Source organism: Ambystoma mexicanum, chromosome 2p, assembly GCF_040938575.1.
Source record: "Ambystoma mexicanum isolate Mex_15411 chromosome 2p, UKY_AmexF1_1, whole genome shotgun sequence".
NCBI classification, from domain to species: Eukaryota; Metazoa; Chordata; class Amphibia; order Caudata; family Ambystomatidae; genus Ambystoma; species Ambystoma mexicanum.
This window is the reverse complement of record NC_090923.1, coordinates 1,011,946,925-1,012,091,103: the sequence shown is the minus strand read 5'-3', so window position 1 is coordinate 1,012,091,103 and position 144,179 is coordinate 1,011,946,925. Positions and strand designations below refer to the sequence as shown.

The following is a 144,179-nucleotide window of genomic DNA, read 5'->3' as shown; positions in this document are numbered from 1 at the left end:
CATTGCAAGGGAGAGCAGCCTCATATCAATGCAGATTCTGACAAATCCGGGTTGCTTTGTTTTGACGGCAATGACAATGGCGGGACCCCCAACGGGTGGGGCTTTCCACTCGTTCTATGATGTCAATCTCTACTATGTTTTGCAGCTCCTTTTCTACCTGGTGAAACAGTATTCGCCGATGCTTCAGTGCTGTCTGGCGCACAGTCTCATCAATGTGCACTTTAATGTGTTTGTTCTAGAGTTTCCCGACACCTTGGAATACTGTGGCAAACCTCTCCAGAGTCTCATTGATGTTTCGGCGTACACTGTGAGGGCAAAGTGAACAATACACAGAGCCTCCGCTGCTGCATAGCTTAGCAGGGAGTACATGCTAATGTCAGTGACAATGAATTTCGCTCTGGTTTCTTTACCCTCGTGAGCAGCTTTGGTCACAAATACACCTCGGAAGGGTAGTGGTTGATTCCCCCCAAATGAGAATATTTTGGCACATGGCTTTGCTAGTGTTGGGGGCCCTGGTAGTGCCTCATAGTGGCGGGCTGCCAGCATGCACACCGATGCGCCGGTGTCCACAAGCACAGGTGTCATTGTTCCACTTACGGCCACTGTGCACATAGGTTGTCTCCTCCTCTTTTTGAGAGAGTCAATAATTGAGATAAAGAAAATCTCTTCCTCCTCTTCCTCTTCTTCTGCCAGATCCAGACTTGCCATCTCTTGTTCCACAACTACCACCTGTCTTTGTCGCTGCGGCAGGTTACTGGGCGTTCTACTGAGCCCTCTAGGAATGGTGACTGGAGTGGGTGCTCTGCACATCCTAGCGAAAATGTCCAGCTGCTTCACAGCGTCCACACACTATCCCCTTTGCCAGGCACTCCCTAGCGTGTGGGAGGTCATAGCCACACTTGGGGCATGGCTGCAGAGCCTCGAACTTCTTTGGGGGCCATCTAGGCCTCGGCGGGCCAGCATTTGGCGGTCGCCCTATCGCACGTGTCTGCCACTTTAAGTGATCTGATTGCGGCGTCCATTTTGGTGGCACGGCTATCTGCCAACTCATATGACGTCCCCATCTGAATGCGATCCAGCTTTAGTCCATGCTCACGGAGGCGCAGTTTCCCTAAGCTGCACCCCTGTATCAGCTGGTTACGTACCATACCGTTCTCATTCTCCCAGCTACATGTGCTTGTCAGGTGACGAAGCCTGCCGTAGAACTGGTCGAGAGATTCCTCTCTCTCTGTTTCTCACTACACACGACAAACCTCTCAAAGTCCTGGTGCCAGTGGCATGAAGTGTTCCTTAAGGCAGTCCTTAGCAGTCTGATATGAGCCATTGGTGGGGGCGAGGAATTTGACTATCCTATGTACCTCGGATCCCGCTGCGTAAATGAGGGTTGCCACTCTGGCTTTGTCATCTGTCTCACTGGTTGCTTTGAAGTACATGTCAAGCTTCTCGACCCAGAGCAGCCACTTTGGCCCCAACTTCGAAGGATTACCTGAGGTGTCGAATTCAGGCATCAGGGTCAGTAAGCCTTGTTGGTGGGGTACTTTCCTAGCTTGCTGGGCACCTGTGGGTCTTGGTCGGCATCCCCTGTTTCACTCATGGTGGCAGCCCACACAGGCACCTTCTACGTGGGTGAAGGCCGCAATCTACTTCCTCAGGCGCACTTTCATGGTGGCAACAACGCACAGGCACCCTCTTGTTCTCGAAGGCCGCGGTTTGCACTTGTGGACTACCTCAGGATGTTGTATGATGTTTTCGGGTCTGCACAGTCTTCTGTGCGACGGAGAAAGAGGAGAAAAATTGTCCCAGAGAGTAATGAAAAGAGAGGAAAAAAATGTTTTGAAAGAAAAAGAAATTCTTTTTTTTTTTAATAAAGGGCCCTTCTGGCCCAGTTCTGGCACCTGTGGCCTCCTTTCAAATGTCTAGCCCTTGTGAGCTCCAGCAATTGCCCTCACAGCGCACGAACATTCCACACGTGGAACCGCTACCGGAGGCGGCGGTTGTCTTCCCTGCGAGGGTTACTGCCTCTGACAGGTGTCGGAAAGCGTTACCGAAGCAAAATAATGCATCAGACATTATCCCTCTGCCCAGCTGCATCCTCGTCACCAATGTGATACAATAATTAGCACCCGGGATCCCCGTGGTCAGGCCTTGCCCCCAGTACCTTCAATAAGACACACGGACACAGGACTGCTCTCATCGGGATCCCGGCGGGCACTGGCGTGTGGCGGGAACGCCCCTTTTATTTATATACCCACGCGACGGCCGAACGTTGCCTTCGTGCCACCGTCACACACTCAATGAGCGCTCATTCAGATGCACTTTGAGAATGGACCTGCTCCTTTTTTTGATCGTGCTCTTATGGGTTTTATTCATATTCTGAGGCTTTTTAAAAGTACTAAGTGGACCATTTTAGCAACAAGGGTATGGTCTTATGTTGAGGTTGTAACGTATACGTGTCGCTGACGTGCAATTCAGGGCATAGTGGCTAATGAGAATTAAGGCACTGGATTAAGTCATTGCACACTGTTGAATTCTTTTGTCCATGTATTTTTTACTAATGGATTTGAAGCTTCAACGCAATAAATAAGTGCCAAATATGTGTTTAATGAAAAATGCACATTAAAACACTTGTAAAACCAAATGTTTCCTTGCTGGGTCTTTTGACAACTGTTGACAATAATCAAACTCTCGAGACTATTAACTTGATATAGACCTTTCCTCATCTAACTCTAGACTATTAACTTGATATAGACCTTTTATCATCTTAAACATATTTTGACCTTGCATAATGTCATATGTTTAATAAACACAAACAGCTTGGTAAAAGATATGCTTACCCAAATCAATTTTGCTTGTTGGCCTTTGTTTTTTGTGCAACCCGCCAGTTCTGACTCTGCCCCCTGGCAGGCCCTCCTAACATTGCTTTCTAGAGATGCCACTGTTGTCAGACCATTTATTCTCAGGGGAAATGTTATTTTAGTTGAGGCCCTGGTTCCTATGCAAGAGCTTCTCTGCGCTTCTTTAAAAATGATGTTCAGGTATCGTTAGTGCTCATATACACACACGGTGGGGCAGTCATTTGGAGTGCTTCCGTACACATACATGTGGTCGCCCGAGGCTCTCAAGCATATACAATTTACTGTTTGAGACATGCATAGCATTTCACCGACCTGCATAGATGAATACGTGCCTTCGGATAACATGCATAAATATGAATTGGGCGGATTGTGTTTGACATAAGCATACCTAAGCGTACTTGAACACGGCACTAGATATTCGCTACGAAGAGGTTTCCTGCCGTTTCGGTGGACATGCCCCTCCCCATACTATGCGCGATCCTGCAATGAATCTAACCGACTCGAAGTAACTCCTGTTCCCTAAGAGCAACCACAGGTGCGGGCCAAATACAGAAACCGCTTTCATGCGGATAGGCGTTGCTGCCAGACAGCTGCTCTAATGACTCAGCGCCCTCCTGTCCACCCTCTCTATTTTGAGAGTGTTTTTGTATGAAGGTCAGTCAGGGAATTTCCTAAAGTCGGACCACTGGTGGGGAAGGATGGGAACGCAACTGGTCCTTGATTACATAGACAAATACGCGCTTATAATTCTCGTGTTTTTTTCTTCATATGCGACAGTCTACTAACATTATAAAGTCAAAAAGGCGAATTTATTTGTTCAATAAAGCGACAGACTCAAACTCCCCCAATTAAATGCACTATAGTGGGCAGAAGGTTTCTCAAGTGAGGATGTGCATTGAGGCATGTTTAAAAGGGGCCACGAGCAGCCCATTTTGGGAAGCGATAAATGCAGTATTCACACACTGGTGTCACCCCTGGGATTTGTTGACATCCCCTTGGGTGCTCAAGTGTGTGGGGTGGTGGTGAGGGGGTTTGCACTATACGCTGTAGGGACAAAGATTGAAAAAAACAGATTTGGCATGTAAATGGGAAGATATTGAGTAGGGTGAGCTTTGCGCCTTGCACTGCTGCTGTGACTGGCCTGGCCCTATACTTATGGACGTAAGTTACGCCACGTTATAAAATTAAAAGTATGTTCTCATACTAGAAGTATGCTGTGTCATATGTGCAGCTACATACTCTGGTGTAATATAATGACAGGATCACCAGCCCCACAAATTGTAGATGTAGATTGTGAAACGGGTACAGGATGAAATATCACTATGCAAGGTGCTGCCTCATTTACTCAGATTCTGGCCAGTCCTAGGAAGATCCCAATTCCTTAGAATCAATGTTTGTCGTTATTTCTAGCGTGCATAGAGGCTTTGTGGAGGTACCGATTATGCCCCAAGCACGATGAAAGCCATGTTATTAAATGCTTTTGTGGTGGACCATTAAAGGAAACGTCTCCAACAAATGAGTGCGACGGAGATAGTGTTTTTAATGAGGTTAAAAGGAAAGCGACAAACACCACACAAAATTATCTTTTACACCAGAATACATGAGCTAGCTGGCGCGCGCTCCGAGGAAGTGGTCCGGAAGTGGCTGTCTGCTGTATCTGCTGGAAACGCCATGCACGGAGTTCCAACTTCAATCTTATATGGACTTGTTGCAGGAATCATAAGCCACGCCCCTTTTTTTTGGTAAATTCTTAAAACCACCAGAGCGCGCGCTCCTGCGCGCACGCTCCAAGGAAGTGGCCCGGAAGTGGATGTCTGCTGTATCTGCTGGAAACGCTGTGCGTGGAGTTCCAACTTCAATCTTCAATGTTATATGGACTTGTTGCAGGCATCATAAGTACGACGGTAAATCATCTCTAGTATACTTTATTAGCCTTTATATCAATTATAGGCTTTAAATATAATGTTATATTTACTTTCTTTATAGGCCACGCCCCTTTTTTGGGTAAATTCTTAAAACCACCAGAGCGCGCGCTCCTGCGCGTGCGCTCCGAGGAAGTGGTCCGGAAGTGGCTGTCTGCTGTATCTGCTGGAAACGCCGTGCACGGAGTTCCAACTTCAATCTTCAATCTTATATGGACTTGTTGCAGGCATCATAAGCCACGCCCCTTTTTTGGGTAAATTCTTAAAACCACCAGAGCGCGCGCTCCTGCGCGCACGCTCCAAGGAAGTGGCCCGGAAGGGGATGTCTGCTGTATCTGCTGGAAACGCTGTGCGTGGAGTTCCAACTTCAATCTTCAATCTTATATGGACTTCTTGCAGGCATCATAAGCCATGCCCCTTTTTTTGGGTAAATTCTTAAAACCGCCAGAGCACGCGCTCCTGCGCGCACGCTCCAAGGAAGTGGCCCGGAAGGGGATGTCTGCTGTATCTGCTGGAAACGCTGTGCATGGAGTTCCAACTTCAATCTTCAATCTTATATGGACTTGTTGCAGGCATCATAAGTACGACGGTAAATCATCTCTAGTATACTTTATTAGCCTTTATATCAATTATAGGCTTTAAATATAATGTTATATTTACTTTTTTTATAGGCCACGCCCCTTTTTTGGGTAAATTCTTAAAACCACCAGAGCGCGCGCTCCTGCGCGTGCGCTCCGAGGAAGTGGCCCAGACGTGGCTGTCTGCTGCTCGCAGCACAGCAGATCAGCGAACCGGGTTTCGCACTTACATATATACGAAGAGCGTGTGAACTGATTCCAAACACCTGAATCTACAATTGTGAGAAACAGAGAGACGACGTGGCTAGTGCACAGTGAGTTCAAAGGCGCTCTCCCTAATAATCATACGCGTGACACTCTCTGCATATCAGTGGTGCTTTTGCACGGGTGACTAATTCACTGTGTGCTATTAGACTATTTTGTGCGTTGCTGTATCTGATGAGGAGAGCGTTTCAGAGACGCAACGCAAAACGTAAACAGGCACATTAAAACTGTGTACCTCCTGTAGACTAACATATTATATGTTTATACTTTCTAAGGTGATAGGAAGTTAACTCCAACTCTCATTGTACCGAGTTTATTTTAGCCGGAAGTAAAGACATTATGGTGAGCAATACCCGTAGTGGAAAACAAAATAAATATACATCTACTTTAATTAAAGAGGGAGCATTTAAATTTGCAGAGAAACCAACGCTCCTTCCTATAAAAGTTGATGAGTCTGCAATGGTGCACGTAGATGATGCAATAGTAGAGATTAATACATTATCTACCTCACCACAAACAAGTAGAAACAACCTGACTGCTGATAGACTAGCTGAAGATAATGGTGCAAACAATAAAAAAGAAGACAGTACTTGTAAAAAAAGAAATGCTTTCTAATTAAGGAAATGTATGATGGAGAGTTATCTATACAACACATCTTTTTAAGCATAAGAGATGTTGACAAACCAGTAGAGCAAGATAGCACATATGTTCCTAACAGTAATCCCACAAGCAATCACATCTCGGATATTTCCATGATGAGTGCTACTGTTTTAACTGAGCTATCCAAATGTGCGCGACTCTCTTTAGGTCCTTCTACCCCTGTCTCAATTCCAAATGGTGCTATGGAACATGTACATCTTCATATTCCTAGTGAGAAAGATGTGTCTATTGCTAACCTATCTGATGACCCTAAATTGGAAGATGGCGATGTAATTGTTAACAGGAATATGGGCCCCTCAACAATTGCCCAGTTAAAAGCTTTCAGAATGGCTATGTTCCAAATGGATTCTGATGAGGGGGCAGAAATAAATATACCTAGAAATGATCAAGAAAACGGTGGGTGCTCTAGTCCTGTTAACCTAACCACACCACCTAGGATAAATTACGAGCAAGTACATAATACATTCTCGGGCCCCTCTTCTGTAGCATATTGATCAGAAAAGATGGATTCACAAATCCCTGTCATTAGTAGAATTCTTAATTTATGAGACAAGGGTCACGAGTTGACTCACCTTGAAATAAGAGCACTTAAACAATCAAACACGGAGATTCTGGCTAGTATCAATAAAATAGAAGGAATGATATATGGCACTTCAAGTAAGATGCTTCCTACTAACATAGCATCAAAGGTCCCAGTGCGAGAATGTGCAACCCAAACAACTTGCCAGGAAACCAGGGTAAGGGGATCCCAAACAGATATTGGAGGGAATGTTGCCATGCCTCTCACATTATCATTTTCACAAGTGGTACTAGGACAAAAGGAACAAATGCTATACAGTGAAAATGTTTCTAATGTACAATCTCAAAATCAACAAGGCGATAAGTTGCTTGGAATTGATGAAATGTTTAAAAAAATCACTGGTGACTTAGCATGTTTGGCTAGTCACATTGGATCTGCCTTGCAACAAAACAATGAGCCATATATTGCAACATTGGGCGATAGTCCTTCTCCACTTGAATTTCAAATTTTAACAGAAGCAGGAACTTAGAGAAAAAATGCCACCAAATATGAGTTTGGAGGCTAGATTAGACAATGAGGATATGAGTTAAAAAAAATTGCCCTTTATGTCTCGCAAGCAGAGGCGCTTACATATAAGAGCTATAAAACGTACTCAAAAGATAGAAAATCCCCCGTGTCCACAAAATATAAAAAATATTAATGAAAAAAAGTAAATGATAATGTTGTAAATGGGGAAACTGCAAACGTTTCTCGGTCTTTAGATGAAGCTGCAGTAGATTTAGATCAACTAAATGCCAAAAGTAAGCTCGCTCTGCAGCTTCCACAAGGAAACGAGGTATAAGAGTGCCAAAAAAAAAAAGCAAAAACTAAAAATAACCACAGATAAACAAATTCCTAAACAACAACGGGACAAATACAACGAGATAGAGAGTTGTATGGAAGATGAAATTATGTTGGGTTCAGACCCGACACATGCCAGCCCCCAAATAATTGTAGGGAGTAAGCAAACACAACTCTCCTCTTTTTATCCCGTTACGGTGACTTCTACTAGAACTTTGAATCAGATGCATAAACCTAACCTTATATCGACATTACAAGGAAATGTAGTGCAACCTATAAGCCAACTAAGTAAACCTAAGATAATAGACACAAAACAGACGAATGTAGCCCCAAAGCCAGACTCCCCCTTCAAGAATGAGCATACCTTTCCTAGTGATGCTCCACCTAACTGCGATTATACGTTAAGTAGGGAAAAAAACGTACAGGGTGTATCGACAGAGGGGGAGTGGGAAGGAGTCCTTTATTCTGGTGATGAAGAGGCCTCAGCGATAATGAATCTTGCCACTGTGATGGGCTGGAGTAGTGACCCAAACATGCACGGGAAGACACGTTTGAATAGAGAATTTATTTTTTAAACTTTCTATAAAATCCTGATGCTGAGACTTCTAAACTTGAATGATGTGGAATGGGTTAAATTGGCCATAGTGAATAATGGAAGAATGATATGTAAGGTATCCTCACCCATCATTTTAAAACCGATATGGGATCACAAATTGGACTTCTCTCAACTCGGGGTACAAATGAACCTACTACATAAGAAAGCTCATCAATATTTGAATTATGTGACACCTCAGCCTGAGATTAGGAGTGGTTTTTCAGAAAAAGGTGGTGTAGCTTCCATTCCTGCTTCGGATGCAATTGCTCAATTAGTTACAATTACATCAAACATAAAGGATTGGTCATGGATAGGCAACTTAGTCAATGCTGTAACGCACAGTAATACGGTGAATCAATCACGGTAGCTGAAACAGTATCCATGTATTTTCTTGGAATGTATGTGGCTATCATAACTTCTTCTCAGCACTAAGGTCCAATAATTTATTCAGTAAACCAGCAATTATCATGCTGCAGGAGACTATGTTGACGAAACAGATGTCAGTGGATGGGTATTGTGCTATATCTAGTCCTACTAAAAGATGTGGTAAGGGACGCCCGTCTGGTGGCCTTGCAATTCTGACAAACAGGTTTAACTCATATTATATGGTATCACATTGGGCTTCTAATCTTTTGGCTGTAGACATTCATCTAAATGCAGGAAAGAAGGAAATGTTTCTGTTTATAAATGTACACTTTAATTCACAGACACATGATATGGACGAAGTTATGAATAACTGATGTAATTTTTGAAAATGCTGTTGTGAGTAACAAATATGAAGGTATTATTGTGGGCGGAGATTTCAATGCAATTTGTCTAGGCCATAAGCAGGATATGCAAGTGCGTGTAACCTCTTTTAATAAAAAAATAGTTATGATAACTGGTATGCGATGGAAGGATTTTTTCCGGACCGGGAATATGAGATTTGTAAAACTACATCAAAATACTTTACAGTACATGTGGCATAGGGATAATAATGTATCAACAATCGATTTCTTTGTTACATCAGAGAGTCTCACAAATCTGTGCTCACTGACTAACTCCACAGATGTGGGTGTGAGCGATCACTGTATCATTTCAATAAAAATAGATCTGACGTGTGGATATCTGGCACATGTTCCCGAATTGGCCCCAGTGGAAATAGAGCGTCTCTCGGGCACCATTCGATGGAACAAATATTTATGCTTAAAACTTGTTAAAAGTCTAACAGGATTAATTGGATATAATCCAACAGTGGTTTATTCAGTACAGGATCTTGCTACTATTGAAAATTACAACAATGATATCATAAGAGAAACCCTAATGCGGCTTTTGGAATGCCAGGGGAAGAGACAGTTATCTCACCCACATTATTATGACAACCATATCGCAGCACTTAAAAAACAAAAACATAGGGCCTCATTACACGGATGGCGGAGAACCATGGCGCTATTAGCGCCATGGTTCATGCCGGTAAAATACCGGCACCGCCTTGGCGGAAAGGGGAATTACCGCCCCATTGCAAGGTTGGCGGGCGGTAATTCCCCCTTCCACCATTGCCCTTCCCCATTCCCATTTTTGCCCCATAGGGCTCAATGGGAATGGGGAAGGTGCTAATTACGGTACCGCAAATTGCAGTACCGTAATTAGCTCCCTGGGTCCTTTTTCGGGTTGGTTTTTAACGCCTGCAAAAAGCAGGCGTTAAATCCCCCAACCCGCAAAGGGACCTCGTAGTAAGGCGGTAAGGATTTACCTGTACCGGTATTTTACCCGTACCGGTAAATCCTTACCGCCATCCGTGTAAGGAGGCCCATAGCGATTTAAGACACCTTACAGCTCAAAAACTATGTTTGTTTGATCATATGCTTAATAAAAAGAAAATCATATGCACGTTTAGTAACAACTGTAGAAGGCATCACCAACTTCTTCACCTACATGATAATCAAAAAATAATAAAGTATCTATGCAAACATAATACTAAATCCATTTGGCAGATGTTCAAAAAGCCTGGACAAAGTATATCAGAAACCGCGTTGCCTAATGCAATCTCTGCCAATATTTGGGAAGCCTTCATTGTCGAACATTTCAAATTGCCAACGTGTTTTATAACTCAATCCTTTACAGTTAAAAGATTAAATACTGTTCCTCGTTTCTACTGGTCAATTGAAGATATCATCTGGGCAATTGATAAATTGAACTTTTTTATGGCCTCCGGTCCAGATGGTATTCCAGCTTGTGCCTTTAAGGCTGATCCTAAATTTTGGGCCAAAATACTATTCTTAAAATTCGAAAACAGTTTTACGACGGGGTCTATTCCTCATTCTTGGCACATATCCATGATTGTGCCCTTTTTCAAAAAGGGAAACCCTGTGGAGCCAACTAATTAGAGTCCTATAGCCCTAATGGACTGCTCGTATAATATTTTCACTATCTTGCTCCTGAATCAATTAGAACTATTTATAAACTCACATGACATCCTATCCCAAAATCAAACAAGTTTTCGGAAAGAAATGGGCACTTCTATTAATGCGGTTATTTTGTCGCACCTGTTATATTCGTGCAAAAAAAAAGGTAACATCTATATGGCATCGCTAGACTTGCGTTCAGCATTTCATTGCGTTATTTGCGACAAACTTTGGTGCAAATTGAGAAAGTTAGGGTTTCCTGAAAACATGATACAATTACTTGCTCTTTTACACTCAGAGACATACTTTAAGATAAGAATAAATAGGCAGGGTGATGTTACTAATGAGATACTTACCTGTACTGGGGTAAAGCAGGGCTGCAGCCTTGCTGCGACTCTTTTCAATCTTTACCTGGCTGATATTGAAGAAATTTGGGAAACAGTTATATGCTATCCAGTGAATCTTGTACATCTTGGGATTCATTGGTTAGCCTATGCTGATGACATCATAATTTTTCATAAAAACCCTTTTGGACTTCAATACAAACTGCAAGCCTTCTCTATTTTTGCAAATAATCACAACCTATGTGCAAACGTAGACAAGTCTAAGATTCTTATTCTGTCAAGTTAAAAAAAGATTCCACATTATACTTGGACCCTAAATGGCCACACATTGGAGAGAATTTCTATGATCAAATATTTGGGTTTTGATATTTCAAATGATTTCTCCAAAAAACACTGGAACAAAATGATAACAAATAAAGTTAGACCATTAGTTTCTCTTTTGAAAATAATCTATCGAAAATACTGCAAATTTTCTTTAAATCCGGCCCTTCAATTTTGCCTACTAAAGATCGAACCGATAATTTTATACAGATTGCTGCCTGCACAACATTGATGATTTGTTAAATTCTGTCCAAGGCTGCATCTGGAAACAATTGTTGGGCTTGGCTAATTCAGTTCCTAATGCATGTATACGCATAGAATTGGGCTTGTCAAGTCTAGCCTCACGTTTTCTATGGCGACAAATACGTTTCTATAATAAAATCGTAAGTCCACCTAGAAACTCCATTTATGTTGAGTTTGCCAAGATGTTGGTAGCAGACAATCCTGCATCTATCGTATTGTTTAAAAAAAGAATGGAACTCGCCTTTATGCGAATTAATATCACCTCAGAAGATATAATAACCAGAGTGAGTTACTGTAAAAAAATGTTATACCAAATGGATTGGGTCGAGTCACAGGACAAAGTTAGCTCTTATCGGATGTATAAAGAATTTGCCTTATTTACACATAAAAAAGCTCCCAGGTTGATGTATATAGAGTGTTTCCCAGGCATCAAAGTATGTGAAATTTATATGCGTTTCAGACTAAATCAATTACACTCAAAAGAACGGATTAGCCAGTGGACGCACTTTGAATCAGATACTTGTCGCTTTTGTGAGATTGATCTTCAAAAAGAAACTATAAAACATCTGGTCATTTACTGTGGGTACTTTGAAAATGACAGAATCACATGTTTGGGAGATAAAAATGTTGGAAATTCTATTTCTTATTGTGAAATGCTATGGCAGAAATGTATGAGTAATCCTCACATTGCTTTTATGTGTGCTTTAGCTCGGCTTTTGGTTAAAATTGAAGTTGAACTTCTGCAGAAAATGAATGGCTATAATAGTGAAAAAAATTGAAGTTAAATTGTAGTTAATGTTCGAGACTAGAACCTCCTTAGTTTGCTCTTAGGAGGATTAGATTATGTGTATCACTAACCTAAGAATCTGATGTTTCTTTTTTGAATTATTTGGAATAAGTCGAATTAGTTAATTGTTTAATATGAACTATGTTCCTTTTATGGTTACATTCCGTTTTTATTTATCTTGTATGTTCTTTATGTCTTTTATATTTGTTGTTGTGATTGGTGAATATTATATATGTAATGGAATTTTAAAGAATGGTAGAAGTTGTTTAAGTGAAAGATGTGAATTTGAATTTTAATATGTAAGTGTGAAAAGTTTTCTTTTTGAAACTATAACACACTATATTAATAAATAATATTTTAAAAAACTAGCAGATTAATGTGTGGTCAGTTTGCATGAGTTGGCTGGAGTTGGAGAAGATGCTGATGAACGTACCAGTGACATGTTAGCATTCCACCTACACAAATAAAAGACCCAGGAAAAGTTAATTCAAGTCAAAGACCTATCACAGGATAATCACCAGTGCAAGGGCTGTGGAAGAAACCACAAACAGACACAAAAAAAGACGAGAGTTGCACAAACTGTTGAAATTAACTTTATTTCCTGCAAATAAAGAGGAAGATGTAAATTGGTGGAAAGCAATATAGACATGATCAGAGAGCCAAGTGAGGGACCACACAATAAAAGAGCATTGTATCAATGCATCATTAGAGAACGTATAGTAAATAATAGCCACTGCATGGAGAAAAACACAATCTACACTGGGTGTGGCCGGGCAGCCATTTCATCAAAACATGCAGACTATGCCAATTTAAGAAAGTGGTGACCATGTCTGAAAGGGATGAAGACGAGAACAGAAGCGAAGAAAAAGAAGTCACTACTAGCCCTGTATGATGTTACGATGAGGAGAGGTCTAAATTGTGTTCCATAGTACCCATCGATGGACATGAAGTCAAACTGCTAGTTATTCTGGCTAAAATATCACTGTCTGTTAAGGTGAGTATCACAGGAGTGTTGCGTACCTGTTGGTTTGGTTGCGGGTCTTGGTGTAGCAGCCAGACTGACAACTGTTTCCAAACGAGCGTATGACACGGGGTACCGGCCTTTCCCCAACCCAGGAGTGATACTGGGTGGAAGATGGACCGACTCCCAACGTCACGGGGCGCTCTCTCCTGATTTGCGTGACATCAGGACAGTGCAAGCACTGGCAGGAGAGGCGAATGTTCTGTAGTCCTTCAACTGATGGAGATAACCAGAAGATGCTTCTTTTGAAGAGCAAGTCCGGGAAACAATGAAGCTGATGCAGAGAAGGGCTGATGATCCGATGCTGACCAAAGGAACCTGGCAGGAGAAGACTGGCGCTGATCCAAGGCTTACCAAAATGAGTTGAAGGCAGATGCGGGCAAGGTAGCAGATGATAAGAAGTCAGGCCAAACTGAGGGGAACAACCAAGGTCCAGAAGGGCTCAGAACTGAGCAGGGAAGAGAGCTCAGGCAGGAGGATGTGGAACTGACCCAGGGAAGGGCAACAGGCTGCTGGCAGGAAGTGGATCAACAGAACAGGAACAGGGGGCAACCCAAGGGAAGCCAGCTCAAAAACAGGAAACTCAAAACTGCAGGAAGGAGGGCAGCCCAGAGGGGAAGGCCAGGTAAGGAAGGGAACTAGAAGACCCACAACGGAAGCATGAGCAGGGCAAAGGTCCGGCAAAGGCAGGGACACGGGACCAGGAACAGGAACAAGGCTCAAAAGCCGGGTGAACGAGCAACACGATCCAAAGCAAACCGCGTTGAGACGCGACTTGCTTCCGATCTCCACTCCTTTTATGGGCCGTCAGCACCCGAGAGGCTTGAGACGCAAGCCGTCTTGTTGCCGGGTGCTGACGAGCCCAAAACGAGGCTTGAGAAGCAAGCCCTGGCAGTGGTGAGGGCCCAGTCTACTGCGCATGCGCAGAACCGTGACCATGGTCGCCCGCACATGCGCAGAGGCAAGTCCATACGGATCCCTGATGCCCTTCGAACAGCGGATCCCCAAGTGCGGAAGCGGGGATAGATCCGCCAAGAGGGAGAAAGCCGAACTGGCTCAGAGAATCCCGGTCTCCAGGTAAGTGGTGTGACACTGTCATTCCATTACAGCGATACAAGGGGATGGTAGGACAGGAAAAGGTATATGAAGAGGTCTTTCAAGAGTATTTGGGGGCACACAAGCAGACCTTGTAAGATACAAATGGACACAATTGAGCTTAATGAAAATGTAGCCTCTGTCAAAGTGTATGCGTCAAAACATGGCTCTGCCATACTAGACTGCCATGAACTGAAAAATCTTAAAGATCAGACTCGAACCTTAGAGCAATGAACAGGTCATGTGAGTTGAAACCAAGATCTGGGAAGAAGTTGTCTACAAACACATTCAAGTTATCAGACTAAGGATTGGATGCATTAAAGGATACACCATAAGGTATATCTGTGTTCAAGAGCGGTACAAATTAAATACAAAGTGAGGTCAGTCGCATCCTGTTCCGACAGGCTCTCAAAAACTTACCGAGATGCTTGAAAAAGAAGGAGAAATTGGGCCAGTGGAAGCCACCAAACAGTTTAACTTGACTCTGCCCAATTAAGGTTGTGTGTGGATCATAGGAGCTTAAATAGAGAGCTTGCCACTGACAGTTACTTCCTTCATGGCATTTCAGTCATTATGTTGAAAAATATGTGTTCACGAAGTTGCTTATGAGTAATACCCATCATCAAATAAAGCTGCACGAAGGCCTGAAGGCCCTTATGGCCCTCATCAAACTGTTTGGTATGCAAAGATAAAAAACATAGCTATTTGTTTTTTCCCTGTCTGCTTTAGTTTGAGGGACCAAATGCTTCATGATGCATGTGGGGTACTTCCAAGATGGCATTTTGATATATTTGATATATATAGAGAATGACGTCAGATAGAATACAAAGCTTGTAGAAATGTTGAATAGACTGCAATGGGCTGCCGTTGATTAGTCAAAGAAAAATGCATATTTCTCCTGGATACAGCAAAGTACTGTGGTGCACCATCATCGCTCAAGGCTGGGGTCTGCAACGTTTGGCTCTCCAGATATTTAAAACTATAGCTACCATCAACCCTAGCTAGTGTAGTCAATGGTGAGTTATAGTAAAAAACATCTGGAGAGCCACAGGTTGGAGACCCCTGACTTAAGGGATTAAACCAAAAGGTGAATATCCTCAAAGCCATTACTAATGCTTCACCGCCAAACACAAAGGAAAAACTGAAATCGTTAATGGTACTAATATGCACAGTTTGTGCCAAATTTTTGAGAAAAAAACGGTAATATTGTGTTAACTACTAAAGAAAGTCTCTGAATTTACATAGGAAGATGACCAGAAAAATGTATTTGCTCACTTGAAGTTGCACATTCCACACACTATGGGGGTCACTATGAGTTTGCCGGTAAAACGCTGGTAACACTGTCACACCGGTATTATCGTCCCTGGCAGGGCGACTGCCGGAAATACTGGTGCATTACAAGTCCTTGGGCGCGCGCACACCCCACTGCCGCAAACTGTAATATTGGCATCAATCTGCCGGTATTACCAGCAGAAAGGTGCCGGTAATAGAGATACCAGCACCCAAGCTGCTGGAATTACCAGTGTGGGAATTAGCGTCACCCTAGGAACGGGAAGTGTGCCATCTTTAAAACTCAATCCACTTTGAATCTCCCATTTCCTGCTGCCATCCACCATGACTGAAGCTTGGGAATATGTCTGGGAGCAAAAAGGCACAAGTCCCTGATGTCCGGCTGGGAAACCGAAGAGGCGGAGATGACTGCACTGGTCGACACTGTGGTGCAGCATGCTGAGACACTCTTTGGGGCTGGCCACAGAAGGACCAGCCAGAAGAGGAAGACAGCCATCTGGAAGGAAGTGGCAGAAAAGCGCCCAGATGCCCCTTGGCCCGGCACGCTTTACAAATAAATAAAATACAAATACAAATAGAAAGGGTCACGGTCATGGGGAATGTCCCCCGCACGCAGACAGACTACAATAAGCGGTGGGATGACCTGCGCCTGACGCAACCTCATCTCGTCATACAGGAGGGAATCTGCTGCCAGAGGAGGAGGGACGGTGGCACCCCTCAACCTCATGCCCTGGGAGAAGTGCAGCTCATCATCAAGCCCAGTCGCTGCAGGCAGACCTGAGAAGGCCACAGCACTCACCAGCAGGCCCAGGCAGCAGGACAGGGCTGCTGATCCATCGCAGCCACCATCAACCCCACCACTTCCAGCTGCGTCACCCCCACCACCATCACCCCCACCACTATCTCCATCATCGCCACCCACCACTGGAAGTGCATGTAGTTTCTGCCATCACCACACCTGTGGTCAGTGGCCCCACTGTCCTTCCTGTGCCCTTCACACCACCACAGGCACAGCAGACACCAGGTCATTGTGGCAGGGTCACCACTAGCGAGGAGGAGGAGGCGGACGACCGCACATCCTACCCGTCGGTGTGTTACAGCCCCACGAGACCACACAGCCCCCCTCCACTGCCAATCCCCAGCACCTCTTACTTTAATGCATGCCTGCGTACAACTGAGGATCGCCACAGTGACCCTACGTAGTAACACAACAGCAGCTGGAAGAGATGAGACACATGCAGCAATGCATAGAGGTCTCCAGCCGCAGGAGTGCCAGGTCTCTAGGCCATGCCACTGCTGCCCTCCTCACCATTGCCCAAAGAGTTTGTGAGGACAAGAGTGCCTCTGCCATGGCTGAGGCCATAAACCATTCAATCCAATTGACCCTGGAACACATGCAGGGCCAGGGGTCTGATCCACCGACATTGGCTACCACCACTGAAATCTCCCAGGATGGCCGCCCAAGGCACAGCTCACAGCAACCCAGGTCCCCATGAGTCTGCTAAGAGCCCCATGCCAAAGAGGGGCTGCAAGTTCCACTGAACAGGGTGCTGCACTGGGTGTGTTTGGAGAGGGGTTTGGGGTGTGTTTGGGAAGGGGTTGGGCGTGTTTGGGGGGAGGTCTTTGGAGGAAGAGGTTGTACGGCTTGTGTGCAATCACGTTAGTAATTCATACAAAGTTTCCACCTGAAGCACAGACAGGACATTCCTTTTTTCCAAACAAGTATTTACTGTGATGGTGCATGTAACTACAAAGGTGCAAGGGGTTTGCAGAATGGAGGGGGAACTCAAAAAAGGTTCTCAAGTAGTTCTTGGCAGGCCATGCGTCCATCCCTGGCTTCCATGCACACATGCATGGGCCCAGCTGCGCTGCATCATCATCATCCTCTGGTGGAGGAATGTCCAAATCTGGGGGCAGGAGATGTTGCACCTGACGCAGATGTTGTGCAACATTGCACAGGCCAGGACTATCTGCACAACCTTCTCTGGCCCGTACATGAGCGCACTCCAAGACTGAGCGCTGTAGGCATCTGGTTCTCACGTGGGGCCTGTTGTATACCGCATCCTGCGGCATCTGGGAATTCCTCAAAGGGGTCATCAGCCATGGAACCAGCGGGTATCCAGAGTCACCGACAAGGGGTAAGGACACAGGTGCGAGTAATGATATTCGGCAGGGAAGTTGCCTGTGACAGCGGCATCTCAATGGTCAGTCTATGCATGCATGTCCCATGCCTCATTGTTCCACATTGTTTCACATTACAGTCCCAGCATGCGTATTGCACTACTCGGGGGCCGGGGGGGTGGGCTGTCTGACGAGGTAATACCTGCGCATGGATCACGGCCAACGCTGGTATCTGACTGTGAAGGCGGCATGCCATGGGGGGTGGTCTGGGCCTGTGCATTGCCACCATGCATGGTACCTGACAGGATTCTAGGTTGCATCTGCAGATGGTCTGTGTGGCATCCATGATGGTGTGTGTCATTACTTGTGGAGGGAGTGCATGCCAGGTCTGATGGCAGGGTAGTGTCCCTCAGTAGTTGTTCAACAGTCTCTCATACTATGTATGGGTGTGTGTTTGGGTGCCTTATCTAATGGCAATGCCATGGGCAACATTGTTGTTTGTGGGCCCTGCGCCATGCCTAAGCCCGACCCCCAGGGTTTACGCCAAGTGTGTGGGCCAGGGCCGCCTGTTCTGGTAATGGACGTGTCATTGGATAGGCACCGCTAGTTGTCCATCACTGAACTGTGTTATGTTACTCTGCCTTGGTCTTCGTTGTTGCTGCATGTCACCTGCAGGCTTTCCCCCGGGCTCTTGGGGTGCCCCGGGACATACATTTGATGACCATAGATGGCCATGTCTCCACTGTCGTAGAGTGGGGCCGGGGTGATGCATTCTGGTACCTGTAATGCATTACATGTGGATGTTCTGTTGGGTTTGAAATGGCCTGGTCAGTGACTGCTACATCTCCTGTAATGTGCTACTCCTGTGTGTTGTGAGCTGTCAGTTGAAGGGTGCGTTGGTGTGTCCTGCCTGTCCAGGGTGCTTTCCGGACATGCATTTGTGACATTGTTGCCCCTCCCCCTTTGCCTGTCACTCATGCTGTAAGGTAGATGGTATTGTAACATGAACTCACCCAACATCCAGGTCCTTTGTCCTCCGTGATGCTCCATGTAGGCAGCAGTGTGCTGTTCTGCAGGACCATTGCGTCATGGGTTGTTCCTGGGAATTGATACAGCAGTGCGTGATGGTAAGGTTGGTGTCACAGGTTACCTGGACATTCAGGGAATGCAACTGCTTCTGGTTCCTGTAGTCCTCCTCTGAGGCGTGGGGGCCACCAGCTCAGCATGCGTGCAGTTCAATGCTGCCACCACATTGGGCATGCCCGCAATTGCATAGAAGAAGTCATTTGTGGCGTTGAACTGTGTCTGGGTGGTAGGGAGGGCGATTTGCTGGCAGACATGGTACAGGAGGCCCTCTAGCACCTGCACCAGCACTCTGGAGAAGGCAGGCTGCGGAATGCCATGAAGCTGGCTCACAGAGTGCTGGAACGTGCCACTGGCCAGGAAGTGCAGGACCAACACCAGCATAACCAGCACTGTTATGGCTGACCTGATGCCGATCCTGTTCCCAATGTCCTCCTCGGTGTGGTCAGGAGGTCAAGTATGGTTTCCCTGTTTAGGCGATACATGGTTAGTATATGCATGTCAGTGAGGGTCCAGGGTGTGGCCCTTGTGCGAGGAATCACTGCATGCCTCTGCCTCGCCCCCTGCATCCCCATCATCCTCATCCTCCTCCTCCTCCACCTTCTCTCCCTGGCCTCCTGTTGCCCCTGCAGCTGTAGATGGGCATGCAGGGCCTCCAGCTGCATGTTTGCAGCATTGACTGGCAGCATGGTTGTACTGGGAAGTTTTTGGGGGGAATGTGTGTCCCTTTTGTACTCTTCCTGTGGGCATAGGGTGCACCTGGGTGTACTAGGTGCACCTGTGGCCTTATTTCCTTCACCTGTGTCCATTTGCCAGCTGCTCTGAGGTGTTATTATCTCTGCCTTGGTGTTGCCTGTATTAGCCACAAATATCAGCCGGTATTACCAGCAAATCCAATCGTATCATATGCCAGTGATACCATTGTGCCAGTATTACCAGCACACGTTTTCGGCCCATCTGGTATTTTTGTTGCCGGTATTACTGGTGCTGGTAATTTTGGATGAGGTGATTCCGGCATCTAGTTCCAGAAAACTCGTACTTGGGCGGACCGGTAAAAGTGCTGGTAAACTGCATTACCAGCACTTTTACCATATAACGACAAACTCGTAATGAGCCTGTCTGATCCAAAATTAGACAGCTGCATAAAAGAAAATGCCAGTACATACAGGGTAGGTGACACCATTTTCTTCAAATGCCGCAAAGATGATGAGTGGTGAGAACCACTGCCTGATCTTGATCTTTTTGTCTTCTTCCGATGAGGAGAAATATTTCTCGACTCGTCTGAAGATTGTCTTTTCGACTGAGTCGTCGATTGGGATTTAGACCTACCTGCCGCTAGTTTTCCTTTTTGCTCTTTCAGGGCTTTTGCCGTCATCGATAGGCAGGCCTTACAGTCAAAGGTAGCGTGAGAGGAACCTAGGCACCACAGACACACCCGATGGGGGTCCGTAAGGGACATCTTCGCCCCACAATCCTGGCATTTCTTAAATCCCAATCTCAGAGTTGATGACGCTGATGACAATGGCATTTTTTATCGAAGATTCTCGTAGGGAACCGAAGCGCACCATATCCGAAGCGATAGCTTTCGTGGAAAAACGCAACTGAAGCCAATGGTCGCTGCGTGCGCTTTATACCTTCGATGGTGTCGACATCGAGATGGAGGCCTCCGAGGGACATCGAGTCAACAGGCATCGACGCGCAGCGCCCTCTGCTGGAAAATAATTTCGAAGCAGCTGAAGCTGGATATGGAAATATCATAATGTGAGAAATACGTGGGAGGAAACGATCCATTCGAAAACCTGCCAACATGGGTAACCTGGTTGGTGGAGTGGAACGATGGTACTATGTCTCAGAGTTCAAATGAGACTGTTTGAATGAAGTAGACTCTGGGAGAGAGAGGGGTAATCATACTTTGGTAGGGGCAAAATACTCAAGAGTAAGTACAGAAATAACTGACAGAGGAGAAATTGATCAGGCTCTGATTGGTCTCCTGAGAGCGTATCAGGCCAAACATAGGAATCAAGGGCACAGTAAGAGGTTTCTTGCAGATTGAGAGAGGATTGTTTTGAGAAAGTATCTATGCAAGAACATAATTAGCAGGACCAGGAGTAGGTCCAGCATTGCAAGGTGTCCAAGGGGCTGCCACGACAATGGCCTGATTAGGACAGGTCTCATGAAACAGAGGGAGATAAGTAACACACAGACGACTATTTAAAAGTTTACACAATATGTATTTGCAATGTTAACTGGATTTGTACAGTGTATAGTAAATACCCCAAACCCTTCACTCAATCCCCTTGTCTTCCCACTCAGCACTATGGGGTAATTTTCCTGGATTGTGCTTTTGGGTATCTCAATCAACTCAGTAGCTTTCTCCCCTCCTTCAGGTTTAATTAAAGACAAAACTAAAACACTGGAGGGTTTCTCTGTGATTTCAAGTATGGCACATGTCTCGAGGGGGTTGGGGGGGGGGAGCAAATGTTCTAAATAAAGCCCCCTTTCATATTACAGTTTCAGTTTCTCATCATGGCCTGCAATTTCTTTAGTGGTTTTTGGTCACCTTAGTCACAGTTTGCCTCCCGTCTTCCAAGTTTCCCAAGTTCGCACAAAACCCTTCCATCTGGGTCTGTGGGCCTGAGTGAGCTTACATTTAAGGCCAATGCAGAAAAGCGGCGTGGGCAGAGTGTTGCCCCAAGTTGGGGGCCACCTTCGTTGGTTTGTGGGCTGAGTTTGATACCTCTCCCTGCTTGCAGAACCTTGCCCCATTCCCCAACTGCCCCTCCTTGTTTACCCCCTCAACAAGTCGTAAGTCTCATCCCTAAGAGGATTTCTTCAGACAGTCCTTGACTTTCCCCCTTCGCATTCTCCTTTTCACCTCCTCCACACTTCAACACATACTTGAATCTCCACCCCTAATACTCTTACACCCTGTTATGTGTAGGGCGTGTCTGCTCTTTTCTCAATACACCTCCGACTTCCTCGTTTTAGCTCCCTCTGATTCTCCATCCGTATGTCCTCATACCATCACTTGGTCTTTCAGCTCCTTCTTGGTCTCCCCTGCCTTTGAGATCACCGACCTCTCTGCTCCCTTCTCTTCTGCTGTTATTGCCTAACCTCTGATTCACTACTGTCACAGAGCATACAAGGATCAGCAATGAGTCAAACATAGAATGTTTTCCAATCTGTCTTCATTAAGGTTATAAGGAAAAACAAAAACATATTCTTTCAGGGGCCACAAATGTGCATACAAGTTACTCAATTGTGACCAGGATGGTTGTGTGTCAAAGTAGGCATAACAGTCTCCAGAGAAGGTAAAAAAGGATCGAAAGCAAAGGTTTTTTCACATTTTCACTTTTTATTAGGGAGGGTCCTGGTCCTTTTCCGGCAGCTTAACACAACAAAACCATTTGTGAGGGTAAATGCTCAGTTTCTGAAGAAAAACACCTTCCAACACATCATCAGATCAGTCATAGCAGTCTCTGGCTATGGTACTTTCCTTGGCAATGCTCTTCAGCAGATAGCCTGCAAAGAGAAGTCCTCTTCCTGGGTTTCAAGTCTGTAACAGAGCATGATGGTTAATTCTGGAGTTGGTATAATGCCGATCCTGGCCTTATAAAGCTGTATCTTGCCTTAAATTAGGGCCTGAAGGCATAACTAGAGAGCAGAATAGCATAAGGTTTTTACACCGTCCCCTCTCAGCTTCTCATCACCTCCCTCTCTCTCAAGGTCCTGGTTCTTCAGCCTTACTACACAATTTCTCTATCCTTCTCAATGTCCCGCCATAAGCTCGTACCAGGGTGGCCTTCACTTGTTTTTTTTTTTTTCTATCTTTGTCCTCGTACTTCTCCTGCATCTCATTGACACTTCGCCTCAGGCTCATTGCTCCACACACCCAAGACTTCTGCTTGTATCTTATCTCAGTCTTGTCTTCCTCCTGGCCTTCCTTTCCTCCTCCTCCTCCACTCCTACTCATGTGGATTCTCCACTCTCATCATACATCTCTTTAGATCATCTCCTCACTGTTCACCACTTACTCTTTGAACACCTCATCCATAGGCACCTCAATACTAAAGGCTTGCTTCTTTACCCCGCTTGTGTGGTTTCTCTCAGCCCCTCCTCTTTAGCTGCTACCTTCACCACTCCCTCCTTAAACAGCTCTGTAAACAAAGCTAATTTGACAATCCCAATATACCAACTTCCTGTGAACTTGTCTCCCAAGCCTCCTGTTTTTTCTTTACCCAACTTCTCTGGTTTCTTTTACTCCCTACCCACTTGTGCCCTTGTCTCACCCCAGCCCTCTGGGTCTTTCTTCTTCCAGCCTTCTGGAACTCTCTTTGCCCACCCTGCTTGGCTTCTCTCCCTAGCTTCAAGGGTATCTGTCTCTCGCTCTCCAGCTTCCTGGGTCTATCTTTCTCTCTCAAGTTTCCTGGGTTTCCTTATCTTCAGACATCTGGGTATCTCTTTTACCCCAAAAGCCTCCAGGATCTCTCGTCCTCCCCAACCCCTTGGGTCTCTCTGTAGCTCTCTCACCCCAGCTTCCTGCAACTATCTTTCTCCCTCTCTCTAGCCTCCTTGATCTTCTGTTGCCACAGCCTCCCAGGTCTCTATCTCCAATGCCTCCTCGGTCTCTCTCTCCCTAGAAACCTTGGCCCCTCGCTCTCTCTCCAGCCACCTGGTCTCCTTCTCGTAAGCCACCTTGGCCTCTCTCTCCCCAGCCTCTGTGTCCCACGCTCTATCCTCAACCTCTTTCTTCCTGACGCTGCCAACTCTTGCACCTATCTCTCCAACCTCTCTCCCTCTCTCTCTCTCTCTCTCCTCTCTCTCTCTCGCTCTCTCTTCAACCTCTTGGGTCTCTCTCTCCCCAACCTTTTGTGTCTCTTTTCCCATACTCCTTGGTCTCTCCCTCTCCCCGACCTCTCTCTCGCTCTCTCATCTAAGCTTACTAGGTTTCTCTCTTCCAGTGCACTGGGCCTCTCTATCCCCAACTTTTATGGTGGCTCTCCCCAGCTTCCTGGGCTCCAGGAACGTTCTCCCCAACCTCTTGGGTATCCCTATCCCCAGCACCCTGGTGCTATCTCCAGATTCCTTGGTCTCTCTATCTCTCCCACGCTCTCAAGTCTCTTAATTTTCCCTCTCTCTCAGAACTCTTGGGTCTCTCTCTCTTTGCAGCATCCTGAACGCTTCTACCCTCAGCATCATAGGTTTCTCTTCTAGAATCCTGTCTCCGGCTCCTTCTGCAATCTTTTCCACCCATCTCCAAATTAGCTCCTTCTCCAGACTCCCACATCCTTCTGCCAAAGGTCCTTACTTTTATAGGGGCTTGACCCAACCTACCAGCCATTCTATAACTCAGGAGTGGCTCTGTATGCAATGTGTATGGAGATTGGTTGGTGAACTTCTTCCGGATGGATTTCAGTTTTGATGTGGGGCTTGGGGCTCCCTAGTCTCACTCTATGGGCGCCCTGGCCCTGTCTTCAGAGAAACTTCCCTTACCCTAACAGGTGTATGGGGATGGAGACCTTGTGAGATTGATTAAATGCATGAGTTTTCTGTCATAAATTGGCTCCTGCGCCTTCTTCCCGTTTTTTTAGATATGATTTCTGCACCACACAAGGGTAGCTGAGCGTGCAGACGCCGCCGCCTCTGTGGCATCATCGCTCGTAACCAGTTCCCTTAAATGGACAGAATCTTCCAATGCAGCAATATGGCAAACTCAACCTCCCACGTGGCATGGAGAGAGTTGTCAAGGGATGCTGCCCATCCCACCACTGAGCCCAGCTCCACCTATCTTGTGGCTGCACCGACCCACTTTGGAATCCCCACCATCAAACAGTAAGGACAGGCACGCAACTTTGTCACACTGTTTCCATCTTCCTCTACATCATAGCCTACAACTTCCTTCTGCCTTCTTCCAGTTGTTCTCCCTCTCCACCTGGTTACACTTCAAATGTTTACTTGCAGCCACACAAGGGGAGTTGAGCGTACATGTTCTGCCACATCTGTGGCACCATTACTGATAACACGTTCCCTTAAATAGTCAGGAGCTTCCAATGCAGCAATATAACAAGTCCCAGCCTCCTGTGTGGCATGAAGAGGGTAGCCAAGGGATGCTCCCCATGCCACCACTGGGCCTAGCATCACCTATCTTACGGCTGCACCCTCCCACTTTGGAATCCCCACCATCAAAAAGTAAGGTCAGGCAGGCAACTTTGTCACACTGTTTCCTTCTTCCTCTACATCATAGCCTGCACCCTCCTTATGCCTTCTTCCCTCTCGAGTTGTTCTCCCTCTCCACCTGGTTACTTTTCTCATTTTCCTCTGACCCTCTTCCTGTCTGATCTCTCCTCACTAGCCTCCCTCTAGCTTCCCAGTCGCCAATCTGCAGCAAGTTTCCTCCTCACCGGTTTTCCACTGACTCGTTCGTCCTCCCGCCTCTGAAGCCTGCCTAGGGTCAGTCAGACTCTCTCACATCTCCTTACACTGTCTAGCTACTAGGCTTTTCCTAATAAAGTTTTGTATCTCCTTAGTGCGGGTCTCCTACCCTCTTCCAAATATCAGATAATTGTCCTCTTTTCCCACAGAAATGTCTGTGTTTCGTCTATCTCATACCTCTTGAGGTCCTCTCCCTTCTACTCTACCCCACTTCTAATCTTCTCTTCATGTAGCACTTTTCAATACCAGACCCCTCTAGTCCGTTTCTCCTCTAGCTCTTCGCCAAACTCCTCCTCTGAAGAAGTCGTACCCACCCACTCCTCTTCCCCACTATTCTCTTCTTGCTCTGGGATGTCTTCTTCAACATCCTCCCTCTACTTTGCAGCATCCTCCTCGATATCTCTAACACCCTCCATTTCACTCGTCTCCTTGACTTGCTTGATACTTCTGCCAACCACCTCCTGATTACTCTCCACTACGGTCTCCATGATTTTTCCATGTTTCACTACCTTGTAATTCTCCTCCTCCCTAATCTCTTTGCTCTTGTGCATCTTGTCCTCTGCCAAGCCTCCAATCTCCTCCTCATGCGTTCCCCAACCTTCTCAGATGACTCCCTGACTTTCTCCAACACCAAAGCTTCAGTCCACTGCTCTTGGCTTTTACCACCACCCTCCTGACATTCTTAAGCCCCTTCCTTAGATGACCTTGTCAAAGCTCCTTGATCTTTTGTCCCTTCCTCTACAATCTCATCAATATCCTCTTGATTTCTCACCACCTCCTCAAACATAGCTTTTATCTCCACCTCCTTACTCTTCCCAACCTCCGGCTGGGCACTTCCTGCTCTGTCTGTACTATTTCCTTTTGCTCCCCAAATCCTTATTCCTGCTCCTGCTCCAACGACCGTCATCCAGGCTGCCACACTGACTGACTGAGGCTCTCTTTGGGGAAAGCGGATTCAGGTGTTTCAGCTAGGATGAGTATTGCCTTTTGATGATCTGCCCCCCTAACAGGAGAAAGAGAGTAACCTGTGAGTGATTTATTGTGTGTATGAAATATTATTCAATAATTATAAATTGTTATGGTTATTTTATACTTTTAGGAATAATCTAATGCTCTTCAAAATAAAGATGATTTGATTTGATTTGTGCTTGCAGATGTACTGAAACATAATCTATTAAACTCTCCTGCTGACTTGTTCGAGTTCTTTTATTGGAGTGTTTATAACTGGGGGCAACACACATTGCTAACGATAAGGGTCTCACAATACCATTGCTATTTGTGCTCTGGCCCTACCACAATCTTGTGGTTTATCACTGCCAATAGCTCCCCACAGGCTGGCCAGATGTATTGTTAAGAATGAGGTGACAAGACCCTGCTTTGCGATAGTGTGGTGTGGATCCTACCCACACTGCCCCTAGGCCAAGAACACCTTAGAAGGTGGCAGTACCTGGGCCCAGGGCTTCCCCACCTCTTATACACAAGGATCAGACAGGGAAAATCATTACACAGATCATTGTGAGAATATTGGGGCAACACAGAGGAGCTCCTTTTCAATGCCCCCGGCGCGTAAATGTAGGAGCAAAAGACAGGCATAACACAGTTGCGCTTGTCGTAACGCCTCCATCATGCTGTTGGGGATTTCCATTGTTTTTGAAGGCATATGATTAGGGCATAACAGAAGTGACATCTCCGCCTCCCGTTTGCCCTCTGCCTACAAAAACGACTTGGATTCATGCCAGCATGAGATCTTCATGCTGGCGTGAAACCAATGATTTGATGGAAACTGCCTACTTTTTGCACCAGAAATTTCAATAGGAAATCATTGTAAACTCTGCCGGCCATGCGCACCTTGCAGGCAGCGTTTGCTCTATTTGCGCTACAGAGTGCGAACAGAGAAGTATAAAAAAGCCTTCCTTGCTAACTAAATCAAAAAGTAATGTGATAATTAAGTTGCTGTGAATGCACCGTAACCCAACCAACCCAAAATTCTCACAAAAGCCACTGTATACTGTCGACAGAACCGGATTGTCCCAGCCATGATAGCAATTGAAAATCAAGCCATGAGGGTAATTTAGCTAATAAAGAGTCTGTCACAAGTCAGCTGTGCCTATGGGCCAGTATGACTTGGGCACAGACATTGCGCACGTAAGGCTGGTGTTTCTGACAAGTATGAAAAAGGTGCACCAAAACAATAAAATAAAAGAAAGAATTCTGTATGAATTAAAAAGTTTACTGTTTATGGAGCAGGAACTAAAAAGTGGCATTGGAAGTCAAGGGGCCCAGATCTATGGGAGTTTTGAGAGCTGTCACAGTAGAGCATCACCTCTGCCCAAAGCAGCCCCCCCTTGTCAACGGGTAAAAAAATACACTTAAAAAGCAATCCAATTCATATTAAAGCAGAAGAGATATGAAACCACCTTCCATGGATACTCCCTTTCCAGAGGCGAACATCCTCACCACTTCACTCCCTATGCCATGACCAGAAAGCATGTAAAAGCTGGCGGAAACCCAGAGTAAAGCTAGTGGAGTGCTATGTTTAAAAAAGCCTTCATTCTGCCAGTGGAAAGCTGACGGATTTTGAATCCACCACGCTCTAAATAAGCCCACGTAGGTTTGTGCAGGACATGCAGATATTGCTTGGACAGATGCCTCTGAACCCGTAAAGGCTGGGCTAAAAAGGTGCTACATCTATTAGAGATTGTTAAAGACAGATACATTCACACTGCGCACAAATCCATGTAAAATGCATAGTTGCATGTCATTTATTGAACTGGAGGTCAGCGTAACGTGTTTTGAGCCACTGCTCTTCTTCTGAGGCTGGATTTATGAATTACACATCATTTATTTAAAAAATACATTGATGCATTGACGTAAATACAGACGCACAAACCAAATGCAGAAGGTAGCGGTTATACAAAAACCCATATTGCATATACCAGAAACATAAATATGTGTGTCACAAAATTAAAGTAACATTTTTGAAGAACACAGGTGTTTCCCATCCATTGCATGAATTGAAGATATATCAATTAGGACAAAAACAATCATATAGGACATACAGACATATAAAGAGAAAGGACCAATAAAAGAAAAACTGTGATTATTAATAGTCCATTTAAATACATAACATGATGGTTTAAAGTGGAAGCCTGATGTAAAACTGTTGGAGTGCTATGTTTAAATAGCCTTCATTCTGCTGGTGGAGAGCTGGCAGGTTTCAGAATCCGCCACACTCTAAATAAGCATCACTCACTATTCTTCACTGTGAACAAAATAGTGCAACAGCAACACTGTTGCCAATTTCTAATAAATAACATGCTCTAAACTGAATATTAAATTAAAGATGGTGTAAAACAATCACCCAGAACGACTGCATGACTCAACTGTCACTAGTCAAGCAACAACGATGATCTCCCTGCCCACGTTAAACGACACACTATTGTCCTCCATTTCTCACCCTCGTAGCACCCATTTCTCACCCTTGCAGCACCGTTGTCTGCTGAATTATTCATAATTACTCAACTTTCGTTTTATGGGAGCCCGGGAGACTTTAAATGAAAGGCACAGCAATTATAAATACAACAAAGTTGTATTTATAATTGCTGGTACTTTCGCTTTAGTTCTCCCGGGCTCCCCCGGCCCAGGGGAGACAGAGGGACTTAAAACGAAAGGCACGTCAATTATAAATACAACAAAGTTGTATTTACAATTGCTGGTACTTTCGCTTTAGTTCTCCCGGGCTCCCCCGGCCCAGAGGAGACAGGGAGACCTAAAACAAAAGACACAGCAATTATAAATACATCGCTGCACGCCGATCACGGCTTGCAGCGAGGTTATTATGATTGCCAAGACTTTCACTTTAAGTCTCCTGGGCTCCCCTGGACCGGTGAGCCCAGAAAAGCGGGCAAAAGAAGAAAAAAACCACTCACCTGGAACACAGGGCAGGGGATAACAGCATTCTCTGCTCTCCGGCTGTACTAAGCAAAAGCTCCCAGTAGTGGGCTTTTGTTTTTACTATTGGCAGTTTTAGGTTTGCAGGTCCGATAGCACAGCGAGTAGAGCGCTTGCTTTGACATATGTGCAGAGCCTGCTGACGCAGGTTTGAATCCTGGCCGGGCCAAACTAAGCCGTTCATCCTTCCGAGGATGATAAATGAGCACCACACACCGTGGGTAATAATAAGCAGCGCTGAGATGCCTGAGGGTTCATAATCACTATATAAATGCTAAATTATTATTGCTGCGAGAGCAGAGCCTAACATAAACACAGGAGACTCATTAATTTCACAAAATTGATGCCTCCTAGTGCATAAAACATCTGACTTTGAGCCTCATTTCCTTAACATTTTACATAGGAACTTTCTTTAAAAATATTTGTTATATATATTTTTGATTATGGACCATCTTTTTAAACAATAAAATTTTTGAGTGAACTACCCCTTTAAGCACCTTTCCTGTGTAGGATTTTTGTTGTGTCAGGTAGAACAGGAATTGGAATAAACATTTCATAAGCAAGAGTTAAAAGCATTTCCTGTATCATCCAAAAAGCAGGAACTACCTCTGGGGATCGAGGAGCTTAGTATAGCTTGCTGTAAATCTAACTTCCAGATGCAAATTATAACATTGTGTCCATTACATATAACACATTATGATTTAAATGTTTTCTAGTTGCATCCAAATGCTTCTATTGATAGCAGGATTTTGACACAGAGTTGATGTGATGTGTGTCAGATCTGCATCCATGGTGCATCCAAGGTTCTTTACTGTGTTGCAGGTTGGGGGGAGGGCCTAGGGAGGACAGCCAAGGGGTGGGTTGGGGGAAGAAGGCAGTCTTCCACTCTTCCCGCACATCATTATTTCAGATTTTCAGGGGTTGAGAAGGAAGTATTTAGCCATAATCCAGTGGTCGATTTCTGTGAGGCATGAAGCAAGGTTGGGGCAGGGGTTGGAGGTGTCCATTGAGATCTTGAAGATAATTTGGGTGTCATCTGCATAGTTGTATAAAGAAAGGCCGTGAGAACAGAGCAAGGATCATAGAGATATACCCTGTGGTACTCCATTTGTGGCAGGGCGCGGAGTAGAGGAGAAATGTCAACTTCAATGCTGCATCCCTGATGCTGAGAGAGAGTGGAGTCCGTCCATGAGGGTGCAGTGGTCAATGGTGTCAAAAGCCGCCGAGAGGACGAGAAGGATAAGTGCGGCACAACCTTTCGAGTCTGAGGTTCTTTTGAGATAATCCCAGCTGGTGACTAGGCATGATTCTGTTCCTCTTAGGGGTCTGAAGCCAGACTGGGCAGGGTCGAGGAGGAGGTTAGATTCAGTGAAAAGGCATAGCCGGGTGTAGGCTGTTTGGTCAATTAGTTTGGCTATGAAGCAGTTTTTTGCGATAGGTCTGTAGTTGGCCGGTAGAAGGGGGTCAAGGGAGATTTTTTTGAGCAGGGGTTAGATGTGGGATGTCTTGAAAACTGCAGGGAAGGTGCCTGAAGTAAGGGATCTGTTAATGATTGACCTTGCAATACTGCCGGAACAGGTTGAGGAAAGGATATCTTTTATAAGAGATGGAGGGCAGGGATCTCCAGGAGACCCTAAGAGACGGCTGCTGGCTAGTAGATTAAGGCATTCAGGATGGGAAATGGCAGAGAAGAAGAGAACAATGGGCGGGTGGTGGGTGGGTCTGCAAGCCCGGATGTGGGTGCAAGGGAGTAGGGCTGGAGCGATCCTAATTTAGAGTCAGTGGTGCAGTTTCTTTCCATGGCTATTCTGTGGAAGTGGTCAGAGAGAGCGTCACAGAGTGCTTGGGTGTGGGGTAGGAAGGAGGATGTGCAAAGAGGGGCCTTGAATTCTGAGATGATCTTGTGGAGTCCCCTGCTGGTGTTGGGGCTTTGGAGATTATGTTCCAGTAGAATGATTTTGTGGCCTTCTGAATTTCTGCCCTGTAGGGTTTGATCTGTTGGGCGTACAAAGTTATATTCTGAGGTAAAGGGTCAGCCTGCCATCTGCGTTCCAGGATGTGGTTTAGGGTTTTAAGGGATTTGAGGGCTGGCGATAACCATCTGGGATAGGAGCCTTGTCTGATCTGATGGTGGAGGATCTGATAGGGGTGAGAGGGCTAAGAGATATGGAGAGGCATTAGTCAAAATGGCTGATGGAGAGCTGACTCACCTGGGGAGGGATTGAGGGTAGGGAGGCAAGCAGGGAGTCAACCAGTTCTGGTGTAACTTGGACCTTGTGCCATAATGGGAAGCAAGAGGAGGGTCCTAGGTTAGTCAAGGGGGAAGGAGGGTCTGCTGTTGAGAGGTTGAAGAAAATGGCTGTGTGGTCTCTCCAGATTGGCGCCCAGGATGGAGCAAGAAAATCAGTTCAGAAGTACTGAAGATCGCGTCTAGGGTGTGGCCCGCAGAGTGTGTGGGGCCTGATACTAGTTGAGTGAAGTAGAGGGCTTACAGGATGTCCAGGATTGGTCAGGTTTATGCGGAACGTTGCACCATATGATATGATATGATAGGTTATTTATAACGTGCTTAATACCCAGAGGTTTCTAAGCACGGACGCGGGGATCGAACCTGTGGTGCTCCGTGTTGTCTTGCTTCCAAGGCGAGCACGTTGCCCCTGAGCTATCCTCCCGAGACCATATATCCTAAGATATATTGAAGCCCCCTAGCATGGTGATGAAGGGGTAACCAAGATGGTAGCTGAAGAGTCGTTGAGGTTTTAAGAAACATTTCTGTTGTAGCCCTGAGGTCTGTATGTAAGTAAGAAGCTGTCAGTCAGTATGGCAGTGATCAGGAATTTCACTAGGAGGGATTCGCAGTCTGAGTTGCAGGCTTGTTCCACGCAGTGTGAAAGGGAGACGTGGGATTGGAAGAGGATGGCAATTCCGCCTGCCCTGCTGATTCTGATGTGCACGATAAGGGTGTAGCCCGTAGGGAAAGCCTCATGCGCAACGGTCCTAATGTCCTGGGAGAACATGGTTACTGTGATGAAAAGGGCGTCAGGGCCTTCAGAGGATATTAAGTCGTATATGTTGTGGCGTTTTTTTAAGGGCAGATCTGGCGTTGATTATGATGCATGTGAGTCTGATGCTAAGGGGTGCGTTTTCTGTGAGGCAGGGCGGATTATAGTGGGGAGTAGGGGGATAGTGGTGGCTGCCCACAGGTAACGTTAGGGGTGCAAATGTGGTGGGGGTGAGTGGGTCGGAGAGGTCTCGGGCTGAGATCCCCTCAGTGGAGCCCTGTGGGTGACGGCAGTAGTTGTTGGAGGAGAGGTTGAGGGGGCAGGGTGGAGTAGAGTGTGATAGTATTTTGGAGGTGAGGGGTTATTAGGGATGGGCCTAGTATCCCTTTTCTGGGGATTGGAGAGGGAGGTTGAGTGTATTGTTGGTGCGTGTTAGAAGAGAGATTGTTAGGTTAGGGTCCTTATGGCACTGGTGGTGTGGTGGTTAATGTTGGAGGGGGAGTGTGAGTGGGTGGCGGAGTAGAGTCCCTGTTCTGAGGTGTTGAAAGGGGAATAGGTGCTGGGTTGGGGTGGGGCGAGGGTTGGTGGGTGTCTTGTTTAATATGATATATATAATTTATAACACGCTTGTACACAAGTGTTTCTAGGCATTACAAGACAAGGAAGGGGAGACAAAGGGGGGACAAAACAATCTTACTAGGCCTTGTGCATTCAGATCGTGCAAGTGCAGGGGGAAGGGAGAGAAGAAGTGCCAGGGGGAGGGAGGGGAAGAGTGCAGTAAGTAAGGCTCAAGTAAGTGCCGCCGGGGAGGCCAACTCAAGGGGGCAGGGGACTGTAGGGTTGCAGATACAGTCCCTAAGTGTGTGGTAGGCCCTGGGGTAGTGCATGGCGCTGGTCATGAACGAGCCTGGTGCCCATTAGGTTCAGAGGGTGGCTAGGTAACCAGTTAGCACAGCAGACAGGTACATCAGCAGGAGAGAGAGAGAGAGAGAGAGAGAGAGAGAGAGAGAGAGAGAGAGAGAGAGAGAGAGACCGACCGGAAGCGAAAAGGAAGGACTTGAGTTACTTCCAGAAACATAGGTGGTCCTGCTCAAGTTTGAGAGAGGCAGGGAGGCTGCTTCAGAGAGAGGCACCAGCCGGGGAGAGAGATCTACCCCACACTGTCTGCCTGGAGAAGCGTCAGACCCTCAGAGGTGTATAAGCAGAGGGCTCGACAAGGAAAGTGCTTAGGAAGAGAGAGTTGGATGTAGTGTGGTCCCTGGCCCCAGAAAGCCTTGTGGACAATGCAGAGGGAACTTGATCCTTGCAGCCACCGGGAGCCAGTGGAGAGGTTTCAGGGCTGGAGAGATACAATCCCTGGGCTTGATGCCAAACGCAGGTCTTGCAGTCCTGTTCTGTATTAGTTGTAAAGGGCAAATGTTAGAGGCAGGCAGATTTAGAAAGAGGCTGTTTCAGTAGTCCAGCCTAGAAAGAACCAGGGCTCTGGAGACAGTGAGCTTCTGTGGGAAAGTAAGAAAAGGAAGAACACCTCTGAAGAGGTGTAGCTGGTAGTGGGACTTCTTAGAGATGTCCGTGATGTGAGAAGAGAAGGAGCGGGTGGAGTTGAAGATGACACCAAGGTTTTTTGCCTCGCAGGAAGGCACAGACAGAGGGCCCAAGCAGGGCAGCCAGAGTGAGAGAGAGAAAGCGGGAGCAGGGGTCCCAATGAGAAGGATCTCAGTCTTACTGGCATTAAGGCAGAGATCTTTGGAGGCACACCATTCCTGATAGACATTCAGGAATGAGCAAGGGAGGAGAGGAGGCTGAGGGGACCCTGAAGGAGATCTGAGTGTCATCCGCATAACACGGAAAGTTAGTAGAGAAGGTAGAGATGAAGTGGAGCAGAGGTGCCAAGTAAAGGTTATAGAGCAAGGGTGAGAGGTTAGAGCCCTGGGGAACACCACAAGTGGAGGGAGAGGTGGTGGAGAGAAAGGACCCCAGTTGGACCTGGGAGGGTCGATCAGAGAGGAAGGAGGCCAACCAGGGTAGGGCCTGATCCGTGATGCCCAGGTTGCCATGGAGACAATTGATCAGGGTGGCGTGGTTGACTGTGTTGAAAGCAGAGGAAAGATCAAGGAGGATGAGGACAGAAGGAAGTCTAGAGTCGAGATTTCAGAGCAGGTCTTCCCGGGTGTTCAGGAGAGCATTTTTCATGCTTCTGGCTGCTCTAAAGCCAGACTGATGGTCATGGAGTCAACCGACAGATTTAGTATGGAGAGTAAGCTGGGAGATGGAAATCTTTTCCAGGAGTTTTCCCAGGAAAGGAGTGATAGAGATCGGGCAGTAGTTTGCTAGGGTAGGAAGGATTGTCAGAAGGCTTCTTTAGGAGGGGGTGCACAAGGGAATGCTTTAGGGGGAGAGGAAAGTTCCAGTGGCATGAGTGGTTGCAGAAATCAGCCAAGGCTGGAGCAAGGGTGTTGATGTGGTCCTTGGTGGCACCTGCTTGGAAGAAACTTTCATAGATCGGACTTGTCTAGAAACCACGTCAGGAGTGAACACGGGGAAAGAGGAGAAAGGCTTAGGAGAGGAAGAGGAGGCTGGAGAGGGGCTGAGAGAGAGAGAGGAACAGGAGAGAGTGGACAGGATGTCCTGTGTTTTAGTGAAGAGTTGAAAGTAGCGACGTGGAGCAGATGGCAACATTTGAAAGACTTCTGTGGAGGGGTACAGGCAGGAGGTACGCCCTGCAGAGGTGGTAGAGGGGCCTGAGAATGGGCAGAGGAGGAAGAAGGATATGGCAGAGTAGCCAGAAAGTATGAGGAGGGTGGCGGAGAGGTGGCGGAGGAAGAAGGTGGCAGAGTAGCCAGAGAAGAGAGGAGGGTGCCAGAGAGGTGGTGGAGGAAGAAGGTGGCAGAGTAGCCAGAGAGGATGAGGAGGGTGCCAGAGAGGTTGCAGAGGAGGGAGGTGGCGGTGGAGTCAGAGAGGTGTAAGTAGGAGTAGCAGGAGAAGGAAGGAAGTTGTTAAGACAAAGGAAACGGCTATCCAAAAGGAGGAGATTGTGCTGAGGGCCCTGGACCAAGACAGTGCCATTCAGATAGAATATAAAGAAAAACTGCCCCGCCAGGAAAAAACTTAATTAACAGAAACTCATTCTTTGCATTGTTTTCATGTATGGTGGAGACTGGAGCATTTAATGCCAACCTGCTAGGAACTACCCATATAAGTACAGGGACAAACTGACTCCATAATTTAAGTAATTTGTTCAAAAGATCATAGGCAACTCATTAATTTGTCTGCTTTTTTGAAAACCTGTAATTCTCAAGTAGTGTATTTTATTTTATTTTACAAAAAGCAAAATCACTTTTATAACTAATCACAAATTCAGTTATCATCATTTATGAATGCAAAAAAATTAATACATGCATCCAATAAAACATACAATATATACATTTGGCTATGATTGGTTCTTTGTACTTAATTCAAGAAAAAAATAAAAAGAGAAGAAAAGTTAAGTAAAAGGACAGGAGAATATAGATAGACACAACTGTTAATAATTTTACAAGTGGTGTCTCCATATCATAGTCCTTAATATCTGACTAGTTTCAAAGGAGACCTTAAATTAGATCTTTGAGCACCTAATCATGAGCCAGGCGTCCACGTAGTACAACAGTTATATATACAAATAACTGTAGAGCCTCATTCCTATGTGCCATATATGCTTCCAAAGGGGCTTTACGTTTCGGCGGAAGAAAAATACATGTACCACCTTCGTCAGGACCCAACAAAGTGCAGCGACCCCTTACAATTGAGGGAGAAGAGGCTTATCCATGCCGTGAACGTCCCAGAGAGGGAATGTCTCAGAACTGAGTGCGGGTGCTCGGATGGGTTAGCTGAGCCAGTTGGGACCGCCAAACATGCAGTACTTTCCTAACACGGGACACTCGCAATGCACAAAATAGCTGGAAAGGAGTCAGCCCACTGGCGAGTTTAGGAGCCTGCGGTGCAGTGGCTAGCTGGGTGTCGTATCAGCGCAGAGTGTGCATTGTCATGGTAGCCTGTGTTGGCGTTCTGGACAATTCGATTATGCTTGCCAGGTGCAGTGTGTACAAATCTTGCTGCTTATCTGTGAGCCGGGTTGCCAGAGAGGTGGCAGAGGAGGGAGGTGGTAGAGGAGCCAGAGAGGTGAAAGTAGGAGTAGCAGGAGAAGGAAGGAAGTTGATAAGACACAGGAAACGCCTATCCAAGACGGTGCCATTCAGATAGACATTAATGATGGTCTTGGATGAGTGGAAGGGGGCCAGGAGGACCTCCCACCCAGTGCCACCACCAATAGGAGAGGAGGAAAAATCAGAAAGAACAGAGACCATATGGGGGTCCATAGGCCTGGAGAGGGAACGACAAAGAGGATGTCGGTAAGGGTCTGTATGGAGGAAGCGCTGGTGCAGGTATCAGCGATAGGCAGGACTGGGTTGGAGACCAGGGAGTCCCTTTTAAACTTTTTCCTTTTTCCTACCAGACTTAGTGAGAGGGAAAGGATAGCAATAGGACAGGCGTAGCAGTTAGAAGATAGGTGAGACTGAAAGTACCATAGAGGGGTGCGTGGAGGAAGAAGGAAGGGGAGCCAGCCCAAGCAAGTAGGTGGTGGGGGGGGTGAGAAACCCAAGGGCATTCTCCCAAGTAGACCCCGAGAATCCCTTATTCAGGTGGCCTGGAAAGGGCTGTCGCTCTCAGATCCCAACCCTGGGGGGAGACGAACGAGGGAGGATCACCTGGGTAGGGGGATCCCAGGGTTATGCTTGGGGGAATGCCCCAGGCGAGACACGGTATTATGTAAGGGACGAAGTCCCTGAGACCTTCGTAGGTTGTTCCACCTCTATCTCCCTTCAACCTAAAGAATCTCCCTTACCCAAATCCAACGAGTCCTCCATATCTGGTAAATCCCTGAGTAGCCCAAACCATGTGACACTCAGAAACCACATCTCCCGAAATCCGTTTTCCTGTTTCCTACTCGAGGACTCCCAGTCATTCTTCTCCAAGCCCCTCTGGTTATTATTTCCCGGACTCCCAGTCTGCTTTGACAAAACACTATCATTCCCACAATCCCCCCTGTGCATTTCACGATAAGAATCCTGGTCCTTCCCGTTCGTTTACCAAACCCCTTAGTACAAGGGCTATAATTCCATATAACCCCTCTTCCCCATCCTACCCTATAGGATATTCATAAACTCGAACCCCTTTTCCCCCATTTCCAACACAAATACTTTCTTACACCGTGACAGACAACGGAATAACAACAGAGTTGTTTACCTGACATGTCCCAATACACGGGTGAAGCAGAGTCAGGCATTTGACAATAACCAGGCACACCTGAGGGCCATTTACCTTCCCCACAGGGATATACCGCGGAGCATGAAGGCACACTTCCAGCAAGGCCGAATGCACGAGGAAACAGCTACACCAAACCGGCAATTCAAGCAGAGATGAAAGGCAGGGAAACCTGGAGGAACGACGAATGGGGAACTGCCCTGGCACTTTTCAACTCAGTCCCTCAAAACCTCTGATAGGGAAACCATAAAACCAGGAGTGATAGCTGGCGTGCAGAGCATCAGATGTCATTGGTGCACGGTGGCCTCCCGCACTGATAAAAGCAGGCAGGGAAGCAAGCTGGCTACCGTGGCACTATCCTTGACTCCAGAGACCAAGACTTTAAATGGGTTCAGCACAGCTGGTGAGTCAGAGGAAACTGATAGTAACTGAACTGTGTTGAGCCCAAGGTTACAAGTAGCAATATTTTTCAACGCAACAAATTTATAAGAAGAACTTGTGTGTGTGTGTTTGAACTTTAAAGAAAGTCCAGTTGAGATCCAGGTGCAGAGGGGTCTGGCACCATTCGGAAGACTCTGACCGGGATCTGTTTTGAAGCTACAAGAACCAGAAGTCCGTAGGAAAGGGTGGCGTGAAGCATCAGAGTGGTCCTACAAGAGTCCCGTCAAACCCCTTGTACAATCGAAAGTCTCTGACCCATTACCAGGAGAAAGCTAGGGGAAGGGAACCCCGCTTTCCGACAAGGTTGTGAACTGTGGAGAAAGGCAAGTGTGAACCCGACAGAGGGATGCCAAAAGAAAGTGAGGAGAAGGAAACCCCTGCTTTCTGATGAAAATGAGAATTACATGAATTGTGTTTGAAATTTGTGAACTGTGTTAAAGAAAGGCCGTAGTGAATACGCCGGAGGGAGGCCCGAGTTGCAAGGAGGATCCGAGCCCGGCGGAGGGAGATCCTAGGGGCGAAGAGCAATCGCACAAAGTGCAAGGCTACTGAAAGGAGGGAACCCGGTCGAGGGTTGTCCGCAGTGGAAAGCTGTTTAAAAAACATAGGAATATTGCAAGCTATATTTTAAAAAGGCCGGAGTGAACCCAACGGAGGGCGGCACGAGTTGAAAGAAGATCCTAGCCTGACAGAGGGAGATCCGAGGGGCGAAGAGCAATCGCCCAAGGTACAGGAATACCAAAAGAAAAACTTTTTGTTTGTTTGTTTGTTACTTTGAATCAACAGGGCTTCTAAGGCAAGAGACTTTGGTAGGAAGGAACCTCAGCCTCTGAAGGTTTTGATATCGTTCAAACTGACCTGTGAACTTCGTGCTAACGAGGCACAGCAGTGTGCTGTGCTCAGAAATCCAGCCTTGTCCCGTGCTTAAAACACGGGGAAGGGAGACCCAGCCAAACCATCCCAACTTATCATTTTGTGAACACTTCTTTCTTTTCTGGTGAACATTATCCCAAACTCTTTTTGTAACTTAGTAGCAAGGATTGGCAATAGTTTTTTTTTTAGTATAGCTCCTTTTTATTTGACAAGACGCCACTAGGACTGCCTTATTATTATTTGATGGTTTTAGCTTGCTCTCATCTTAGATTTAGGTTTAGATTAGGCATTTATCTCACCCATTACAAGGATCAATAAACAGCTGTGAACTGTGATCACTTGTGTCTGTCTTTACTGTTGCCACCACGGGTTCCTTTCAGGGGGGTCACACACTAGGGAAAACACAAAGGGGAGAGCACAAGGGGACGACAGGTAAAGTCAATGCAGAGAACAGTAGCAACAAAATCAAAGTTAGAAGGGGGAGGACCTAAAGAGAGCGAGACAATGCCACAAAACAAAAGTAACCACTGAGGGGTTGGGGGGGCAAGAGAAGTGAGAGGAAAATGCAAACAATACAATACAAAATATACAATACAATAGTAATCTCTGGAGGAACCTAGAGGAGAAATGCACAAAATACATTACAAAAATAGGGACCGCTGGGGGACCTAGAGAAGAGGAGAGTGACACAAGTAAGGTTAACGCTGGAGGGGGAGAGCCTAAGAATGCAGGGGGAACAGCGCACGTGGAGTCAGGCAGAGCGGGAAAAGATGCGCAAGGCCAGGAGAAGAGGAGCCTAAGATTGCGAGGGGGACAGCGCACATAGAATCGGGCAGTACGGGGAAAGACGTGCAAAGCCGTGAGGCATGAGCCTGAGATTGCATGGGGGACAGCGCACGTAGAATTGGGCGGTTAGGGGAAAGACACGGAAGAGCAGAAGGAATGGAGCCTTGCTCACACATCTTTTCCCGCTTTTAAATACACGCCATTCCAGCCACAACACACTATTATCTCCTTCTTATATCACACTATATTCCTGTTGATGCCTTCCAGCAGAGTAGGAACCTGCATTGCCTGGGAGGACTAAATCAGCCTTAACTCTGGGACCACTATAATGGTGAACTGGCACAGTATAAGAAACCCAGTTATACTGAGCAAGGTGAAATGTATGTCTGCATCCACATATTTCAAACAGTCCCTTTTCTCAACCAAAATGTCTTGCCTCCCATTATCCTTAGCAGGTAGATTACAGTAATGAGGGGTGTCTCTTGCTGCTTCATTCCACAATCTGCCAAATGCCAGGTCCTTGTTGAACATGGAGGTACAATATTTTAGTGTTGTTATATTTCATATGTACAGGGCTTAGTGACCTCATGAGACACTATGTGGGTTACACCGGTCTGTCGCTCGCCACTCAGCTCCGCATGGCTTTTATCCCCTTGCTTGTATGGTCAGAAACGGGCTCTGGGAGCTGACTTCTAGGGAGAAGGGTTGGGGTGTCTGGTGTCAGTGTCCAGAGTGTTGTAAGATATGCTGAAGAGGGAGTTCACTGGGTAGGGTGACTTGGGGAGGCCATAAGGGTGTATGTGAGCGGGGGTTGTCATGGGTCTAGAGGAGAGATGGGGTGAGGTTTGCAGTGACGAAAAAGCCCAGGTAGTACATTGTTTGTGTTTTAGTGGGGCTACTTCCTGGGTACTGGAAGCCGCTGAAGGTACCTGACCGTAATACCAAGGGGCTCCTACAGTTCCATCGTGCCCCTGGGAGGAATGGGAGAAGGATTGCCTGTGAAAGGACCGGTGGGTATTAAATGCGCCTCGTTGGACAAACGGTTTGGCTGAGATCTGGTTGAATGATTTTAGAGTCTTGTGCTCTTTTTTAGCAGTTTCCAGGGCCTCATCGACCACCTTACAGAAGAGAGCAGAGTCTTCCACAGGCTTGTTGATGTGGGAAGCCAGAGTCTCTGGGTTAAATCCTGAATTTCAAAGCCATGCTTGGAGCTTTAGTAGAGTTTCCTGTGCGAGTAAGCGTGCCGTGGTCTCAGCCGAATCCAGAGTGTTCTTGAGGATGTTTTGCGTCACCTGACGCCCTTCAGCAACCAATGTTAAGAGTTGGGTGCAATTAGGTTCCGGGCCGTTCTGAAGGCCTTCCTGCATGAGTCCCCATTGCACATCGCTATAGCTCGCAAGGAGCGTGGTGTTATTGCCGATCCGAGTACAGAAAGCAACAGAGGTGGTGACCCGTTTGCCAAGAGCGTACAGCTTCTTACAATCCTTGTATTGGTGAGACTCTGATGAGGCTAGCAGCACTTCTGCTCTTTTGCTGGTGGTTATAAGAACCAGGGAGTACGGGACAACGTGACCTCTAATCTACAAAGGGTTTAAGGCCACCAGGCGGAACATCTTCTCCACTCGAGGGTTGACAGCCCGAGTGAGCGAGGGTGTAAGCAAGGAGGGAGCCATGTGTTTCTTCACTGAGTTCAGGAGGGGAATTGCATGACTGACCGGGACCTTCTCCTTAAGGATATCCTCCACGAAATCTGAATCGGGTACAGGATCTTGGGTGGCGATTTTGAAGTGGTCAGCCGCCTTCATGAGGAGGTTGTTGAAAAGCATTTGGTCATCAATGGGTGACGAATCCCTGGGTTGAACAACAAGAGGAGTGCCCATGAAGATATTGTCTGGGTCAGGGCTCTGGGTAGTGTGCCTTGATCATCAACGGGGACTCAGTCCTGGTCTTGTGAGACGGGGTCTTGAGATACTTGATCGAGATCAGGGACATTGTAAATGTCCTTGTCAGAGTCATTGTGGTCATCAAGGAACACATCCACAGGAGGTTGCAGTGCGTGTTGTTCAGACAGGAATGCAAACTGTGCACCTGCAGAAAGGAGCCTTGGGGACTTTACAGGAATAGGACAAGAATCCACAGGCCTATGTCTCTTGAGAATATCATCAAACTAATCTGAAAAGTTGATTAACTGGGACTTTTTCTCCATACATGCCTCACATTTCTCTCGAATCCACCCAGAGAAGTTGGACACATCAGTGGGAGGGAAGAGTGGGGCAGCTGAAGTAGGATCCTACTGCAGGGCCTGAGGAGATAGAGGGTGAGAGGCTTGAGAATACTCCTCCGGTAAAGGGAATGCCTTTTTATGGTCAGAACCATGTGAACGGGCCTTAGAAAGCTTCTGCCGGAGCTTTGGGAGTGTTTTGGATGGGTGGGCCCATTTTGGCGTGTCTTTCGACGCTACCGCACCTGGGGCCGTAGATTTAAGGGGAGCACCTGATAAAGATGACGTCTTAATGCCTTGTGCAGGCCACAATGGCAGGTGCGCAGCGGGCACTGAGCCACAAGGTTCAGTAGGCCGAATCGAACTTTACGATGAGCCTGTGGGCATCAAAGGTTTCCTGGATGGATCCACTGAGGGAAGCTTAGGGGTAGTGTGTTTATGTGTAGAGGTATGGTGTGTGTCCTTGTGGCTGGGGTGTGATCTCCCCATCGCACTGCTGGTGGCATGTTTGTCGGGCTGTGTATGGACATGTGGGAACTTATAGGTTCCACTGTTAAGTCTAAGACTTCCGAATCGGAACCGTGGCTGCCGGCAGACTTCTCGTCCGAGGCGACTGTGCCTGTGTGGGAGTGACTCTCGTCCTGCATGGCTGAGGCCGCCCACCACTTGGTGCACCTGTCTTTTAAGGTTTTGGGCTGAAAAAGTTAACAGGCCTTGCAACGCTGCACGTCGTGGTCACAAAGGAGGCACTGATTGCACTCTTTATGAGTATCTTTCCTGGGGAATTCGCTGTTGCAAGACGGACAAAACTTAAAGGGTGTTCACTCCATAACAGAAACGGCAGCCACACTGAAGAAAAAAGAGGAGGAGGGGCAAAGAAGAGTCATTCTCAAGAGAAAGTCAGTAAAATAGGACCCCACTCTCCCTACTGTGAGTCCGAGCCTGAGGGCCAAGGCTGTGAAGAAATCAGTCGCTGGTAGATGTAACGTCGGCGAGCCAGGATCAGTCGTTGAGTAGCCGTGGAGACAGCCTTCGACAAAACTAAGCGAGAACAGCTTAAGTAAGACAAAGACATATTAACTGTATAACGGGTTCTGTATTGTGCGACCGACTAGATAGGTGGAAAAAACCAATCTGGTGGGACCTCGAAGTGTGAAGGATTTTCAGTACACTGCACGTCACGTTAGGGATAGTGTTACAGTCATGCCCATGTCGACGTCCCTTTTCGTTCTTCGAAAGAAATATGTAATACTTCACGTTTACCAATAGATGTCGGACTATATGCACAACATGTGATTCCAAGCAGATTCACAAGCAGCAGAAACATAATTATATTAGAAAGCGGCTAGTTAGTAAATAGGTGGGTCTGATGATGCAGAATTCGAATGTTTGAATCTACCCTCATTAAAGTACAACTTTTAAGGGCAGCTTTACTTCCAAAAATAATACCTGTCCCATCTGACCATCAGCAGTTTCAATTCTGAAAGTATTTAAAGATACACATTCTAACAAGCGTTTAAGTAGAACTCCTACCACTGCTTCTTTACATTCTGAAAGCAGTTCATATTTCACTTATACTATTGTGTGGGAAAACCTGGGGTTTGAAAATGTTAATGTACTGACCCCGGTTGACATGTTTAACAACTGCCTTATTGCCATTGTAAGATGAGACCTATGTTCTACTGTGCATGTTTTAACCTCGACAGCTTCATCGCCTAGTGTGTAGCAGCACTCACCTCTGACGTGTTTCCCTTTTGACATAAGTAAGTGTGTTCTAGGTTGCAGCTTTTCTAGGCAAGGCGGCGTTAGCAGACATAGGTTATCATATAGTAACCGGGCTTGCCTAGCTGAATTGTGTGAGAACTGTAGAAGTAGCTTACTTTGCAAAAACTACTGTATCATATCTCTTCCAGCCTGATTGTATTGTCCTGAGCGTGAGAACAAAGCCACTGACTGAGACTTGTATGCTGAAACACTGTCAAGACACACAACAGATTCAAAGTTCAAAACCAAATGGTTTATTAAATCAAATGTCAGGATGGTTGAAGGCCTTACTTGCCCTATAATAAGGTGGGATTCCCCTAACTAAACGAAACTAAGGCAAGTCTGAGTCAGAGAGGTCAATTTAAAAGTATGTCTGTGTCCAAAACCTACCGTAGCTGAAAGCCGACTTGCTCGAGAAGGTGACGGTACGTGTGACTGGGAACCACTGAAGAATACTATGACGAGTTGGTGGTGGGAAGACTTTGAATTCTCCTGACACTTCGGTGGGTATGTAACAGTCCCACATATAATATACTCGAGTGTATCGGAACAGACGGAATTGCTACACTAAGACAAGTATGCAGTAACTTTCTACCGTTAACATCTGGGAGTTCAATCTGAGTTTCCTAAATAGTTCACAAGAAGACGTGATACAGAGGGCATTGGAGCGTAACGTTAGAACTACTCAGATTCGGAATGTTTGAGCTCACTGGACCATTTCCAAGATCCACTACCACAATGGAGAACCATCTGATGAAGCTCTTGGATTAGGATTCTTGAAAGGATCACAATGGAAATCCTGTGAAACTCTAACTCGTCTAACAATTGGCTCATGCAAGATGTTATGAAGTTTTGTCACGCTGTGTTGTGTTGTTTATCCTTATTTTTGATTATGCCCCTGAAGAATTTCCACGGAATAAAACCCTAGTCAGGAAAGAAACATGTTGGGCTTATTTTAGATTAATGTTTAAAAAAAAAACCTTTTTTAAAAAAAAAAACTTTTTCTGTGTGTATGAATGAATAAAGTTCTCATGAGTGGGTATGATTGGTATGATTGTCAAGAATGGGTGAACAGTGAAACAAATACACTTTTTATGTGATCACTTATGTATAGGCCCGCAAGTTTTTAGATCTTTTTGCATGCACGAGATCCATTTTGCGGAAATACGCTTTCTCGGCTTTACATAGTGTGGCTTTTCTACACGAGTGGTGTTTTAACAACAAAAATATTTTTTTGTATTGAAACTTTTGTATAATGCTCCCTCTCTCCTGATTAAATTTAAGAGGGATTGTATGAACTGTTTGTGTATCAAACTAATATAATGTACATGCGTTTGAAATAAATCTCGCTTCTTTCGTAAAAAATATTGATTCTGGGTCCCAGTTTACTGAGCTATTTCTGCTTGCTGATGTGGTATCAGTGATCAGAGCATGAAAGTTGGTTCATAATCACCCTGGTAAGGTAGCGGTATCTGTTTGGAGTCACAAGTTTGTTTGTTTTTTGACAAGGGTTCTGCCCTTTATTTGAGGGTCTATTTGTGACTTTTCCTTCTTCCCTCAACCTCCTTGTGTTTTTTGCTGTGTCCAAAACCTATCCTTGCCCTCACAACCAAAGCTAAACACTCTGTGGGGATGTCAGTATTCAAAGAAATGGTGATGAAAACAAAGTTCTGACCTTCTTCTAGCTCTTAGCTTCCTTTTCTACTCCCCTTCCCCAAGTTCAAGAAGGTTCCACAAAAGTCTGAAGATTACCTTTCTCAAGTTTAAAGTAGTATAGTTCAACATAATCCTTTCCCAAGTTCATGGTATCACAGTTCAAAAGAAAAAGGTCTTGACGCGCCATCCTCAAGACAGCATCTGCAATTCATCAAGTCTCGGGGCTCCATTCCCCTGGACTTTAACGTAGCAACTTGAACTTGTTTTCGGTTTTCAGTTACAAAGGAGTGTGGGAGCCCCTCTACTGAGAACGAACATGGGTCAAATACCCTGTTCTATGGAATTTCATCCACTCAGCGGGGTCTACAACCAGGTTTTAGCTCACTGCACCCTTAATAGAGGAGAAATAGCCATTTGCATATCAGTCTTTGTTCCACCTACAAGGGCAGTCCAGACCGAAATGCTAGGCAAATCTCCTCTGAACAAGAGTACCATCAGCACGCCGAGACACGTGTTTCGGCCTAGTTGGGCCTTTTCAGTGAGGTGAAGCTGAGCATCTCTAGGACACCGTGACCAAGGGGTCCACGTCTGGATTACCCTGGGTTACTTAGGGTGAAGCCCCAAGCTTTACAAAGTTACAAAGGAGTGTTCAATACAACTCCAGGTCAACTTGACCCTCCTTTTGGATTGAACAGAGCTGCAACTGCCATGACCTCCACTGCACCCAGATACCTACAGCCTGCAAGCACCATCTGCACAGCAAGAATCCATGACGAAATGCAAAATCCACACAAAATGGGATTTTCAAACAGAAAGGAAGGGGGGGTGATGTAAAGATGGTTGCCACACAGGCACTCACACCTTTGCCTTCCAAGCTACCTGCCTTCATCAACCTGTGTGATTGGCCGCTACATCCTACAAGTGGACCAATGAAGGCAAGCCGGCAGGTGAAGCCGGCCCCCTCAAAAGGCCCACTCACAAGGCTGCTTCCTGTCAGGCCAAGGAATGCATGGACCAAAAGCACAGCATAGGACCAGCACAACCAATCAATCCATTTGCCAACAGCACATATGAGGTAAGATCTGGCAAATGCTTTTCTACTGTACCCAGCCCTACTCCCACTCTGGACCAGCGCACTGCGCGCCTATGCTTGAGAACTGCCATGCCTTCACCACTCAAATCATACCCCTAAAGTCGACATGGACGATCCACAGGTCGTTGCAAAATGCAAACTGCACTCTGCAATACAGACATGTCCCGTCACTGCTTCAGATTCACTCACCCAAGTGCAGCTCCTCATCCGCGCCATGTAAACATGTAGTTGCCTCCACCAAGATCAGGAGCAGCCGAGAAGTCTAAACCCCTCCCTGCGCACCATCCGCATCACCAGTTTCCAGCCCAGAGCACGAAAATCCACATCCACTCGACAATAAGGAACATCTGCCCTACGCTGCCCTCAGCAGATGTTAAAATATGCCCACAAACAAGTTCACTGGTAAAAGAAACAGCAAACACTAACTCCAACGTAATCCACGCTAAGTACCTACCCACAGCTCCCTTTCAACACAATATCGCTGTGCATGCCACTGAGACCGCTGCTCTCATTCTCTTTGAACCGCTTTCGCCATCTACGGGCAATGCTCTGCTCCGCGCGAACGCTCCGGCTGCTCATAAGCCTGCGAGCGTGCCACCACTTGGATGGGGGCACAGTGACCCTGCGTGCACCTTCATGCCCCCACCATCACAACCGCCTAGCAATCCAATTCCATCTCCGAACGCTCTCCAGAGCTCATGCATTCCTCACATCAACTTGGATGGCCTCTACCCACAATGCAGAGCGACACAGCCGTTCGAGTCAACGCCTCTCTGCCAGGAAATGTTCATTAACCCTTTCCTCGCCGCACTGAAAGTATGCAACAGCCTAAGGCACTGCAGCCTCAAAACAAAGTAAGTTGTGCTTAAGTAAACATCTACATGGCATAGCTCTTCTGATTGCCTCAATGGACTTACTACTATGCCTGATTCCAAGATACTATTCAGATGTAACAACGTTACAGTGTCCAAACCTATTGACTTGTCTACACCCTTCCATATGCATTTAGGTTTCAGCCCATGATCAGATTACGCCTATACCTGACTTTAATACATACAGCTTTGAGGTCATTGTACCTAGACCTGAACTCACTGTGTCCAGCCTCAAATTGACTGTGCCTAGCCCTGGCCTCATTGCGCCTAGCCATGTGTTCACTGTGCACAGCCCTAAATTAATTGCGCCTAGCCCTGATTTAATTGCGCCTAGCCCAGATTTAATTTCACCTAGCCCTGAATGATTGTGCCTAGCCTTGAATTGATTGCGCCTAGCCCCGTATTGACTGTGCCTAGCCCTGAATTGATTGTGCCTATCCCTGAATTGATTGTCCCGAGCACCCCTGAACTCATTGTGCTTAGCCCTGAATTGATGGTGCCTTGCCCTGAGCTCATTGTGCCTAGCCCTGAACTCATTGTGCTTAGCCCTGAATTGATTGTGCCTAGCCCTGAATTGATTGTGCCTAGCCCTGCACTCATTGTGCCTAGCCCTGAATTGATTGTGCCTAGCCCTGAAACTCATTGTGCCTAGCCCTGAACTGAATCTGCCTAGCCCTGAATTGATTGTGCCTAGCCCTGAATTGATTGTGCCCAGCTCTGAATTCATTGCGCCTAGCCCTGAATTGATTGTGCCTAGCACTGAAACTCATTGTGCCTAGCCCTGAACTGAATGTGCCTAGCCCTGAATTGATTGTGCCTAGCCCTGAATTGATTGTGCCCAGCTCTGAATACATTGCGCCTAGCCCCGCTCAAACTAATATGCAGCCCAAGCTAAATGTGCGGCCCAAACCCAGCAGATGGGACCAACCACTGACTACGGCATCCAAACCTAAGATGATTCCCGACCTCACCAACACCACTCCAATGCTTAGCAATCACACTGAGCCTAATGTTGCATTGCCCCATTCCACTCTTTCCCAATCACACAACACCACAAAAGACTTTCAGACTACCACTATCAATGAAACCCCCATTAAGGGTGGTCTCATCAACGCTAGATCAATCCTAGCTCACGCTCCTGACATAACTGACCTCATAACTATGAACCATCTTGACCTCCCTGCGGTCACAGAAACCTGGCTGCACCCTGCAGCAGGCCCAAAACCATCATTAGCCATACCGGAAGGATTCACAATTTTACAGGACAGATAGAACAACCACCAAAGGAGGTGGAGTTGCCCTGATCGCTAAATCTGACCTTTCCATCAGAGAATCACACAACCATGCCTTTACCTCTGGGGAACTTCTCTCAGCCAAACTGTCCTACCCCAATACTGCAAGTACCACCATGCACATTACAGACAGGCCCACTACAAACCTTTGACGAGGATATAACTCTACTCCTCTCAAAAAACACAAAACCATCCACCCAAATGATCATTTTAGGCGACTTCAATCTTGGCCTCTACGACAGCCTAGATCCCAATGCCACGAGCATTCAAAACACAATGGCAGCTCTTGGACTTCCACAACGCATTGAACAAGCTACCCATGACAAAGGTTGCACCTTAGAATGGCTTGCCGACCTAAATGTATCAACCAGCATTACTGCTCATTCCCCCTGCCTCTGGTCAGACCATAACATCATCACATTCACTATCCCCAGACAAACCCAACACAAAACTGCTCCACACCTAACGCCAGCTACCCTTGCAAGAAACACGCGCAACATTAAACGCACAAACCTGCTCCCCCTATTAAGCCCCATTACTGAAGGTACCTACTCCCATGCCAACCCATCAGCCATGATAAACATCTACAACAACACTATCCTCCAAGCCGTTGATAAAATTGCCCCACTCAAACTCCACAAACCAAAACAGACAGCTCACCTAAACTCCTGGTTTACACCTGACCTCAAGAACCTTAGATCGAATAAATGTGCTGCTGAATCAACCTGGAAAGCCTCGCCATCGAAAAACAACAGGGATCTATTAATCTCCTTCGTTAAAAAATACAAACAAACTATACTGCTAGCTAAAAACGCTGTATACAATAAGCGTATAGCAAATGCTAAATCTGGCAGTAAGGAACTATTCACCATCCTGAGGGAACTTGAGTCTCCCACTAGCCCATCCGACACCTGTCAGAAAGATGAAACCTCGTGTGCTAACATACAGCAGGCACTCCTGGACAAAATAGCTATGCTCCAAAACAAAATCGCAAACGAAAAAGACAAGTTAACACTACCAGCCATGAACACGGACCTGCCAATCCCGAGAGAGCCATCACCTCCCCATCCCCTTTTTTAATTTAGGCCAGTCTCCACCACCAAGGTCATCAAAATCATCTCCAGTTTAAAACCTTCAAGGCGACATATGCCCTGCCCCAATCATCAAAGACTGTGTCACAGAATTCGCCCCTTTCATCACCTCGCTCATCAATAACTCCTTCTCACAAGGTACAGTCCCTAAGAATCTGAAAGAAGCATGGGTCCTCTCGCTTCTAAAAAAAACATCCCTTGACCTGAACATCCCCACTAATTACCATCCCATCACGACGGTCCCCATCCTCTTGAAAATACTTGACAGCGCCGCCTACCTCCAGATTCAGGCAAACCTGGAAAATAATCTCCTTGGCATACGCCAATCAGGTTTCCGACCTAGACACGGGACAGAAACGGCACTCATTGACCTAAAAAACCAAATGGACACCATAATTGACCATGGAAAATTAGCCATACTACTTCTCCCAGACCTCTCAGCGGCATTTGACTTAGTAAACCACTAAATACTATGCCAGCACCTGGGCAGCGCCACACACTTCTCACCCAACGTCACTGCCTGGATAAAATCATTCATCTGTGAGCGTACTACAAAGTCTTTTCCAACCTAGCTAACGCCACCCCTGCCCCTGTTCCTTACCGGGTTCCTCAAGGATCTTGCGTGTCACCAACGCTTTACAACATATTCACCAAGTTTCTATTTGAACGCCTTGATGAATGTGGAGTGTCAGATACCAACTATGAGGACAATACGCACATTCTAATCCACCTAACTGGAGACTACAACACAGACTCTACCATCCTCAATGACATTTACCAGATGATCAAATCCTGGATGGCTCAACATGAACTTTGCCTAAATGATGACAAAACAGAGTTACTCTTGGTCGGCACCCAAACACACCTAAAAAAAACTTGACCCCAAATACAAACACTTCATAATAGATGGAAATACCATTACTGTCTCTAAAGAAGTTAAAACGCTTTGCGTGTATCTGGACTCATCCTTAACCTTCTCCAGACAAGTTAACTCCATAATCTCATCAGCAGCCTACACTGCCAAACACATTACCGCTTGTAGACGCTACTTATCAGTAGACAGCTGCCAAACCTTAGCAAGACCCCTCATTCTGTTGGAACTCAACTATTGCAATATCCACCTGGCTGGCACAGCAACTACCAGCATTAAAAAAACTACAGGTTACTCAAAACAACGCCCTACGGGCAGCACTAAACATACCACGAAAAGAACATATCTCTGAAATCAGACACAAAGTACGCTGGCTACCGGTTCAGGACCAGATCAAATTCAAAACAGTGGCAATCACCCACAAATGCCTCACTAACATAGCTCCTAAATATCTTACCAATCTGCTAACTCCAACTCAAACCACTAAGTCTACGCGCTCCACTTCAGCCTCCATTCTCTCTGTTCCGAAATGCAAAAGAACAAAGGCTGGAGGACGTACCTTCCCAGTTGTGGGAGCCAAAGGATGAAACGCCCTACCTTCAGACATTAGATCTGACCCTTCCCACACTTCATTCCACAGAAAACTTAAAGCCTGGTTCTTCACCTCCAATGTGTAGCCTTCTGTTCCACAAGGCTCACAGTATCGTCCTTATACAATATGCTTCTGTAAATACATTTGCTATACCTCATTTGCAAATCACCTACGTGAATAAGATTTTATATGTAAATATTACTGATTTTGTACCGACGGGAAGAATGTGTCTGTAAATATCTAATGTCTGTAAATATGCTTAACATGATTATGCCAAACCTATGTTATCTATTGTTGTTGTGCTAACCCCTGTTATGTGTATAATCCGCTTATAGTGCTCCTTCTTGGTGTTTTTCACAATGTTTTTGATTTTCACAATGTAGGGTTCCCTGGTCTAGGCACAGTTGTCAGACCACACGGTCCACCCATCACAGATGGTGCAACCAGGAACCCTAGGCTTTTCAGCCCACACAGGTTCTTCTGCATGTGCCCTGTGTTCAAATTCATTCACTTCGCTTCTCTTGGTCGGCCTCTTGGCTTTATGTGCAGCTTTACACTCTCCTGGCTTTTCCTGGTCAGCCTCTTGACTTTGCCATAAAGTGCTACACGTCTTATCCCAATCTTTGGCCTTGCCAAACTGTCTCCATTTATATAGTTCACTTTGTGGTGGTCCTATTAATTTGCCATCTTTCTGTTGCAGTCTTTCACACTTGCTCTCTTTTCCGTGGTTGGTTTTCAAATGGGCACTTTTCCTTTTGACTTTCAACAGCTAACAGCTTTGCCCAGAAAGTTTCACTCAACTCAGTATTCAATGTGCATGATTTAGCTTTGCTACAAGTTCTCATTCAGTTGGGTATTCAATATTCTTAATTGAACTTTGCTTCAAAATTTTATTCATTTCAGTATTCAATATGCTTAGTTAAACTTTGCTTCAAGTTCAATAGTGTTTTCCATTCATTCGGTATTCAAACAGTTGCATGTATGAGATTCTTATGATTGCGCTCTGCCCCTTCTAGACTACCCTTTCCCCACTGGTGTTTGGCAGGCTCTTTGCACCGTTCCACGACCTCTGCTTAATGCTGCGTCGGCTGCGCATTCGCTGGGGAGTCCAGCTGCCTCCCCCACATGTTATACAGCTCAGCGTGCACTTGCCTGCTTCCTCTCTGCGGGCAGAGCAGCGATCTCTGGGCAGCTGAGTGGCCCGACCCTCTAAATCGGTTGCTTGGCTTCTGGTCCTCTCGCGCCCTGTCTGCTCTTGCCCGTCGTCTTGCCGCCTGCTCCCTCTCTCCACTCTGCCTTGCTAAGTGCCCCAGGTTACAGGCTGATATACTTCCAGCAGTGCCACAGCTCCTGCTTCCCAGCACCAGGTTTCTACGGTCTCTCTTGTCTCCGAACTGCTCGCCTTCTTATACTCATGACAATTACTAAATGACCTCAGGTGTGGGTCATTTGGTCTAAATGACTGACCCTAGTTAAGGAGACATGCCTGATCTCTACAATACTTTGCATGCCTCTTCCTCATCTCAGTACCAGAGTGGTACTAGTGTTCATCCCTCTTAGTCGCTTCTTCCTTGTCCCAGTACTGTCATAGATAACATGTGGACAAATGAAGGGAGATGCTTGACAATAGCCCATAAAGGCTGGGGGAAGGTTAGGTTGGTCTTCAATAGGGAAAGAGGGATACCATGTCTCACCTGTGGCTGCCCCACTCCCAATCCCCAAGGACCTCCCAACCAGGTGATCCTCTCTCTCGTCACCACCCCAAGGTCAGGATCCAAAAGCGATGGCCTTTCCCTGGCCACCCGAGAAGATAATCCAGGAGGAGTAGGAGTGAAGATACCCTCAGGTTTCTCATACCTTCCACCTGAACATTGTTTCTGTCTCATGTCCACACCTCCCTCTCCATTGAAATGCATGTGTAGCTTCCAGTATATAAGCCAGCCCTTTGAGGAGAGTGGGGGTTGCTTGCGCCAAGTCTTGTACTGTTGTTGGCTTGTTTCTGTCCTATGGCTTTACTATTGCTAATAAAACTGTTCACCAGTTCACCAGAAAAGTCTGTGGTTGTTTTCCACGACAAGATTGGTGCCTGCAAAGGCAGATTCCTGCTGTCCTGCGGTCGATCTCAAGGGTTGTCGAACAAGACTCCCAGCGTCCCCTTCGGCTCAAGAGAGACGATTTTGTCAGTGGGGAGTGCTAGCAGGCACGCCTGGGGATTACAGGGAGTAGACAGAGCAGACGTGTTAGGGGAACCGAAACAGGCTGGGGATATGTTTGTCTCTGGTAGAAAGAATCCTGAAGTCTGGCATCTGGAAAACGTTTATTGTCCTAGGACATATGAGGGAAGGTACCCTGCCTACAAATGTTGTGATCTTATCAGTAAAACTGTAAAAGCGGTTGGCCACTGCAGTTAAGAGTTCAGAGTAAAGCAGCACATCCATGCTCCCTATTGACTCAAGACGACATGACATTGCTGTGCAGGTCAGAGTAGAGTAGGGTAAAACCAGAAACTGGAATGAGAGAAGCTTGTTTGCATGTGAAGAAAATATATGGGATGAGAGCTCTGTGATTGTCTTGTCAAGCCCTACCTGCACAATTGTAAACTCATGTGTGCCACCCCAACACTCTCCTCTCTCCTCTCTCCTCTATCTCTAGCTTGTTTTAATATTCGTTAAATTAATAACATTACTCACAATGGATGGTTCTTTTTTGGTACTCAAACAGTGTTAATATTGTAGTATTTTCCTTCTTATATGCTTTCTTCATGCATAAGAAACCGCTAATCATACTAAACAGTGTATAGGCATTTTAGTCTTTGTATATCTCAATGTTTTTAATAAGCACCAAAACTTCCTTAATGCCCATTTATGTGCAGAGTGAAAGACTGCACGGTTTCAGGCTGATCTTTCTTTTGCTTCATTCATTTAAACTCAATATAATTGTTGCTACGACAGGCTGGCCATATTCAAAATGCAGTTTAAAGTTGTAGGCAAAATATGAATATGTGATCGACAAAGGAAAATTCAAATGGGCAGCCGAGTATAATTTTCGTAATAGGACTGTGTCGTCTCAGTACATAAAGTCAGGGCGGCCTTTGCCATGACAGACGACAAACAAAACCTTTACCCTATATAGTGATTATAACGTTATGCCGTGACTGAAGAAAACAGAAGCACAGAGAACATTGTGCCCAATTCAATTAACGTCATATCTCAGAATAATAGTTATCTCATTGCCAGCATTTTAATAACAGTGTCGCTCTTCTGAATCTATGTTATCACTGCGCCGCCATAATGTCGACTATTAAATTGCTGACTCTCACTATGGCGCAGCATAGTGATCACATAGATCGTTGTGCCCTGCATCCCCATAACCGTCTCCCCCCTACCCACTTACCTTTTCGGTGGCACACCGAGAAGTGTGTCGCCATCTCGCCTCCGACCCTGCAGCGTCAGTTCTCGCCCACTAGCGTGGGTTTGAATTGGCTTTGCAGGGTCCTTTTTTCTTTATTTCTCTTTTATTTTTTTATTGTCCCCCCTGCCATCTATTGGAAGCAGGGGACCCCCCCACAATGCCTGACGCCCACCGCACCAACAAAGAGGAGCGGGGGACAACTCCCGCAACCCGTGCTCCCATTTGTCGGTGTAGTGGTGGTTGGAATTTTATTACCGCGCGAAGGCGCGGTAATGTATTAGTCACAATTTTCATAGTGACATTTTAGTATTATTCCACTCTTCTCACTAGTGTAGAATGTACTCACCGGAAAAGTTGCGCTGTATGCCTTGAGTCAAGATCTGTGGTTATTCCAGACTCGAGTGACTGCTGCATGTCGATCCTATATATTCAGATCAAAGTACCGTGAACTGAACATTGTCATGTGACTCAGACTGGGCTATAGGGTTCTGCAATACTGCTTCGCTCTGCAGGGTGCGCCATCTTGGAGCGGACCATCTCTCTATGATTGTTGTTGCACCTTAAAAAACATTAACTTGAAGAGCACCCCGAAGGCCTTGGATGCCTGTGTAGTGATGGAGTTTGTCTCTCCTTAAGATTTAAAACCAACAAGGCGGTTACAGTCACCTCTCCCCAAAAAAGTAGGCCTTCCAAATGATCTCAGGCCCATAACGAATTGTCACTTTCTTTTGAAGATACTAGACAAATTAGCCACAACACAATTTAAATATTATGTAGAAGCCAATAACATCTTACATGGGGGCCAATCAGGCTTTAGGCAGGCACATAGCATGGAAACGGCTTTGATTTACAATCCCATATGCTAGGGATCATGGAGAACGGCAAGACGGGCCTGCTGGTCTTTTTGGACCTGTCTGCTGCTTTTAATATGCTCGACCACCAACGCCTCCTCCATGCCCTGCAATTCATTGGTAATTGTTCCAGTGGAGCAGTCGAATGGCTTCAATCTTTCCTGCTGCATCGTGTCTCGAGAAGCCATTGGGGAGATGCTTTCCTACCTCCTGCGCCCCTCCCCTGTGGAGTTCCACAAGGTGCCAGTCTGTCGCTGGTGCTATTTAACATCTATATCCAGCCCCTATGTTGTCTACGCAGACGACACGCAACGTGTGTTGGAACTTAGTGAGGGCCACTCCCTGGACTCATTCAGACTACATTCACTTCTCGGACACATTGAATCTTGGATGTCCGAAAACTGGATGGGACTAGGGATATGCCTTCATATTTGCAGGCCCACATTATGGAGAAAGTCAATGGCAGAGCACTAAGGTCCTGCGGCCAGAACTCCTTGTTCCTTCCTCGTTGTAGAACAAAGAAAGCTGAGAATGGGGCGTTTTTTTCTTGCAGCACCCAAGCTTTGGAATCAGCTCGCGTCAACTCTAAGAAGCCATTCCACCCTGACAACATTTAAGAAAGATCTAAAAACCCTGCTATTTTCTTAACTCAGGTACCTGACCTCCTCAGCTCAGACCCATAGCCACACTAGATAACAGCTGTACCACATTTGTTGTTTTTTATATTAAGTCTGTTATCTTTTCGGCACCCTAATGCCTCTGGGTCCAAGGGGTGCACTATAAATAACTTAAAGTAAAGGAAAGCAAAGGAAAGCTCAGAGCAGAATAAGCTAATTTCACCATCAATACCATCAACATCCCAGCCCAACTTAAAGTTAAAACACTGGGCATCACTTTGGAAGCCTCACTCATCTCGGATGAGCACACCAATCTGATTAGTAGGAACAGCAACTATCACTTCTGACTTGTCAGAAATGAAAGACCATTTGTGACTGAAAAGAATGCAGCTACCATCGGTCGCGCCACCATGTTATCTAGGCTGGATTACTGTAATGCACTGCTTCTTGGGGCTAATAACACCAGTCTAAACAGCTGTCAGTGAATCCAAAATGACGCAGTTCGTATTATAAAAAACATTCCATGGAAGGAAGTCAAAATATTGGAAAGACCTACATTGGCTGGCCATTCAGGATCGCATTAAATTTAAAACTGGTACCATCGTCCACCACTGCCTCTTTGGCAATGCCCCGTACTATCTTAAATCTGCAATGACCCCTTACACACCCGGAAGACGTCTCTGTTCTTCCGACCTGGTCCTGCTCTCATGCCCTCCATTTAACAAGGAAGAGGGCCTTGGTCGTTCTTTCCCAATCCGGGCTGCCCAAATGTGGAATTTCCTTCCCTGGGACCTGGGATGAGAGAACAACCTGTCGAGTTTCAGGAAAAAAAAAGACCACACTCTTCAAGTAGTAGACCCAGGAACTCTTTGATCACCTCTTACTCTGTCCCGTTTATCTTTTTGTTGTCCCCGATGCCTGCGGGCTCCCGGCGTGTTACAAATAAATAAATAAATACAGCAATGTTGCTTAGTGTGAAAGTTGTTCTCAGTCAATGTTGGGTTTGCCATTCTAGAGAAGTGTCAGCTCATTTTTAGTTTACACACTACTCTCCCAAAACCTGTAAGTTTCAGGATAAATTGCAGCAATATTTGCAGAAAAAGGCACCTAGACACTTTCCGCAGGAAGACACATTCGATTTAGGCAAATAACAATCCTGCGCAAAGCGCTAAAGAAAGGTGCCCATGTGCTCCAAAAACAATGGTATAGTTACCTAAACTAAGTACACCGAAGCTACCAAGAGATAGTCCGAATCAAAGACCTGAAAGATGCCCAAGAGAAGCTCCAGGAGCAGGTCAAGACCCTAAAAACGGAGTACTCCAACTTGCAAGTTCAAGCCCAACAAACAGGGTACAACCGCCTGTATCTTGTTATCTAAGAGCGGCCCCCATCGAAGGCATCTCCCAAAGACATTGTGGCTGTGCTCTTACAATCCAGCCATTTTAATTGCTGCACCCGACCACCAGTCCAATAGGTCAGTGGTTGAATAGAGACTGGGCTATCTCCAGTCCACCCCGATGAACTCTATAACTAGCCCAATCTCAGCTGAGCTACAGGCCCAGATCTCGAGCCTCTTTCAGTCACTGTCATCCACCATCTGCTGTCCAGCTCCCTACAGGACAGGATACCAAAGTCACAGTACACGCACCCTGGAGTGCCACTGACTTATTTAATATTGTTAAAAAATTCCCAAAGATATGTGAGGATCCTGTCAAATTCCAGGAAGAACTTCAGGTCATTATAGAAAGCTACCACCCTACATGTGTGGGCCTAAACCAATAACTGTGGGTGGCCCTGCCCACCGGCATGTTCACTCCTTTAAAAGTGTGCTGCAAATGGCCAGCCGAAGAACCTCACACCACAGGAGGGCTAAAAGCATGCATTGGTAGGTTCTTGCAGACCATGCTTGAAATCTGTCCCTGGAAAACTGACAGGCCCAAAATAAATATTTTGAGCATTTGAAACAATGTTTGGAACAGTATTCTGGAATCAATGATGCCACCACTGCAGCACCACAGACTGTGGTGGAACCATTTCTTATGGGTTTGCAACCCAAGGTATCGAACAGCAAATCTGTGCTAATCGGGTGGGAGGGGAAGAACTTGGTAAAGGTTTTGCTAGCCGCACAACACTTCCATGAAAAGGTCGAGAGTCAGAAAGAAAGCACTGAAGCCAACCTTATGGCATTACAGATACAGCAGTTACAGCCAGGGAACGCAAGGATTCTGCTCCATGCCAGGAGGTTGCGGGACGGGACAGGGAAGGGGAAGAGGAGCTCTCCAAGCACACAAACAGGGACAAAACAAGAGATATAACACAAACACAGACAGTGATCAGTGTAACTATTAAATTCTGTAAGGGGTTTGTGCATTGGAAAACAGACTTTCCGAATCAGCCTCATTATAACAGTCCAGGCGGGTTACCAACCACACCAGTTAAGTTGGCTGTACCCCCGCCTCCACCACCATCACTGAAAAATGATTGTTAGGATTGCCAAGGGAGTTCCCGAACTTGTTGCACTGCTTAATCCTGCTGCTCGTTATGTTGATAGTACTATTGCTGGTCAAAAGGTATCATGTTTGGTTGACACCAGAGCATCGCGCTCAGCCCTAAAGGCGTCTGACTTCCCACATATTGAGCACTATAACGACATTGTCAATGCTGTTCAAATTTGGAGGTACTCCAATACCTCACCCTGTGTTTCCTCCTCTCATGGTCACATTGGGTCCTATCTCAGACCACTGTACATGCCTGTTGAGTCCTTGCTCCCCCATTAACTTGTTTGAGTTAGATTTCTTATGTAAGTGGAGCTGTTCCAGCTATTGTTCCCTCAATGGTATATTCCTTGACATCCCCGCCCACCGAGAGCATGACATTTTGGCTGTGCTACAGGAGATTACCGATTCAAAATCTGGAGACCGAAACAACACTACCTTAGAGCTTTAGGGAGTATTGGACCGAGTCCATGGGCGTAGGCATGGGGGGGAAAGGTGGGACAAATCCACCCCCACAATTTTAAGTGGGGAGATATAATGGCATTTATCCCCCCAGAATATGTAAATGTAAGTGTTGTCGTGCACAATGCAGTGCACTGTGTCTGCAGTTGCATCATGCATCGTGTAAAAATACTTCTGCAGGCTGCAGCATGTGACTGAGTGTGTGATGTTGTGAGGCAGGGGCCGATCCTTAAGAAAACCACAACACGATGCCGGTCAAGTGGCACAGCGAGTAGAGCGCTCGCTTTGACACCCGTGCAGAGCCTGTTAACGCAGGTTCGAATCCCGGCGGGGCCAAACTCAGCCTTTCATCCTTCCGAGGTCGATAAATGAGCACCACACACCGTGGGTAATAATAAGCAGCGCTCGGATACCTGAGGGTTTGTAGCGCTATATAAAAGCCTAATTATTATTATTATTATTATTATTTGACAATATGCAGTGTCCAAGTACAAATTCAGGTAGATCCTGCTCTACACGCGACTGCTTGTGTTCCAAATATATTTTGCATTACACAGTGAAATGTATGGTGTTCTTTTAGAGAGTTTTCCTTCATGGTTTGGGAAAACACTGATTTTGTGACAAATGTTTTATCCACACAAAAATGGCTTTTAATTGAATCACTGCCGCTACTTTGACATAGCCCCTACTTCAAGCGTTGGCCAGTTTTTTAATTCTCCCAGTTTAGGGGATTTGACCAGGATCACGCATTTTTTGTTAGACATGGAGGAGATGCCAGGATTAACACACGGCTCTCCTGTTTGCACAGTTAACGCCAGCAGATCACATCTCTGTCATGCCACCTACAGTGTCTGCCATTTTAGTGGCATTTACATTATTGGATGGTAAACTCTGTGACCTGCGGTCCAGACGGGTAAATGTTACTAAATTATGATAATTTCTTTATTATAATCTGCCGTGGGTGCTGTAGGTCCATCATATGGCAGGCACATATTCTTACTCGGACACGCTTTAAATAGTGCACTGGCTGCTCTTCGTTCCTGGAATATGGATGTATGAACCTATAGGGAGACCCCCCCATGTATTTTGAAGCCGAAGGGAGGCGAGGCCGCTGTGCTGCGTTGGCCACCTGCTGTAATCTGCACACGCGCATGTGGGGAATGCACACACTCCAGAGCAATTTGTTTAAAGTGCTTTTTATACCCGTTGGGGGTTTGCCCTCTGTGCTGGTGGCACTGTGGTGGCAGTCTGTGCGACTCCGGGGAATGCCCACTTGCATCTGGGAAATACACCCTGACCAAGGGGCACCTCAAGGAGGTATTGGACGATATGCAGTGATCTGCCCAGGATGTTAATGGGGCTGTGTGTTTTGTACTTTTGTAGGGTGCTGTATTTACTTTTGCAGGGCAAAGTGGTACTTTTTGAGGGCAGGCACGGCAAATGTAACACAATTAGACTTATTTGGGCAGAGCCTATTTAAAAGGGCTGTGAGCTGCTGCCTGAATAGTAGATGATAGGAGATCTTAGGCAGATCACTCGGCTGTCACCATTGGCGATGCGCTAACATTGGGATAGGGTGCAGGGCTGTATGTACATCTTTAAGTGTACATCTTTAGGAGACATGGCCTTGGGATTTTGCACTTCACCCTAGGCCGGATGTCTGAGCCCATGCAGCACCATGGCGACGGTTTGAGTTCACCAAGCCTGTGTGAAAGTGAGCCAGACACACAGCAGCGCCTGGACCACCATGTAGGACAGGGTTGCCGGGTGTGAGATCTGCCAAAAAATGTCCCCCCCTTACCTGCAATCCAACAACATCCATCTGCCCCCTTTATTATTGTAATGCAATTGGACTGCTTTAAACTGTCAATGCTGCCGGAGTCAGGATTCCAACATGACATTGTTAGGTTCAAGGGCAAAGCACTTAACCACAAGGCCACTCCATTGTCTTATCAGGATATTAATGAAATGGCTTGTTTTTAGATTTAAAAGGTGTGCACCATTTATTATTTGCTTGCAACGCTATAGTAAACTCTCCATCCTTGTGTTTTTTTCTAGGTGTGCATGATTAACCTTCCGAGAAGCAAATAGTGGCATGGGTGATATTGTAACACTACGAGCACAGGATAGGTCGCTAATATTAATAATTGGTGTTCTTATATAGCTCTTCATGCGGATTCCTCTTGCTTCTAAGCACTTGTACTAGTAGGTGTTACTGCCCAATAATGTAATGCTACTCAGTGTATCAACCTTGAGAGCATGAATGGCTGGGTCAGTCCTACCGCAGTATTTGAATTTCAAAGCGCTTGGACATGTAACTCAGAGGGGGGTGTGAAAGAGATGTTGAGCACCAATATAGGTTTCTTGATTAGCATTGAGTGGTATGAGAACATATTTATCTTCTGAAAGAGTGACACCTACTTGGAGCAGTCCCAGCAGCAAGGAAGGTGTGGACCAATACAGACATTAGAGGAAAACAGAGCATTTTAGAGTGAACTCGGAGTGCATTTGTCCTTTCCCAGTAGGCTGGGACCCATGCAGACATTGTGGGCCTTGGCTGTCTTTGAACTTTATGGGCACTGTCTGCAAATTGGTGTGTGAAGTGTTTCTCAAGTGCGCCCGCCAAAGGCTGTGTGAGGACATGGAAAAATATATGATAAATGTGGATGCCCCAGAAACTAAACTAAATCATGTAAGCATCCACCAACATGTGTTTACTCCCCCTGTCCTCACAGGCCATCCCCACCCCATCTGGGCCCCCCCGTAATGTTCCCTTATGCCCCCCGCAACCCTTCTCGCACACAGGTTTTGCCTGTGTTGCTTGATTCTTCTACCCTGCTTCCCATCGCCCCCCTCCTGCTGGATTTGACTTTTAAGGACTTCATTGATTCACAGTGTGTCAACCTTTCTCAAATCTCATACTGGACCTCCTTTGCATCTTGTATTCATGGTGGCCCTGAATCATGCTGTTCCCATCTTCATCTTGTATCCTGGCTTGCAACATTATATGTTCCTACTGACTTCTGCAATTGTATTTGCTCTTCCCTCTTGCTTCTCCACTCTTTTCGACTGCTTACTCTCTGTTCTCTCCTCCTCTCCCTTTCTCCATTTTCCTATCTCTTCCCCTCCTCCCCTTACTTTCTTCTATACACTTACTCTATCGGAATTGTCCTTGGACCTAGTATGATAGCAATCTCCTCCTCCTCCTCCTCCTTCCCTTTCTTGTCCCTCCCACCCCCTCCAGCACTATCCGAAATGTCACCAGGCCTAGTATGACAGTCGCTTGTTTTGTTCCTCCCCTCCCTTTCTCCTCTCCTCCCCCTCACCTTTTGTTTTTCCAGCTCTACCAGAAATGTTGTCAGGCCTAGTACGACAGTCGTCTGTCAGTTTCCATTTCCTTCCCACTCTCCCCCTCCCTTCCTTAACTATGTCTTAGCTCTTGCACTATCTGAAATGTCGTCAGGCCGAGCAGGAAAGTTAATTTCACATCCTTACTGTTCATGGCCTGTAATAATGTCATTGTATTTTCCCATGTTCCCTCCCTTGCCTTGAGGAGCTTTGAAACACATTGTGTACAGGCGCTATATAAATAAATAATCATATCATATCAAACTATCATATCATGTCCCCCGGTGCTGTTGGATCCCAATGCATTTCCGGTGATAGACAAGTGGTTCAACTAATAGAATACAGAATGTGTGCTTTCAGGGTTTGGAGGGATGTCTCTGGTATCAATAAAGGCCATCCAAACAAAGTGAGCGCTGGTCATCCCTCTCTGAGCCCAGAACAGTAATTACCCAGGCCTTAGGTGAGATTAATTATATAATCTTTTATTACATGTTGGGTGTCCCTGTAGCCCTTACTCCTATGCCCTCCTCTTCTTTGTCACTGCATTTGCACGTTCCGAATATCACAAAGCCTAGTAGGACTGCTGTTTAGTTTATTATTTCTTTTCTCTTGTTTTATACAGTGATGATAAAGGTAATTTAATACGTACTAGTATTTTAATTGTACATTTGTGAAAAGTGGAGTTCTTTGACTAAAACACAATAAATAAATTTTAAAAAAAAGTCCCCTGTCCCCCCCCAGATTTTATGTGTCTCCTATGCCCCTCACTGAGTCCCTACCAAATTATGGACTACTCAGGCTGGCTACATGGTCAACGCTGAGACAATTAAAATTACCCTAAACCAGGGGTGCACAACTGATTTTGACAGAGGGCTGAAAGTACCTTACATGATGGCTATAGTGGGGCGAAAAGTAAATATTGGTGGGGCGGTAGGTGCGGTGGGGCGTGGCGTCACAGGAGGCTTTTTCAACCCCCAATTTTTATTAAACACATGGAAAAAGAATATGTTTTTGAGGTGTAATGATTTTTATTTGTTTTTCAAACGTATATTTTGTACTACACGTGTTCCATTGTTATTTATTTCTATTTAGTTATTGCATATAGTCTGTTTAATTAAATTATATATATTTTATTGACACTTGATTGGACTTTCCATTATTTTGGACTGCTATACTTTGCTGTTTGGATTGCCCAAGAGGAGTATGGCCTTCGTTGAGTCAGGTTTCCACAAAAAAGCAAAGGATGTACATCTCCTAACTGTGTCTGTTTTAGCTTTATTTTTGGGGTCACTCTTGGAGTGAGACACTATGCCCCATAGCCCTCACCCCTCAACCAAACACTATGCCCCATGGCTCCCACCCCTCAACCAAACACTATGCCCCAAGACACCCACCCCTCAAGCAAACACTAGGCCCCAAGACACCATCCCCTCAAGCAAACACTATGCCCTAAGGCACCCACCCCTCAAGCAAACACTATGCCCCAAGACACCCACCCCTCAAGGAAACACTATGCCCCAAGGCACCCACCCCTCAAGCAAACACTATGCCCCATGGCCCCCACTCCCCAACCAAACACTATGCCCAATGGCCCCCACCCCCCAACCAAACACTATGCCCCATGCCACCAAGCATGCACCATGCATACATACTAATACAGACCCCAACCCCCCACCCCTGCATACAAACTAACAAGTATACACCATGCACCCATACAGCCCCGAACCCCCACCCCCAACTCAGCACACAAACTCACAAGCATAGACCATGCACCCATACAGACCCGAACCCGCCACCCCCAACTCAGCACACAAACCCACAAGCATACACCATGCACCCATACAGACCCGAACCTCCACCCCCAACTCAGCACATAAACTCACAAGCATACACCATGCACCCATACAGACCCGAACCCCCCAACCCCAACCAAGCACACAAACCCACAAGCATACACCATGCACCCATACAGACCCGAACCCCCCACCCCAACTCAGCACACAAACTCACAAGCATACACCATAATAGTACGGTTGGTAATGCAGGGATTTTTAGTACATTAAAGGATCTGTAGACCCGCTCTAAAGTAGAAGGCTATCAGGGTAGCTCAGCAGGTTGACAGACTGTTGCTAAGATGAAGTTCCTGTTAATTCTATGACTTTTTGCAATTCCTTATGAATAGTGCTATAAAATATGTTTGGCCAGGGCATGGGTTGGGCTGCTCGCTTGCTTATAATCACGCAGAGGTAGGGGGTATCTCTGCCCCTGTAGTGAAAATCAAATGTTGGCACATATAAACCCACAGTTACATTTCCTAATAACAGCTGTCAGCACAGCCAAAGCATTTATTTGTGATTAAGCGGTGTGATAAGAATATAACTTCTTTAGAAATATACCCTGAGATAAAACACAAAGAAATAGGCACGCAAAGAAAACGAGTAAATGCAAACAGCATCCGTGAGTTCGGAAACACCTCCAAGTTACCCAATCTCCACTCAGCCAAGTACAGCATTCTCTGCAGCAATGGAGGTATTTGATCCCAAAGGCCGCCTTGTTCTGCACCCAGTAGTTTCATGGTCCATTACCACACCCTCAGCTGGTGATGACTCTGCGGAAGACCTGTGTATAGAAGCCTTCCTGGAGTTCACCCCCACCTTCAGGACTTAACTAACCAAGATCATCAAGTGACTAAAAGCCTCATCACCCACAGGCATCTAGATTGCTGATATCTTCCAGGTCTTGCACCCCAAACATGGCATTGGTAAATATATCACTCTGTACAGGTGAAGTCCCTCAAAAGCGTGAGCATGTCACAATCAATTCCTTAAAGATTACATGTGTGCATATAGTGCTTCATGATAGATCTCTTCTACTTCTAAGTGCTGTAACAGTCAATGTTCTTTTTAACAGTTTAATGTTACTGAATGTATTCATCTCAGAAGGATAAATGGCTGGGTCTGCCCTGCTGGGATTTGATCTGGGACTGCTGGTTTCACACAGCCATCAGAGGCAAGGGCTCATCTCACTAAGCGAGCCAAACGTAAGGCTGCACACCGATGCCAGAGTCAGGCACTTAACTCACTGAGCTATCATACTGACTGAAGGAATCCAATGACAACCAAGCGTTTATTGTTATTTATAGCCCAGTCTTAGTGTGCCCAGCATTGCGGAATGACTGCTTTCAGCAGTGATGGCCCCCCACCCCTTAAGGATAGAAGAATAAAACACGCGGCTGTTTGGGGAAAGGAGCAAGGAGCCCAGGGCAGATTAGGTCACCGAGCCCCAGCTTCCCTCTGTGAAGCTGGGGGCTCGGTAAAGCCTGGCAGGACGGGATCCAGCACTGGATGAATCATGGGGTGGGGGGTGAGCTGCCATGCTGCTGCTCGCCCACCCGGCTGTCGTCCACAAAGCATTTTGTTATGAACTCACCGGGTGGGCGGGTGAGCTGCAGGGCAGAGGGAAGACGTGTAGGCAGGCAGGGGGGATGACTTCTTGTGCGGCTGGCGTGGCAAGGCTGAAATGCCTTCCGGTATCAAGCCTTATTGGCCATAAAAAGCCGCACTGCTGGCCCCCCATTGGTGCAGCATACACACACCCTATGTGACTCACAGGAGTCACATAGTGTGTGCTGACTGAGCCAATGAGTGGCAGTCTTTTTCACGGCCCGGCAAGGAAAACAAAGACTTTCTTAATGGACGGCGACCATTGCTGCTTGCGGGCCGCCTTCCATTAGGAAAGTCTTCAACGCTGCCAGGCTGCATCCAGCAGCATCACCGGCCGCACTTGGCCTGCGGGCCGTATGTTGTGCACCCATGCCCTAAACCCAACCAAACCTCTGCCGTGTGTACCACAGTACCCTATCTCAAGGTAAGCCAAAGCGGGTATTCGCCCCAAGTCCCTTCTTGACCAAAGTATTATTGTGCCAACTCGTAACCCTTGCAATACCTCGATTCTGCCTACAAAGAAGCCAGGAAAAGAGGTTTACCCTTTTATCCAGGATTTGGGCGCAGTTAATGCTGCTGTCTAGTAGCACTGTTCATTGTACCCAACCCTGCTACCATCCTGTTGTGTATACCATACTCAGCCACATATTTCATGGTTGTTGATTTATGTTCTGCCTTCTTTTCCATACCCATTGACCATGACAGTCAGTACCTGTTTGCATTTACCCATAAATATACGCAGTACACATTCACTCGTCTTCCTATGGGGCATGTACAGTGCCCCACTTTGTTTTCCCAAATCCTGTAGAAGCATCTAGACTCAGTAGTATTCCCAGGAGGGTCCACACTGGTACAGTACATAGACAATCTGCTCCTAGCCTCCACCTCCTTGGAAGCCTGCGAGCTAGACCCCCGGACAAGGGTCACAAGGCATCTAAGGACAAGCTACAGGTATGTTTTCTCCATGCGCCATACCTTGGCCATGCGATTTCTGCTGGGGAAAGGCACGTATCCCAGGAATGGATCAATTAAATCCAGAAAGTTCCCAAGCCCCAGAGCAGGAAGCAAATGAGAGGGTTCCTTGGGATGGTCCGTTACTGCAGGCAGTGAGTCCCAGGATATGTTACCATAGTTAAGCCCCTTCAGACTCTCACGCATGACCCTACCATGATCCCAGGAAGGTGAAGATACCTTTGTCACCATAAAGCAGCCACACACAATGGCCCCGGTTTGTGTGTTTGCTGTATTGCAGCGAGCCATTTGTGTTGTACCACGATAAGCGCAAAGGGTTTGCCCAAGGAGTGTTGATACAGCTGCACAGTAATAAGCACCAGCCTGTATACCACAGTGTAGCCCTCGACCCAGTCGCTGCCGGACTCCCAGCCTGCCTATGAGCAGTTGCCCTGTTGATAGAAAAGTCCAACTCCTTGGTACAAGACACCTGTTCACGATCGCAGACCCACGTGCGTATAGGAAAGACCCAGCATGTGGAGGATCCTAATGACAGTATCATAGAGGCTTCATGACGACATCCCGGGGCTAACTACACCTTTAGGATTATTTACCAGTGTTTTACAAGGGGAACACTCTCATTTTGTTTGCTCCGGCACAACGCACTTAAGGCGAACACCCTGGTGGCATCCCAAGCTTTCCGTGCCCCATTTATGTAGCACAATACATATCACAGGCAGTAGGGCTGCAGTAGTGCACTGGCATGTACCATGCCTTTGACCGGAGTTCAATCCCGCACCGGGTGAACATTTATCTAACAATTAATTAAAGGAGTAGTGCGCTCAAAAATATTATTGTCCCAAGCGTTCGGGCATGTGTTTTTATGCATACGTTGATTGATCATAAAAACATTTCCTATGCACCTTACCGTGGTTTTCCTCACTTTTACAAATGCAAAATCAGGCAGCAGGGCGAGGCCATTTTGTGCTAATCTGATCCGTTGCTGCATCGCCCTAAACTCAAGTGCCCTGTCGGCACTAAATCATAGTCCCCGCCCCTGAAGCTGACATCACCATTCCTAGTGATATTCTCTGCTTATCTCCATGACCCTACTATGCAGCGTAGCCAAACGCGCCCAATCATCACCTACGTCCCGACGTCAGTTGACGCAGAACCCAAAATATCAACACACATCCTCTCACAGCACAGCGCGTCCCAATTCTGAATACAAAACACTATCTTTAAAGGAAACCGCAATACTCTGCAATTTATAATGTGCTTTTATTTCACAATAAACACTCCAAGAACATCCGCCAATTTCCATATTCAACCAAATTCTTTTTTTCTTTCTTTCTTCTCGATACAAAATTTTTTATTGTGAGTCACACAGTGCTCCTTTGGGTATAAGCGCATTGGATGTAGGCACCGTGATTCTCAAGGCTTTGGCAGCAGCTTGTTGTTACACCACTATAAACGATTACAAGGTACTCCTTATTGCCAGTACTGCGAAAGGGCATATGGGCCGGGGCGATCATGCCAAAACAGCGTGATGGTCTCCAACCATTGAGGTGTATCATCAACTGCCAGCTAAAGAAGCCATCAATCGGTATCTGGAAACGATGACTTTTGCAGTAGGGCAGGATGTGGCTGTGTATAAAACATAACAGAACTGCGTCTCAGTAGCTGTTCTTTATTCTATTCTAATTGATCCATTACTTATGCACAGTGTGAAAACTAATGATGAACAGAAATGTGAAACAATGCAAACACAGAGAAAACAACATGCAATGTTAGAGTCTACGATGTGATTGAGAGGTTAGTGCTATGCAGTGTGTTTAGCTCGCAATGGAGGCTGATGCGGAAGTTGACATAAGAATTAGAATAACACATAGATGGCATTTTAACTTAACATTAGCCTAGAATTGGCCGTTGGTGGAACCTGTGCAAACACAGACGTGGACTCCATACATTTCGGTGCTGGACTGCCCACGTGCCTGGGACAAAAACAAGTACCCACCGGTTGTTTCTGAGTGTCCTCAAAAAATGCCAAAAACAACAAGCCATTGCAATGTTAGCCAGCCAGCCATACCGGTCATAAAATAAAACCTTGACTCCTTTGTCTACAAATACGTCTACAGTAAAACTTGCATAATAATCAGCATTTCCATTCTCTCTGCGTAACGCAGAGTGTCTGTTCAGATCAACAAATTTTCATGAAATTAAATTAAAGGTTCCATTGTCCAGTTTTGGAATGCTGAACCTTATCATATTTGACGGTTTTACTAACCCCCCTCATTCCTTTCCTTTCCTTCGAATCCTCCCTTTATTTCCAAGGACGAAAAACAATACGGCCTTATGACTAGCTTGCTTTTGGTAAATGAAAGCCGCAAATATACTCTGCATGGCCGCGAGGGAGTAGACAGTTGAAGGCATTGACCTTGACTCCCACGGCATCAATTCACACGTGCACCACTGTAGCATTAGAAATATTTATGAAATACAAACAAATTGTTTGCTGGCATACACCAATGCTGCGCAAAATTTCCAGAGATTTACTCATTTTATGAAAACACTCAGAATTCATAATCCACCTGTCAGCTGAGCACGTCCCCACCTTTGCAAATGCCGCACACAGCAAACAGTGACTGTACCCCACCTTTTTCCTCCAACGCCTGTGTCAGACTAGCCTATTTGTCACTACTGGTCCACCGCAAAGTGTTATAATTCAAACAGTGTATTGGTTTTGCTTCCTTTCTCTGCCGAGTGTGACTGTTCATTGCTGCCCACCCTAGAGTCCCGAAATATAACTGCCTTTATGCCCTCATTCAACCTCAAAGCTTGGGGTACATCTTGCCCACTGATAAGGTCTTGGAAGAGCAGTACCCCTGTACCTCCCACCCCGCAATCATTTGGAAATGGAATGTGTTTGATATAATATTTTACAGGGCAGAAGAGTTATTTGTATGCTGAATCTCTATAAAGACTTTATTCTTCTCAATGCCACTCTCCTGGTCTCATTCTTGCAAAACAAATTGACAAACAGGGTACATCTGGAAAGACATTTTTTGTACGCTTTATTTGGACAATTTATACTTTTGATAGCTTTGAAATTCGAGTTACATATGTTTTCCATTGGTCATGTACAAATGTATAAAAATTGCTGAACATATAAATAGCTGCTAATCATTTGTATCGGGAAGCTAACTGTTCCACGAGTTCTGCTTTTGGTGGACAGGGCACGTTTGCAATGTTTTGTGACAATGTATGTGTCCTAGGAACCAAACCACGAGAGATTCCGTGAGTATGCATGTCCAACACAGTCAAAGTCAGATCTTTCACGAAATCGAATTCCATTTCCTGGTATATTGGCTTGACAACCCACTTTTTGCTTCTTTTTCCAAAGGCCATTTCGTAACGAAACATCCCAAATTTTCCAGCAGTTCGAGATTGTTTTCTCCCTATGTTCTCGTTATGCGCTAATAACGCAAGTATTGTGCGAGATTCCATACCCTGTATACCAAAATGCAATCTCTTGGGCCGGTACTTTAGGCACATATTGTGGAACACCTCCAAATCTCCTGTGTGACAGAATTCTGTGAGTCCCTTCAGATCTCTAGATAGAGTTTTATTAAACACGATCTTCTCAAGAGCTTTGTGTACAAGTGAAGATGGAATCAACCATTTTTTCTTGCGTTCCTGCTCCATGAGTGAACGTTGGAGCAGTGGGGCATTAATGAGTGCCATTTTTCAATTAGAATGTCCACATACCCATCAACTTTTGGAGCTCCACCAAAGATGGTTGCTGAAAGACTGGGACCACTGCAAAATATTTTCAGAACCCCTTTTTTTACCAGCAGCTGCAATTTTTTTATTGATTGATTTAGCTACATGCCAGACATCAAATTGATGGCGAATGTTTGGAAATTGCTTGCGCATGACCTTGGCAATTGAAACATGTCTGTCGGTGGCTATGAGGTCGATTTGCATTCCCCTCGATTGGAGATCTTGCAGGGATTTTATAAAACCATGTTTCTCCATGGCCACTGAGGATTTACATTCGGACACCTGCAAGACCACAGACCTCACTATTGTTTTAGTGTCCACGGCCCTCATTACAAGTCAGGCGTTAAGGGATTAACGGCGCCGTCGGCGCGTTAACCCTTAACTCCTGATTCACACTTTAACGCCTGCTTTTTGCAGGCGTTAAAGTCCAAGGCGCTAAGCGACCTTGGTGCTAATTACGGCACTGTAATTTACGGTGCCGTAATTAGCACCTTCCCCATCCCCATTATGCCCTATGGGGCATAAATGGCAATGGGGAAGGGCAAATGGTGAATGGGGAATTACCGCCCCACTCACCTTGGAATGGGGCGGTAATTCCGCCATCCACCATGCCGGACTCCGGCGCTGGACCATGGTGCTAATAGCACCATGGTCCAGCGCCTGAGTCGTAATGAGGACCCATGTCCTGAAAGTGGTATGTGCAGTACTTTGCAGAAAAACAGGGGCTGTCACACTGTCCATCACCAGCTAGCCTGAACCGTTTGCCAGGGAATGTTGTTCAATTTTCCAGGCTTCACTGATAGCAGGGAATAAAAATTCACGTTGATATTTGAAATACTGCGTTTTAGCGAGGAATTGAGGTCCCACAAATGTACTGAAACTTGACAACTTACTAAAGCTCGAACCACTGAAAAGCAATGCTGCTGCACACAGTAGATTTCCAGCTGGCACTTTTCCCAGCATCGGCTGAGCAGACCATGAAAATGGTGCATGGAGCAGGGTACAGGTGGCTTTGATTTTCAGGTTTATGCCTTGTGATACACGAGTAACATTCACCAATGGCTTCCCGCATTCTACCCCCCTCACTGGATGGACACATTACAGCATCAGTATAATCTGTACTAGGCTGCTGTCGAATACAATGTATTTGTGCTCCTTTACTAGACTATGGTCCTGCGTGAATATGGTTTCTGACTCAACTGTGGTGGACATATCCGGCAAACTGCCCACACTGAAGTCGAGATCTTTGGCAAGTTCTTCGGTCAATTCCATTGAGGCTTCAGTCTCTGTTATTTCATCAAGTGTTAATTGGTCAAGAATTAGAGAAACCATCAATGTCGATGGTTTATTGGGTGGCAGGTTTTTGCGGGTGTGGATTATGTGATGGGGTCAGTGACTAATTCAGTTTCATCTTCATCTTGTCCAGTTCTCGTGTTGTAGCAATGGTCCAACAACACTTTGCTTGCTTCACCGGTCCCATTCCATTCATTTTCTGGGCATTGGGCATAAGCTTCTCGAGTCTGCTTATTGACTGGAACACGCCGCGCCTCAAATAATAGTTGCTCCATGGTGAGGTCTGTTTGGCAAGCAGCATCCTTGGTTTGATATGGTGTCTGTGTGCTCAAAGTTCTTATGCTTCTGGGCCTCTAGGAGATGGGTTGTAAATATATGTTCAATGTAAATCCAACATGCAGTATATAGCACTTTAAATAAAAAATACATGTTATGAAGACAACACCAGCTCAAAACACTTTTCGCAAACGAATTTGTGTGTAACTTACCCTTGTTTTTTTGTATTTCTGTGCAATCATCTTCGTCTGTGCAAGCTTCTTATTCTGTGTGAAGACCGCACCAGCGAGCTGATCCACCACCTCTGATCCATGTGCCTCCTCTTTTAATTCAACTCCTTGTATATATCCCTTGAATCGAATATTAATTTTTAAAAAACAAAATAAAATCGTATTTGGAATAAAATTCTTTCAACGCACAAGTCGCTTACATACATAACGTCGTAAACAATGCACGTCATTTAGCCAAAATAGACATTTGAATTTGTGCTGATTGATGGCAAGTGCACTCGATCAGAAATCACCATGCAAAACTAACTTATCCTAATGTTGCACTGAATCATTTGGCATTGTATTCTGCATTTCTCAGACTCGGGAACAGCTCCAAAGGATGATGAAACTGTAGTCGAGGTACCATCATCACCCTGTAACACAGTACTTGTTTTAGAATGGATGAAAACGAAATTGAACAGAGACTATCGGACGCAGACATTTGGTACATATATATAAAAATGCATAAATGATACTCCATGTAAACAAACGGCCGGATACATACACTATTTCATATTATTTAGAATTCCATGTATAATACATTTGTGTAATCATAAAACTACCTGATAGGCGCTCAAAGTGGTTGTGGACTCCGGGAAAGAAAAGGATGCAGAATCTAGCTCCTTCATTTTCAGTGAATTGCCACTAAGTGATAAAGTGAAAATTAGATTTGCATTAGATATGTGGGAAGATCCAAGTGTTAATAATATGAACTTCTGCAGGTCTGTATGGCTCAACATTGGTATACTGGAATTTTTGTGTGTTGTTGCCAGTATCGAGGGTCTGTGCTTCAGTCAATATGCACGCCTAAAAGAAGTGAAAGGTGAAGCAACCGATTACGATAAGATTATGCTTATTTCAAAGTGCACTACTGCACAGTCATCTCTGATGCTCATAAAACCAGGAACAAATGTCTAGCAAAATGTGGTATAGTTCTAAAGTAATACAATCTGGTAAATATGCAAAGTTTAGTGTAGAAACAATTACACTGAAAGCACCAATCTGTTCATGTATTTATCTGTTCGGTACCCCAAGGCGTACAGTTAATTCATCCTCTACAGCTAATTCATCATCGTGAACTCACCTGGTCCCGCGTGTGCATTAGTAGAGCTGGAATTGCATTCGGAAGCAATTTACGAGAGGTTCTGAGTCAATGCTTTTTTGTGTACTGTGATTGGTTGTACATATGCGGGGCAAAGTGCAGGCTGCATATGCAGTATTTATCGCCCTTCAAGACCATCGAGAATTCCGGGGTTCTACTTTCAAACTCGTGCAGCACAAAGCCACAATATCTGACCCATTCTCTTATTCGATCTATATTCCTCGGGAATGTATGCATTATTGTGCCCTCGGGTTTGGAATGGGTCTTAGAACGGCAACTGGCAACCATACACGCAGGCATTCTTGAAAAATCTGTTAAGAAATTGAGATATAATGTTTTACACAAATGCGTGATAGGGATGGAATTATATCATAATGTTTCTATGCAATGTTTGTTTTGGTCACAGAAGCAAAACCTGTGTAGCTTAGTCGACTATACAATAGGGTAACTTTCATACAGAATTGATTGAGGTGACGCAAAGCGTAACGTGTAAGTCGTCCATTGAATGTACTTTCTTGCATCAAAAGGAAACATGCTTATAAACATGGTCCGTGAAGGATGCAATTCAATCCCAATTGACACTGTTGACACTTGCTATATACCGAGAACAGAATCAATTAAATAGAAGACAATGGTAACGGCAATGAGATGAATGAACATTAGATGACGGGGTACATTCGTTCGAAATAGATAGAATTTTACAGAGATCAAAAAGAGATGATCAGGTGATCTGCACTTACCTTGACTAACAATCAATGAGATTCAGCAAGGCGGGTAGTTAGTAGCAGGAGAAAAGGTAGCGCGATCCGGAGTTGACTTCCAGTGCTCTCAGAGGCTCACAGGTAGCACGATCACAAGTTGACTTCCAGTGCTCACATATGCTCACAGGTAGCACAATCACGAGTTGACCTCCAGTGCTCACAGATGTTGTCTGGATAAATATCAAGGGGTTTATAAGGAATCGGAAAAGCGGGTGTGTAGGTGAATGAGTGATGTGTTTATGGCATGGCCTTATGTGGATTGAAGGGGTGCGGTCTTCATCAAGGCAACAGGCCTGCAGACACTAGGTCTGGGGATGCCCTAAGTACAATGGCCGCTTTGCGGAAGATAACGTTGAAGTGTGGAAGGTGTAGCGCACCTCAGACGTTCCCATCCTGCCAGCACCCTCGGGGGGGCAGGGCCAAAGGTGCGAACTGCCATTGAAACTGGAGGGGGGATGGATGCCCAGGAGGCATGGTGAAAAGGGCCGGAACACTGCTGAATGGAGGCAACACACTTATGTGGATTGAAGGGGAGCAGTCTGAAGCAAGGCAACAGGCCTACAGACACTAGGTCTGGGGATGCCCTGAGTACAATGGCTGCTTTGCGGAAGATAACTTTGAAGTGTGGAAGGTGTAGCGCACTTCGGACGTTCCCATCCTGCCAGCACCCTCGGGAGGGCAGGGCCACAGATGCGAACTGGCATTGATACTGGAGGGGGGATGGATGCCCAAGAGGCATGGGGAAAGAGGCCAGAAAAAACTGCTGAATGGAGGTGACACACTTATGAGGACATCCTGCCAGTGTAAGGAAGGAGGGGTTGTTTTGCCTCATCACTGCTGCCAGAAGAGAAATCCTGGCAACAATAGAAGAGGGCCTACTGCAGGAACCGGTTGGAATCCATTTTGTATAAACCTCCGACTCCATTTTGGAGTAGGCCACGTTCAGATTGATGTGAAGCCTCCTCTTCCCTTTTGCAGCGCCACGAACAGCGAACACAGCCGGCCTCCACCTTTTACTCTCCCTGAGCCTGTGCCAGACAAACTCATTTCACACAGATGTGCTGGCTTGAATTGTTGCTAGCAAACATTGTATTCTTTTATCCTTCACTGAGCTCATCTGCCTTGCGTGTGCCCAGGCCAAATTCTGCCCTGCAACCCATCCATCTCCACAAAGCTGCTCTTGAGCCTTTCACCCCGTCCTGCGGAAGTTATCGCATGGTTGCCCCATGTTCCCATACATTCTCACTTTGATGTAGTAGAAGCGTGAGCCTTATCCACTGACCGCCCTAGAGTACCTCCAATATAACCTATCCACAAGTCCTCATATATTTTGCTAAGACCAACATGTGTCACTTCACTCCTTCTTGCCTGATGGCCCCAGGACAAATAAATCTCAAATGTAATCCTCTAATCACGCACCAGGAGAGTAAAACCATTGCACCCCTTACGCCCACAAAGGCCTTGAAATGAAACGTGTTTATATGTAGTTACAATGTATAGGTATCCGCACATTCTAGGGGTTGTACACAATTTGCATTGTTCATTGTGTGTCAGAAAATATGATGTACTTTGGAAATTCAGAAGGGACCAACACCCGCGGAATTGACCTGACCTTCACATCGGCCAGATGAGCACGGCCGACCCACGTGCAGCAGTGTTCGCTGTGTGCTGACTTTACATAAAACCTTTATACTTCTCTCAACCACTCTCCCAGTCTCATTCCCTTGTGGATGTGTCCATTTACTAAAGCTTATATTTGTATTTTGGGGACTCTGTACCCTCACCCGCCCAGCCAGGACAAGTTAGCATGTCATAGATTCACTGAAAAATTGAAACAACTATTCATAAAAGTTCAATATTATTTTATTCGGTTGCTGATGTTGATGTCACACATGTACTAAACATTGTACACTTCTGGTTGCTGCACAGTTGTAACGCTCACCTGGTATCCACGGGGACGTCACTCAGCCTGGTCTGACCTCTTACGACCTCAAAGCCTTCCCTGGAGTCTACTCGACTGGAGACTGGGCCTGAAACACAGGATTGGTAGAGTTTAACTCCCTATTGTCTCTGTGTGCTTGAACCCTTTCTTCCCCGGGGTCCAACCCCTCCCTTTGATCCACAGCTCACCTTGTTTTCTTGGACAGTGTGCTCTCCATCCTGCTTTCAGCGCAGGGGTGTGTTGATTGATGCGGGCTCGTTGCTGCCTAGTTACTTCACTGGCAAGAGTCCGACGCGTAAGTATAATGAGTCTTTTGAACAGTTCTCTAACTTCGTTCCTTTCCTTCCTTAGATGATGGCCGGCGTACGGGGATCGCGACATGCTGCTGAGATGAGTAGTGCGGAAGGTGAGTGAGAGCGCGATGCACGATGCGACCCTTTCGTATTTGTATTGAACTGAGTTGTTTTTCTGTGTCTTTTAGGTGCCGCACCGTTTTCAGCGTGGATGCCGGTTATGAAGAAGAAATGCGGTGAATAAGCGCGGTATGCGGCGCCTCTAGATGTTTCCATGCTAACCTGGAGTGTCTTTTCCCTCTTGCAGATGGATGAGAAGTTCCAGAGACAGAGTTCCCCCAGAGCAGCTGGGATTCAGGTAAGCGCTTGAAGCTCGTACAGTCTTTAAAAAATAAGCGAAGATTTGCTGAATGCTTACTAATGCCTTTTTTCTGTTCTTTTCCCTTTTCCTTAGGAAGCGGCGTGCCGGGATGGGAATGACACTGCCGAAGATGCCCGCAGAACAGAAGGAGCGATGAATGATGGGCAGAAGCGCCGCAAGGTAAGGCTGTTCCTAACAGTGTTCTTGTTTTTGCAGGAGCTGAGCGCAGAAGAAAGATGCAGGCCTACTGGAGACCGATCCGAACACGGTGAGTGTCACGCTGCAGGTGCAGAAAACACAAAGCATGTTTCTCAGCCTGGGCGTGGCTTAAATAGTCTCTGGGTATCCCAGGTGTCTCTGGGCTGAACCACACCCAAAAGACTAGACTGCACATGCAGTTCTGGGAACCGAAATATGTGGGGGCATCCATCTTGTCCCCATCAATGCACTACAAGTCCAATCCCCAATGTTATCCTATGGGAGTGAATGAGTCTGGTGCCACAAGCGCCAAGTCTGACTCCAAGTGGGTCTTTGGAGGGATGGAGAGGCCCTTGAGGGCCACGTAGGTGATCGTGGCCTGGCTCCAGCCTGACATCTTGGAGGGCTGGGGACATGAGGGGCAGGAATCATGACAACAGTGTGGGAAAATCCCCTGTACTGTCCAATGTCGCTGGGGAATTTGGCGCGAATGGCTCCAACGGCACAGGCCGGTATTACTCGTTGAATGTGGTATCCAAGCCTCCCATGAAGCCACCATGTAAACTAACGATAGGCCACGAGCCTGTACCACCTGTGGAAGAGAAACATACAAGCAGTAACTTTAAATGAACATGATAAGTGTACAAACCTTAGTTGAACATGCAAACTTGTATTCTATGGCATTGTTGCCAGTACAAATGTTACTTCATGGATCAATGAACTTGGGCTTTAAAGTGTAGACACATAACATAAGTGAACACCCATGCAATCCGTAACGTTTGGGGGACAGAGAAATATTGTTTCTTGGTTCTACATGAAAGACACATAAAATGACCGCTGTGATTTGAACAGAGCACGAGAGAAATATTGAATTGCCAGACTACATTCATTTGGCAGTGATAGATCAAAGTTACGACAATATAGGAGACATCAATGTCCTAAGTTAAATCACATCTAGAGCACACTTACTCGTTACTTGGATTGCAAGGGCGAACTGTTGCTCGAAGTTCATGCATAAGTACCATCATAATCCTCAACACGGACCTTGTGAGGCAGGATGCCCTGAAGCCATGCAGCTCTGTAACGCATAGCGGTGGTGGGTCTTCTTCCGATATGTAGGCCAAGCATCCAGAGTTTTCTCGGCAGCAGCAGTTCTCCACCTTGGTTGGCATGACCTCGCACCGATTGCAGGTACACCAGGTAGAGACGTCGTCCATGCGACTAGGCTCAGGCTCTTGGTCGGATGATTCGTCTTCCCAACTGTCGTCCGAAGCCCCATCGTTTCCACATCTTTCTTTTCCACTAATTCCGCCTCAGAATACTCCAGCTCGTACTGGTAGGGCATTATTGATGCCATCATACGACAAAATTCAAATCTATAGTAATGCTGGCACTAGTATCTGTTTGCACGGGCTACGAGCAAGGAGGATAACTGAACAGGACAGAAACGAGTCACAGTTTATTTGAAAAAAGACAGTGAGACGACTGAAAAAGAAATTCTGATGTTGTCTGATGAGAAGCGGTCTGTTTATACTTCTTGAGGAAACAGGCGTCCTGCCATTTCCATGAAGACACGCCATTAGCAGAGAATGATGACACGAGACGTGCATTCGCACTGTGAAATGGGCTATACGCGTCGAGTGATGTCAGCTTCAGGGGCGGGGACTATGATTTAGTGCCGAGAGGGCACTTGAGCTTAGGGCGATGCAGCAACAGATCAGATTAGCACAAAATGGCCACACCCTGCTGCCTGATTTCGCATTTGTAAAAGTGAGGAAAACCACAGTAAGGTGCATAGGAAATGTTTTTACGATCAAACAACGAATGCATAAAAACACATGCCCGAATGCTTGGGACAATAATATTTTTGAGCGCACTACTCCTTTAAACTCTGGAGCACAAAACATTAACAAGGCTGGTCTTCCTAAAGCTTTAAGGATCAAGGTGCTGCTCTGTTCAACACGTTCACTGCATTTCGTTTCTGGTGAACAGGAACCCTTTATGGTTCAAGCTGAAATAAATAGCCGAGGGGCTGCCTTGCTGAAATGAGGCAAAAAAAGCAACTCATATTTCCTAAAATTTCAGAGAGAGCTAAATAAACATCTCTTCCACATTGTCTATGGTCAACACTAGTGACTTCATTTGTTTGTCCACCTTACCTTTTCATACCCCTCTTTTTCACACATACGACTGGTCAGGTGGACTGGACCAATCACACCTTCTTCCTAGCCCTCGCAAGCCACCTTAACCACATATTATGACAAAAACGCACAGCCAACAATGAGCAAACAGAATTTGCCAGTGCGTATCTGCGTTGACGGGGAGAGAAAGGACTGTTCATTGGACATTGTATGTGCTGGGTCTTTTTGTTTTTGGCTATTCTGGGGGTCATGACCCTGGCTCTTATGGAGCTTCGATTGCAGATTTCTCATATGGACTGCAAATGTTACACAAGAAAACGTTTTTTAACACCTTAACTGCTGAGAGTTTTTCTTTCCAGTGCTGAGCCCTTTTCTGGACATTTTCGGTATGTTGCCATTCAATCCCTTGTAACTTTTTTTTACGAGTTATATCCCAGCCAAATTTAGACCCTTGTCTTCCCACATGTAGGCAGTCATACCGCCACCAGGGATTCCCAGTTTGCTGTAGGAGGGTGTGAGAAAATAACAAAAAAGTGACTACATTTTGTGTTTTTTCAGAAAATGGCAATAAAATGAGGCACAAAGATGCCTGTTGTTTTTTTCTTTGTAAGAGCTAGAAACAAATGGTTTTCTGTTCTGAATTCCCCATTTTCCACGCTTTCACAAACAGGTTGAGTGGAAACAAAAAAACATTTTTTATGAGCTTACCATCGGTTTTGTGAGAGGTAGGCAATGTTTCCCTTTTTCTTCAATAGGACATGCTTGGACGGAATGGAAGAGGAGGGTAGGAAAGCTGAATGGGAAGACAGAAAGGCATACATTTCTGAAAAGTAGACAGAATTCCAAGTTCAGAAGGGGTCATTTGGGCAGGTAAGGTAACAGCTATGTAGCAACAATTCCCATAGTTTGGGAACAAATTGGAAATATGACAGAAAAAGGTATGTGCTGGACATGTTTGGACTTGTAAGGTAATGGCTACTGTGAATATTGAGAAAGGCAATGCACCACTAGATTCCCCCGACTCTTCTAGTCAAGAAATCACACATTTTCTGTAATGTTTCACATAACAAGCAATACCACAAGCCAAAAACAGAGCCATGGTACACAAGATTTTTATGCTGACGGCCTAAACAGACGCAGTTAGCATTTGAAAATAAGGAAAACAAGTGTGGTGAAGAATGGAAAGCATACATTTTTTGAAAGAGCACAGGCAGGCCGTCTGAAGGATAGGTGACTTGCGCAGGTTACAAAAGCATACAGTGACTAAAGCAGCAACTAAATGTAGGTCACATTTGGGAAATGAAATGGTTGTGTAACTAAGTGCAGTACTAAATGTATGAAAACGTTATCAAAACCAAAAGAAAAGAACAAATGTCCTACCTTACCACATTCCACAGTGGTCCCGATAAAAATGGTACCTCATATGTGTCGGTGCACGGATCGGGCGCAAAGGGAAAAGGGTAGACCACTGGTACATCAAACGCCTGGGGGAAGACTGGATTTTGATGTGTGGACTACCCACAGATTTGTGCCCGTGGTGTTGCAGCCACTAGGGAAAACAGGGAACCCCATGCATTTCTGAAAAGAAGACACCCATGGGAATCCAAAGAGGTCTGCCTTTCGCAAATCGCCCTAGAATATATTACCCACAAGGCCTGGCAAAGTGCAAAATATAGGGAAAATCACAATTTTCAGACATTTGCCACCAGGAACCACCGAAACACGCCGGCAAAAACACATGTCCTACCTCCCCACTTTCCTACAGGTGTCCCATCAAAAGGGTCCCTCACATGTGTGGGTGCACTGACCTGGGCGCAAAGGGAAAAGGCTAAACCACTGGTATACCAAAGGGCCTGGGAAGACAACATGTTAACAGTATTTGGTCTTGTGGACTACCCACAGATTTGGGCCTGGGGTGTCACAGCCACTAGGCAAACAGGGAACCCCATGCATTTCTGAAAAGAGGACACCCGTGGGAATCCAAAGAGTTCTGACTTTCACGAAACACTCTAGAATTGATTATCCACAAGGCCCGGCAAAGCCCAAAATGTAGGGGGAAAGAAATGTTCAGACATTTCCCACCAGGAAACCACTGAAACACGTCAGCAACAACGCATGTCCTACCTTCCCACGTTCCCACAGGTGTCCCGACAAAAATGCTACCTCACATGTGTGGGTGCACTGACCTGGGCGCAAAGGGAAAAGGCTAAACCACTGTTACATGAAACGCCCTAAGGAATACTGGATTTGGCCATCTGGACAACCCACAGATTTGTGCGTGTGGTGTTGCAGCCACCAAGGAAAACAGGGAACCTCATGCATTTCTGAAAAGAAGACACCCGTGGGAATCCCAAGAGGTCTGATTTTCGCAAATCGCCCTAGAATGTATTACCCACAAGACCTGGCAAAATCTTAAATGTAGGGAATAAAACACAATGTTTAGACATTTGCCATCAGGAAACCTTCGAAACACGCTGGCAACAACGCATGTCCTACCTTCCCACGTTCCCACAGGTGTCCTGACAAAAACGGTTCCTCACATGTGTGGGTGCACTTGCCTAGACGCAAAGGGAAAAGGCTAAACCACTGGTATACCAAACGGCCTTGGATGATAACATTTTTACGGTTTTTGGTCTTGTGGACTATTCACAGATTTGGGCCTGGGGTGTCACGGCCACTAGGGAAACAGGGAACCCCATTCATCTCTGAAAAGAAGACACCGGTGTGAATCGAAAGATGTCTGACTTATGCAAATCGCCCTAGAATTGATTACCCACAAGGCCCGGCGAATTCCAAAATGTAGGGGGAAAAACACAATTTGCAGACATTTGCCACCAGGAACCACCGAAACACACAGGTAACAACACATGTCCTACCTTCCCACGTTGCCACAGGTGTCCTGACAAAAATGGTACCTCACATGTGTGGATGCCGGGGGTGACATATTGTGGTGGAGCAATGCATTTTGCTGTCCGCGCTGATTGCTTGGGGCGTGCAAAAGCACTTTGAGCCCACTGTGGTCATTTGTGTTGATTTGTTGGGATTCAGTTGCCAACGGGCCGCAGTCCCTTGGGAGCGTATGTGTTCATTTTTCTGCTTCCTTCCTGTCCTTCCCGACTATCACTGATGGTGTGTATTTTTGTTCTTTGTTTGTTGATGATATGGTGTCTGGTGACCGTCGGGGTGCTTGGTTTTTCACCAATGTGATGGTTGCTCATTGTTTTGTTTGAAATTCCCTTTCTTTTGTGTTGGCAGTTCGTCATGTATGAATATTGTTTTGTACATTGAATGTATTATATCATTAGCAGCCTTGAAGGAGACAGGTGGTGAAGGCACGTGTTGGCTGTTTTGGCAGGGAATTGGGGAGTTGAATGGTGACGGTGTGTCGGGTCTTGATGCATGGTTGATTGCGACACTGGGGGCGGTGGCGCGTTGAGCTGATAGCAACCATACACTGTTGCCTCTCTATGGTTTAGGTTTTACATAGGTTATTAGCCACGCTGCTGACGCATACAAATTTAACAACTCATCCTAGCCCAATTGGGCACATACGAAACCTACCTCAATTTACACCAGGATATGCACCTGTATGCATACTGGACATCCCAAGATACAGACTACATAGGTGATGTTTTGTTTTTCCCCTGACATGGGCAGCCATAATATGCTTTTCTGCCAACTCAATTTATTCACCCCATCATGTACAAACTGATGCACAACAATATCTGTCACATGATTGCTGTGGGTCTGCAGTGGCACGCACAACAGAGTGTTGGTCTTGGATCCCGTAGAGTTGTTCAGTCTCCCACCATGGCAGTTACCATTCTTGGGATCTGCTCTTCCATGAAGCACGTATAGAGCTTTGCAATCAACCAATTTTCCTCATTTGTCTAGTCCCTGAGGTATTCTATCCAGCAGTTTAGGACTATCATCTGGGAATTTGTACAGGTTTATCCAAAAAAGAAATGGTTCAATCAGAATCCGGAATGCTATCAAATGGTCAAGATTTTGCCATTGATGTTTACAAAATGGTCTCTATCATTTGAAAAACTTATGGGATCAGGTTTTACATTAATGAGCTTGCTAATGCAGGCATAAAGATGGACTTGTGCAAGAATGCCTTCATGGACTTGGGAGCCTACTAGACATCCCAGTCTTTCCCACTTGAAGCCCTTTGTTAATATACACTTTAATGGCCTTTTGAGAGACTACCATCCAATTAGTCTTCCACACCCAAACTGGGATTTGAACATCTTTCTTTCAGTGCTTGTCATAACCCTTTTTTTTCATTGCTTTTACTGACCTCCATTTGGTGATCTGTAAAACAGTATTTTTAGTTTCGGTTATATGTGCTCACAGAGGGTGGGAGATACAGGCACTATGTACCGAACAGCATTTATTCCTTTTCACAAAATCAAGGTTGACTATCCTGTCCTTTTTTTAAGAGTATATATTTTTTAATAATTGTTCTTTTATAACACGTTTAATACCAACAAGTGGTTTCTCAGCGCGGGATCAGGATTCAAAGCTGTGTTGCGTTGCGTTGTCTTGTTTTCAAGATAAACACGTTGCCCCTAAGCTATCCTTCCTCCCAACCTGCCTTCCTGATTTGTGTATTATGTCCCAGATTCCAATTGATATGGCGATTTGGAATCTCCCATGAGAAATTAAGAAAGTGGGTAGGGTATAGGGAGTTAAATACTACTCTACTTAGCCCATAGGCCACTTGCCTTCTACAACCTGCCCACTGCCCACTACAGTAAGAGACCAACCGACACCTGTACACCTATAAAACGTCTGTTGGTTGGTGCTGGGAGCTGCTCGATGGGTCCCGTGCTAGAGGCATGTTGATGCATGCATCCCAGCACTGCTGTTCAATTTATACTACTGAATAGAAGGCTCCGGGCCCCCCCTCCTGCTCTACCTGGAAACAGAATCCCATGACTATTTAGGAAATGGGACTGTGTACAAGGAGTACAATATTCACAACAGAGAGCAACTTCAAAGAAATGGGTGGTGCCAGATGTAATCGTAGCATTTACTGCCATGGCAAGGACTAGTGCACTGTACTGGAGTTCACAGCAATCTCCCTGTCCCTAAGAATTCTGTCTACCAGCACTCTCAGGGAATCAAATTAAATGTGTTATTTTATTTTCCATGCTAAATAATTGCTATCAGTAAAATGTTTAGGAATAGCACTAACGTGTTTAAGTACTAACTTTTATTTAGTATGTGCTGAAGACTCAAAAGGTTTGCCAAAAACATGACCCAACTATTGTACACTCATAATTTAGGTGGCACAATCCTAAGCGTGTCATCAATCAGGAGAGCAAGAACAGACCATTATATTGAAGTTCTATTTGTATATTGGTCGGCTTTAAAGGAATAGTGCGCTCAAAAATATTATTGTCCCAAGGGTTCGGGCATGTGTTTTTAAGCATACGTTGATCGATCGTACCAATATTTCCTATGCACCTTACCGTAGTCTTCCTCACTTTTACACATGCAAAATCAGGCAGCAGGGCACGCCCATCTTGTACTAATCTTATCACTTGCCGCATCGCCCTAAGGTGAACTGCCCTGTCGGCACTAAATCATATCCCCCGCCCCTGAGGCTGACATCAACAAACCTAGTGATATTCTACACATATCTCCATGACGTTACTGGGCAGCGTAGCCAAACGCGCCCAGTCATTACCTACGTGTTAACATCAGTTGACGCACAACTCGGAATATCAACACACATCATCTCATAACACAGCGCGTCCCAATTTTGAATACAAAACTATGGCCCTCATTACGACCCCGGCGGTAAGCGAAAAACGATGCCAGTAAATGATTACCGGCATTGTTTTCCGCTAGGTCCGATTATGACCCGTGAAAGTGCTATTAGCGGCATCGTAGTTAACGGTGCCGCTAACTGCACCAAGGTCGCGCGCACGCGACCTTCCACGCCGTAATTACCGGCATCGCGCAAAGGTACGCGAATCACGAACCAAGCGGACATGCACTTAACACCATCACAAAGGCCGTTAAGTACCTTACCGCCATGGTGCTAATTCCGCCATCGCGAACCAACCGTAAATGGCCATGTGCAGTGTATCCAGCTGCCACAGGTGCACAGAATCAGCACAGGTGGAGGCAATACAGACTCACCAAGTACAAAAAGAGCACAGCCCACCGCTTCCCACACCCAGTCACACTCCACAATGATTCCAATAGGACTAGCAATGTTGGAGCTGGAGGACCTGATTGCAATGCAAGTGCTACAACTACAACTACAACTACAACTACAACAACAACAACAACAGGCAGCACAGAGGAGATGCAGGAGGAGAAGGAGGGCAAGGCAGGGCCAGCAAGCCCCACCAGCACAGCCAGTGCCACCACTCAGGCCGCCCCCAATCCCACGCATCAGAGCCAGTCCATTCAACCTCACCGCTGAGCGGATCCACACCCTGTACCGTTTGGACCGGGACACCATCACCACCATCGTGGACATGATACACAACGACATCGTCAGCATGATAGAAACACCCACCGCCATCCCACCCCTACTGAAGGTAGTGTCCGTGCTCCACTTCCTGGCCACAGGCACCTACCAGCACACAGTGGGGCACTTGCATGGCATTTCACAACCATTATTCTCACGTACACTGATCCAAGTGCTTGATGCCCTCCTCAAGCACACAGATGACCACATCTCATCACCACGGTCTGCCCAGGAGATTGCAAACACCAAAGTGGGTTTCCATGCACTAGCCGGCATACCTGGTTGCACTGGTGCCATCGACTGCTCCCATGTGGAATTGGTGGTCCCACATGCCATGGAGGTACCGTACCGCAACCGTAAACTATTTCACTCAATCAACGTGCAAATGGTCTGTGACTCCAACAGGATCATCACACATTGTTTTGCCCGATTCCCCGGATCAACCCATGATTCAATGGTCCTGCGTAACTCCACAATGCCACGCTACATGGAGCGACATGCAGGGCAAGATCCTGGCTACTCGGTGAGTCTCATGTCATGGACATGGAAATGTGAAGTGGGTAGGTGATCGACGTACCAATGCATACTTCACCTGGCTGAAAGGGGGGGGGAATGATGCATACTTTACCTGGCTGAAAGGCGGAGGGGAATGATGCATACTTTACCTGGATGTAAAGGGGGGGGGGGATTGATGCATACTTTACCTGGCTGAAAGGGGGGGAATGATGCATACTTCACCTGGCTGAAAGGGGGGGGGAATGATGCATACTTTACCTGGCTGAAAGGCGGAGGGGAATGATGCATACTTTACCTGGCTGTAAAGGGGGGGGGGAATGATGCATACTTTACCTGACTGAAAGGGGGGGGAATGATGCATACTTTACCTGGTTGAAAGGGGGGGAATGATGCATACATTACCTGGCTGCGAGTAGCAGAGGCAATGGAGCCAGCTCATACCCTAAAGCAGCACAAACGTCAGCTGACACCTGTACACATAATGCCCGATGTAAGCAGCCCTACCATGTGAATGAAGGTGTGTCCCAACCATGACGCAACCGTCTGCAAGTGCATTGTACCGATTCGGACCACATTGATTTCAACGTAATGCACCTACATGCACGGCACCAAACACCATCAACTGAAAGGCCTGTCCCCCATAAGTGCGCACAAAGGAGGCACATGACGGACAGAAACATCAATACACCATTACACAGACACCAAAGCACCAAAAATGTCCCTATCAACATCAGTAGTGCTCATTGGGGTCATCATGAGGCTGACAGCAATGTTGCCATAATGTGAGCGTTGATATCACAGGACACGTGCCAGGTCACCAAAACAAACGCCATGAACGAACACAGTGGATGGGCACTCACAAGGCACTTGACCCCCCTGCATTCATTGGTTTTTGGCATGCGAAACAGTCTATGAGAGCAATACACATATACTGGTCACATAGTGTAAATCCATTTGTGCATGTAAAATTGGTATGAAGTAAAAGTCAAATGCATGCCATGGTGGCACATCATGTTTGGTATTTGATGTCATGACTGACACATACATTGTTGCCCACATACAGGTGATGCAGGCTATCCCCTGAAGAGGTGGCTCCTTACACCAGTCCGGAACCCACAGAACCAGCACGAGGAGGACTTCAACCGTGCACATACACGTACCCGTGTGGTGATTGAGCAGGCATTCGGCCTACTGAAGGCACGTTTTCGCTGCCACAGCAGGTCTGGTGGGGCACTCCTGTACCGCCATGAGAAGGTTGCAAAGATCGTCAAGGCATTGTCATGCTACACAATATGTGCATCAGACGAAATGTGGCCCTGCCCCCTGACGCTGAACTGCAACCACCTGACGATGAGGATGAGGAGGGCGGGGATGGGGCAGCACCTCAGGGAGGCAGCGATGCACAGGAGGGGCGTGAAATGCGTCACAATATCATTAACCAATGCTTCTAGCACACACGGCTGGTGTGTGTTACATGGAGACGGCACTTGGGGCACTGTGTGTGTCTGGGACATGCACACTGTGGATTGTACACCAATAAAGCACACATACGCAATGAGCAATGTCCACACATTTGATTTGTGCAAAAGGGAAAAGTGTATTGGAAATGTGAATTGGTTTAACACACCCACTCTCCCCTCCCCCCTCCCCCCTGAACTCCCCAACACACCCACTCCTCCCTCTCCCCTCCCCCCTGAACTCCCCAACACAACCACTCCCCCGTCCCCCTGAACTCCCCAACACAACCACTCCCCCGTCCCCCCTAACCCCTGAACTCCCCATCACACCCACTCACCCCTCTCCCTTCCCCCCTGAACTCCCTGCAAAGGTGTGAGGATGCCTGTGATGAAGTGGCTAATGTTGCATTTTTCCACTGGGCGGCCACTATTGGCAGCCCCCTCTCCCGGCCCCCGGGGCACCCCTGCCTGTGCTCCGCAGGTTCCTGCCCGATCGGCGGACGGGGCTGCTTGAGGTTGAACTTGCAGCGGAGGAGGTACCTGGCTGCTCATTGGGACGCATGTCCCTAATTGACTGAACTAGCTCAGAGAGCACATGCCGCACCGCGGCGAGTTCAGCACAGATGTCTTTTGTGGAGGACTGTATTGCAGCCTTCACGATCTCTGCGCATTGCTGCATTCCTGCCCTTGCACCCCCACATTCTGCCACATGCTCAGTCAGAAGTGAGGAGAGTTGGTGCTGCCGTGTGATAATCTCCAACGACTGTTGATTTTTCTGGGCCATGGATATTGGCAGTTGTGTTTCCATTGGGCTGCTCGCCTCCTGCACATCTTGCACTGAGCATGCAGAGCCTGGCCAAGACTCAACATCTGATTGCCCCTGTGTGGCATCTTCATGCTGGCTGCTTTGGGACAGGTAGGGGAAATGAGGGTGGGCAGTGGGGGGTCTTGCAACGATCTCCTCATCAATCCCAGCATCACTGTCAGAGGAAGCTGCATTGGCAGCAATTTCCCCGATTGTGCTGCTTCCTGCAGACACAGTCCCTTCTGTGGCCACCAGTTGGTGTATGTCTGCTGCTGCTGCTGCTGGTACCGTGCTGCTTGCTGTGGTGCCTGACAGTGCCCTGTCCTGTGTTTTTCCCACAGATTTTGTCTGCTGTGTGGGTTTGGTCTATACAGCAGAGGTGGAGGGTTGGTGTGCTGGCACTGCGGTCCTGGCCTTCTTGGCAGGTGTGGTGGCAGTAGTGTCTTCCTCGTCGAGGTCGGAATGGGAGCCTGTGGTGGAGCAAAGGAGGGAAAGTGTTATTGATGGGTCTGCGGACATTGAGCGGGCATTGTGATGACTGCCATCATTTTGATTGCTAGATGCTGCACATTGGAGGCTGGGACATACAGGTTGTCTCCCTTTTGTGTGGAAGTAGCATGGAGGTATGTGGGTGCCTACAGTTAGGGTGTGCATACTGCATGTGTACAGGGTGGAGGTCAGAAATGGCTGTAGGTAGTCTTCTGCTGATGTGTCGCATTAACACTATTAGGCAACATTGTGCTTCACATGAATATGGACTTCAGTGACTTTTGCATGGCTTCATTTGAGGCACCTACCTGCATCGCCTGATGTCGGGGCTCCTCTCTCCATTTCTCCTACCCCCTTGATGCACTCAATGCCGATTATACTGGCACAGATTTCCTCCCAGGGCTGCAATTTTATTGGGGACTCTGATCCTCCGCCGGTTGCCATGCCCATGTTCCCGTTGGCGGACAGGATGCTCCTAACGCGGAGCCAGAGATCATCCCACCGCTTACGGCACTGTCTCACGTTGCGGGGTGCTGTTCCCACTGCACTGACCTGCTGTGCAACTAGGGCCCATATGGCCTTCTTCTGTGCAATTGCTGGTCTGGTCATTTGGGTGGAAAAGACTACAGCGGCGTTTTCCTGGAGTGTCTCCGCCAACATGTTCAGCTCCTCCCTGCTGAAACGGTCCTGCCGCTGGCGATCACAACTTTTCTTGACAACTTTAGGCATTTTCACGAAGGGTAGATGTAGCTGATGTTTTCTGTCGGTTCTCAGGGTCAGATATCCACTGGATGCGGAGGATGCCAATGGATTGTGTTTTTGAAGATGGCCGCCGTGCTCTTTCCCGTTCCGCCGCGATGACGCAACTTCCGGTTCTGCTTATTTACGGTCACCGCTAATTGCGGTCACCGCTGATTGCGGTCACCGCTAATATTGGTGGGAGGGGTGGCGGTGGTGCACCTTGCGCAGCATACGATGCCGGTAGGTGCCATTTTGGGGGCGTTACCGGCATGGCGCAGTTTACATTACCGGCATGGCGCAATGCTCGTGCCCGATGGGTCGTAATGTGCCGCTTTTTACGGCTTCAGGCCAGCACGGACACGTTAGTTGCGCCATGCCGGTAATGTACATTACTTACCGCCGGGGTCGTAATGAGGGCCTATATTTTTAAATGAAATAGCAACACTGCACAATTTGTAATGTACTTTTATTTCACAATAAACGCTCCGAGAACATCCGGCGATTGCCATATTCAACCACATGGGTAATTTTATTCTTTGTTCTCGATCCACAAATGTTTATCGTGTGTCACACGGTGTTCCTTTTGGGTATAAGAAGCGCATTGGACGCACCGTGAATCGCAAGGCTTTGGCAACAGCTTGGCGCTAGGCCACCATAAACAATGTCAGGTTGCTCCTTATTGCTGGTACCGCGAACGGGCATATCGGCCCATGGCGATCGTCCCAAAACAGCGTCATAGTTATCCAGCCATTTAAATGTATCTGCAGCTGCCGGCTAAAGAAGCCATCAATTGGTATCTGGAATCGATGACATTCGCAGAAATGCAGGATGTAGCTGTGTGGAAAACAACAGAAATGTGTCTAAGTAGCCGTTCTTTATTATAATGTATCAATTTACCCATTAATTCTGTACCATGTAAAAACTAATGATGAACACAAACGTGAAACAATAGGAACACAGAGAAAACATTGTGGAAAGTAGTCTACAATTTGCTTGAGAGGTTAGTGCTATGGAGTATGTTTAGCTTGCAATGGGAAGAACACATAGATGGCATTTTAATGAAATATTAGCATAGAATTTGGCATTGGTGGAACCTGGGGGATCCCAGATGTGGACTACATGGATTTCGATGCTGGACTGCCCATGTGCCCGGGACAAAGACAAGTACAGAAAGGTTGTTTTTGCGTGTCCTTGCAATATGCCACAAACAGCCATCCAGTACAATGTAAGCCAGCAATAACAGTCAGAAAATGAAACCTTGACTCGTTTGTCTATAAAATCGTCTACAGTAAAAATTACATAATATTCGCCATTTCCATTCTCTCGGCGTAATGCAGGGTGTCCGTTCAGATCAACGAATTTTCATAAAATGAAATTACATGTTCCTTTGTCCAGTTTTGGAATGTTGAACCTTATCATATTTGACGGTATTACACACCTCCCTTCAATCATTCCATTCGGAATCCTCCCTTTCTTCCAAGGCCGAAAAACAATTGAACCTTATACTGTGTACGATGCGTGGGTGTGCTCAGCTCACAAGCAAAATTCAAAGGCACTGACCTTCACTCCGAACGGGAGCGAATAGCCCTTCAGACCAGAGTGGCATTTGAAATATTTTTGAAAAACAAATGAATTGTTTGCTGCCATCCACCAATGTCGCGCAAAGTTTCTAGTAATTTACTTTTTTTTCTGAAAACAGTTAGTTTAGTTTCAAATGCCTTATTTATAATGTCCCTCTGGAGAACTTTGCACTCTCCCAGCGACTCCCACAGCCAGCCCACACCACCTGTCAGCTCAGCCCATCTCCTGTTCACACAGCAAATCACGTAAACATTTTTCGCAAGGAGCGAGTCTCGAGCCCTGACAAAATGTGCTGGTACGAGAATGTCAGAGCAAGCCCTGCTGCAACCCCTTCCTGCCAGCCCACAGTCCTCTGTAGCCATGACCACAGTTCCTTTTGAACACATCTGGTTGCCAGACCCTAACCCAGCACCACCGCAACCTCACCTCCCATATACCTATTCTGGATTCGACATATATTCTGGTAACGCTGACACCTACCCCCACTGCGTTTCAAATCATAAGACTCAGAGGGCTGCAAATCAAAGATCGGCCGCTGTGATAAGGCATCCGATAGCAACGGCCATGCCCCCATAAAAATATAGGTTAGAATACAACTATTTCTCACCAACAACCCCCTTTGATGCGCTGTTTTGCTTACAGTCAGTAGATCTTGCGGGCCAAGTATCTTATCTAACCTATGTCTCATTTTAATTCAGCTATTTGGACAAGTTTTTGGTAAGGCAACTGCAGAACCCCAAAGTTGCTTTCATGCTGTCATCCATCTGACCCTCCCCCGATCAGTGAAGGACCCACAAGAGCTAGACGAAACCGGGAAGTGTGAAAGCACAGCGTTACACTCTATGCCATCCTCCAGAAGGCATTTCTTGCAAAATAAATTGACAAAGAGGATACGTTTCAAAAGACAATTTGGACTATTTATTTGGACACTTTATATAAACATTGTTGAACAAATAAATAGCTGCTAATCATTTGTACCGGGAAGTGAACTGTTCCACGAGGTCTGCTTTCGGTGGACAGGGCACGTTTGCAATGTTTTGTGGCAATGTATGTGTCCTCGGAACAAAATCATGCGCGATTTCATGATTATGTATGTCCAGCACAGTCAAAATGAGATCTTTCACAAAATCAAATTCCATTTCCTGGTATATTGGCTTGACCACCCATGTTTTGCTTCTTTTTATAAGACTGTTGTGTAACAAAGCATCCCAAAGTTTCCTGCAGTCCTCGATTGATCACGCCCGACATTCTCATTATGCGCTAAGACCGCTAGTAATGTCCTATATTGCATCCCGTCTATGCCGAAATGCAATCTCTTGGGCCTGTACTTTAGGCACATATTGTGGAACACCTCCAAATCTCCTGTTTGATAGAATTCTGTGAGTCCCTTCAGATCTCTAGATAGAGTTTTATCAAACACGATCTTCTCAAGAGCTTTGTGTGGAGGTGAAGATGGAATCAACCACTTCTTCTTGCGTTCCTGCTCATCCGACAAAGGTCCATGTGCACATTGGTGAAAATGTAGGTTTTCTGTCCAAGAGTGAACATTGGTACAGTGGTGCATTACTGAGTGCCATTTTTCAAGTTGAATTTCCACAGACCCACCACAAGTTTTGGTGCTCCACCAAAGATGGTTGCTGAAAGACTGGGACCACTGTAAAATATTTTCAGAACCTTTTTTATTCTCCAGCAGCTGAGATTTTTTTATTGATTGATTTAGCAATGTGCCATACATCAAATTGATGGCGAATATTTGGAAACTGCTCTCTCATGGTCTTGGCTAGTGAAACATGTCTGTCGGTGGCTATGAGGTCTATTTGCATTCCCCTCGATTTGAGATCTTCCAGGGATTTGATAAAACCATGTTTCTACATGGCCAGAGAGGATTTACATTTGGAGACCTGCACGACCACCAAACTCACAATTTGTTTAGTTTCCATGTCCTGAAAGTGGTATGTGCAGTACTTTGGTGAAAATCCGGGGCTGTCACACTGTCCCTCGCCAGCTAGCCTGAACCGTTTGTCAGAGAATGTCCTTTCAATTGACATTTGTTCAACTTTCCAACCTTCACTAATAGCAGGGAATAAATATTAACGTTGATATTTATAGTACTGCGTTTTAGAAAGGAACTTGAGTCCCACACATTGACAGAAACTGGACAACTTTCTAAAAGTAGAGCCACTGAAAAGTAAAGCTGCTGCACACAGTAGATTTCCAGCTGGCACTTTCCCCAGCATCGGTTGAGCGGACCATGAAAATTTAGCATGGAGCAGTTCACAGGTGGCTTGTATTTTCAGGTTAGTGCCTTGTGATACACGAGTCACATTAAACAATGGCTTCCCGCATACTTCCCCCCTCACTGGATGGACACATTTCAGCATCAGTATAATCTCTAACAGGAAGCTGTCGAATACAATGTATTTGGGCTCCTTTATTAGACTATCGTCCTGCATGAATGTGGTTTGTGACTCAACTGTGATGGATATATCGGCCGAACATGACACACTCAAGTTGAGATCTTTGCATAGTTCCTCGGTCAATTGCGCTGAGGCTTCAGTCTCTGTTATTTCAGCTTGTGTTATCGGAACACGAATTGGAGAAACCATCAATGTCGATTGTTTGTTGGGTGGCCCTTTTTTGGCGGGTGTAGATTGTGTGAAGTGGTCACTGAGTAATTCAAAAGCATCTTCCTTATATTCAGTTTCTTCTTCATTTTATCCAGTTATCAGACTGTAGTAATGGTCCAAAGACACTTTACTTGCTTCGCCGGTCACATTCAATTCATTTTCTTGCCATTGGGCATAAATATCTCGAGTCTGCTTATTGACTCAACTAAGCAGCGCCTCAAATAATAGTTGCTCCATGGTGAAATATGTTTGGCATTTGTTGTCTGTCTTCATACTTCGTTTTCCTCTGGGCCTCTGGGAGATGGGTTATAAAAACATGTTCAATGTAAATCCAACATACAGTATATAGCACTTTAAATTTTTAAAAAAAGCATGTTATGAAGACACCACCCCTAAACACTTTTTGTAATCAAAATTGTTTGTTAGTTACCCTCGCTTTCTTGATTTTCTGTGAAACCGTGTTCTTCACTGTAACGACTACACCAGCAAGCTGGTCCGCCACCTCAGATCCACGTGCCTCCTCTTCTATTTCCCGATCTTGTATACAACCCATGAACAGAATATTCATAAAAAAAACTCAATCGTATTTGAAATCAAATTCTTTCCTCGCACACATGGCTTACATATATACCCTTGTACACTGTGTACGTCATTTAGTCAATATATACATTTCAACCCACTGATTGTAATGTTATACTCAAGCATTTTGCATTGTATTCGGCATTAGGGTAGAAATTGTAACATTAGAACTGAAATGGTAAAAGTTTGAAAAGATGCTTGTTTATAATAATGTCTTTGTCTAATAGTATCAGATGTAGGATGTACTTTCTTTCATTCAAGGGAACTGTCAGTACGCATACCTCATGCTCTGGACCAGCTCCAATGGATGGTGTAATTGTAGTCGAAGTACCAGCATCACCCTTTAATACAGTTAGATGCAGACAAATGGTACATATCAATAAAAACCCATAAATGAAACATTATGTAAACAAACGACAGGATACGTAAACTATTTCATATTATCTAAAATTCCATGCATATACATTTCTGGAATTGAATAGCGAAATAAAACTACCTGATAGGCGCTTGAAGTTGTTGTTGACTCCGGGAAAGAAATGGATGCAGAATCTTGCTCCTCCAATTTCCATGCATTGTCATGGAGTTGTAAAGGTAAAATTAGATTTGAATTAGAAATGTGGGAAGATTCAATTCTGAACAATATGAACTTAAAGCAAGTCTGTATGGCTCACCATTGGTATACTGGACGTGTCGTGATGTTGTCACTACCGATAGTCTGTTCTTCAGTCAACATCTAGCATCCGACTCAGCCTAGGAAGGCTTCCTGCGTGGACCGCTGCAGGAGCAGCCCCACTACCCCCCACATATCCAAGGGTGAGGCCTGGGCTATTACGAACTACGAAAAAGCATCTATGCCTCAAAGCTGCCGCCTGCCCCGCCACCTCATCAACTGCATCTACTTTTAATAGGATACCCCGATGAATCATGCCCCCTGAATTTGGCATGTTTATCAGCCCGTAATAATTATTTTTGGTTTTACGGCCACATTGCAAAACACGTGGCAGCCCCCTTCAAAGATGGCCACCTGATCTGTTGCAGCGCGTCCAGCCTTACAACCAGCTACATATTGCCCCGAGCGGATTGGATCCTGCACCTCTTGCCTCAGCTTCATAATCCAATCAGGCGGACCGGAAGGCATAAACCGGCCCACCGACGAAGGTACACGACAAAGGTACCTGTCCCGAGCCTGTCTTAAGCCGTCTACGCCGTTAGCCAGAACCCCTGGCCCAGGTGTAACTAGCCACCGACAAACAAACCCAAGGTAACCATAGAAAGTTTTGTACTTGAACTCTGCCTCCTGCCCTACTGGCAAACCAAACTGCTTGTAAATACAAATAATGTGACCATGTACCCGTCGCTGGCAGCTCACCGTGCATGAGCTTATCTCTGTGCCACACGCATTACAACTATGTGTCCCGACCCATTTATCTTATGAGTCCGCTTGAGTCTTCAACGCCCATACTGTATGGATGCTACGTTAAATGCTTTTAGCAATGACTTTAAAAAATACATGTCCCGTGTTTCTGTTCTTTTCAATGATCAGCCTGCACCTGATCTACGTGCTTGCAATGCCTCTAGACCAATTTCTACATACTGCACCCGCCATTACCTTGTTCTAATGCCTTACATGATATATCACTGTATACTTGCAATTAATGTGACGCATCACTATTGCATGATTCACTGAACCGCGCGCTTATGAGCATTGCCTTATGATCCTTGACCTCTTCTTGCTACTGAATATTGATGACTATTAACCAGCTACTCACTAAAGTTGCGTACTATTGTCCCCTGTCCCGTTGAACTAACGTGATACTGAACACTACCCTTTAATCTCTGATCTATTATTGCAATTTGTCATGACCTCTGTTTGCCGCCGTCTACTGTTCCTTGCTTCAATTAACATGTTTACTCATTGCACGCACGTACCTATGTCTGGTATTACTATATATATATGTCCACAGTATACTTGTGTGTATAAATCTAGTGTTCCTAACAGATATACAGCCAAGTAGACAAACTACTGCCCTATTCATAACCTGCTCTGCATGTTCTCACTTTCACCCCACATCGACTATGCCACGGTATCCCAGCCTAGGAAGCACCTGCATTGTACTGCCTCCATCTATCTAATTATAGCTGCAGTTACGCAAAATGTTAAGCATAATTATTACTTATTGCATAATGTCTACATTTCTTGATACTAGTAGCCAGAACAGTTACATTGCCCCCCCCCCACGTGAGACAGCATTTATCCTACCTCACCTGTCAGATACAGTTACAAACTACACTGCCCCTATCTGTTCAAAGCACCATTACATGCCAGGACCAGCAGCCTATGTTTCCCAGCCTAGCTCGTCTACTGACAGAAATAACAAACTACGTGCCAGACTTACTAAATTGTACGAGCCGCCTAGAAGACTTCTCCCCTCAATAAAACGAGAAATGAAATGCCATCAGAGCAGGGAACGTAATGCCTCCAATCACCCCTCTGCCCTTCCAGCCACAAATAATTCCCAAACCTCTAGACCTAAGCCTAAACCCAGTACTAGAAGTACACTTAATCATGCACAATTCCAAGTGGAAACGGAGGCACATTCCTACAAAGGAGCACTCCTCAACGTAAAATCACTAGTTGCCCACACCCTTGACATAGCTGACCTAATTACTGAAGCTAATCTGGATTTCATTGCTTTAACTGAGACCTGGCTACATAACGCTGCAGGGGCGTCACTCATGTTGGCCATGCCAGACGGGTACACTATATCCAGGCAAGACCGAGAGGGCACCCGTGGCGGTGGAATTGACATCATATCTAAAATGAACATATCGCTAAGGCTAGGCCCCACCCAAACCTTGCAATCTTGTGAAACCCTTGCCGCTAAACTCTCCCTAAATAATACCCAATCACTCACTATTTACCTAATTTACAGACCACTCGCCCCTCTTGGGACCTTTGAGGAGGATCTACACAGCTTATTAACCGATAATGTTAAAACTACCTCACAATTGCTGGCACTAGGTGACTTTAACCTAGGATTTAACGATCCAGCGGATACCCATGCATTGACCATAGCTAACACTATCAACTCACTAAGACTATCCCAAAAAGTCAACAATCCTACCCATCTGAAGGGGAGAACATTAGATTGGGTTGCCAACTCCAACTGCACAGCTGTCATTTCTTCTATTTCGCCATTACCCTGGACTGACAACTCACTGGTGTCCTTTAATCTACTAACTGCCAGACCATCTACTACAGCCTTGCCAACGGCACCTCCATGCCTAACTAGAAATAAGAAGAATATGACAGTGGACAAAGTCATTCCTGCCATCCTCCCAACTTTAAATGCACTGCCAGACAATCTAGACCCCAGCACACTAGGCCATGAATATAATAAAATCATGCTTGATACTATGGACAAAATTGCCCCACTGAAACTTCGAACAAGCAAACCCAAAGCCCATTTAAATAAATGGTTTATGCCTGAACTCAAGGCCCTTCGCCTAGTAAATAGAAAATGTGAATCAGCCTGGAAACTATGCCCAACTGATGAGAACAAAGTCAACCTAACCTCCATCTCTCTGCAGTATAAAAACAAAGTTTGCCTGGCAAAGCAGAACTCCTATGATGAACGCATTGCTAATTCCAACTCGAGCATTAAGGAACTTTTCTCGATTTTGAAAGAACTCGTGTCAACTATTGCCACACCAGATACTTGCACTAAGGATCAGACCTGGTGCACAGATATCCAACACGCGCTAGCAAACAAAATAAATACCCTACAAAACAAAATCCAACTAAAAAAAGACTCCTTAAACCTTGAAAACCTGCTTAAGTCACCGCCTAATGCTATACACAATACCCAGACAAACAAATTCTCCTTCACCAAAACGACCACCCTAGAGGTAGAGAAAATCATCATATCGCTTAAACCTTCCAACTGTAAAGGTGATATCTGCCCAGCACAGTTAATTAAACAAGCCGCCAGAGACTTATCACCTTTTATTTCCAAACATATTAATGTTTCATTCTCCTTAGGTAACATTCCTGCCAACCTAAAACAATCTTGGGTGCTCCTGCTTCTCAAGAAGCAGACACTAGATCCTCTCATCCCTACTAATTACCGCCCCATTACTATGGTACCATTTTTAGTGAAGATACTGGACAAAGTGGCATATACACAGATTCAAAAACACCTTGAACTGCACAAGCTACTAGGAGCTAGACAATCTGGTTTCCGTCCACTACATGGGACGGAAACAGTCCTTATTGACTTAAAGACCCAAATAGATGAGTTGAGAGATAAAGGAAAGACAGCACTCGTCCTCCTACTTGATCTCTCAGCTGCATTCGATCTTGTAGACCACAAGGTCCTTTGCAGACATTTGGACTAAGCAGCTCACTTCTCCACCGAGGCTATCAGATGGTTAGAATCCTTTCTGAGCGAGAGAACGATGAGAGTATTTTCCCTTGCGGCAGCAGCAGACCCCACGCCCATCACATGAGGAGTCCCCCAGGGTTCTTGCATTTCCCCAACTTTATACAACGTTTTCACCAAACCTTTGTTCGATGATTTGGACCATCTGGGTATCACCTACACTAACTATGCAGATGATACTCAGATTCTCCTCCCGCTTTCTGTGGATCATAGCAAGGACAGGGAGTTGGTGAATAGGGTGCATCTTATCATTCAGGCATGGATAGCATGGCATGGATTTGGATCTTACCATTTACCATAACAACCAGAAATTGTGTGTGAAGCCCTACGTGAAGGCAACTGACAAAAATGCTCTCCTTCATTACAAAGGTCATCATGCGAAACATGTTCGCGATAACTTGCCATTTGGGCAATTTTTGCAGATGAAACGCAATAGTAGCACTAATGAAAACTATGAGGAAGGAGCGAATGTTCTGAATAAGAAATTGAACAATAGAGGCTACCCGTTGAGAGTGGTTAAACAAGCAGCTAAGCGAGCCTTTAATAATGATCGAGGTGCATTGTTTGAGAATAAGAACAAAGATACAGAAAACCCTCCTTTGGTTTTGGTAAATACGTTCAGCAACTTATCCTACAAAGTGAAGGGCATAATCTGTAAGAATTGGAGAAAGTTCATGGATACTCCTCCCCCAGTGGTGGCTTTTAAGAAAAGCACTAATATCAGGAACTTGGTGATGAAAAATGATGTTCAACTAACAGAAGTTCAACCTTGTATACAGAGCACTCTTTGGGCCCTACCTCAGGTTGTGTGCCACCACCCATGCTGTAATTGTGTAATGTGTCCTTTAAAACATAAAGTATCTGTGGTAAATTTAGGCCTGAAGCATGATTGGATTTTGCAAGAACACACTAATTGCAATACAACCAATGTGATTTTTATGATCAAATGTCCGTGTGCCCTTATATATATTGGCAAGACCAGCAGGAAGTGCAAGACTCGTATGATCGAACACAGGAGTTGCCAAAGGAACAACATTGAAAAAGCTCCTTTGGTTGCTCTTTTTAGAAATCTGGGTCATTCTGAAAATGATTTTGAATGGTGCATTCTAAAAAAGGTGAAAGGAAAGTGCCAAGAATTGATTAACAAAAATTTGTTCAACTTGGAACAGAAACTTATCTTTTTGACTAAGAGTCATTTTACAGGTCTTAATGAGAGTATTGAATGGCACAATGTGAAATAATCATTACGGTCTAGATCTGACATAGCGAGCATGCGTCCTGCTGGTATTGCATTATATATACTTTTGTTTTTAATATATTGTAAACATGGTTTTATTGCTGGCCATGTTGGTACTATGGGTACTTTGCATTTGTTATATAAAAAATTAAGAGCCATTGTGACATTTTCCAATGATGGGGTTCGGTCATGTGACATGTATTCACCTACGTTCACCCCTTTTTGTAGATTGGCGCTGTTGTGTTTGTTTTGGCTGATTTTGGAACCGTTTTTCTGTCCCAAGCGGCTTTGACGGTTCTATATATTAATTGTTTGCATGACCGTGTACACCTCTGAATTTTGATCAGTTAGCAGAGTAGCCAGACAGACTCGGGATGCCCCGATGAAGATCGAGCTTACGTGCGTGGTTGCTTAGCAACCAACGTGGGGGTGGCAGCACGTTATGTTATCACGTGATTGCCGCTTGTAATGTTGGGTAGAGTCCGTGGAATACGGTCTTCCTGGTAATTGTTTATGGTCGGGACTTGCAGCCGCATGTTGGATTAGTGATATTAAGGTAAGGAGTTTTGTCATGGTTCGCGTAGTGGATGCGGAAGCCGCTTGAGAGGCGCCATTATGTTTGCTTGTTTTCAAGTATTTCTACGAAGCAGCTGACCCATGCTTTGGTTTCTAGGGCACTACTTCATTTGATAACTATAAAACAGCCTTTCTCAACACGGTGGGGATATCGGCCACGTAATTTTGAGCCGTTGGAAACCTAATGAATTTAGGAAGTACTTGTCCGGTCCAGGATTGACAGAATGAAAATATACCTGTTCCGTCAAGGTGAGGTTGTGTATGGAGTGTGTTTTTCTTGATTTTGTTGTGAACTTTTGGATTTGACATATGGGTATTAGTACCTGCAATAATAATTTGGTTTGGCTATTTGCTTTTTCTGTACAGTTTGACCGTATGGATTCTGTTTGATGTGATGACCAGTGTTGATGCAACTAAGAATTACAATCGTAATACGGCTTAAGAGATTCACACCCTATGGCCTTTCGATACAGGTAGAGATAAATTGATTTTTCTACTTGTTTTACCCCTTTTTGGTATTGAGGGTGAGGGCGAGGTGAAGTCTATCAAACCTTTGACGCCTACATATTAATATGTATGTATACATTTGTGTACCTACAGATAGTGGAGTACCATTTTGGAATCAGAAAAAAAGAATTAGAATCAAAAGTGGAAAAGAAATGCCACGTCAAAGCACAGGAGACATGATTGCCCCTGAGGAATGCCCAGTTATTTCATAACATCTAGGACAGAAACTTATATAAATTGGGCTATGATGGGTACAGCGTTGAGCAACAACAATTAATTTGGCTCTGTGTCCTTTCGGTTCTAATAATTGTTTCCTGTTTTTTTAACAAAATATTTTTTATGCGTTTTTGTATATTGTATTGTAACATGTGCATATGCTTTTTTATTTCTTTTTATATATTGGTGTCATGATTTTGTTGCTTTGACTACATAATAATAAAATATGATATGTGAGATAGTTTTGGGCATATACCCTACATTTGTTTTTTGAGGTGTTAATGTATAGGTACATACAGTGTCTGATGGTATATATGTGAATTATGTTATCATATGTATACCCTTCCTTTTTTTGAGATTTAAGAATATTATATCCCCACTGAGTAGGAGGGGTCAATACCTTGTGTGTAGGGCGTTACCCCTGTAGAATTATTTTATCTCATGGTCTGTGCCTGAATGACGATAAGACAGAGCTGATCATCCTGGGCACGTATGCTAATATCAACAAACTAGGCCTGAAATACTCTTCGTTCAATATAGATGGAAACATCATCAAGGTATCTAGGGAAGTAAAAACTCTTGGCTTTTACCTTGATTCCACCATGTCATTCACTAAACAGGTTAACTCACTAGCATCAACCACCGCTTATACCTGTAAATTAATAAGAGCGGGTAAGCCTTTCTTATCTAATGATAGTTGCATGATCCTGGCGAGAGCCCTAATACTCTCCAGACTCGATTATTGCAATGCCCTTTACAGCAGTGCAAACAAAGTTATTACTCAAAGGTTACAAATTCTACAAAACAATGCCCTAAGAGCTGCGCTCAGCATAAATAAAAGAGAGCATATCTCCTCCATTAGACGCCAACATAAATGGCTCTCCACTGACAACAAAATCCAACTAAAAATGATTTCCCTGACCCACAAAGCTCTTAATAATGCTGCCCCTAGCTACCTGACGGATAAAATAAAGTGAAAGATATCCATCAGACAGACAAGAACTGCCAACTCCAATTGCCTGGTAGTTCCAAGATTCAAACTCTCCAAGACAATGGTGGCAATAGCTTTCCTGTGAAAGCTGCTAAACTCTGGAACTCCTTGCCTCACAACCTGAGAGCAGACCAACCCTACCTACACTTCAGAAGGAACTTTTTTAAATACATTAACTCCAATAACCTGTAGTCACCCTCCATTTAGATACTCTGAGCCTTAGCCCCAACATTATTGCATATAACCTGTATTCTTATAACTTTGCTAACAAATATATATGACATTGAATAACATTTGTAAATTATACTGCACCAATGTACATTAATCCTACCGCTATTACCTGTATATATCTGCAATTAATCATGTAAACTGTATATTTCTGTAACATTGTAAACTGTACATTTTTGTACCATTGCAAGCTTTACATATTCTTACTGCTGCGCCCTGCTACCTCTGGGTTTGGCGCGCATTATAAATTAATAAACAAACAAACAAACATGCTAACCTAAAGAAATTGACATGTAAAGCAACCAATTACGAAAAGATTATGCTTATTTCCAAGGGCACTATAGCATAGTTTTCTGTGTCCATAAATAGTTTTCTATGAGGCTCCTAAAACCAGGGACAGATATATAGCAAAATGGGGTGTGGTTATAAAGCAATACAATCTGGTGAATATGCAAAGTATTGTAAGAAACATTTAAACCAAAAACACCAATCAGTCCATGTAGTTAACTGTTCAGTACCCCAAGAACTACAGCTAATTAATGAACCGTGCCTCACCTGAGGCAGGGTGTGCATTAATAGAGTTGGAAGCAATTTACGAGACGTTCTGAGTCTATGCTTCTTTGTGTACTGTGATTTGTCGTACATATTCGTGGCAAAGTGCAGGCTGCAGATGCTGACTCGATCGCCCCTCAAGTCCCCCAAGACTTCCTGGACTCGACTTTCAAGCTCGTCCGGTGCAAATCCACAATATCTGACCCATTCTCTTATCAGATTCCTCGGGAACGTAAGCATTATTGTGCCCTTAGGTTTGTTATGGGTCTTAGAACGGCAACCGAAAACCATACAAGCAGACATTGTTGAATAATCTGTTAAAAAAAGTCCACATTGTTAAAATATGTTGCATGAATGCGTGAGAAAGATGGAATTATATCATACATTTTTCTATGCAATCCTTTTTTGGTCACAGAGGCAAAACCTGTGTTGCATAGTCAAATATACACTTGGATAATTTTCTTACAGAATTGATTGATGCGACGAAAATTGTAACATGTTACTCTGTTGAATGTACTTTCAGGCATCAAAAGGAAACATGCTTATAGACATGGGCCGCGGAGGATGTAATTCTATCCCAATTGACACTGATGACAATTGCTATATATCGAGAACAGAACAAATTAGACAGAAGTCAATGGTAATGGCAATGAGATGAATGAACATTACACTACTGGGTACATTCATTCGAAACAGTGCTGAAGGGAGAGACACACTTATGTGTATTGCAGGGTCACAGCCTGCTTCAGAGGAGCCTGCCTGGAGACACTGGGTCTGAGGAGGGCATGTGAACAATGGACCCTGCGCGTAAGATACCTTTGAAGTGTACATGGTATTTGGCACCTTGGCCGTTCCCACCCTGAAAGCCCCCTTGGGAGGGCGTGGCCACATGTGCTAACAGTCATTGATTCTGAAGGGGGGATGCAGGGGCATGAGGCATGCAGAAAATATCCGGAACACTGCAGAATGGAGACACACTTATGTGGATTGCAGGGGCGCGGCCCGCTTCAGGGGAGCCTGCCTGGAGACACTGGATCTGGGGAGGCCATGTGAACAATGGCCCCTGCGCGGAAGACACCTTTGAAGTGTACATGGTGCTTGGCACCTTGACCGTTCGCACCTATGCCAGCCCCCTTTGGCACCGCACATCCACTTGTGCGAACAGCCGTTGATAATGGAGGGGGATGGATGGGCATGAGGCATGCAGACAAGGCCTGGAACAGCACTGAAGGGAGAGACACACTTATGTGGATTGCAGAGGCACGGACTGCTTCAGGGGAGCCTGCCAGGAGACACTGGGTCTGGGGAGGCCATGTGAACAATGGCCCCTGCGCGTAAGATATCTTTGAAGTGTACATGATGTTTGGCACATTGGCCGTTCCCACCCCTGCTGGCCCCCTTTGGCAGCGCACACCCACTGGTGCAAACTGCTGCTGATAATGGAGGGGGGTGGATCAGCATGAGGCGTGCAGCAGTTCTCCTCCTCGGCTGGAATTACCGTCCAACGATTGCAGGTACACCAGGTGGAGACGTCGTCCATGTGACTAGGCTCAGGCTCTTGATCCAGTGATTCGTCCTCCCAACTGTCATCCGAAGCACCATTTTTTCTACATCTTTCTCTTTCGAGTAATTCCGACTCAGAATACTTCGGCTCTTACTCGTAGGGCTGTATTGTTACCATTATGCGACAAAATTAAAATATATAGTAATGATAGTACTAGTATCTGTTCGCACGGGGAAGGAGCAAATAAAATAGCAGAACAGAGCAGAAACGAGGCACAGGATACACAAAAAAAGACAGTGAAATGATTGGAAAAGCAAATCTGATGTTGTCTGATGAGAAGCGGTCTGTTTATACTTATTGAGGAACGAGGCGTCCTGCCATTTCCATGGAGACACGTCATTAGCTGGAGCATCGAGAATGTTGACACAAGACGTGCATTGACGTTGTGAAATGGGCCGTACGTGTCTAGTGATGTCAGCCTCAGGGGCAGGGAATATTATTTATTGCCGCCAGGGCAGTTCACCTTAGGGCGATGCAGCAACGGATAAGATTAGCACAAGATGGCCACGCCCTGCTGCCTCATTTCGCATGTGTAAAAGTGAGGAAAACTACAGTAAGGTGCATAGGAAATGTTTGTACGATCGATCAACGTATGCTTAAAAACACATGCCCGAACCCTCGGGACAATAATATTTTTGAGCGCACTATTCCTTTAATTATTTGATTTCAGCTGAGTTTCTGCTACATTAGCTGTGTTGCATTTTATTCTTTGTTTTCCTGTCACAAAATGTTAAAAGAAGTTTGCCATTGGGAACAACAAGGTTGCTTGGAAAATCAGACTGCTCTCTCTTAAGGACGATTGAAAGTTAATAATTTAAGGAGTGACCCGTTAGATTGTTGATCGAACTATTGTACTTATTTACCCCTTCTGGGCTCTATATGCCCCTCCTGAATTAAATAGGATATCATTATAAGTCCTGCCAACTCCCACACTAGTTCTCATTGATGGGAGCTCGCTGTGCCTGAGGATTTTGAGAGCTTGAAGGGTGTAAAAGAAGGAAGCTGACACAAAGGTGGCATGATGGTGGTTGGAGACTTTTATTTGTGCATATAACGCCCTCACAATCCCTTTGTTTTAAGAGGGGCTTCCATGCCTCAAACCTAATGCTAAAGAGTCAGTCCATGCCTACCAAAATAAACTCCACCATCCTGTGTACCAACCTACTTCTATCCCTCACACTATAACAAAGGATAATCTAATAGAAAGTTCCTCCTCCAGGAGAATGTCTCCCTTCTCCTGATGCTCGGATAATCTTCAAAAGAATGTTCTCTTGCAACAAAAATGGCAGGGGGACGGACTCCCTACCCCCAACTTGTGGGTTTCAGGCCGTCTTCATACAATTGCACATCCAGGCGAATGGCTCCCTTCTCCTGGTGTAGATCTATACAGTTTCCAATAAAACCACAGGGCATAATTAACTTCCCCTGGCATCTCTAGCACAACTCCCAGTATGGGACCAGGAGAAGGACTCCCTTCTCCTGGTATTTCTTGGCACAATTCACATGGTCAGGGGGAATTAACTTCCTTCCCGAGGCATCTAAAATGTTCTCTCTCATAATCTTCAGCTTGAAGTACACTTTGCTACCACCAAAACAAAGTGGCAAAGTCCCAAATCTTTCTATGTAGGTTAGCTTCTGGGATGTTGGATTTGCAAATGTTAGGGTCTCTGACCCGTCTCTGGTGGTCAATGGTTTAATGTGGCCACTGTGATGAGGAAACTCTCCTTGGATGCTTGGTTTGTAGTGGTTAGAGTCCTGGATCTTCTCTGGTGGTCTGTGGGTGTATGGTTGTGACTACAACAAGGAAGCTCTCCTCGGATGCTGGGTATACCAATGTTGGGGGCCCCTGACCCATCTATCCTCCACCCCCGCGTCCCTTCCGGGTGTCTCGCACCTCTGTTACATTCTGAGATAATTCGGCATGCAACCAGGACTTCCTGGGATTAGGGTTCTTCTCTCTGATGCACCAACCTTCTCTCCGGTTTCTGTAGCACCACAGTGGCTCTGCATGATGGTAAGCTGCTCGGCTCTTCTTTCCTGCTTCGCGTTTGGGTCAGCTTCAACTGGATCCTGGGAGAAACACTTCCCCACTTCTCCGGCATCCTCCACTCTTCTCAGAATCTGGTCGGCCCACAGCATTTGACACACCCTCTGGTTTCCAGGCCTGTTGCCTCTCCCGGCTGAATTTGACAGGTTTGTCAGTCCATCATCTATTTTTATACAATGTTGCCAGTCCTGCCCTGGCAGGTTGTAAAAGTCCTTTGTTTCTGTTGATGACTTAAACCCCATACCTCCTCTGGGTCACCTTGTACCAGTATTAGCACATTCAATGACCCTCATGTCTCCTGTGCTCTTCTTCGTCCTAGTACTTTTGGCTTTGGCTCTATTCCCTGGCCTACAATAATACATTTACTTTCAATAAAATGGCTCTGAACAGGGGGACGGGCCAGGGAATGTTGGGGAGTGATAACAGAGGGGGAGTCCATCCCCAGGAGGTTCTCCTGCATTAAACCATCCCTAGCAGGACTATTGTGTAGCAGCCACACCTGCCTAGCCTCATGGTAAAGGGCCCCCCTTGGGGAGCAGTGACGACACCTTATGAATTGTCATAGGGCTTAAAAAGTTGATTCAAGCGTGCCCCTCTGCCTCTGACACTAGAACAGTTTGTTGTTTGAGTTCACATCACACCAGCATGAAAGTGAACAAAGCCTGGGTGGCCTCCAGTGGAACGGAAAGGCGAGCATGACAACACCTCACACATTTGAAATCTATGATGGGTCTGTATTTGCTTTGAGGATTATGGGCCATTTAAAGACTGGCGGGTACAATAAAAGGTTGGATCCTGCCATCAAGACCATGCTAGCTAAACTGGGATCGCATTTGTTTTTTTCCCAGACTGTTGTTTTAGGTTCTGTTTGCAATCTCTGCTGTTTTCTATTCTGTTCACAGTGAATTATCCCAGTCATGTCACAGCTACTAGTCAAATGCGTGGAGGGCTGACTACGGCTTCTCCCAGGGTGGTAACATTCACCCGTGGGAATCCAAAGATGTCAGAGTTTTCGCAAATCGCCCTAGAATGTATTACCGACAAGGCCCGGGGAAAAACGTGGGGGACTGTCGACCCATATGGGAGACAGGCGCTCAAGGCCAGGGACATCATCCCGTCCGTCCTGGACCTCTGGGTGGACTGCATTACAGCTTTTCCCTCCAGGAAGATATGAGGACCCTGCCAGGGCTCACTGGGACCGCAGCTGAACTTGGGGACAGTCGACAAACAAGGGAGACAGGTGGCCAAGGCCGGGGCCATCACACCTGACCATCCTAGAGCTCTGGATTGGCTGTGTTACAGCTTTTCCCTCAGGGGAGGGATGGAGACCCTGCTGGGGCCCCCTGGGGCCACTGCTGGACTTGGGGACAGTCAGCCCACATGGAAGACATGCACCCAACCCGGGGGGCAGCAGCCCCGGCTGTACTGGACTCCGGCTGGGCTGAGTCACAGCTTTTCCCTCAGGACTTGGGGACGGTCGACCCACATAGGAGACAGGTGCCCAAGGCTGGGGACATCACTGTTACGCTCACCTGGTATCCACGGGAACGCCCCTCAGCACGGGTTGATTGCCGGAATCTTCTCCCCAGTTTCCCTGGATGTTGTCTACAGAGGATGTTCAGCCTGAAAACACAGGAGGGCTGGATTCAAGACTGGCCAGCTGAGGTAAGTATTCTCCCACCACCCCTTGTGGCTTCAGCCCCTCTGGGCCCTCTCCTCACCTTGTTGTGGAATTAGGCATGCTCTCCGTCCTGCCTTCTTGGTGCGTGCCCCTGTTTTTTCACACCTGAATCTCTGCACCATCCAAGTTCAATATTACATCTTTTTAAATGGACTTTGTGAAGACAATTTCTGGCAGCATTTGATTTTGTAGAGCATTCACAATATCCTGGTAACACCTATGGTACGCAAGTAGCAGCAGGCAGCATAGGTGCAGGCATGCTTAGGTTATGCCAAGACATCTCAAAGAGCTGGGTTTCTCTGTACTTGTTGGAAAGAACCATGTCATCCTGTTCTATGCCACTTTTTGGGCAGAATACCTTGGAAACACTTCAGTTATTAACCCCTTAGCTGTAGGCGTCAGTGGTAAATAAACATTTGTTTAGTGAGGGGAATTCTTCTGTTACTGGTGGTTTTAAAGGAGGCTGCTGGAGTTTGTAAAAAATTGAGTTATGTATTCACACCATCTGGTTCTCAGTAGTGGAAAAAGTCCAAGTCTGTGTGATCACTCCAAGGTTCCACTCCATGCAGGAACAATGCACTGCCACAATCTTGCTCTGGAGACTGAACTTCTATTTAGTCAAAGTTTGACATTGGATTTAGGTAACCTTAAATAAACCACCCACATGATGGGATATGTTAGTATTGACGGGCTACTGAATCTGCCACTAGAGTTTTTAAAGACTTTTATAAACTATGTGTGTGTTCAGTTGTTTTAAAAGAACCATCCATAGAGGTCTCCTTGCCGATGGGCAGTGGCATTGTATGTTCTATAGACCATGGTGTTGTTCACTGATGCCCTTTTTGTGGCAGATATTCGGTTGTGCCATCTGACTGCCTAGTGACCACCAGGAAGATTTTAGATATTTCTGTGCCAAGCCAAAGATTAAATGAGTTTGTTCGAAAGAAACTTCTTACATTGTTTGCTTGATGCCACAAGCACCTACTATAATCGGCAAACTTGCTTGTGCAATACAGGAGCTTCTAGGATCTTTCAAGAAGATGTTTGCTGCTTTTATGCTCCTGTAGCCTGGCATGATGTCTGTGGTTGCTCAGAAAAGGGAATTACCATAGTCTTTTAGGACAATGGAGCCCTAAAGACCTCTCATATGTGCTAGGATTCCTTCAGTTGTGGCAGTGCCAAAGGGATCACAAGACCACTAACCATTTTACATTGCCTACCGCCAGGTCGAAATACGGAACAAATATGGTCAAAAGTGATTGCTAGAAGGCAATGGTGCTCTCTGAAAATGTTGTAAATCATAGATCCCCTTTTCAGATAAGGGCAATTGGTTGCGCTGCTACACTCCCCCCTGCCCCCACCCCTTCAAATCCTCACAGCCAGCTCCCTCGAGTGCCCTGAAATCAGATGGGCTATAAAAAGAAAACTAAATCTCCAGAATGCAACTGCACTGCAGGAACAGGGAGGTGGCAAGGGGTGGGGGGTGGGGACAGAGAATTGCAGCAGCTGGAAGGCCATGTAATAGTCTACTCATTATGTCAGTAGTTGTAGATTGTTTTAAGGTATGGTACTTTAAAAGAATATTGAACGAATATCGATTGACCTTCATATTTTCATTGTCTTAACAGAACAATACTAAATCAGAACATTTTCATTGGTATATCTTTTGAGGCAGATGGGTTTTATTTCTGGAAACTGGCAACCTTTCATTTCATGTCTGTTTTCCCTGTCTCCCATTTCTTCTCTTTTCCAGAACTGATAGTATGACTGGAATGTTTTGAATAAATCACAATGTCTGGTGTTGCTCTATAAAAAGCTCCAGTCTGTAACAGCGGGCAGCCCCGGATGATCACATGGGCTTGCAAAAATAAAGATATACTGTACCATACTTTATTATATTACAATGGGGATTAAAGGCTCTCACCATCCATCCATTTGTCACACAAGCTCAAGGCATTACTCCAGATCCTGACCTCTGCAACGCCCTTACCAATATTGTAATAATTAACACAATTATTTTAGATAAATATGCTTTCATTTTTGTAGCATTTTCATAGTCTTTAGTTTGTCCTAATGGTGTGTGTGGGAGATTGTTAACTTCCTCCTGCCACTGTCGGCAGTGTCCCTTAAAGGAGCTTGCGCTTCCGTGAGTATCTCTTCCCATCTACATTGATTTCTGTACTGTTCAGGCGCATTTCCGTGCTTATACTCATCCCTGCAGGTGCTGCTGGTTCCTCTAGATCATGATCTAAGTAGCTAGGCCCCTTCTGATTTCTGACCGCTGTATCCCCATCATGCTTTTTCAAAGTGCAACACATTTCGGGTTAACAGGGATTGTCAATCATTGGTCCCGACAATCGATCCATGTACCACCACTGATGACCAAGGATGAGTTTCAAAAGCCATCAGTAGTTTGTGATTTGGGTGCCTATTACATACTAGTACCCAGTTCTTCTGCTTGAGTGTCTTGCCACAAGTCCCCCTCCTACTCTCTTTGGCGTTGCCCGATATCTGCTCACGGCAGATCCACATTCCAGATTGGATGAGTTGCCTGTGAGGGCAAGAGACCAAAGAATTTGCATCCCATCAGGTCTTGTGCTGGAGCCACAGCAATTAAGGCATGTAGCATTTGGTGATCTGTCCAAATAAGCGTTATGAAGATAGTTGCAGGTCAACATATCATATCTCTTTTTTTATGTAATTTTTATTTTATTGTTAATTTATAATGCACGTAATACTAGCGAGTGGTTCCTAAACGCAGGATCGGGATTCGAACTTGTGTTGCGCCACGTTGTCTTGCTTCCAGACAAACGTGTTGCTCCTGAGCTATCCTTCTTTGAGCCAGTGCAATGCAAACTACTTTATTTAGCATACTAAGTCACCAAGACAGAATCAGGAAACGGTTACCATACATGATAACCTTAGCATCCTGCAGGCACTAGATATAATACTGCAGACTATCCGCTTCCTGAGTCTACTACACATGCCTAGCTGCCTCCTGTGCCATCTCCCTCTGAGTGTAGCTACTGCGAAATGCGTGAATGTAATCCGGAACAGTGGGCTCGTAAGAATAAAACATCCACTCCAGACACTCATCTCTCCTATCACCATGCTCACTCTCTACTCTACACCAACACACAATAGAACCCAGCTACACCCCTCGATTAATTTTGGCTAGCTGCTCACATACGAACATTACTCCGTAAATACCTCAATATCCTGCTAGAACGCAGCTATACCCCACGAAAAAATCTGCCTAGCTGCTCACATAAGCGTCCTACACAGGCCTAATGCCGCCCGAATGCAGTCTCGGAGACCAACCACCAGACTGTACACATTCAACTGATCTCTCAATATCACCACACCTAATGTTAGGATGCAGCTACCATCAGGCAATCGCATCAGCTGCTCACATATTGAGTGCTCTCAAGCACCCTATGATACCCTACTCTCTCGACTGACCTGGACTACGGTCCCCGAGGGCGTTCAATCACAAGGTCATACCAATTATATATATAGCGCTATATAAATGGCAAATAACATAATATAACATGCCCTTACCTGGCACAAAGGGAAAAGGCTAAATCACTGGTACATCAAACGCTCTAGGGAATACTGGATTTGGCTGTCTGGACAACCCACAGATTTGGGACCGGGGTGTCGCAGCCACTAAGATAAACAGAGAACCCCATGCATTTTTTGAAAAGAAGACACCTGACTTTCGCAAATCGCCCTAGAATGTATTACCCACAAGGCACAGTCAAATCCAAAATGAGGGGGGGAACTAAATGTTCAGAAATTTTCCACCAGGAAACCACCAAAACACTCCGGCAACAACACATGTCCTACCTTCCCATGTTCCCACAGTGTGCCCCGACATAAATGGTACCTCACATGTCTGGGTGCACTGACCTGGACGCAGATGGAAAAGGCTAAACCACTGTTACATCAAACGCCCTGGGGAATACTTGATTTGGCCTTCTAGACAACCCACAGATTTGTGACTGTGATGTCGGAGCCACCAAGGAAAACAGGGAACCCCATGCATTTCTGAAAAGAAGACACCCGTGGGAATCCAAAGATGTCAGAGTTTTCGCAAATCGCCCTAGAATGTATTACCGACAAGGCCCAGGGAAAAACGTGGGGGACTGTCGACCCATATGGGAGACAGGCGCTCAAGGCCAGGGACATCATCCCGTCCGTCCTGGACCTCTGGGTGGACTGCATTACAGCTTTTCCCTCCAGGAAGATATGAGGACCCTGCCAGGGCTCACTGGGACCGCAGCTGAACTTGGGGACAGTCGACAAACAAGGGAGACAGGTGGCCAAGGCCGGGGCCATCACACCTGACCATCCTAGAGCTCTGGATTGGCTGTGTTACAGCTTTTCCCTCAGGGGAGGGATGGAGACCCTGCTGGGGCCCCCTGGGGCCACTGCTGGACTTGGGGACAGTCAGCCCACATGGAAGACATGCACCCAACCCGGGGGGCAGCAGCCCCGGCTGTACTGGACTCCGGCTGGGCTGAGTCACAGCTTTTCCCTCAGGACTTGGGGACGGTCGACCCACATAGGAGACAGGTGCCCAAGGCTGGGGACATCACTGTTACGCTCACCTGGTATCCACGGGAACGCCCCTCAGCACGGGTTGATTGCCGGAATCTTCTCCCCAGTTTCCCTGGATGTTGTCTACAGAGGATGTTCAGCCTGAAAACACAGGAGGGCTGGATTCAAGACTGGCCAGCTGAGGTAAGTATTCTCCCACCCCCCCTTGTGGCTTCAGCCCCTCTGGGCCCTCTCCTCACCTTGTTGTGGAATTAGGCATGCTCTCCGTCCTGCCTTCTTGGTGCGTGCCCCTGTTTTTTCACACCTGAATCTCTGCACCATTCAAGTTCAATATTACATCTTTTTAAATGGACTTTGTGAAGACAACTTCTGGCAGCATTTGATTTTGTAGAGCATTCACAATATCCTGGTAACACCTATGGTACGCAAGTAGCAGCAGGCAGCATAGGTGCAGGCATGCTTAGGTTATGCCAAGACATCTCAAAGAGCTGGGTTTCTCTGTACTTGTTGGAAAGAACCATGTCATCCTGTTCTATGCCACTTTTTGGGCAGAATACCTTGGAAACACTTCAGTTATTAACCCCTTAGCTGTAGGCGTCAGTGGTAAATAAACATTTGTTTAGTGAGGGGAATTCTTCTGTTACTGGTGGTTTTAAAGGAGGCTGCTGGAGTTTGTAAAAAATTGAGTTATGTATTCACACCATCTGGTTCTCAGTAGTGGAAAAAGTCCAAGTCTGTGTGATCACTCCAAGGTTCCACTCCATGTAGGAACAATGCACTGCCACAATCTTGCTCTGGAGACTGAACTTCTATTTAGTCAAAGTTTGACATTGGATTTAGGTAACCTTAAATAAACCACCCACATGATGGGATATGTTAGTATTGACGGGCTACTGAATCTGCCACTAGAGTTTTTAAAGACTTTTATAAACTATGTGTGTGTTCAGTTGTTTTAAAAGAACCATCCATAGAGGTCTCCTTGCCGATGGGCAGTGGCATTGTATTTTCTATAGACCATGGTGTTGTTCACTGATGCCCTTTTTGTGGCAGATATTCGGTTGTGCCATCTGACTGCCTAGTGACCACCAGGAAGATTTTAGATATTTCTGTGCCAAGCCAAAGATTAAATGAGTTTGTTCGAAAGAAACTTCTTACATTGTTTGCTTGATGCCACAAGCACCTACTATAATCGGCAAACTTGCTTGTGCAATACAGGAGCTTCTAGGATCTTTCAAGAAGATGTTTGCTGCTTTTATGCTCCTGTAGCCTGGCATGATGTCTGTGGTTGCTCAGAAAAGGGAATTACCATAGTCTTTTAGGACAATGGAGCCCTAAAGACCTCTCATATGTGCTAGGATTCCTTCAGTTGTGGCAGTGCCAAAGGGATCACAAGACCACTAACCATTTTACATTGCCTACCGCCAGGTCGAAATACGGAACAAATATGGTCAAAAGTGATTGCTAGAAGGCAATGGTGCTCTCTGAAAATGTTGTAAATCATAGATCCCCTTTTCAGATAAGGGCAATTGGTTGCGCTGCTACACTCCCCCCTGCCCCCACCCCTTCAAATCCTCACAGCCAGCTCCCTCGAGAGCCCTGAAATCAGATGGGCTATAAAAAGAAAACTAAATCTCCAGAATGCAACTGCACTGCAGGAACAGGGAGGTGGTAAGGGGTGGGGGGTGGGGTCAGAGAATTGCAGCAGCTGGAAGGCCATGTAATAGTCTACTCATTATGTCAGTAGTTGTAGATTGTTTTAAGGTATGGTACTTTAAAAGAATATTGAACGAATATCGATTGACCTTCATATTTTCATTGTCTTAACAGAACAATACTAAATCAGAACATTTTCATTGGTATATCTTTTGAGGCAGATGGGTTTTATTTCTGGAAACTGGCAACCTTTCATTTCATGTCTGTTTTCCCTGTCTCCCATTTCTTCTCTTTTCCAGAACTGATAGTATGACTGGAATGTTTTGAATAAATCACAATGTCTGGTGTTGCTCTATAAAAAGCTCCAGTCTGTAACAGCGGGCAGCCCCGGATGATCACATGGGCTTGCAAAAATAAAGATATACTGTACCATACTTTATTATATTACAATGGGGATTAAAGGCTATCACCATCCATCCATTTGTCACACAAGCTCAAGGCATTACTCCAGATCCTGACCTCTGCAACGCCCTTACCAATATTGTAATAATTAACACAATTATTTTAGATAAATATGCTTTCATTTTTGTAGCATTTTCATAGTCTTTAGTTTGTCCTAATGGTGTGTGTGGGAGATTGTTAACTTCCTCCTGCCACTGTCGGCAGTGTCCCTTAAAGGAGCTTGCGCTTCCGTGAATATCTCTTCCCATCTACATTGATTTCTGTACTGTTCAGGCGCATTTCCGTGCTTATACTCATCCCTGCAGGTGCTGCTGGTTCCTCTAGATCATGATCTAAGTAGCTAGGCCCCTTCTGATTTCTGACCGCTGTATCCCCATCATGCTTTTTCAAAGTGCAACACATTTCGGGTTAACAGGGATTGTCAATCATTGGTCCCGACAATCGATCCATGTACCACCACTGATGACCAAGGATGAGTTTCAAAAGCCATCAGTAGTTTGTGATTTGGGTGCCTATTGCATACTAGTACCCAGTTCTTCTGCTTGAGTGTCTTGCCACAAGTCCCCCTCCTACTCTCTTTGGCGTTGCCCGATATCTGCTCACGGCAGATCCACATTCCAGATTGGATGAGTTGCCTGTGAGGGCAAGAGACCTCAGAATTTGCATCCCATCAGGTCTTGTGCTGGAGCCACAGCAATTAAGGCATGTAGCATTTGGTGATCTGTCCAAATAAGCGTTATGAAGATAGTTGCAGGTCAACATATCATATCTCTTTTTTTATGTAATTTTTATTTTATTGTTAATTTATAATGCACGTAATACTAGCGAGTGGTTCCTAAACGCAGGATCGGGATTGGAACTTGTGTTGCGCCACGTTGTCTTGCTTCCAGACAAACGTGTTGCTCCTGAGCTATCCTTCTTTGAGCCAGTGCAATGCAAACTACTTTATTTAGCATACTAAGTCACCAAGACAGAATCAGGAAACGGTTACCATACATGATAACCTTAGCATCCTGCAGGCACTAGATATAATACTGCAGACTATCCGCTTCCTGAGTCTACTACACATGCCTAGCTGCCTCCTGTGCCATCTCCCTCTGAGTGTAGCTACTGCGAAATGCGTGAATGTAATCCGGAACAGTGGGCTCGTAAGAATAAAACATCCACTCCAGACGCTCATCTCTCCTATCACCATGCTCACTCTCTACTCTACACCAACACACAATAGAACCCAGCTACACCCCTCGATTAATTTTGGCTAGCTGCTCACATACGAACATTACTCCGTAAATACCTCAATATCCTGCTAGAACGCAGCTATACCCCACGAAAAAATCTGCCTAGCTGCTCACATAAGCGTCCTACACAGGCCTAATGCCGCCCGAATGCAGTCTCGGAGACCAACCACCAGACTGTACACATTCAACTGATCTCTCAATATCACCACACCTAATGTTAGGATGCAGCTACCATCAGGCAATCGCATCAGCTGCTCACATATTGAGTGCTCTCAAGCACCCTATGATACCCTACTCTCTCGACTGACCTGGACTACGGTCCCCGAGGGCGTTCAATCACAAGGTCATACCAATTATATATATAGCGCTATATAAATGGCAAATAACATAATATAACATGCCCTTACCTGGCACAAAGGGAAAAGGCTAAATCACTGGTACATCAAACGCTCTAGGGAATACTGGATTTGGCTGTCTGGACAACCCACAGATTTGGGACCGGGGTGTCGCAGCCACTAAGATAAACAGAGAACCCCATGCATTTTTTGAAAAGAAGACACCTGACTTTCGCAAATCGCCCTAGAATGTATTACCCACAAGGCACAGTCAAATCCAAAATGAGGGGGGGAACTAAATGTTCAGAAATTTTCCACCAGGAAACCACCAAAACACTCTGGCAACAACACATGTCCTACCTTGCCATGTTCCCACAGTGTGCCCCGACATAAATGGTACCTCACATGTCTGGGTGCACTGACCTGGACGCAGATGGAAAAGGCTAAACCACTGTTACATCAAACGCCCTGGGGAATACTTGATTTGGCCTTCTAGACAACCCACAGATTTGTGACTGTGATGTCGGAGCCACCAAGGAAAACAGGGAACCCCATGCATTTCTGAAAAGAAGACACCCGTGGGAATCCAAAGATGTCTGAGTTTTCGCAAATCGCCCTAGAATGTATTAACGACAAGGCCCGGGGAAAAACGTGGGGGACTGTCGACCCATATGGGAGACAGGCGCTCAAGGCCAGGGACATCATCCCGTCCGTCCTGGACCTCTGGGTGGACTGCATTACAGCTTTTCCCTCCAGGAAGATATGAGGACCCTGCCAGGGCTCACTGGGACCGCAGCTGAACTTGGGGACAGTCGACAAACAAGGGAGACAGGTGGCCAAGGCCGGGGCCATCACACCTGACCATCCTAGAGCTCTGGATTGGCTGTGTTACAGCTTTTCCCTCAGGGGAGGGATGGAGACCCTGCTGGGGCCCCCTGGGGCCACTGCTGGACTTGGGGACAGTCAGCCCACATGGAAGACATGCACCCAACCCGGGGGGCAGCAGCCCCGGCTGTACTGGACTCCGGCTGGGCTGAGTCACAGCTTTTCCCTCAGGACTTGGGGACGGTCGACCCACATAGGAGACAGGTGCCTAAGGATGGGGACATCACTGTTACGCTCACCTGGTATCCACGGGAACGCCCCTCAGCACGGGTTGGTTGCCGGAATCTTCTCCCCAGTTTCCCTGGATGTTGTCTACAGAGGATGTTCAGCCTGAAAACACAGCAGGGCTGGATTCAAGACTGGCCAACTGAGGTAAGTATTCTCCCACCACCCCTTGTGGCTTCAGCCCCTCTGGGCCCTCTCCTCACCTTGTTGTGAAATTAGGCATGCTCTCTGTCCTGCCTTCTTGGCAGGGGCGCATTGTCTTCAGTGGGCGACCAAGTTACTTCACTGGTGCGTGCCCCTTCAAGTGTCTCTAAGGTAGGTCTTATTGCAGCAGTTCTGAATAGCGCTGTTATCATTGCATGCCTTTCTTTTGATTAATAATGTCTTTCTTTCTCCCTAGGTGTGCGGAGCTTCAGCGTGGTGAACTGGTCAAGTTGGGCCTCGCCGATAAATGATGGAGCGTGATGAGCGCTGTAATGCAGTAAGCGCTATGTGCAGCGCTGCTTTATCTTGCCTTTGCTAACCTGTGTTCTTTCTTCCTTACAGGTCGCTGTGCTTCTCCCGCGTGTGTGTAACTCCGGAGCTGTGCTGGCCGGGAGGCGACCAGCCAGGTAAGCTTCTTGTGCTGTTCATAGCTTAGCAATGCCAGAGGATGCCTTTTCTAATATTGTCTTCTCCGTTTCTCTTGCAGGTCTTTCGATCCGGAAGGTATGCGGTGTCCAGAAGAATCTGTTCACAGGAGCTGGGAGCGGATGACAGGATGGAGATTGCAGGTAAGATGCTGCTAACGATGTCCCTTTTGTCTCCTTTGCAGGTTCGCTTCTCCGAGGCTCGTGGGTATCACAGGACACGGTGAGCGTCAAGTTGCAGTCTGCAAAGTAATGCGAAGCGTGCTTTGTTGCTTGGGTGTGGTTTAAATAGCCTCAACAAAGTAGTCCAAGTAAAGTAGTCCCAGGCCACCAAATCCAAAACACTATACCGCATAGCTTAGTTCCTAGGAACCAAGCTATGTGGGTGCCTCCATGTTAGCTGCAGGCTCAAATTTAAAAAAGTAGTCCCCTTTTACACACGTTCTTTAAATAGTATGAGCCTGGCGCCAGAGGCGCCAGGACTGGCTCCAAGTGAGTCTTGGGAGTGGGTGCCAGGCCTTCAAGCCCTTAATGGAGCCCCGAGCCCTGATCCTACCTGGCAAGTGGACTTGCCAGTGGGGGTCTTGGGTAGGGGTCGTGACAGCACTCCCCCCTAAGGCCCCTCCCATGGTGGTTCTTCTGATCGATCCAGGCTTGGTTGGAAAGTTCCGATGAAACTCCTTGATCAGACGTGGTGCATGTATGTTTTCGCTGGGCTCCCAGGATCTATCTTGAGGTCCATATCCCTTCCAATCGACTACATAGTATAATTTGGACCTAGTGTACTTAAGAGTCCAGGATTTCCTTGACTTCGAATTCTGGTTCTCAGTCAACAATTATGGGTTTTGGTGGTGTCATAACCCGTGTACCGGGTTAAACCGGTTTCAAGAGTGAGACATGGAATACCGGGTGAATTTGCATATTAGGTGGTAATTCCAGTTTGACAGCTACTCGGTTGATGATTGCCTTGATGGAATAGGGTCCCAAATATCGAGGATGAAAAGTCTGGGTTCCCTTGATGGGTACATATCTTGCTGCTAACCAAACCTTGTCTCCTACTTGATAGTCAGGAGCCCTTCTTCGGCGTTGATCGGCGAATTTCTTTTGTCTGTCCTTGGCGTGAATGAGATGATCTTTCGCCTTTTTAAAGGCCTGAGAGATGGTTGTGTGAAGAGTCTTAACTGCTGGCATTTCCAAGCTGACTGGAAGGTCTAGTTCGGAGGTACGTTGGTGTCTGCCATAAAGGGTGTAAAAAGGCGTTTGTCCCGTACTAGAATGCAAGGAATTGTTATAAGCATATTCTGCTATCCATAGTAAGTCGTTCCAATTCCTTTCCACTTGGTGCAGCATGCACCGTAAGTATTGCTCCAGAGTTTGATTGGTCTTCTCTGTTTGGCCATCCGTTTGGGGATGGTGACTGGTGGATAGTCGGACGTCGATTTGTGCCATTGAACAACATTTCTTCCAGAAGTTGGACACAAACTGGCTGCCTCGATCCGAGACCAGAACTGATGGAAAGCCATGTAGTTTAACAATGCCTTCTAGGAACACTTTCGCTAAACTGGATGCGTCTGGGAGACCCTTGAGAGGAATGAAGTGTGCCATCTTCGAGAACAAGTCGACGACTACTAGAATGGTGTTGAACCCTTGACTGGGAGGCAGGTCGGTGATGAAGTCAAGGGAAAGGGTGTGCCATGGAGCCGGAGGAATGTCCAATGGTTGCAGGAGACCAGCTGGTTTCTGTTTTTGCGATTTGTTTTGTGCGCATACACCGCAGGACTGGATATACTGGATGATGTCCTTACACCAGGTAGGCCACCAAAAGTTGTTTCACCTTGGCTAGGGTTTTGGCGATTCCAGGGTGATTCTATCAGTGAATCATGATAAACTGAAATGATTTGTTGTTGTAGTTCCCTCTTGGGCACGTATAGACAGTTCCTAAAAAAGGGCAATTGATCCTTCATGGAATATTGTTCTCCCTGAGTATGCCATGCAAGTAAAGGTGTCGGAATTCATTGCCAGTTGAATTCCGTTTCGGAGTTCGGTTTGCGTCAAGGCTACCGTGATACCCAAGAGTTTGTCTTCAGGAATAATGGGTACTGGATCCGGAGTTGTATATACCTTTTCATCAATGCTTATACGGGATAAGGCATCAGCCTTCCCATTCCGGACTCCTGGTCGAAACTTGATTACATAATCGTGCTCGGCGAAGAAAAGGGCCCACCGTAGATGGCGCGAGAACTGGGCCTTTGTTGTTTTTAGATATTGCAGGTTTCGGTGGTCTGTGATTACCGTAATGGTGTGTCTGGCCCCCAGGAGATAGTGTCGCCATGCCTTAAAAGCGGATTTAATGGCCAGGAGTTCTTTGTCGGTGATGGCATAGTTGATCTCCGGAGGTGAGAACTTTCTCGACCAGAAGGCCACAGGATGTTACTGGACGGTTTTCGGGTCTCTCTGTGAAAGGACAGCCCCCATTGCCATACTGGAAGCATCAGTTTCTACGACGTAAGGGAGGTCTGGACAAGGGTGTCGCAGGATCAGAGCGGAAGTGAACCTTTGTTTGAGTTCTTGAAAAGCTTTTTCCGCCTCTTCGGTCCAAACGAACTTCTTGTTGTTTTTTCGTAATAGTACTGTGATCGGGTGTACAATCTGAGAGAAATCTGGAATGAACCGGCGGAAGAAGTTCGCGAAGCCCAGCATGCTTTGGACCCCTTTCAGAGACGTTGGTGATGGCCATTTAAGAATGGCATCTACCTTGTGCAAGTCCATTCTGATGCCTCCTGGAGTGAGGATAAAGCCAAGGAATTCTACTTCGGTGATGTGAAAAAAGCATTTCTCGAGCTTTGCGTATAAGTGATGTTGACGGAGCTTGGCGGCAGCAGAGCGAATGTGCTTGACATGGTCTTGCTTCGAGGCCGAGTACACTAAGATGTCATCTATGTAAACCAAGGCGCAAACATCGATTAATTCCCTCAGGACATCATTCATGAAATATTGGAATGCCGCTGGAGCGTTGCATAGCCCAAAGGGCATGACTTGGTATTCATACAAGCCGTATTAGGTAACAAAGGCGGTTTTCCACTCATCTCCGCTTCTAACTCAGACCAGGTAGTATGCTCCTCGAAGGTCCAATTTGGCATAAATCTGGGCATCTTTAACTTGGTCTAGCATTTCAGGGATAAGTGGCAAGGGGTAGCGGTTCTTCACGGTGATCTGATTTAATGCGCGGTAGTCGATGCAGGTCCTCAAGTCGCCTTCTTTCTTTGGTATGAAGAACAAAGGACTGGCTGCCGGGGACTTTGACGGGTGGGTAAATCTGTTTGCCAGGTACTGGTCTAGACAGGATTTCAGGTGGAGGTTTTCTGGTTCTGTGAGTGCATAGATTCTGCCGCAAGGGATTTGTGCACCAGGAATGAGGTTGATCTGGCAGTCATAGGGCCTGTGCGGTGTTACTGTGTTTGCTTGGTCTTTTTGGAACACATCCTGGAAATCATGGTATTCACTTGGTAGGATATTAGTTACTCCCAGTGTTGACGCTGCTGTTCTGGGAGTCGTGGTGGCACAGAAGTCGGGTCTCTGCTCTTGGTAATAACAAGCAGGGGAGCAATCGCCAGGGAAGGTTAATTTCCGTGCACGCCAGTCTATCAGAGGATTGTGAGCAACTAACCATGGCTTCCCTAATATTAGCCGGAACTGAGGTGCCTTGATGAGATCAAACGAAATTGACTCCCGGTGTCCATCCTGGCACAGCAAGGTTACCCCGGCTTTACACTGGGTTACTGGTCCGGAAGTGATTTCTGTCCCATCCACAGTGGTTACCTTGTCCGTAGTCGGCTTGGAACATAAAGGAAGCCCCATCTCTGCTGCCAGTTCTTGAGCGATATAATTCCCAAGTGCTCCACTATGTATACCTCAACGGCATGCATCCTAGACGATCGTTGGTGGTTAATTAAGATCACTGGTATTGCAAAGTGCGCGGTCAGTGGCTCTTTCTTCGCACTCGACAAACTGACCTCTACGTTTGCCGAGCTTGGTAGTTTTCTGACTCCTTAACCTCATCCTTCTCTGTGGCCCCGACTGTTCTCCTTGGAGGTTTCACTGGGAAGTCCTTAAGGAAATTTCCTGGTTTTCCACAGTACAAACATAGTTGTTGTTGTCTTCTTTTATCTCACTCTTGTTTTGTTAATGGGGGTCGTATCACTCCAATTTGCATGGGTTCTACAGTGTTTTCTGGCACACGTGATACATTGTCCCTTGGTCGAACATACACGGCCCGAGTGTCCGCCCTAGACCGATCTTCTTTTCGATCCTGCAATCAGTGATCTAGTTGCACAACCAAATTGATGAATTCGGTAGAGTCTCTGGGTGGGACAACCACCTGGGCTAGAACGTCCTTCAATTCACCTCGTAGGCCCCGATGAAATAACATGGTTCTTTTGTTTTCAGGCCACCTAGCTTCAGCAACCAGTCTATTGAAGGTGGCAATGTACGTTAACAAGTCTTGATTCCCCTGTCGGAGTGACAAGAGTTTGTTGTCTACTGCTTGTTCTTGGGTATGGCGAGCAAAATGTTTTTCCATTTCCCTATGGAACCCCCCAAAGTCATGTAACAAAGGATCATCAAGGGTTACCAGTGACACCGACCAATCCGCTGCGCTACCACCCAAGTATGACAAAACAAAAGCTACCCGAGCTTGGTCGTTTGGAAATGTCCCAGGCCTACAAAGAAAGTGAAGGTGACACTGATTCATGAAAGCTGCATACTTCCTTGGGTCGCCTGAGAACCGTTCTGGTGGTGCTAAGGGAACTGTTCCGGGTAGCGTAATTTGTACTGGAGTGGGAGTGGATGATAAGGTGGGGTCTTGTGCCAGTTGTTTCTGGGCAGAGGAGTCTATCCTGCCTGTGATTGCAAGAACTTCCTACTGATCTCTTCAGTGCGATCCTTGGTTACTACTAGGCCCCTCCGGAGAGCGTTAGTCTCTTGCCTGGCAGAATGAACTTCGGCACGTAGTTGTCCTAACAATTGAGCCAATTGGTCGATTTCAGATGTCTCCATGGCGCCCAGGTGGATTAGTTATGGCAGTCTTTGCGTTGTTACGTTCGCCTGGTATCCACGGGGACGCCACTCAGCCCGGATTGGTAGCTGGAATCTTCTCCCCAGTTTCCCTGGATGTTGTCTAAGGAGGATGTTCAGCCTGAAAACACAGGAGGGCTGGATTCAAGACTGGCCAACTGAGGTAAGTATCCTCCCACCACTGTGCCCTCTCCTCACCTTGTTGTGGAATTAGGCGTGCTCTCCGTCCTGCCTTTTTGTCAGGGGTGCGTTGTCTTCAGTGGGCGTTGGCGACCAAGTTACTTCACTGGCGCGTGCCCGTTCAAGTGTCTCTTTTGGAGCAGTTCTGAATAGCGCTGTTATCATTGCATGCCTTTCTTTTGATTAATAATGTCTTTCTTTCTCCCTAGGTGTGCGGAGCTTCAGAGTGGCGAACTGGTCAAGTTGGGCCTCGCTGATAAATGATGGTGCGTGATGAGCGCTGTAATGCGGTAAGTAAGCGCTATGCACGGCGCTGCTTTGTCTTGCCTTTGCTAACCTGTGTTCTTTCTTCCTTACAGGTCGCAGTGCTTCTCCAACGTGTGTGGAACTCCGGAGTGGTGCCAGCCGGGAGGCGACCAGCCAGGTAAGCTTCTTGTGCTGTTCGTAGTTTAGCAATGCCAGATGATGCCTTTTCTAATATTGTCTTCTCCTTTTCTCTTGCAGGTCTTTCGATCCGGACGGTATGTGGTGTCCAGAAGAAGCTGTTCACAGGAGCTGGGAGCGGATGACAGGATGGAGATTGCAGGTAAGATGCTGCTAAGGATGTCCCTTTTGTCTCTTTTGCAGGTTTGCTTCTCCGAGGCTCTTGAGTATCACAGGACACGGTGAGCGTCACGTTGCAGTCAAGCGTGCTTTGTTGCTTGGGTGTGGTTTAAATAGCCTCAACAAAGTAGTCCAGGTAAAGTAGTCCCAGGCCAGCACACCCAAAACACTATACCGCATAGCTTAGTTCCTAGGAACCATGTTAGCTGCAGGCCCAAATGAAAAAAAGTAGTCCCCTTTTACACACGTTCTTCAAAGAGTATGAGCCTGGCGCCAGTCGCCAGGACTGGCTCCAAGTGAGTCTTGGGAGTGGGTGCCAGGCCTTCAAGGCCTTAATGGAGCCCGGAGCACTGATCCTACCTGGCAAGTGGACTTGCCAGTGGGGGTCTGGGGTAAGGGTCGTGACAATCACCCCCTTCAGTCTTGGAGCTCTGGCTAGGCTGCATTACAGCTTTTCCCTGCGAGGCGGGATGGGGTCCCTGCTGGAGCTCCCTGGGACCACCGCTGAACTTGGGGACGGTCGACCAACAAGGGAGACAGGCGCCCCAGGCTGGGGCCATCACCCCCAGCCATCCTAGACCTCTGGCTGGGCTGTGTTACAGCTCTTCCCTCTGGGAAACGATGAGGAACCTGCCGGTACTCCCTGGGACTGCTGCTGAACTTGGAGACAGTCGACCCACATAGGAGACAGGTGCCCAAGGCCGGGGGCAGCAGCCCTGATTGTCCTGGAGCTCTGCTAGCCTGTGTTACAGCTTTTCCCTCTTTGGGGGATGCAGACCCTGACGGGGCTCACTAGGAACGCCCCTGTACTTGAGGACAGTCGACACACATGGGAGAGAGGCGACCAAGGCTGGGGACCTCACCCCAGAATATGGAACATACCATTCATCTGCCACCAAAGAAGGGTAAACTGCAAACTGATGGGAAATGCGGATGAGGGCAATGGGCATATGGAAAACCCCACAAGCCAGAACATACATTTCCAGATGGCCTAGTGGCCATTTCTGCCTACCGGTGTTGGTAAAATGGTGGCCCAAACCTCTAAATTGCCCTCCCATGGGAACTGCAATGTTCTGCTGGCGTGGGGGGCAGTTTGTGGCTGGACCCTGCAACTGTATCCCAGCCCACCATAATACCTCACCAGAGCACTCACTCCCGCCCACACCACCAACAATCCAGCCCCAATCCCCCAGCCCACTGACAATCAGCCCTGCTGTATAATGTGCAATGTTGTAAAGAGCAGGTTGTCTACTTACATAACAAAGGAGAGGCTTCAACAGTATTAGACCTGTAAACAAAACAAAAAACATTGATTATCTGTCAGCCCAGCAAAAACCAATCCAAACTATCATGCTCAAACAATGAAACTGTCTAAAGCTGTACATATATATATATGTGTATATATATATATATATATATATATGTCTCATGTGTTTTACACATTTTGCTATCAGGGGGACTATTGTGACAAAGAAAATGAGGACCATAGCATGTGTGCATCGCATGCTGTGAAGGAATGAATATTTGCATTACTAGCACACATTTCTAACTAACCCTACTCAACAGCACAAACAAATGGTACAGTATGTGGCATGCTTTGCACAAGCATGAGACATACAGATATATGTGCTTGTGCTACTGAGTAACGAGGGTAGTCACAATGTTCATTCCTTCAAAACACGCCATGCACACTTACTATGGTGCTTGTTTCCTCTTTGAAAATACTGTGCACAGGAAATAAGCACCACACCAATGTCTAGTGCCATTGGTTTGTTGCACAGTAGCCAGCATCTTTCCTTCCCTGGCCACACACTCATCCCTGGTGGTCTTGGTGGTCTAGGGACCCCCACCACCCAGTAAAAACACATTTGCCCCTTCCAATCTGCCCCCAGGGAGGGCTGCATAAAAGGCCCCATCCATTTGGGATAGGGAGGAGAGGGCCACAACCCTTTCATATGGTGGTCTAGTGACCCCCCACCCCTCAGAACAGCCCCATCAAAAAAAAATACTTTTTAAAATAATTTTTTGTTTGCAGATGGGCAGATTAGTGTGCACATCTGCCCCCAGGATGGGTAAAAGGTAATGCCCATGCTTTGGGGGCCTGAGGGTGAAAGGCGCGCTTATATACTAAGCGGCCTCCTCGGCCCCCCACTTAAAAAAAGGATCCCTGGTGGATCGAGCGATCCGTGTCCATTAATGCTTCGAGGTAGGTGTCGTTGGAAAGGGGAGAGTCTCCCTTTTCCAACATCTCCCTCGATCAAAACGGCATGAAAATGCTCGAGGTCGAGGGAGAAACCTACCTTCTCCTTCAATCGCCGCCAAAATGGCTGCAGTGAGTGAAATTACATTCAGTGTCACGTCAGCGCGCATTACGCACGCTGGCGTGATACTGAATGAAATCCAACCTCCGGATCGTGAGGAGGAACCTCTTCCTCACATCACATAGCCTGGGCGTTGGATTTAGAGTTAGTACGATCAAGTGCTAAAAAGGACAAGCTATCTCGTCCTCTGCACTGCAAGTGTAGTGCTGAGGAGATAGCTCGTCCTTAGCACTTAAGAGGTCAAAAGTTATTTTTGCAAAGATAATGTATAATACTCACCACTGTGTATTTAATAGAATCTAAACCCCCACTCACAATAGTGAGTCGGATTAGCCATTCTACATTGTTACCCACTGTTTCTGAAATGTTTGACGTGAAATGCATGATTTAAACACATTATTTAAAAAACGTTTAAAGGGATGTACTTACTAAAAGTTCGGGTGCTCTCAGATGAATCAAGGGAAAACCTTTACAGACCTCCATTTTACAAATTTACCGGCTACAACTGCTCTAGACTGTACTGTAGTGGTATTAGTGGGGAATGGAAGCCCATTAAGATGTCCAGTTAGGTCCCTCGCCCCCCTCCCAACCCCAAGCCACACCCTACTACTACCAAGCTGCCTACTCCCGTGCTTGTTTCCGTATATTACAATGCAACGAAGGATTTCTTAGAAGTTGAGGCTAGAAAAAAGCTGGCCCATCTTCTATTCACATACATACCACAGGTGAGACCCACTACGCTTAGTCACGTATTCAACTTTTCCGGGTTCTGGGACTGTGACGTTTGATATGCCTCAGCTTCTGGCCACGTTCACTCCAGTGCTGGTCATGTCTTACCTGCCTAGGACATCTTCCATATGCGTTTGTTGGTGCGGAGTCTTGAATCGTGTTTCTTTTGTACCGTCCCTCAGGCGCTCTCTTCTCCCGCTGAACTCCCTGTGAACCTACTTCATTTCATTCTTCAAGCGGAAGTTACGTGACGTAGAGCGGAGCTACAGGCCTCTCGCGCTGTGGTCCAGAGGCTTTAACCCCACGGTCCCGACTGCACGGCTCCCTTTCCCGCCTATGAATTTGAATAGTGTGCCGGTTTGAGAGACTGACGCCGTGAGTTACTGTCAGCGAGAATGGCTGTAGGGAGGGGGTATGAGCTGAACGTGTCGTGTGACACGCGCCGCAGCATGCCACAGAGTTATGGATGATTGCAGATGTTTTGTTGTGAAATATTAACCCCTTAAGTGCGAAGGTCGAGTATGCTGGTCCTTTTTGCATAGACTACCGTAATAGCCTGGCGCTACGTTAAAACTGCACAACCAACATCAATTTTACATATTACAAGTCATTGTATCATCGCACAAACATACATTCCAGCAGATTTTAACCTTTATCACTGAAGACTTGATGCCATGATTGAGCTGTTAAACTACTTACATCTGAATCAACTTTGGTGTATTTCAATTTTTGTAGTCGTCTACACATTCAATGCTACTTGCCTGAACGTATTCATTGATTTGCTTAAACCGTTCTGTATTCGTTTTTATCTTGGTGCACAAACAGTACAGTGAGAACATAACAACTTAAAAAGAAATATTCATATACTATTGATATACTATTTCCATAGCGATATTTCAGACTCACTCATGCATTGGAAAGGCATATGCGTGAACCCTCGTATGTCTCAGTAATGAGTGCAAGGATAGCCAAGGACCATGGAAAAAGAAAAGCCAGTTGTGGGTGAAATAGGGTTAAACTAGTGCATTTTACAGCACAGTTTTTATTTTAAAAAAATGGGTAAAACCCCATGCAGTATGCCATCTGTTCTGCAGGGTAAACAAATACCCAATAGCTGGCAGGCCACCAAAGAGCACAGGATTCTACCACGCATTTTCATCATTCCTTTGCTCACAACGTATGCATGTTATTTGGTATTTGTATAGCGCCTTTTACCATTGTCAACATTGCTATGGCTTTGAAGCGCTTTCCGGGTGGAAGCCCCTTCGGAAAACCGTAATCTGTGCAAACCTGGAAATTACAGAGCCTTAGATTGCATGCAAATAGTGCTGCAGCTAAAAGGATGGGAGCAGAGAAAAGGCAGCCATGGTTTAGTCATCCAGATTCTAAGGGCTGTCCTACCAAGAGTAGGGAGGGGTGGTCAGGGATTATCATATGCACAACATATGAGCTTTTCCCCAAAGGGGGGGTCTCCTGGAGCCAGGGAAGTTTCTGCTTCACCCATTAACAGCTATGTGCACTACATAAGAGAGGGAAGGAGGGGGGTGGCTGCCGAGCTGTCTCCTTGAAGTACTTGGGGTGTTCACTGAATTGTGCTCTTACATTTACATTTGTTCAAGTTGGTGGGATGTCTTCGGGACATTTCAGAGAAGGTAGCGGAAAAACCCGACACTCCTCCTAAACTGGGCAACTCATGTGTGCGCCCTCTGTGACCAGAGCTTGGGAAGTGTCTGTTCCTTGATTTCTAGTTGCTTCTATCATGTAGTAACGTCAAGGGTTGTGTTGTATAGGGTCTTCCAGTGTTATTTTTAAGCAGTCCTCTGAGATGAAATGCCTCAACTGTGCATGTAAATGAGTTCCTGTTATAATTAGAATAAGACAGGTGTGTGTCCTTGCACCTGTTCCTTGTGCTTAAGTCTGGTTAAAAACAAGCCCTAACGAAGGCAAAGCTTTAGCTTTTGTATAGGCAATATGTAATGTAAGTGTTCTTGTAGGGTGCCCATGTACCACTATTGGTGACCTCACTGCGCTTGGCTTTGTAAGAAAAAATGAGGGGGGTGGATGGGCTTCATTAGGAAATGGGGGGCAGTGGCAAAGGCTGATTCTAGATGGGCGTACTCGGTTCCTGAGTGCCAATTTGCTTTCTATGGGTTTGGCAGACAAACTTAGAAGTATGTTATCCATAGGGAAGAGCCCAAGATCCGTTAGACTACAGCACTTTGGGTCTGGTTAGCTGCTGATGTGGGAGAGTGCGACACGGCTAAACGCGGAGAACTTAGTCGTTGCTCGGTTAGAGTTGATGTGCTCACGGCTAGCCCTGTGGTGGCCGTCTGCTTGTAGTTTGTCTGTGCAGTTAGGTTATTTGGTAGTTGTATAGCGTCTACTGCCATTGTTATGGCTTCCAAGCGCTGAGGCGGTGGAAGGCCCCTCCGAAGGCCATAGTCTATGCAAACATGGAAATAAAAAAGCACTACATTGCATGCACATAGTAATTAGACTTTGATAACTATTCCATTACTAGCAGAGATGACTAGTTTAAAACATTATTTAAAAAATCATGCAGAGCATTGTGTTCAGGCATAGAAATGACTGTTATGTCAGTGACTATGTGACAGCTGGACCACATTTTTTGTGGATCTCAGCTGTATTCTATGGGTTGCAGTGGAAGAGGGGGAATGGGTATTTTAAATACCAACCCCCGGCCCAAATGCATCCGTCCATCCCACGATATGCAGCCTGCCAAGAGTGTTTACTTTTGTAATGAGGTACTGGCCACTTCAAGCAATCAGCCTCATTTCATTACACAAGTAAACAAACAATTTGCCCAGGACCATTGCTGACTCTCTATTGACTCAGAACACACTTAATGTACCTTGTAAAACATATAGGTACATAATGTGTGTGCTGTGCCAATAGAGGGCCAGAAATGTGGGTAAAGAGGCTTGAAGAAAGGAGCAGTCGCAGCCACGCAGGACACTGGGGAGGCCCACCAGGCCACTCCTGCAGACAAGAGCACAGCAGTGCATCACAGTCTGGGAGGGTGTGCATGAACTGCGGCAGACCTGCTACATGTGGAAAAACTCACGTGGGAGAAAATGAAGGACTACAAGGGGGTGTGGGTGTCACCCAGATGTAGGTGGGAGCAAGCTCCTGGAGTGTTGCTCACAGGGGATGGTGGAGCAGCACCCCAGCCCTTCAAGCAAAACGCTCCCAACTTCCTCAGCATAGCAATGTGTGGATGTATACGAATTGCTCTAATTACAATTGATCGCGGGCGAAATTGCTTGCGGGAAAACTGATCTAATTTATTGGGTCAATTAGGACATATATGCGAGGGGAAACCCACCACCCAATCCAAAACCCCCAGCAATCCCCCATCCAATCCCCTTATATTATTTATTATCCCAAACCCACCCCACACATATATAAAAGAACAAAGGTAAAGGTCAATTGTGCAGAAGGTCACTTAGGACCACAATTATTAGGTCAATTAGGACAAAAGGTCAATTTGAAAAGGTCAATTTGGGTAATACCCAATGTGCGAGAGAGAGAGGGAGAGAGACAGAGAGAAAGGGCAATAGATTGAGAGAGGGATAAGTGGTGAGAGTGTAGGAGTAAGTGAGATACAGAAAAACCCCAAATGGGAAAGCAGCTGTAGGCAGAAACACAACGCGGTTGTTTTCTGAAATGCTAAATGCTGCAGTGTTTCTGCCTACAGCTGTTTTCCCCGTGGGGAGCCCGAGAGCCCCAAATGGGAAAGCAGCTGTAGGCAGAAACACAACGCGGTTGTGTTTTGAAAACGCCGCGGTTTTTCTTTCTAAGTTTCTCAGGCTCCTCTGGCTCGGAGGCGCCTGAGAAACTTAGAAAGAAAAACTGCAGCGTTTTCAAACACAATAACGTTGTATTTATGTTTGCGGTAGCTTCAAAAGCTACCGCAAACATAAATACAAAGTTTTTAAAGCTGCAGTTTAATTTCTAAGTTTTCCAGGCTCCTTCAGCCCGGAAAATGTAGAAAAAAAACCGCAGCTAGTGCTTATTTTTTAAAAAATAAATAGCACTTACCGAGATGCAGCTGCAGTTTTTCTGCCTGTAGCCTCCGGTCTGCGTCCTCCGAGTCCCGGCACCAATGAAGGAAAAGCCACCCAGTGGTAGCTTTTGTTTACTACAAATGGCTGGCTTTTCCTTCATTAGTGCCGCAAAAGCAAGCACAGGCGGGCATCGATTTCACAAAATGGATGCCCCCACGTGCTTCCTTTTGTAAATTTTGAGCTTCATTTGCTCAAAATTTTACATAGGGACTTAAAAAAAAGTGCCAATCTATTTGTTTTATTATTGCCCATCTTTTTTTGCAATAACATTTTTTGGGCGAACCATTCCTTTAAGGAGAAAGGAGCGAGAGAGCAAAAGATAGAGATGAAGAAATACAAACATAAGAGAGAGTGAATGGTAGAGAGAAGATAAGGAAGAGATAGAAAGAAAGACATAAATAGTAACATGTGGAGAGAGAGAAAGAAAGAAAGGAAGAAGGGAAGAGACAGAACGACAGAGAGAGAGAGAGAGAGAGAAAGAAATAGTAACAGGGCGGGAGAGAGAACAAAACAGGAAGAGGGGAGAGAAAGAGAGAAATAGTAACAGGGAGAGAAAGATGAAGAGGGGAGAGAAAGAGTGACATAGATAGTAACATTGGGAGAGAGGAAGAGGGGAGGAAAAAAGAGAAATAGTAACACAGGGAGAGGGGAAGAGGGAAGAGAAAGAAAGACAGACATATCTAGTAACAGGGAGCGAGTGAGGCAGAGAGAGAAAGCGGGGAGGTGAGAGAAAGAGAGACAGAGAGAGAGAGACAGAAATAGTAACATAGAGAGAGAGAGAGGAAGAGGGGAGAGAAAGAAAGACAGACAGAGAGACACAGAAATCGTAACATTGGGAGTGAGAGGAAGAGGGGAGGGAAAGCAAGAGAGAGAGAGACAGAAATAGTAACGTAGCGAGAAAGAGGAAGAGGGGAGAGAAAGAATGGCAGAAAGAGAGAGAGACAGAAGAAGCAACAGGGATAGAGAGAGAGAGAAAGAGATGACAATGGGAGAGAAAGAAAGGCTGAAAGAGAGAGACAGACAAATAGTAGCATAGGCAGAGAGAGAAAGAGAGACAGAGTGGAAGAGTGGGGGAGAGGGATAGAAATAGTAACATAGGGAGAGAAAGAGGACGAGGGGAGAGAAAAAAAGACAGACATAGTAACAGAGAGAAAGAGAGGAAGAGGGAGAGAAAGAAAGACAGAAATAGAGAGTGAGACAGAGAGAAACAACAGGGAGAGAGACTGAATTTGGCATTGGACAACAGCTGAAGATAAAAAAAATACAAAGAAGGTAACAACATGGAAACACTTTCTATTCATTGGTGAAATAAATGGTAATGAATGCATGTTGCAGCCCTCCGAATTGCAAATAAAGTGTTCATCTGCTGGAGATAACCTAACATGGGTGAGATTGTGGGGATTGCTCACCGCTATTCTTCATTACTCCTAGTCATGTTCTTCCTCGTCACAGTACTTCTCTGATGCGCCCGCCTCCATGACCAGAATGCCTTTTCTATTTCTTTTTCATTTTCCTTACTTCGCTCCCTTTCTCATGGCGTGCAAGCACCCCTCATCCGCTCTACGCCACACATTAGTAGTCCGGCCCACTGTACGCAGCTTTGAAGGTACAAACAGCCCAGTTTTGGACACCTCTCCCAGGGCAACTGTCAACAGTTGAGAGCTCTGTTATACTTTACATGCAGAACACTTGCACACTGAATAACATGTAGGTAAGGCAAAACAACCTGCAACCCTGCACTCCTGGAATTGCCTTCTTTCATACAGGTCCCATTTCATAAGCTCACACTGAACCAGCTCTCTCTTTCTCTCATTGATACATTGGATCCCATGTGCAGAAAAATCAGCATCTGTGAGTTAGCAGTTTAGGGGGAAGGACTAGGCAGTCTGTAAATTCCAGTCAATTACCACAAGCAACATCTAAGGGTTATGGGAGGCAAGAACCTTTGGTTCAGAGAAAGTGCTACTTCACGGTTGGGGCCACAGTCATCCATTTTGCCTTGCTTAGCATGCGCTTGGTAGGCTGAGAGATGCCCCAAAGTTCACTCTACCATGCTCAGGTTCTGTGCTCAGTGGCCTGTCATTTTACTAGAGTTTTGCCACTGTAAAACACTGTAAAACACACTTTATTATGCCTGCGCCCACAGTATTATATACGATCTTCAGAACGCTCAGGTTTCCTATTACCATGCATGAGAAAGTCATGCTGTCCTGTTTTATTACTGCGAACCCTGGGAATTGTAGTGTAGTTTTGTCTTTCCCAATTTAAATGTAGGCTAAAAGTCCCAGAATTCCAAGGAGCAAACCAGGGCAGGGTGACTTTCTCACTTGGCATATGGTAACAAGAGTTCAGCATCATTGCCACTGTAAAAACACTTCATGATGCCTCGGCCCATAACCTAAGCCAGCACTGCCAATGTAAAACCCTTTAATGATGTTTGTATATACCTGCATTATGCCACCGTAAGAAGACATTGTTCAGATGGCTGTGTCAATCTATGCCAGAAATATCACAGTAAGAAAACTCACATGTTGTCTGTGCCCAATAATGGCAGTATTACACTGTACTACAAAATTGTCATACTGGCTTTGCCAATATAATCTATTATTGCCACAGAAGGAATACACTCATATTGGCTCTGCTCAATAATGTCAGAATTGCCACTGTAAGAAGACATACATATTCGAACTGATACAATGTATGCTGTTAATGCCCATGTAAGAACACACTCATATTAGTTGTGCCCATTAATGCTAATAGCACCACTGTAACAGGAAATGTTCATGCTGGCTGTGCCAATGTATGCCAATTTAGCCCTGTAACATGTTGTCGTGCAGCCAGTGCCCAAAATATGCCAGTATTGCCTTTGAAGAACACATCACTGGTGCCTTCTTCACCCTCTCTCCTCATGCTCCACTCGCAAGCATCAGGCTTCCCCCGCCCACACATGCACATACACATAGCGTTCAAACTCACACACACATAAATGTTCGCACATACATAGAAGCTTGCACACACACAATCGCACATATTTCTAACACTTACCTTTTTATTCTGCTGTGTCAACGCAGCCTGACCGTATTAACCCCTTAATACAATTGCTACACATTAATAGTCATCAGGGCATCAATATTGGATTCAAATGCATCATAATGTTCTCCATTTTGACCATGGAAATAGTACATAAAGTTCTGAGGTGTTTTAGGTGATCTGGTTGTGTTCACTAAGTTCTTGTCAGTATAACACCTTCAACAGCACATTATTAAATATGCTGAGGCGATGAGAAATATCATTGGAGCTACTGCCACCTTTATACTTTCAGTTGCCACTCCTAACAAATATGAAGAGTCCACCGAATGGCCTATCAACATCAAATATGTTGTCTATGAGGTGTGTTTGTCTGCCTATGTCAGATATTTGTCGAACCAGAGGCAGAATTTCTAAAGGATTCAAGGAACAATGATGTAGGAGACCCAACCAATTGAAAGGAATATTATAAACAAAATGTAACAACCCCTTCCTTTCCCTGGCCCAAAAAGCATGGTGGGTCTTAGTGTATGAAATGTATGTCATTGAAGGGAGTACCACAAGCACAACTGGTATTTGCAATTACTAGATTGTCGCCCTTTAGTGAGACCCCTTGGCCTACTCCCTCCCAACATATCCTAATTCCTCCCATTTTTACCTGACCTGGTTCTTGTGACCGAATGCCATCCGGTGAGGGCAGGATAGCCTGAGCTTTTTATTTGTATTACTAAAATGATGCAGGTAATTCGGTTTCTGAGAGGGAGGTCTGATAATCAGACCCCCTTTCATCATTCTCAATTCCAAAACTTTACTGCATGAGATAGTCTGACACCTACAGCACCAGCACTGGGGTGGCAGCAGGGCAGGTTCAAATGTCATATATGCATTCCCAGCTGCACCAACACAACGTTCCAACAAGCAGGGGAGGCTTTTTAATTGTCTGCACTTCTGATTTAAAACATCATGTTTTTTTTTAAAAAAACATAATAATTGTGTATCGTAGTCAGTCTGGTGGTCTGTTCAACTGTAAACATATTCCATGCATGATTATGCAATGGTGAATACTGGGGTCACACATTTAAACACCAACAGCAATTTCATATAATACTAGTGTCCGCTTGGTAAGCAGTGTTCGGCTATTTCAGGGATGTGTATTAGCTCCCTGGATTGGGTGTTTCCACGATAGCCATGTAGGACAATGGGCAGCAGGCTGCGTTTTGATGCTCTTGGAGGAAGGGATACATTTCATCCCACGGCATAGGAACCTCTCCAGGAGGCCCCCTGTGAACCAGTGATTCAAAGGCAATACTGACAAAATAAAGCTACACTCACAATAGTGTGCTGATTACTGGAGTCCCATTGAAGTGAGCAGAAATTGGTAGGGGTGGAATTAGACCAGCCAGAGGAGAGAGGTAGGCTGAGGGAGGGGTTCCACCATCTTGGTTTCTACTAGGGATCTTTGCAACGTCATGTCCCTCCACGTCCTGCAGACAAGGGCCTCTGGCCATGATGTTAGAAAGCAAATTATACTTGTTAACACAGCCTGAATTGAACCCCTAACATCAGGTTTGCTTTGGACCAATCGACTATAGCAGTTTACTTTTATAAGGAGAGGAAACCCTGTCCTTAGTTGATTCATCTTTGTACTCTTACACAATGATTAAGGATTCACAGAAGCTCTGTTGGGGAGTAGTCCATTCCAAAGTCCTTCAGAACTATGGGTGAAGACAGAAAGAAAGAAGACTGCAAGGCAGAGACAACGGGCCTCATTATGAGGACGGATTGCCGGCGTCCTCATAACACTGAATCCGCTGCCTGATATCCCTGGCGGCAGAGTTAGGAAGTCCTCATTCCCGTGGAGTCCCATAGGAATGAGTTCACAGAAGCAGAAGCACCAGCACCGTTGTTAATGGTGCCAGTGCTTCTGTGAAAACTCTGCTCTCCGAGGCCATTGTAGTTGTAGTGTGCAATCCGGAAGTGTGCCGGTATGGTGCGACCGGCACCCTGTGCTTTGTTGTTGGTTCTTTGCATCTGCATCTTTTTTCTTCTAGGTTCCCTATTGTGCGCTGTACTTTGCTGTTGACTATGTATTGCATCTGATTTTCTGGTCTGTTGCTTCTTGTCCGTTGTTTGCCCCTCTCCTTTTGTATCCCAGCCCTGCTATCCCCCCTCCTGCCTCTTCCCCAGTGCTACCCAACCCGCCTCCCCTGCTTGGGCTTCGCCTCCCCTCTCGTCCCCCCTCTTCCTCTCTGCACCCTCTATGATGCTCTCTGTCTCACCTATCTTCTATTGATTATCCTATCCCTCTCACTAAGTATGGCAGGAAGCTCAAAAAGGACACCCTGTTTCCCAACCCAGGCCTCCCTATTGCTGATACCTACACCAGTGCTTCCTCCAGACAGACCTTTACTGACATCCACTTAGTCGTTCCCTCTCCAGGCCTATGAATCCCCACATGATCTCTGTACTCGCTCCTTTTTCCTCTCCTCCCATTAATGGTGGCACCTGGTGGGAGGCCCTCCTTACCCCCTTCCACTCCTCCAAGATCATCATTTATGTCTACTTGAATGGCACCATGTTGGTCCATGGCCCTCTGGCCAACCTCCCCCTTTTTGATATACGCTTCCTGCATCTTATCAACTTCCTTTCCTCTCCTGCTGTCCCTTCTTTCCCCTATCTCGCTCCTCTGCTGCCTCCATCCTCTGCCACCTATACGGCACCCTCTGCTGCTTCTCTGGCCACCCTGTTGCCTCCTTCCTCGCCACCCCTCTGGCACCCTCTTCCTCCTCCCTGGCTACCTTGCCTTCTCCTCCTTCCCCCTCTGCCCATCCTTGGGCACCTCCATCACTTGCGCAGGGTGTACCTCTGACCTGTATATCTCCATGGAAGTCCTTCAAAGGGGGAAACCTGCTCCACATTGCTACTCTCAGCTCTTGCTCTGCTGTCAAACACTCCTCTGACATCTGCTGTCTCCTGGAAGAACCTGATTTGGATGTACTCAGACTCACCAAAACTTGTCACTCTCCTTCCTGATGGCTACACAATCCTCCCTGAACCCAGAAACAACAGCCCCGGTGGGGATGTAGCCTTGATCTTCCCAGAATGGTTCCATACTTCTTTCATTCCTATGCAGGACATCTCCTCCTTTGAATGCCTGGCCTGCAGCCGCTCTGTCTCTCCTGGCCTCTCTCTCACTGTGGCCACTATCTACAGGCTGCCTGGTCAGGTCGCCCTCTTCCTGTCTAAGTGGGCCGACCTCTCCTCCTCCCTACTCGCCTCTACCTCTTAACTTCTGAACCTCCGAGACATGAACATCCACCTGGATGCTACTTGCCCTTCTTCGGGACTCTTTCGCAAACCTCTGCGACTCTCTCTATCTCTCTCTATATATATATTCTTCCCTCTGGCCCAACTCACTCTGCAGGGCACACCCTGGATGTTCTGATCTCCTAACACCTCCCCTTCTCTAACTCTCTTACCACTTCACCACTCCTCTCTCCTCGAGAGATCACTATCTCCTTTCCTCCCACCTCTCTCTCTCTTCTCCTCAGATTAAGCCGACTCCAGCACTGCCACCTACCATTTCGGTCATCCGACCCATGAAGCATGTGTCAGTTGAGGCTTGCGCCGCTACCTTCGCTCCTCCTTCTTCACCTTTGGCTGACTCACACCCTAATACAGCCCTATCTAACCTTCATCTCTCTATCTCAAACACTCTTGATGTCCTTGCCCCTGTCATGAGGATCCATTTGAACCCCAAATCTAAGTGCAACTCTTGGTATGACTCTGACCTTGTCATCCTTAAACGCAAGTGTAGGGTGGCTGAGAGGAAGTAGAGGGCATCAGGCGCATCCCCTGACAAACTGGCCTGTTGCCTACTCCAAAGGCAATACAGACTCTCTGTCCTCTCTAAGAAGAGAGCCCACATCCAAACCTGCATCTCTGCAGCTTCTAACAACTCGGCCAAACTCTTCAAATCTGCAAGGAGTTGACCAATCCTGCTGCAGTCTCTAATTCTCCTGTTCCCTCCCAGGCCCTCTGCACTGCCTTGGCTTCTCATTTCATCACTAAAACTCAGGACATTCTGTCCACCCTTTCTTCCTCTACCTTCTTGTTCTCCTCCTCCTTTCCTGGCCTGCCTACAGCTGTCTCTCCTCCTCGTTTCTCCTCGTTTCCCTTGTTCACCCCAAACAATGTTTCTAGACAAGTCCGGTCTGAGCAGGTTCTCCCCTGCTCATCCAGAACCATCAAGCACCTCATTGACACCTTTGCTCCAGCCTTGGCCGATTTCTGTAATCACTCATTTGCCACTGGAGCCTTCCCCTCCCCCTTAAGCACTCCCATGTGCACCCCTTTCTAAAGAAGCCCTCTGCCGATCCTTCCTCTCTGGCTAACTATTATCCAATCTGGACAAACTCTTGGAAAAGCTGTCCATCTCCCAGCTTAATCTGCACACTGAATCTGGTGGTTGGCTCCATGACCACCAGTCTGACTTCAGAGCTGCAAGAGGTACGGAAACCGCTCGCCTGAACACCCACAAAGACCTGCTCTCTAACCTTGATTTTAACCTTCCTTCTGTCCTCATTCTCCTCAATCTTTCTTCTGCTTTTTATACGGTCAACCATGCCATCCTTCTCAATCGCCTTCGTGATAACCTAGGTATCACTGATCAGGCTCTGGCCTGGCTGTCCTCCTTTCTCACTGACCGACCCTCTCAGGGCCAACTGGGGTCTTCACTCTCTTCTATCTCTCTCTCTACTTGTGGTGTTCCCCAGGTGTCTAACGTTCTCCGTGGGTTTTCAACGACTACCTGGCACCTCTTGCCCACTGCATCGCTACTTTCTGCTCTAACTTTTAGTGTTATGCGGATGACACCCAGCTCTCTTTCAGGCTCCCCTCAGCCACCTCTTCCCCTTCTCTCATGCCTGACTGTCTGGGCGCAATTCAGTAATGGTGTACCACTAATGATCTCTGCCTTAATGATCTCTATGATCTAATGATTAGGAGATCCTCCTAATCGGAACACCAGCTCCCTCCTTTCCTCTCTCTCTCTGTCTGCCCACTCTGGGAACTCTCCCTGCTCCTACCTACCTGTGAGGCTAAGAACCTTGGTGTCATCTTCGACTCCACCCTCTCCTTCCCTCTTCACATCTCTGACATCAGCTGCACCTCCTCAGAGTTATTCTTTCTTTCCTCACTTTCCCCCAGAAACTCACTGTCTCAAGAGCTCTGGTTACTTGCTAGGCTGGACTACTACAACAGCCTCTTTCTAAATCTGCCTGCCTCTACTCTCTGTCCTCCACAACTTATCCAGAACAGGACTGCAAGACTTGTCCTTGGCCTCAAGCCCAGGGATTGCATCTCTCCAGCTCTGAAATCTCTTCACTGGCTCTCTATGGTGGCAAGAATCAAGTTCAAGTCCCTTTGCATCGTCCACAAGGCTTTCTGTGGCATGGGCCTGCACTACCTCAAACTCTCTCTTCCTAAACATCTCCCTTCTCGAGCTCTCCGCTCATCCACTTCCAACTCTCTGATGGTCAGACGTTTTTCCAAGCAGAGAGTTGGGGGTAGATCTCTCTCTTCGGCTGGGGCCTCCATCTGGAAAAGCCTACCTGCCTCTCTCAAACTTGAGCAGAACCACCTTTTTGCTTCTGCTTTCTCTCATCCTCTCCACTGCTGATGCCCAGACTGCTCCACGCACTGGCTACCCTCTGAACTCGGGCCCAGGCTCCTGCATGTCCAGTTGCCCCTGCACTGCCTCCGGGCTCCCCCAGCACTTATGGTCTGTATTCTGCAACCCTACAGACCCTTCTCTCTGCACTCTCCCATTAATGGTGGCACTCAGTGGAAGGTCCTCCTGACCTCCTTCCACTCCTCCAAGACCATTATTAATGTCTATATGAATGCCACCGTCTTGGTCCAGGGCCCTCAGCCCAATCTCCTCCTTTTTCGATAGGCGTCTCCTGCATCTTATCAACTTCGTTCCTTCTCCCGCTACTCCTACTAGCACCTCTCTGGCTCCTCTGCCACCTCCTTCTTCCACCACCTCTCTGGCACCTTCCTACTCCTCTCTGGCTACTATGCCACCTCCTGTTACCACCTCTGTCCCTCTACCACTTCCGCTGGGTGTACCTCAATCCTGTACCCCTCCGTGGAAGTCTTTCAAATGTGGAAACCTGCTGCACGTTGCTACTCTCAACTCTTGCTCTGCTGTCAAACACTCCTCTGACATCTGCCACCTCCTCGAAGAACTTGACCTGGTTTTCCTCGCTCTCACTGAGACATGGTTCACAGCCAGTTCTGTCACAAGTTTTGACACTCTCCTCCCTGATGGTTACAAGATCCTCTCCGAGCCTAGAACCAACCGACCTGGAGGTGGAGTAGCTCTGATCTTTCCTCAGTGGTTCCCTGCTTCTGTCATTCCTACGCAGGCCTACTCCTCCTTTGAATGCCTGGTCTGCAGGCTTTCTATGTCCCCTGGCCTCTCTCTGACTGTGGCCCCCATTCACAGGCCATCTGGCCAAGTTTCCCTCTTCCTCTCAGAATGGGCTGACTTCTCTTCTCTCCTCGCCTCTGCCTCTCAACTTCTCTTCCAAGGAGACCTCAACATCCACCTGGATGCTTCTAATCCCTCGCCTGGGCTCTTCCGCAACCTCTGCGACATTCTCTCCCTCTCCATTCTACCCTCTGGTCCGACACATTCTGCCGGACACACTTTGGATGTTCTCATCTCCTCAGACATCCCCTCTCTAACCCTCTCATGACTCCTCTCTCTTGGACTGACCACTTTTTGGTTTCTTCTCACCTGAATCTCTCTGTCTCTCAGGCAAAGCCCACCCCAGCACTGCCACCTACCTTCTCGATCATTCGGCCCCGTGGAGCATGTGTCAGTGGATGCCCTTGCCTCTGCTTTCTCTGCTCCTCCTACTCTTGCGGCTGACTCACACTCTGACACAGCCCTCTCTAACCTGCATCTTTCTATCTCCAACACTCTGGACATTCTTGCCCCTGTCATGAGAATCTGTTTGAAGCCTGCCTCCAAGTGCAACTCTTGGTATGACTCCGACCTCGCCACCCTGAAACACAAGTGCAGGGTGGCTGAGAGGAAGTGGTGGACTTCGGGTGCATTCTCTGGCAAATGGCCTGCCACCTGCTCCAAAGGCTATACAGACTCTCTGTCCTGTCCAAGAAGAGAGTCTGCATCCAAGTCTGCGTCGCTGCTGCCTCCAACAACACAGCCAAACTGTTTCAAATCTGCAAGGAGCTGGCCAGTCCTTTTGCAGTCTACGCCTCTCCATTTCCCTCCCAGGCCCTCTGTATGGTTCTAGCTTCCCACTTCAGCACTAAAATTCAAGATCCTATATTCGCTCTCCTCTTCGTACACCTCTCTAGGTCACCTCTGGCTGCCTCCTCCTTTCTCCTCTTTCTGACAACACCTGATGATGTTTCTAGACAAGTTCGATCTATGAACGTGTCATCCACACAGGTGCTCCCCTGCTCCTCCAGAACCACCAAGGACCACATTGACACCGTCACTCCACCTTGACCGATTTCTGCAATCACTCTTTCGCGACTGGATCTGTCCCCTCTCTCCTCAAGCACTCCCTTGTGAACCCCCTCCTTAAAAAGCCTTCTGCCGATCCTACCTGTACGGCAAACTATCACCCGATTTCTATCACTCCTTTCCTGGGCAAACTCCTGGAAAACTTGCCATCTCCCAGCTTAGTCTCCACACTGAGGGCCTCATCACGAGTCTGGCGGTAACTCTTAAATGCGGCGGTAGCGCTATTAGCACCGCATTTAAGGGTCTGCCAGATCATGGCTTTGGCAGATTTCCCCCAGCTCTGAGCTGGGGGGAAATCTGCGGCACGATTACCACCAGCGGTAAATCCAGAAGCGGTAATAGCGCAAATTTTCCCCATTGGGCCCAATGGGGAATGAGGAATTCCCGAATGGGCCCAATGGGGAATGGGCAATAACCCTTCCGCCAAACCCGTGATCCGGCGCTAATAGCGGTAGGGCTATTAGCGCCGCCGCTAATAGCGCCTACGTTACCGCCCAACTCGTGATGAGGCCCTGAATCTGTTGGTTGTCTCCATGACCATCAGTCTGCCTTCAGAGCAGCCAGAGGCATGGAAACTGCTCTCCTGAACACCCGTAAAGATCTGCTCTCTAATCTTGACTCCAGCCCTCCTTCTGTCCTCATCCTCCTTGACCTTTCCTCTGCTTTTGATACGGTTAATCATGCCATCCTAATCAATTGACTCCTTTGAAACCTGGGCATCACGGATCCGGTCCTGGAGTGGGTGACCTCCTTCCTCCTGGACAGATGCTCTCAGGTCCAACTTGGGTCCTTATCTCGACCACCTATCTCTCCACATTTGGTTTCCCCCAGAGCTCTATCCTCTCACCCTGGCTCTTCAATGTATACTTGGCCCCTTTGGCCCACCTGATCGCTACCTTCTCCTCTGACTTTCAGTGTTATACAGATGACACTTAGCTCTCTTTCAGGCTCCCCTCAGCCTCCTCTCCTCTCTCGCTAATTTCTGACTTTCTATCCGCGATTCAGTATTGGTGCACCTCCTACAATCCCTGCCTTAATGCCAGTAAGACTGAGATCCTTCTCATTGGGACCCCTGCCCCTGCGTTCCCTCTCTCATTCTGGCCGCCCTCCTTGAGCCCTCTTCCTTCGCCTTCCTGTGAGGCAAAAAACTTGGTGTCATCTTCGACTCCACTCTCTCCTTCTCTCCTCACAACACTGACCTTGCAGAGAAAGCCCCTACCAGCTGCACCTCCTCAGAGGTATTCTTCCTTTTCTCACTTCCCCCAGAAGCTCACTGTCTCCAGAGCCCTGGTTCTCTCTAGGCTGGACTACTGCAACAGCCTCTTTCTCACTTTGCCTTCCTCTACTTGCCGCCCTCTGTAACTAATCCAAAACAAGACTGTGGTACTTATCCTTGGCCTCAAGCCCAGGCACTGTATCTCTCCAGCCCTGAAATCTCTCCACTGACTCCTGGTGGCTGCAAGGATCAAGTTCAAGACCCTCTGCATTGTCCACAAGGCTTTCTGTGTCCAAGCCCGCTCGACATCCAACTCTCTCTTCCAAAATACCTTCCTTCTCAAGTCCTTCGCTCAGCCACCTCCAAATCTCTGGATCACATTCCTTTTCACCTCTGCTTTTTCTCCTTCTCCTGCTAACCTACCTGTCTGCTGCATCGACTGGTTGCTTGGCTACCCTCAGAGTCTCACTGGGTGCCAGGCTCCTCCATGATCAGTCTCCCCTGCACTGCCCCCAGACCTACCGCACACTTAAGGGATGTAACTGTAACCCCAACAGTCCCCTGCCTCCTTGCACTTACTCAGAGCCACGCTGCCCTGCCTGCATTTACTGAGAGCATTGCTGCCCTAATTCTAATTTCCCCTTCTCTCTCCCTGGCACTTCCCCCTGCACTTTGCGTCGGCGCACTTGCACGACTTGAATGACACAAGGACTAGTAAGATTGTTTATCTTTTCCTTCCTATGTCTTCCTTCCCTTGACTTGTTGCGCATAGAAACACTTGTGCACAGGCGTGTTATAAATGACTTATCATAACATATCATAACACTGGTGGGCAGCTGTGGGATTTGATGCACACTGCCTCTACAGTTAAGTCACCCAAACAAAAGACGTGGGCATTCAG

At 46.3% G+C, this 144,179-nt stretch overlaps 1 long non-coding RNA gene across 1 annotated transcript; it reads right to left on the bottom strand.

The window, feature by feature from the left end:
• Positions 1-79,868: 79,868 nt before the first annotated feature.
• On the bottom strand, positions 79,869-127,701 carry LOC138565986 (uncharacterized). The gene is made up of 3 exons (XR_011301758.1): positions 127,492-127,701; positions 125,590-125,621; positions 79,869-79,951 (listed from the first exon to the last, which is right to left on the bottom strand). It is a non-coding gene; the product is annotated as an uncharacterized lncRNA (long non-coding RNA).
• Positions 127,702-144,179: the final 16,478 nt, after the last annotated feature.